Source organism: Scyliorhinus torazame, chromosome 8 (genome assembly GCF_047496885.1).
Source record: "Scyliorhinus torazame isolate Kashiwa2021f chromosome 8, sScyTor2.1, whole genome shotgun sequence".
NCBI lineage: Eukaryota > Metazoa > Chordata > Chondrichthyes > Carcharhiniformes > Scyliorhinidae > Scyliorhinus > Scyliorhinus torazame.
In genome coordinates, this window is record NC_092714.1 from 2,802,483 (window position 1) to 2,946,661 (window position 144,179).

At 48.3% G+C, this 144,179-nt stretch overlaps 1 protein-coding gene across 2 annotated transcripts; it reads right to left on the reverse strand.

Moving 5' to 3' along the window:
• Nucleotides 1–9,351: 9,351 nt before the first annotated feature.
• Nucleotides 9,352–102,983, reverse strand: u2af1 (U2 small nuclear RNA auxiliary factor 1). Of its 2 annotated transcripts, XM_072513047.1 has the most exons (9): nucleotides 102,826–102,983; nucleotides 94,832–94,919; nucleotides 78,561–78,627; nucleotides 69,471–69,520; nucleotides 48,105–48,203; nucleotides 47,760–47,893; nucleotides 19,868–19,960; nucleotides 18,425–18,508; nucleotides 9,352–9,686 (listed from the first exon to the last, which is right to left on the reverse strand). In XM_072513047.1, exons 1-9 carry the CDS (start codon nucleotides 102,867–102,869, stop codon nucleotides 9,548–9,550), a joined length of 798 nt encoding a protein of 265 aa, XP_072369148.1. In that variant the 5' UTR covers nucleotides 102,870–102,983; the 3' UTR covers nucleotides 9,352–9,547. The 2 variants fall into 2 exon arrangements, with proteins under 2 accessions (XP_072369148.1, XP_072369149.1); XM_072513048.1 differs by lacking the exon at nucleotides 18,425–18,508.
• Between the last annotated feature and the right edge of the window lie 41,196 nt (nucleotides 102,984–144,179).

The window sequence follows — 144,179 nt, forward strand, 5'->3', positions numbered from 1 at the left end:
AGAACATCCAATGGCAAGAGGAGGTTCGGAAAAGGAGTCTGAGAAAGTAATGGCAGTGGTCTTGAACAAATAAAAGTACAGCACAGGAACAGGCCCTTCGGCCCTCCAAGCCCGTGCCGATCACGATGCCCTAACTAAAAAATAATCTTCTGCCCTTACTCGGTCCGTATCCCTCTATTTCCCCCCTATTCATGGACCCATCCAGATGCCTCTTAAATGTTGCTAATGTGCCCGTTTCCACCACACCCTCTGGCAGCGCGTTCCAGGCACCCACCACTCTCTGTGTGAAAAACCTACCCCACACATTTCTCTTAAACTTTCCCCTCTCACCCTGTGCCCCTTGTAATTGACACTTGCATCCTTGGAAAAAGCCTCTGACTATCCACTCTGTCTATGCCTCTCAATTTTGTAGACCTCTATCAGGTCTCCCCTAAACATCGACCTACCTGGAGATGGAAGAACGAAAAATCCGTGATGGAGACCAAGATGTCGCCGGAGCGAGGCGACTCTCTGCGAGCTCTCACCAACAGATCCACTTCTTTCTTACCTTGTACTCGTTCTAAATCTTTTAAAAGTTAATTCTAAGACGAACATTATTACTAACCTCTCTTTTATCTTTTCTTGCAGGCCCGTGGAGACCTTTTGACCCGACCCGACCTGACCTCCACGACCTGGAAGTGGATCGGGCCCAAACCGGAAGTGAAGCCCCGACCTCGATTTGGAGCGAACCCGGACCTCGGAGCTCCCAACCCGGCCTAACAACCGGCGGCAGCCCCCGGAGCTCCCGACCCGGCCTAACAACCGGCGGCAGCCCCCGGAGCTCCCGACCCGACCCCGACGACGAGATCCGGCCCAACTCGACCCCGAGTGGCCCCGCCCATTGACCCGACCTGGAGAGGCCCCGCCCAGTGACCCGGAGAGGCCCCGCCCAGTGACCCGGAGAGGCCCCGCCCAGTGACCCGGAGAGGCACTGCCCAGCGACTCGACCCAGAGAGGCCCCGCCCAGCGACCCGACCCTGAGAGGCTCCGCCCAGAGACCCGACCCAGAGAGGCCCCGCCCAGCGACCCAGAGAGGCCCCGCCCAGCGACCCGACCCGGAGAGGCTCCGCCCAGCGACTCAACCCAGAGAAGAACCTCATACCAAAGAAGAACCAGGTAACGTGCCTCAATGACTACCGACCAGTGGCCCTGACTTCAGTCGTAATGAAGTGCTTCGAGAGGTTGATCATGAAGCGCATCACCTCCATACTCCCAGAACGCCTTGATCCACTGCAATTTGCATACCGCTGCAACCGGCCCACATCAGACACCGTTTCCCTGGCCCTACATTCATCCCTCGAGCATCTCGACAACAAGGACTCCTACATTAGACTCCTATTTATTGACTACAGCTCCGCCTTCAACACCATAATCCCAGCCAAGCTCATATCAAAGCTCCAAAACCTAGGACTTGGCTCCCCACTCTGCAACTGGATCCTCGATTTTCTGACCAACAGACCACAATCAGTAAGAATGAACAACAACACCTCCTCCACAATAGTCCTCAACACCGGCGCCCCGCAAGGCTGCGTACTTAGCCCCCTACTCTACTCCCTGTACACACGACTGCGTGGCAAAACTTGGTTCCAACTCCATCTACAAGTTTGCTGACGATACGACCAGAGTGGGCTGGATCTCGAATAACGATGAGTCCGAATACAGGAGGGAGATCGAGAACCTAGTGGAGTGGTGTAGCGACAACAATCTCTCCCTCAATGCCAACAAAAGTAAAGAGCTGGTAATTGACTTCAGGAAGCAAAGTACTGTACACACCCCTGTCAGCATCAACGGGGCCGAGGTGGAGATGGTTAGCAGTTTCAAATTCCTAGGGGTGCACATCTCCAAAAATCTGTCCTGGTCCACCCACGTTGACGCGACCACCAAGAAAGCACAACAGCGCCTATACTTCCTCAGGAAACTAAGGAAATTCAGCATGTCAACATTAAACCGTACCTACTTTTACAGATGCACCATAGAAAGCATCCTATCTGGCTGCATCACAGCCTGGTATGGCAACTGCTCGGCCCAGGACCGCAAGAAACTTCAGAGAGTCGTGAACACCGCCCAGTCCATCACACAAACATGCCTCCCATCCATTGACTCCATTTACACCTCCCGCTACCTGGGGAAAGCGGGCAGCATAATCAAAGACCCCTCCCACCCAGCTTCCAACTTCTTCCATCGGGCAGGAGATACAGAAGTCTGAGAACACGCACAAACAGACTCAAAAACAGCTTCTTCCCCACTGTCACCAGACTCCTAAATGACCCTTTTATGGACTGACCTCATTAACACTACACCCTGTATGCTTCATCCGATGCTGTGTTTATGTAGTTACATTGCATATGTTGTGTTGCTCTATTATGTATTTTCTTTTCTTCCCTTGTATTTAATGATCTGTTGAGCTGCTCGCAGAAAAATACTTTTCACTGTACCTCGGTACACGTGACAATAAACAAATCCAATCCAACCTTTCCAATGAAAACAATCCTAGTGTCTTCAGGCTCTCCTCATAGCCAACTCCCTCGAGACCAGGCAACATCCTGGTGAACCTTCTTTGCACTCTCTCCAAAGCCCTCCATGTCTTTGTGATAACCAGAACTGCACACAATACTCCAAATGCAGCCGTACCAAGGTTTTATATAGTTGCAACATGATTTCCTAACTCCTGTACCCAATGCCCTGGCTGATGAAGGCAAGCATGTCATATGCCATCTTAATCACCTTGGCCACCTGTGTTGCCACTTTTAGGGAACTGTGGACCTGCACTCCCAGATTCCTACGCATGTTAATGTTCCTACGGGTTCTGCCATTGACAGTATAATTCATATCCAGATTTGATCCTCCAAAATGCATCACCTCGCACTAGTCCAGATTAATCCTCAGCACTCAGCAACCCGAGTACAAGGACCAATCGGAACTTCCTGGAAACATCTGCCAAACGTAGTCAGAGATGAGGCTGTAGGACAGAGCTCATCTGCCACACCAGGACCCACGATCAATGACAGTTTCTTAGGTGTACAATCATAATAGTTAGTGGTCCCCTCCACCACCAGGGGAGAGGGAGGGAACAGGGACCCCTGCGCCCAGGGCAGAGGGAAGGATTCCTCAACCCCAGGGGAGATCCGGACATTTTCTCACCCCCCCCCCCCCCCCCCGGAGATAAGCACTTCACTGTGAACAGGGATCAACCTGTTCCCATAACAGCCTCCCCAAACAGGCGCCGGAATGTGGCGACTAGGGGCTTTTCACAGTAACTTCATTGAAGCCTACTTGTGACAATAAGCGATTTTCATTTCATTTCATTCAACCTTCCACTCTCAAACAAGAAAATTCTTTCATCTTGTGCAGCTTTCCAAAGATCTCTGCAGTTTTCCAATTCTGCTTTTGCGCAAGCGGAGTTTCTTCACTGTACCAGTGGTGACTGTTTCTGCTGCCCGGACTCCCAAGATCCAGAATTCCCTCCTTAAACTTGTCTCGCTTTGCTCCTTGGAGACATTTCCCTACCTTGTTAGCCAAGGTTTAGACCACCGAACCATTATACTGCAGTGCCAGTTTTTATAACCCTCTGGTGAAGCAGCTTGGAATGTTTTACTACGTTAGAGGTGCTATATAAATACAGGGATATAACAGGAAATCAGCTAATATCTGGAACCCATAAGGTGGAAACTCTGGGTCCTTTGAACCATTAGCCATGGGAACATGTCCTGATTGCACCGGTTCTTTTTAACTTAATGGATTGATACTCCTGGAGCCTGCACCTTCACAAAGCATGTGAGTGCAATTAGATTGGACCAGGTCATTTTCCTGCTACCCACCCAACATTATTGCCTGATTTATTGAATGGAGTTTTACAACTTGGCTGGGATTTGAACTCATTCACTATCATGGCCAAACCATCTCCACAGTCAATAGACTGAGGCCACAACAAAAATATTCCAAAATTAAGAATATTTGAACAGAGAAATTCAGCGACAGGTTGCATTTTACATTGAGTTATGGGGGAAAAGACTGAATAACCTTCAGCCATATACAAAGACAGGGCAACACAGGGATCTTGAGCCCAAACTCCTGAATGTTCAGTGCCTCTGGCTAGAAATTACACGTGGACTGGGCAGCATTTGGCTCATTATGTAAAAGTGGTAAAATATCAGACAAATTCCGAGCAACTACTCAATTTCAAAATGATATAATGTATTTAGAGAACAACATTCTGTTCTGACTTCCAAGAAACAAATAAAGAACGTACCCTTTACAAGGTCGGATTTTATCAGTATAGTGTATGGTTGCCAGAGAATTAATATGTCACCAATTTACCAACAAATATGTGTAACTCAGCATGATCAAGACAAACCCACCAAAGCACAAAGAACAGGCGTCGGAATGTGGCAACTAGGGGATTTGCACATTAACTTCATTGCAGTGTTAATGTAAGCCTATTTGTGACAATAAAGATTACTATTCACTGCTTTGCAGGTGCTTCAAGTCAATTTGACAAGACTCCCACCACCTGGGCAGAGACAGATCCTCTGACATTCTCTCACCCATCCCGCTGGAGACAGGCACTTCATTGTGAACAGGGACTTTATTGGATGGATTGGATTTGTTTGTCACATGTACCGAGGTACAGTGAAAAGTATTTTTCTGCGAGCAGCTCAACAGATCATTAAGTACATGGGAAGAAAATGAAATGAAATGAAAATCGCTTGTCACAAGTAGGCTTCAATGAAGTTACTGTGAAAAGCCCCTAGTCGCCACATTCCGGCGCCTGTTCGGGGAGGCTGTTACGGGAATAAAAGAAAATACATAATAGGGCAACACAACATATAAAATGTAACTACATAAGCACTGGCATCGGATGAAGCATACAGGGTGTAGTGTTAATGAAATCAGTCCATAAGAGGGTCATTTAGGAGTCTGGTGACAGTGGGGAAGAAGCTGTTTTGAGTCTGTTCGTGCGTGTTCTCAGACTTCTGTATCTCCTGCCCGATGTTGGAAGAGTGAGTAAGCCGGGTGGGAGGGATCTTTGATTATACTGCCCGCTTTCCCCAGGCAGCGGGAGGTGTAGATGGAGTCAATGGATGGGAGGCAGGTTCGTGTGATGGACTGGGCGGTGTTCACGACTCTCTGAAGTTTCTTGCGGTCCTGGGCCGAGCAGTTGCCATACTAGGCTGTGATGCAGCCTGGTAGGATGCTTTCTATGGTGCATCAGTAAAAGTTGGTAAGAGTCAATGTGGACATGCCGAATTTCCTTAGTTTCCTGAGGAAGTATAGGCGCTGTTGTGCTTTCTTGGTGGTAGCGTTGACGTGGGTGGACCAGGACAGATTTTTGGAGATGTGCACCCCTAGGAATTTGAAACTGCTAACCATCTCCACCTCGGCCCCGTTGATGCTGACAGGGGTATGTACAGTACTTTGCTTCCTGAAGTCAATGACCAGCTCTTTACTTTTGTTGGCATTGAGGGAGAGATTGTTGTCGCTACACCACTCCACTAGGTTCTCTATCTCCCTCCTGTATTCGGACTCATCGTTATTCGAGATCCGGCCCACTATGGTCGTATCGTCAGCAAACTTGTAGATGGGGGTTGGAACCAAGTTTTGCCACGCAGTCGTGTGTGTACAGGGAGTAGAGTAGGGGGCTAAGTACGCAGCCTTGCGGGGCGCCGGTGTTGAGGACTATTGTGGAGGAGGTATTGTTGTTCATTCTTACTGATTGTGGTCTGTTGGTCAGAAAATCGAGGATCCAGTTGCAGAGTGGGGAGCCAAGTCCTAGGTGTTGGAGCTTTGATATGAGCTTGGCTGGGATTATGGTGTTGAAGGCGGAGCTGTAGTCAATAAATAGGAGTCTAATGTAGGAGTCCTTGTTTTCGAGATGCTCGAGGGATGAATGTGGGGCCAGGGAAACGGTGTCTGATGTGGACCGGTTGCAGCGGTATGCGAATTGCAGTGGATCAAGGCATTCTGGGAGTATGGAGGTGATGCGCTTCATGATCAACCTCTCGAAGCACTTCATTACGACTGAAGTCAGGGCCACTGGTCGGTAGTCATTGAGGCACGTTACCTGGTTCTTCTTTGGTATGATGGTGGTCTTCTTGAAGCAGGTGGGGACCTCGGAGTGGAGTAGGGACAGGTTAAAAATGTCCGTGAAGACCTCTGCCAGCTGGTCCGCGCAGGCTCTGAGTGCACGACCAGGGATCCAATCTGGGCCCGTCGCCTTCCGAGGGTTCACTTTCAGGAATGCCAATCTGACTTCGGAAGCTGTGATGGTGGGTATGGGTGAATTATGGGCTGCTGGGGCACTCGCCAGCGGATTGTTGGTTACCTGCTCGAACCGAGTATAGAATGCATTGAGTTCATCGGGGAGGGGTGCGCTGCTGCCAGAGATACTGTTCGGATTTGCTTTGTAGCCCGTTATGTTGTTTAGTCCTTGCCACAACTGCCGAGAGTCTGTCTCTGACTCTAGCTTGGTTTGATATTCTCTCTTGGCATTCCGGATGGCTTTGCGGAGGTCGTACCTGGATTTCTTGTATAGGTCAGGGTCGTCTGCCTTGAATGACTCAGATCTGTCCTTCAGTAGGGAGCCAATCTCGTGATTGAGCCATCGTTTCCGGTTGGGGAACGCACGTACTGCTTTCTTTGGCACGCAGTCGTCCACACATTTGCTGATGAAGTCGGTGACGGTGGTGGCATACTCATTTAAGTTAGTCGCAGAGTTCTTAAATATGGACCAGTCCACTGTCTCTAAGCAGTCACGTAAGAGCTCTTCTGTCTCCTCGGACCAGCACTGCACGGCCTTCTTAGCTGGATTCTCCCGCTTGAGTTTCTGCTTGTATGCCGGGAGGAGCACTGTCTTATGGTCTGATTTCCCAAAGTGCGGTCGGGGGATGGAACGGTAGGCGCCCTTGATTTTTGAGTAGCAGTGGTCAAGAGTGTTGTCGCCCCTGGTGGGACAGGAGATGTGCTGGTGGAATTTTGGCAGTACACTCTTGAGGTTGGCCTTGTTGAAGTCTCTGGCCACGATGAACAAGGCCTCCGGGTGTTCTGTTTCGCAGTTGTTTTGTAGTTGTTTATTACGGTGTATAGTTCGTCAAGTGCCTTCCTCACTACTGCCTGGGGTGGGATGTAGACCGCTGTGATAATGGCTGAAGTGAACTCACGTGGAAGATAATATGGGGGGCACTTCACGGTCAGGTATTCCAGGTCCAGGGAGCAGTAGGTCGCCAGAGTCGCCACATCCAAGCACCAGGAGGAGTTGATGAGGAGGCAAACCCTTCCACCCTTCGCTTTGCCTGATGCCGCCGTGCGGTCCGCCCGGTGAATTGAGAAGCCTTCAGATTGTATGACACAGGTCCGGTGAGGCAGGGGTTTATCTCCACTCCCAACAGACACCCCGACTGGGATCAATCCGACAAATACAGGGAGCATCATCCTGACAGTGGCAGATTGCCACTCTTCCTCTGACACCATCAGTGTCACAGACAATGAAGTCATGCTGGCACGGTTGCTTCACAGCATCAAGGTCCCAGGTTCGGGTCACTGTCTGTGCGGAGTCTGCACGTTCTCAAAGTGTCTGCGCGGGTTTCCTCCGGTTTCCTCCCACAAGACATTCTGAATTCTCCGTGTACCCGAACAGGCGGCGGAATGTGGTGACTAGGGGATTTTCACAGTAACTTCATTGCAGTGTTAATGTAAGCCTAGTTGACACTAATAAAGATTATAGAACAGAGGTGAATACACTATTAATCCACATTAAGTGCAGGATCAAGGGGACATTCTGACTGTCCGTCAGTCCCTCACATCACCACTGGCCTGCAATTCCCCCACCCCTTTGTCACCATCTCTCATTATTCCCAACCCTCCCTCACTTAAGAAACTTATGTAAGACTGCTGTTCATGGACTACAGCTCCGCCTTCAACACCATTATCCCAACAAGACTAATAACCAAACTCTACAATCTTGGACTTGACCCCTCCCCGTGCAGCTGGATCCTTGACTTCCTCACCAACAGACCACAATCTGTCAGGATAGGCAACAGCCCCTCCTCCACAATAGTCCTCAACACCGGGGCCCTGCAAGGATGTGTGATCAGTCCTCCACTGTACTCCCTATACACACATGACTGTGTGGCAAGATTTAACTCCAACTCAATCCATAACTTTGCGGATGATACGACTGTGGGGGGCCGCATCTCAATGATGAATCAGACTGCAGAAGGGAGATGGATCACTTGGTTGCACGGTGCACCGAAAACAACCTCTCTCTAAATGTCGGAAAGACCAAGGAACTGATCACCAACTTCAGGAAGCGCAGCACGACACACTCCCGTCTGCATCAATGGCTCTGAAGTGGAGATGGTCGATAGCTTTAAGTTCCTGGTGGTCACCATCACCAACAGTCTGCCCTGGTACACTCACGAAAGCCCAACGTCTCTACTTCCTACGGAAGCTAAAGAAATTTGGCATGTCTGCATCGACTCTCACAAACGTCTACAGATGTGCGATAGAGAACATCCTATCCGGCTGCATCACAGCCTGGAATGGCAACTGCTCGGTCCAAGATCACAAGAAACTGCAGTGTGGTGAACTCAGCCCAACACATCACACAAGCTTGCCACCCCCACATTGATTCTGTCTACACCTCCCGCTGCCTCAGGAAGGCTGACAGCATTGTCAGAGACCCCTCCCACCCAGGCATTGCTTTCTTCCAGACCCTTCCATCAGGCAGAAGGTACAGAAGTCTGAAGACCTGCACATCCAGACACAGGAACAGCTTCTTCGCCACAGCTACAAGAGTCCTCAACGATTTCCCCTCGGACTGATCTGTTCCCTGTAATAATAATCGCTTGTCACAAGTAGGCTTCAATGAAGTTACTGTGAAAAGCCCCTAGTTGCCACATATCAGCGCCTGTTCGAGGCGGCGCGCTGCTGGCATTCTTCTGCACTGCAAGCCAGCTATTTAGCCCATTGTGCTAAACCAGTCCCTGGTGAATAATAAGAACACTATTCACGACGCCCTATGCTGCTCTTGCTCGTGTATTTGCTTTGTTTGGCCCCTTGTTCCGCACTGTAACCAATCACGGTCTGTCGATGCACCATTTGTCAATGTTCTCCGTTGATTATTCTTTTTGTCTACTATGTACGTACTGTGTACGTACCCTCGGCCGCAGAAAAATACTTTTCACTGTACTTCGGTACATGTGACAATCAATCAAATCACAATGTAAAACAGGCCATCTTCCTCAATCTACTCAACCCCAAACATTCTGCAGAGTAAACTGGCTCAATCTCTCACACGTGAATACACACAAGAGGTGAGTGATAACTTGGAACTGGTACTGCAGGTCAGGTAGCATCAGCTCCATTTTTATTTTAAAAAGGTTTATTGAACATCAAAAGGAAACAGAACAGCGATTTTATTTTAAACTCAAACATAAAAAGTATTAAATTCCAATCATATGTTGCATGTGGTACTTCTAAATGAACTGTCATGCAGACTGATGCCACACCCTTAGAATCTTCCGGATCGTTCCCGATCCTTGGATCGCCTCCGATCACGGTCTCGGTCGCGTCCTCCACGGCCTCCACGCTCCCCACGTTCCCGTGACCTAGATCGCTTGCGCTCACGAGACCTTGATCTTGACCTGTGTCTGTAACAAAGCACAAAACCATCAAACACATTTCACAACTTGGTCTGCATCACTGTCCCGCCCCATGTCCCACAGCCCAGGAACAAGGAGGATACTGCGTGGCAGTACACTGAGAAATCCAAGATCATCACTCCCACCACAAACTGGTCAGTCACTGCCTCTTTCCTCATTCGCCTTCACTCAGCACTGCTCCCCTCCCACAGTCCTGAATTATTCCCAAACTACCATTGTCTCTTTCCACACCGCCGGAAGGGTGCGAAGGGCTTTGAAAGGGGGCAGAGGGGTTTACCAGAATGGCACCAAGGATGAGGGATTTCAAGAGAATGGAGAAATTAGTCAAGTCGAATTGTTTCCAGTAAAGCAGCGGTGGTTATGGGGAGTTAAGTGGTCAGAGGAAATAATGAGGACTGCTTCCAGACGCAGGAGGGTCAGTAATCAAAGCACAAAGAGAGGTAAATAACAGAGGTGAAATCTGCAAGATGCTGTGACCTCAAATGCACTGGATCACTTTCAATAATCACTGCGGAAAGGCGAGTGAAAACGGATTCAATAATCACTGCGGAAAGGGGAGTGGCAACAGATTCAATAATCACTGCAGAAAGGAGTGGAAACGGGGATTCAATAATCACTGCGGAAAGGGGAGTGGAAACGCGGATTCAATAATCACTGCGGAAAGGAGAGTGGAAACGGATTCAATAATCACTGCGGAAAGGGGAGTGGAAACAAGGATCCAATAATCACTGCGGAAAGGGGAGTGGAAACGGGGATTCAATAATCACTGCGGAAAGGGGAGTGGAAACGCGGATTCAATAATCACTGCGGAAAGGGGAGTGGAAACGCGGATTCAATAATCACTGCGGAAAGGGGAGTGGAAACGCGGATTCAATAATCACTGCGGAAAGGGGAGTGGAAACGCATTCATAATTCTTTACCTCAGAGCAGTAGAGGTTTGGCCGTTAAGGATTCCAGTTTGCGATAGATGGATTTGTAATCATTATGGGAATCGAGAGTTATTGGGATCTGGCGGGAAAGTGGAATTGAGGATAATCACAACACATCAATCACAATCCCTTTAAAAGGCAACCAGATTCGAGGAAACAAATGGCCAACTTCTGCTTCTACGTCTTATGGTAGAGTCGAGGATTCAATAATCACTGCGGAAAAGGGGAACAGCTAAACATTTGGAAGGAAAATTGGACGGCAAGTGAGAAAAGCAGAGCTGCAAGACTGACTCACAACTCTTTTGAACATCAAAGATGGGCACAAGTAACCAATAGGCTTCTTCAGTGCTCGATTCTATGAACTGCCAAATAACCCCGTATCAATCCAAACTAATCCCACTGCCTCGTTCTCTCCCCATGGCCCTGTATCACTCCACAAACTAATCCCATTCCCCCGTTCTCTCCCCATGGCCCCGTATCAATCCCCAAACTAATCCCATTCCCCCGTTCTCGCCCCATGGCCCTGTATCAATCCCCAAATTAATCCAACTGCCCCGTTCTCTCCCCATAGTCCTGTATCTCTCCACAAACTAATCCCATTCCCCCGTTCTCTCCCCATGGCCTTGTATCAATCCCCAAACTATTCCAACTCCCCGTTCTCTCCCCATGGCCCTGTATCACTCCACAAACTAATCCCACTGCCCCGTTCTCTCCCCATGATCTTGTATCAATCCCCAAACTAATCCAACTCCCTGTTCTCTCCCCATGGCCCTGTATCAATCCCCAAACTAATCCAACTGCCCCGTTCTCTCCCCATGGCCCTGTATCAATCCCCAAACTACTCCCACTGCCCCGGTCTCTCCCCATGGCCCTGTATCAATCCCCAAACTACTCCCACTGCCTCGTTCTCTCCCCATGGCCTTGTATCAATCCCCAAACTACTCCAACTCCCCGTTCTCTCCCCACGGCCCTGTATCACTCCCCAAACTACTCCCACTGCCCCGGTCTCTCCCCATGGCCCTGTATCAATCCCCAAACTACTCCCACTGCCTCGTTCTCACCCCATGGCCTTGTACCAATCCCCAAACTACTCCCACTGCCTGGTTCTCTCCCCATGGCCCTGTATCACTCCCCAAACTAATCCCACTGCCTGATTCTCTCCCCATAGCCCTGTATCACTCCCCAAACTAATCCCACTGCCTGGTTCTCTCTCCATAGCCCTGTATCAATCCCCAAACTACTCCCACTGTTTCCGCTCTCTCCCCATGGCCCTGTATCAATCCAAACTAATCCCACGGTCCTGTTCACTCCCCATGGCCCTGTATCAATACCCAAACTAATCCCACTGCCCCACTCTCCCCATGGCCCTGTATCAATCCCAAATTAATCCCACTGCCCCACTCTGCGGAGGGGAGGACAAGGCAGCCATGGCTGACGAGGGATGTCAAAGACAGCATAAAGGCTAAAGAAAAAGCATACAAAGTGGCGAGGATTAGTGGGAAACCAGAAGATTGGGAAGCCTTTAAAAGCAAGCAGAGGACAACTAAAAAGCAATAAGGGGGCAGAAGATGAAATATGAGAGCAAGTTAGCTAGTAATATAAAGGAAGAAAGGAAGAGATTTTTTTCAATATATAAAAGGGTAAGAGAGGGGCAAAATTGGGCCACTAGAAAATGTGGCTGGAGAAGTAATAATAGGAAACAAAGAAATGGCAGACGAACTGAATAGTTACGTTGCATCAGTCTTCACGGTGGAAGACACCAGTGGGATGCCAGAGCTCCAGGAGAACCAGGGGGCAGAGGTGAGTGCAGTGACCATTACGAAGGAGAAGGTTCTGGGGAAATCGGAAAGGTCTGAAGGTGGAGAAGTCACCTGGACCGGATGGACTACAACCCAGGGTCCTAAAAGAGATAGCTGAGGAAATTGTTGAGCCATTAGTGATGATCTTTCAGGAATCACTGGAGGCAGGAAGGGTCCCAGAGGACTGGAAGGTGGCGAATGTAACACCACTGTTTAATAAGGGAGGGAGGCAGAAGACGGGAAATTATAGGCCGGTTAGCCTGACTTGGGTCATTGGTAAGATTTTAGAGTCTGTTATTAAAGATGAGATCGCAAAGTACTTGGAAGTACATAAAATAGGACTGAGTCAGCAAGGCTTTGTCAAAGAGAGGTTGTGTCTGACAAATCTGTTAAGAGTTCTTTAGGAGGTAACAAGCAAGTTAGACAAAGGAGAATCAGCGGACGTGATTTATTTAGATTTCCATAAGGCTTTTGACAAGGTGCCACATAGGAGACTGTTAAATAAGTTAAGAGCTCATGGTGTTACGGGTAAGATCCTGGCATGGATAGAGGATTGGCTGACTGGCAGAAGGCAGAGAGTGGGGATAAAGGGCTCTTATTCAGGATGGCAGCCAGTGACTAGTGGTGTGCCTCAGGGGTCTGTGCTGGGACCACAACTTTTTACAATATACATTAATGATCTGGAAGATGGCACTGGTGCCAAGTTTGCAGATGATACAAAGATCTGTAGAGGGACAGGTAGTATTGAGGAAGCAAGGGGGCTGCAGAAGGACTTGGACAAGCTAGGAGAGTGGGCAATGAAGTGGCAAATGAAATACAATGTGGAAAAGTGTGAGGTTATGCACTTTGGAAGGAGGAATCTAGGCATAGACTATTTTCTAAATGGGGAAATGCTTCGGAAAGCAGAAGCACAAAGAGACTTGGGAGTCCTTGTTCACAATTCTCTTAAGGTTAATGTGCAGGTTCAGTTGGCAGTTAAGAAGGCAAATTCATGTCGCGAGGGCTATAATACAAGACCTGGGATGTACGTCTGAGGCTGTATACGGCTCTGGTCAGACCCCATTTGGAGTATTGTGAGCAGTGTTGGGCCCCGTATCTAAGGAAGGATGTGCTGGCCTTGGAAAGGACCCAGAGGTTCACAAGAATGATCCCTGGAATGAATGATTCCTGTACCAGCCTCCCCGAACAGGCGCCGGAATGTGGCGACTAGGGGCTTTTCACAGTAACTTCATTTGAAGCCCACTTGTGACAATAAGCGATTTTCATTTTCATGAAGAGCTTGTCGTCTCAGGAACGTTTGAGGACTCTGGGTCAGTACTCGTTGGGAGTTTAGAAGGATGAGGGGGGATCTTATTGAAACTTACAGGATACTGCGAGGCCTGGATAGAGTGGACGTGGATAGGATGTTTCCAGTTGTAGGAAAAACTAGAACCAGAGGACACCATCTCAGACTAAAGGGACGATCCTTTAAAACAGAGATGAGGAGGAATTTCTTTAGCCAGAGGGTGGTGAATCTGTGGAACTCTTTGCCGCAGAAGGGAGGCCAAATCACTGAGTGTCTTTAAGGCAGAGATAGATCGGTTTTTGATCAATAAGGGGATCGGGGTTATGGGGAGAAGGCAGGAGCATGGGGATGAGAAAATATCAGCCATGATTGAATGGCGGAGCAGACTCGATGGGCCGAGTGGCCTAATTCTGCTCCTATGTCTTATGGTTTTATGGTCTACTCTTCCCATGGCCCTGTATCAATCCCCAAACTAATCCCACTGCCCCGCTCTCCCCATAGCCTGCATCAATCCCAAACTAATCCCACTGCCCCCCTCTCTCCATTGCCCTGTATCAATCCCAAACCAATCCCACTGTCCCACTCTCTCCCCATAGCCCTGTATATATCCCAAATTAACCCCACTGCCCCACTCTCTCCCCATAGCCATGTGTGAATCCAAACTAATCCCACTGCCCCGCTCTCTCCCTATAACAACCCTGTATCAATTCAAACAAATCCCACTGCTCCACTCTCCCCATAGCCTTGTATTAATCTCCAAACTAATCCCACTGTCCCATTCTCTCCCCATAGCCCTGTATCAATCCCCAAACTAATCCCACTGCCCCCTCTCTCCATTGCCCTGTATCAATCCCAAACTAATCCCACTGTCCCGCTCTCTGCCTATAGCCCTGTATCAATCCCAAATTATTTCCACTCCCCGCTCTCTCCCCATATTCCTGTATCAATCCAAACTAATCCCACTGCCCCGCTCACTCAGCATATTCCTGTATGAATTACAAACTAATCCCACTGCCCCCGCTCTCTCCCCATGGCCATGTATCAATCCCCAAATACTCTCCACTGTCCGACTCTCTCCCCAGGGCCCTGTAAAAGTACCCAATTCTTTTTTCCCCAATTAAGGGGCAATTTAGCGTGGCCAATCCACCTACCCGGCTTTCCCCCATCTTTGGGTTATGGGGGGGATGACCCCGGCTGACACGGGGATAATCTTAAAACTCCACACAGACAGCGACCCCGGGTTGGGAGCGAACCCGGGTCCTCAGCGCTGTCAGGCAGTAGTGCAAACCACTGCGCTACCGTGCCCGGGATCAATCTCTAAACTAATCGCCCTGTTCCATTCTCTCCCCATAGCCTTGCATCAATCCCCAAAGTAATCTCACTCTCCCCACGGACCTGTATCAACCTCCAAACAATCCCACTCCCGTCCCACTCTCCCCTTAGCCCTGTATCAATTCCATACGAATATCACTACCCCACCTTCTCCTCATTGCCTTTTATAAATTTACAAACAAATACCACTGTGTCCCATGGCCCTGTATCATCCCCAAACTAATCCAACTACCCCACTCTCTCCCCATGACCCTGTATCACCCCCAAACTAATTCCACTGTCCCACTCTCTCCCCATAGCCCTATAACAATCCAAACTAATCCCACTACCCCACTCTCTCCACATAGCCCTGTGCCAATCCCAAACTAATCCCACTCTCTCCCTATAGTCTTGTCTCATCCCCAAACTAATTCCACTGCCCCGCTCTCTCTCCATCGCCCTGTATCAATCCCCAAACTAATTCCACTGCCCCGCTCTCTCTCCATAGCCCTGTATCAATCCCCAAACTAATCCCACTGCCCCGCTCTCTCCCCATAGCCTTGTATCAATCCCCAAACTAATCTCACTTCGCCCTATATAGTCATGTTGTATTTAAACTTTTTGCTAAAATGTGCACCTATTTGGCATTGCACAGTATTCAATGCTCCAATAAGCCTCTGTGCAAGGTCCATTCTTTCCACTTTCCATCCAGGGCGACAATGTTTAAAACATCACCCACTTATTTCTCAGAAGAATCAGTCATTCCCGATGGGCTCCATGCAAACTAAAACCCCCATTCAAACTCCTTTTAACCTTCTTGCTCCAGTGGAAACAGTCCCAGTATCTCTCTGCCCTCCTCATAACTCCAATTTATTATTTTGGCGTCATCCTGGTAAAGCGATGCTGTACTCTCTCTATGATCAAACGTTACTAAGGTCCACAGCTTAAGTCTTTGAATTGTGGCCTCTTACTATCTGGCAAGACCCTGACCTCCCATCACATAAACCAGGTTTTAAGAACAGTCCCTTTTCCAAGGGCACCCAGCTCCTCACACCCGTTCACAGAGACTCCTGACCTTATAGGGAATGGCGCCCCATTGTGCTCCTTCCCTGGCACCTACTCCCGAGACCAGCATTGCTCCGTGTCTAAATTCAAATCAGTATACAGCTGCAGAACAGTACTTGGCACAAACACAGTGCCCGGGTGAAATCAGGCGATTCCAAACCCAGACCCATTCCTGGTGCCTGACAGTCTGAGGCACATTCACATCTCTTGCTGAGCACCTGCAATTTGAGTGACTGGGAATAGACTGCTGTTGTGCAAAATGCAGCTTTTAACAGGACAATCCTGCTCAGTGCAGGGACTGAGGCTGTTGAGAGGACAGTCGTGCTCACAGTGCGGGCTCTGGGGTTCATTACAGGACAATCCAGCTCACAGTGAGAGGACTGGGACTGATTACAGGACAGTTCCGCGCTCAGTGCAGGGACCGGGACCGATTACGGACAGTCCTGCTCAGTGCAGAGACTGGGACCGATTACAGGACAGTCCTGCCCAGTGCAGAGACTGGGTCCGATTACGAACAGTTCTGCTCAGTGCAGAGACTGGGACCGATTACAGGACAGTCCTGCCCAGTACAGAGACTGGGACCGATTACGGACAGTCCTGCCCAGTGCAGAGACTGGGACCGATTACGGACAGTCCTGCTCAGTGCAGAGACTGGGACCGATTACGAACAGTTCTGCTCAGTGCAGAGACTGGGACCGATTACAGGACAGTCCTGCCCAGTGCAGAGACTGGGACCGATTACAGGACAGTTCTGCGCTCAGTGCAGGGACCGGGACCGATTACGGACAGTCCTGCTCAGTGCAGAGACTGGGACCGATTACGAACAGTTCTGCTCAGTGCAGAGACTGGGACCGATTACGGGACAGTCCTGCTCAGTGCAGAGACTGGGACCGATTACGAACAGTCCTGCTCAGTGCAGAGACTGGGACCGATTACGGACAGTCCTGCTCAGTGCAGAGACTGGGACCGATTACGGACAGTCCTGCCCAGTGCAGAGACTGGGACCGATTACGGACAGTCCTGCTCAGTGCAGAGACTGGGACCGATTACGGACAGTCCTGCCCAGTGCAGAGACTGGGACCGATTACGGACAGTCCTGCTCAGTGCAGAGACTGGGACCGATTACACGACAGTCCTGCTCAGTGCAGAGACTGGGACCGATTACAGGACAGTCCTGCCCAGTGCAGAGGCTGGGAACGATTACGGACAGTCCTGCTCAGTGCAGAGACTGGGACCGATTACGGACAGTCCTGCCCAGTGCAGAGACTGGGACCGATTACAGGACAGTCCTGCTCAGTGCAGAGACTGGGACCGATTACACAACAGTCCTGCCCAGTGCAGAGACTGGGACCGATTACGGACAGTCCTGCTCAGTGCAGAGGCTGGGACCGATTACACGACAGTCCTGCTCAGTGCAGAGACTGGGACCGATTACGGACAGTCCTGCCCAGTGCAGAGACTGGGACCGATTACGAACAGTCCTGCTCAGTGCAGAGACTGGGACCGATTACGAACAGTCCTGCTCAGTGCAGAGACTGGGACCGATTACAGGACAGTCCTGCCCAGTGCAGAGACTGGGACCGATTACAGGACAGTCCTGCCCAGTGCAGAGACTGGGACCGATTACAGGACAGTCCTGCCCAGTGCAGAGACTGGGACCGATTACGGACAGTCCTGCCCAGTGCAGAGACTGGGACCGATTACGGACAGTCCGGCTCAGTGCAGAGACTGGGACCGATTACGGACAGTCCTGCTCAGTGCAGAGACTGGGACCGATTACGGACAGTTCTGCTCAGTACAGATCTGGGACCGATTACGGACAGTCCTGCCCAGTGCAGAGACTGGGACCGATTACGGACAGTCCTGCTCTGTGCAGAGACTGGGACCGATTACAGGACAGTCCTGTTCAGTACGGACCTGGGACCGATTACAGGACAATTTTGGTCAGTGCGGGGACGGAGGCTGAGTGTAGGACAGTCGTGCTCACAGTGCAGGGACTGGGGCTGATTACAGCACAGTCCCACTCACAGTTGGGACAATGAAAGGATCAAAAAAAAATAATCAAAAATAAAGATATTAAAACAGAAACTGGAATAAGAAAGGCAATCTGGTTGTGAAGTCTATCCACCCAGTGCATTACTGATTGATGAATGAAGCACTCCCCTTCCTCATCGCTAAACCCCCCATTCCACGTACCACCCACTATCCGCTTTCAGGGCACTGATCTCCCATCCAGCCCAAAGCCTTTCTCAAACCACGTGCTTCTCACTAACTAGAATGGAATTAGTCTGATACATGTCACTGACGTTCAGACTGGAGAAGTAGGATTGTACTCACCTGATGGCAGCCATTAAGTGTTTTGGGGTGATGGTTAGCAGCCGTTTGTCACCAGACGAGGTCACACGGCTACCCTGCTGCTGGCTGAAATACATGGGAAACGGTGAGGCATTTTTCGTAAAAAAAACAGCAGTAATTATACTGGGAATGGAGGTAGGCTTGGTGCGTGCAGAGAAAAAGACTTGGGGCTACAGGCTCACAGAGCTTTAAGGGCACCTCGCCAAGTGGATAAGGCTGTGGAAAAAGCTAATAAAATTTTAGGTCTTATCACAAGAGGTATAGAATAAGAGATAATTCTGAGCCTGTAAAGCACCTTAATACAAAATAATAACACTCCAGTTTAAAATACTACATGCAGTACTGGGCTCCACCCTATCAGATATACTGAGATTTGAGAGAGGGTACAGCACAGACTTGCTGGGATGCTGCCTGGTCTGAGCAGAAATATACAAAGATACTCAAAACCTGTTTTTTTTCTCATTCAAATCCAGATTTTTCAGGCAATTTGTTAGAAGTGTCTACAATTTATGGAAGTATGGTACAGCGCAGGTAAAAGCAGACTGTTTCCACTGACTGAGGGGTATAGAATGAGGAGCCAAGTTTAAATGCAAGAACAATTTCTTTAGATTTGTGCCAGAGAATTCTCTTTCCAGGATTAGTTACTGGGCAGGTAAATGAAGGCCCATGGGCATAAGATTTGTAAATGTTCTTCAGACTTCTTATTCAAGTGGGAAGTAACCATAGATGTCGGTGGGTTGTGCAGTTTGACCCATTTCCAATTATTTCTATATATTTATTAAATTTTAAACATGGTAGGAATCTTTAGTTAAATTAAAGACCAGGAATTCCATACATTTAAAGACTTGCATTTCTATAGCGCCAATGATAACCTTGCTGTTGTAAAGTACTAAACAGCCAAATTGTTTTTTTTTAGGGTTACTCAACATTGTAATGTCAGAAATATTGGCAGCACTGAAGAGGCATGAAGCAATAAAGAATAAGTGACATTTCTGCACAGGATAAAGTGATGGGGACAGGAACAGTTTGATATCCCAATCTTTGCACAGCTGCACTCTATGAGCTGGTGTGGGAGGAGACAAGGTGGAGAAATGGGGTGTTAACAGTTCAATAATAGGATTTAAAAGCAGTGCACAGGATTTCTAGCCGACCAGTTTTCAGCCACCAGGAGATACTATCCTGAGATAATTGGGTGAAAAAAGGCTGCAAATCCAAACTGCATAACCTGACCGACTGGGCAAGAGGGTTTTGCGTTTGACTGTTCACCAAATTAGCTGAAACCTGCCTGAATAAAACATGGGGTTTGTGATAGAGAAGAAACCACTGCCAAGACCAGCAGCTTTCAAAATCCCTCAGCTCCCAGAGCTGAACATGATTAAAAAAAAACAGATTTTACATCCAGCCACTGAAACAGTCAAAACTGACCTCTTACGACGCCGTCCGTACAGCTCCCGACGTAACTCCCGGGAAATCGGCTTCAGATGCATGAAGTTGCAAAATCCTCCTCTTGTGCACTCGCTGCAGAACAGAGCAAAGAATAAACAGCTTGCTAAAATGGAAAGGGCACCACTTGCTGAAGGCTTGAATCCTTCCCCAAGTCCTTCTCTTCCCATCAAAGAAAAGGAAAGTACAGCACAGGAACAGGCCCTTCGGCCCTCCAAGCCTGTGCCGACCATGCTGCCCGTCTAAACAAAAATCTTCTACACTTCCGGGGTCCGTATCCCTCTATTCCCATCCTATTCACGTATTTGTCAAGATGCCCCTTAAATGTCACTATCGTCCCTGCTTCCACCACCTCCTCCGGCAGCGAGTTCCAGGCACCCACTACCCTGTGTAAAAAAGCTTGCCTCGTACATCTACTCTAAACCTTGCCCCTCGCACCTTAAACCTAAGTATTACGGGTAAGGCAGATGAACTTAGAGCTTGGATTAGTACTTGGAACTATGATGTTGTTGCCATTAGAGATCTGGTTGAGGGAAGGGCAGGATTGGCAGCTAAACGTTCCAGGATTTAGATGTTTCAGGCGGGATAAAGGGGGATGTAAAAGGGGTGGTGGAGTTGCGCTACTTGTTAGGGAGAATATCACAGCTGTACTACGGGAGGACACCTCAGAGGGCAGTGAGGCGATATGGGTAGAGATCAGGAATAAGAAGGGTGCAGTCATAATGTTGGGGGTTTACTACAGGCCTCCCAACAGCCAGCGGGAGATAGAGGAGCAGATAGGTAGACAGATTTTGGAAAAGAGTAAAAACAACAGGGTTGTTGTGATGGGAGACTTCAACTTCCCCAATATTGACTGGGACTCACTTAGTGCCAGGGGCTCAGACAGGGCAGATTTTGTAAGGAGCATCCAGGAGGGCTTCTTAAAACAATATGTAGACAGTCCAACGAGGGAAGGGGCTGTACTGGACCTGGTATTGGGGAATGAGCCAGGCCAGGTGGTAGAAGTTTCAGTAGGGGAGCATTTCGGGAACAGTGACCACAATTCAGTAAGTTTTAAAGTGCTGGCGGACAAGGATAAGAGTGGTCCTAGGGCGAATGTGCTAAATTGGGGGAAAGGCTAATTATAACAATATTAGGTGGGAACTGAAGAACCTAGATTGGGGGCTGATGTTGGAGGGTAAATCAACATCTGACATGTGGGAGGATTTCAAGTGTCAGTTGAAAGGAATTCAGGACCGGCATGTTCCTGTGAGGAAGAAGGATAAATACGGCAATTTTCGGGAACCTTGGATAACGAGAGATATTGTAGGCCTCGTCAAAAAGAAAAAGGAGGATTTTGTCAGGGCAAAAAGGCTAAGAACAGACGAAGCCTGTGTGGAATATAAGGAAAGTAGGAAGGAACTTAAGCAAGGAGTCAGGAGGGCTAGAAGGGGTCACGAAAAGTCACTGGCAAATAGGGTTAAGGAAAATCCCAAGGCTTTTCACATGTACATAAAAAGCAAGAGGGTAGCCAGGGAAAGGGTTGGCCCACTGAAGGAGAGGCAACGGAATCTATGTGTGGAGCCAGAGGAAATGGGCGAGGTACTAAATGAATACTTTGCATCAGTATTCACCAAAGAGAAGGAATTGGTAGATGTTGAGTCTGGAGAAGAGTGTGTAGATAGCCTGGGTCACATTGAGATCCAAAAAGACGAGGTGTTGGGTGTCTTAAAAAATATTAAGGTAGATAAGTCCCCAGGGCCTGATGGGATCTACCCCAGAATACTGAAGGAGGCTAGAGAGGAAATTGCGGAGGCCTTGACACAAATCTTTGGATCCGCACTGTCTTCAAGTGATGTCCTGGAGGACTGGAGAATAGCCAATGTTGTTCCTCTGTTTAAAGGTAGCAAGGATAATCCAGGGAACTACAGGCCGGTGAGCCTTACGTCAGTGGTAGGGAAATTACTGGAGAGAATTGTTTGAGACAGGATCTACTCTAATTTGGAAGCAAATGGACGTATTAGTGAGAGGCAGCATGGTTTTGTGAAGGGGAGGTCGTGTCTCACTAACTTGATAGAGTTTTTCAAAGAGGTCACAAAGACGATTGATGCAGGTAGGGCAGTGGATGTTGTCTATATGGACTTCAGTAAGGCCTTTGACAAGGTCCCTCATGGTAAACTAGTACAAAAGGTGAAGTCACACGGGATCAGGGGTGAGCTGGCAAGGTTGGTACAGAACTAGCTAGGTCATAGAAGGCAGAGGGTAGCAATGGAAGGATGCTTTTCTAATTGGAGGGCTGTGACTAGTGGTGTTCTGCAGGGATCATGCTGGGACCTTTGTTGTTTGTAGCATATATAAATGATTTGGAGGAAAATGTAACTGGTCTGATTAGTAAGTTTGCAGACGACACAAAGGTTGGTGGAATTGCGGATAGTGATGAGGACTGTCAGAGGATACAGCAGGATTTAGATTGTTTGGAGACTTGGGCGGAGAGATGGCAGATGGAATTTAGTCCAGACAAATGTGAGGTAATGCATTTTGGAAGGTCTAATGCAGGTAGGGAATATGCAGTGAATGGTAGAACCCTCAAGAGTACTGAAAGTCAGAGATCTAGGTGTACAGGTCCACAGGTCACTGAAAGGGGCAACACAGGTGGAGAAGGTAGGCAAGAAGGCATACGGCATGCTTGCCTTCATTGGCCGGGGCATTGAGTATAAGAATTGGCAAGTCATGTTGCAGCTGTATAGAACCTTAGTGAGGCCACACTTGGGAGTATAGTGTTCAATTCTGGTCTCCACACTACCAGAAGGATGTGGAGGCTTTAGAGAGGGTGCAGAAGAGATTTACCAGGATGTTGCCTGGTATGGAGGGCATTAGCTATGAGGAGCGGTTGAATAAACTCAGTTTGTTCTCACTGGAACGAAGGAGGTTGAGAGGAGACCTGATAGAGGTCTACAAAATTATGAGGGGCATAGACAGAGTGGATAGTCAGAGGCTTTTCCCCAAGGTAGAGGGGTCAATTACTAGGGGGCATAGGTTTAAGGTGCGAGGGGCAAGGTTTAGAGTAGATGTATGAGGCACGTTTTTTTTTTTTTTTTATACACAGAGGGTAGTGGGTGCCTGGAACTCGCTACCGGAGGAGGTGGTGGAAGCAGGGACGATAGTGACATTTAAGGGGCATCTTGACAAATACAAGAATAGGATGGGAATAGAGGGATACGGACCCAGGAAGTGTAGAAGATTTTAGTTTAGTCGGGCAGCATGGTCGGGGCGGGCTTGGAGGGCCGAAGGGCCTGTTCCTGTGCTGTACTTTTCTTTGTTCTTTGTTGTTCTATGCCCCCTAGTAACTGACCTCTCTACCCTGGGGAAAAGCCTCTGACTATCCACTCGGCGGTCTATGCCCCTCATAATTTTGCAGACCTCTATCAGGTCGCCCCTCAACCTCCGTCTTTCCGGTGAGAACACACCGAGTTTATTCAACCGCTCCTCATATCCAATGCTCTCCATACCAGGCAACATCCTGGTAAATCTCTTCTGCACCCTCTCGAAAGCCTCCACATCCTTCAGGTAGTGTGGAGACCAGAATTGAACACTATACTCCAAGCGTGGCCTAACTAAGGTTCTATACAGCTGCAACATGACTTGCCAATTCTTATACTCAATGCCCCGGCCAATGAAGGCAAGCATGCCGTATGCCTTCTTGACTACCTCCTCCACCTGTATGGCTCCTTTCAGTGACCTGTGGACCTGTACACCTAGATCTCTCTAGTCAATACTCTTGAGGGTTCTACCATTCACTGTATATTCCCTACCTGCATTAGACCTTTCAAAATGCATTACCTCACATTTGTTCGGATTAAACTCCATCTGCCATCTCTCCGCCCAAGTCTCCAAACGATCTAAATCCTGCTGTATCCTCGGACAGTCCTCATCGCTATCCGCTATTCCACCAACCTTTGTGTCGTCTGCAAACTTAATCAGACCAGTTACATTTTCCTCCAAATCATTTATATATACTACGAACAGCAAAGGCCCCAGCACTGACCCCTGCAGAACACTAGTCACAGCCCTCCAATAAGAAAAGCACCCTTCCATTGCTACTCTCTGCCTTCTATGACCAAGCCAGTTCTTTATCCACCTTGCCAGCTCTGCCCTGATCCCGTGTGACTTCACCTTTTGTACTAGGCTACCATGAGGGACCCTGTCAAAGGCCTTACTGAAGTCCATATAGACAACATCCACTGCCCTACCTGCATCAATCATCTTTGTGACGTCTTCGAAAAACTCTATCAAGTTTGTAAAATAATCAAGTTTAATTTCCCTACATTAGGTTTGAAAGTTCTCCTTACTTTACTTGTCTTTGCTCCTAACAATTTCTAAAACCCAATCAAACCATTTGACATTAAAAAAAAAATGTTTTAAAATTTTTTATTTTTTTTATAAAGAGTGCCCATTTAATTTTTTCCAATTAAGGGCCATTTTGGTTTGCCAATCCACCCACCTACCCTGCACATCTTTGGGTTGTGGGGGTGAGACCCATGCGACACGGGGAGAATATGCAAACTCCACATGGAAAGTGACCCGGGGCCAGGATCGAATCCGGGTCCTCAGCGCCGTGAGGCAGCAGTGCTAACCATTGAGTCACAGTGCCGCCCTCGGGAGTGCGCCCTGGGTGCTCCGGTTTCTCCCACAAGTCCCGAAAGACTTGCTTTTTGGGTGATTGGACATTCTGAATTCTCCCTCTGTGTAACCTGAACAGGTGCAAGAGTGTGGCAGCTAGGGGCTTTTCACAGTAACTTCATTGCAGCGTTAATGTAAGTCAACTTGGGACACTAATAAGGATTATTATTTAGAATTTAAAAAAAACAATTATGGGATGTGTGTGTCTGGCAATGTCAGCGTTTATTGCCCACCCCCAATTGCTTGAGCAGGTGGTGGTGAGCAGCTTTGTTGAACCGTTGCAGTCCCTGCAGTGTAGGTACACCAACTGTGCTGTTAGGGAGGGAACTGCAGGATTTTGACCCAGCGACAATGAAGGAACGGAGAAATATTTCTAAGTAAGAAACGCACCGCAAAATGGGATGGTGGAAACAGATTCATCAGTAGTCTTCAAAGGCAATTGGTGAATACCTGAAGAAATAAATTGCAGGAATAGGAGGGTGGGGGATTGGGACCAACTGGATTACTCTTTGAATGAGTCGGTACAGACCTGACACAATTATCCCCGAATCCAATGACGTGCTACCCTGTCAATAACCTTCACTCCATCACAAAGTCAGTAATGGGGAGGTTCACGAATGAGATAAGGGGCCGGTTTAGCTCAGTGGGCTAAATAGCTGGCTTGTAATGCAGAACAATGCCAGCAGCGCGGGTTTAATTCCTGTACCGGTCTCCCCGAACAGGCGCCGGAATGTGGCGACTAGGGGCTTTTCACAGTAATTTCATTGAAGCCTACTTGTGACAATTAAGCGATTATTATATTTATCCTTCTTTAAACGTTTTTAAGAAAAAGATAGATAAGTTTATAAAGAATAAAGGGATTCGGGGATATGGTGTACGGGCCGGAGAGTGGAGCTCAGTCCACAAAGATCAGCCATGATCTCATTAAATGGCGGAGCAGGCTCGAGGGGCCAGATGGCCTACTCCTGTTCCTAGTTCTTATGTTCTTATGATTGTATAGTGCTCAGTACCATCCGCAACTTGTCAGATACTGAAGTCTGCCTGCTTGCTGAAAAGCCCTAGACATTAGCTTTGGGTTTACAGGTGGCAAGAAACATTCACAACATGTAAATGCCAGGCAATGTCCATCTCCAACAAGAGAGAGTCTATCCATGACATTCAGTGCCACTACCATCACTGGATCCTCTGCTGTCAACATCATGGGGGTTACCATTAACTAGAAACTCAGCTTGACGATCCACATAAACGCAGAAATGACAGGTTAGAGATTGGGAGTTCTAACAAGCTTGTCCACCAAAGCACAAGTCAGAAGTGTGATGGAATATTCTCTAGTTGCCTAGATGAGTGCAGCTCCAATAGTACTCAAGCTCAACACCAGCCAGGGTGTCATCCAACCTGCTCGATCAGCAGCCAAGCCACTAGTTTCAACTTCCTCTTGCTAAAACATGGAATAGAATTTACAGTGCAGAAGGAGGCCATTCAGCCCATCGAGTTGCACCGGCCCTTGGAAAGAGCACCCTACTTAAGCCCACACCTCCATCCCATCCCCATAACCTAGTAACCCCACCTAACCTTTTTGAACAAGGGCAATTTATCATGGCCAATCCACCTAACCTGCACATCTTTGGACTGTGGGATGAAACCAGAGCACCCAGAGGAAACCCACGCAGACACGGGGAGAACATGCAGACTCCGCACTGACAGTGACCCAAGCTGGGAATCGAACCAGAGACCCTGGAGATGTGAAGCAACTGTGCTAACTGTTCCGCCCATAATCCTGCACCACCAATCAGTGTGCATCATCTACAAGATGCACTGCAGCAGCTCAGCAAAGTTCTGGCAGCACTTTCCAACAATACAGCACAATTTACAAAATAAAATGTCCCAATGAGCAGATTATTGAGTCACACAGGGAGGAATTAGGTGGATAGACAAAAGCTTGATTAAAGGTGTTTTTTTTTTCTTATAAAGCAAGGCTAAGAGGTTTGGCATGGCTACCAATGGTATTGCGATTAAAATTGGGCAGGCTACAGAGGACAAAATTAGAGGAACATAAACATTTCAACAAATTTTGGGTTTGAAGATTTTACAAATAATTAATGGAGAAGCCAGGGCAGGGAAATTTGAAAACAAGAATGTGAATTTTAAAATTGAGCCATGCTTAACCAGGAGCAAACATAGGCCAGTGAGCACAGGGGTATAGACGATAGGTGAAGAGGACTCGGTGCACCGTAGGACTTGGGCAGAGGTTTGGATGACCTCAAGATTATGGAGAATAGAATGTCTGCACACATTGCAACCCACACCTTGCCCTCGACGCCCCCCGCCCGAGTGAGCCCAGCAACAGCAAACATGGGAGAGAAATGGTCTGTGAATGGAGGAACAGCTCCATGCAGAATCTTCCATTCAAATTTATTTCTTTGATTGGCATTTTAAACACTGGGAGAATCAAAGCGGCTTAGTGGGCCACATCTGACTGGACAAGCCTGATCTGCAAGATACCCGGCAGCAACTCACCAAGACTCCTTCGACAGCAGAGGAGGCAGTGGCATTCTCACTGGACTAGTTACCCTGAGACACAGGGTAACTGGGTTCGAATCCCACCACGGCAGGTGGTGAAATTGGAATTAAAAGCCGAATGCTGACCCTGAAACTATCGTCGTCAAAACCCTTCTAGTTCACTAATGCCTGTTCGAGAAGGAAATCTGCCGTCCTTACCTGGTCTGACCTACAGATCCACAGCAAAGTGGGTGACTCTCAAATGCCCTCTGATAAGGAGAGCAGTGAGGGGTGGGCAATAAATGCTGGCCCAGTCAGCATCCAATAGAATAGAACATTACAGCGTAGTACAGGCCCTTCGACCCTCGATGTTGCGCCGACCTGTGAAACCACTCTAAAGCCCATCTACACTATTCCCTTACGTCCATATGTCTATCCAATGACCATTTGAATGTCCTTAGTGTTGGCGAGTCCACTACTGTTGCAGGCAGGCAGGGGCATTCCACGCCCTTACTACTCTCCGAGTAAAGAACCAACCTCTGACATCTGTCCTATATCTATCTCCCCTCAATTTAAAGGTATGTCCCCTCGTGCTAGACATCACCATCCAAGGAAAAAGGCTCTCACTGTCCACCCTATCTAATCCTCTGATCATCTTGTATGCCTCTATTAAGTCACCTCTTAACCTTCTTCTCTCTAACGAAAACAGCCTCAAGTCCCTCAGCCTTTCCTCATAAGATCTTCCCTCCATACCAGGCAACATCCTGGTAAATCTCCTCTTCACCACATCCTTCCTATAATGTGGCGACCAGAACTGCATGCAATACTCCAAATTCAGCCGCACCAGTTTTGTACAGCTGCAACATGACCTCATGGCTCAGAAACTCAATCCCTCTACTAATAAAAGCTAACACACCGTACACCTTCTGAACAACCCTATCAACCTGGGTGGCAACTTTCAGGGATCTATGTACATGGACACCGAGATCTCTCTGCTCATCCACACTACCAAGAATCTTACCATTAGCCCAGTACTCTGTATTCCTGTTACTCCTTCCAAAATTAATCACCTCACACTTTTCTGCATTAAACTCCATTTGCCACTTCTCAACCCAGCTCTGCAGCTTATCTATGTCCCTCTGTAGCCTTCCGCACTGTCCACAATTCCACCGACGTTAGTGTCATCCGCAAATTTACTCACCCATCCTTCTACACCCTCCTCCAGGTCATTTATAAAAATAACAAACAGCAGTGGCCCCAAAACAGATCCTTGTAGTACTCCACTAGTAACTGGACTCCAGTCTGAACATTTCCCATCAACCACCACCCTTTGTCTTCTTCCAGCTAGCCAATTTCTGATCCAAACTGCTAAATCACCCTCAATCCCATGCCACCGTATTTTCTGCAATAGCCTAGTGGGGAACCTTATCAAATGCTTTACTGAAATCCATATACACATCATCAACTGCTTTACCCTCGTCCACCTGTTTGGTCACCTTCTCAAAGAACTCAATAAAGGTTTGTGAGGCACGACCTACCCTTCACAAAACCGTGTTGACTATCCCTAATAAAATTATTCCTTTCTAGATGATTATAAATCCTATCTCTTATAATCCTTTCCAAGACTTTGCCCACAACAGAAGTAAGGCTCACTGGTCTATAGTTACCGGGGTTGTCTCTACTCCTCTTCTTGAACAAGGGGACAACATTTGCTATCCTCCAGTCTTCTGGCACTATTCCTGTAGACAAAGATGACTTAAAGATCAAAGCCAAGGGCTCAGCAATCTCCTCCCCAGCTTCCCAGAGAATCCTAGGATAAATTCCATCCAGCCCAGGGGACAAATCTATTTTCACACTTTCCAGAATTGTTAACACCTCCTCCTTATGAACCTCAATCCCGTCTAGTCTAGTAGCCTGTATTGCAGTATTCTCCTCGACAACATTGTCTTTTTCCTGTGTGAATACTGACGAAAAATATTCATTTAGCACCTCTCCTATCTCCTCGGACTCGACGCACAACTTCCCACTACTGTCCTTGACTGGCCCTCTCTTACCCTAGTCATTCTTTTATTCCTGACATACCTATAGAAAGCTTTAGGGTTTTCCTTGATCCGACCTGCCAAGGACTTCTCATGTCCCCTCCAGGCTCTTCAGGTCCTACCTGGCTAACTTGTAACTCTCAAGCACCCTAACTGAACCTTCACGTCACATCTTTACATAAGCCTCCTTCCTCTTGACAAGTGATTTAACTACTTTAGTAAACCACAGTTCCCTTGCTCGACCACTTCCTCCCTGCCTGACAGGTAAATACTTATCAAGGACACGCAGTAGCTGTTCCTTGAACAAGCTCCACATTTCAATTGTGCCCATCCCCTGCAGTTTCCTTCCCCATCCTATGCATTCTAAGTCTTGCCTAATCGCATCATAATTGCCTTTCCGCCAGCTGTAACTCTTGCCCTGCGGTATATACCTAGTTCATTACCCAGTACCAAATCCAATGTGGCCTCACCTCTTGTTGGCCCATCTACATACTGTGCCAGGAAACCCTCCTGCACACATTGGGAAAAAACTGACCCATCTAAAGTACTCGAACTATAGCGTTTCCAGTCAATATTTGGAAAGTTAAAGTCCCCTATAACAACTACCCTGTTACTTTCGCTCCTATCCAGAATCATTTCTGCAATCCTTTCCTCTACATCTCTGGAACTTTTCGGAGGCCTATAGAAAACTCCCAACAGGGTAACCTCTCCTTTCCTGCTTCTAACCTCAGCCCATACTACCTCAGTCGACGAGTCCTCATCAAACGTCCTTTCTGCCACCGTAATACTGTCCTTGACTAACAATGCCACACCTCCCCCTCTTTTACCATCTTCCCTGGGCTTACTGAAACATCTAAACCCCGGAACCTGCAACAACCATTCCTGTCCTTGCTCTATCCATGTCTCCGAAATGGCCACAACATCGAAGTCCCAGGTACCAACCCATGCTGCAAGTTCACCCACCTTAGACACAAGTGAAATGTGGAACTTGTTCAAGGAACAGGTGCAACGTGTCCTTGATATGTATGTCCCTGTCAGGCAGGGAAGAGATGGTCGAGCGAGGGAACCATGGTTGACGAGAGAGGTTGAATGTCTTGTTAAGAGGAAAAAGGTGACTTATGTAAGGCTGAGGAAACAAGGTTCAGACAGGGCATTGGAGGGATACAAGATAGCCAGGAGGGAACTGAAGAAAGGGATTAGGAGAGCTAAGAGAGGGCATGAACAATCTTTGGCGGGTAGGATCAAGGAAAACCCCAAGGCCTTTTACACATATGTGAGAAATATGAGAATGACTAGAGCGAGGGTAGGTCCGATCAAGGACAGTAGCGGGAGATTGTGTATTGAGTCTGAAGAGATAGGCGAGGTCTTGAACGAGTACTTTTCTTCTGTATTTACAAATGAGAGGGGCGATATTGTTGGAGAGGACAGTGTGAAACAGATTGGTAAGCTCGAGGAAATACTTGTTATGAAGGAAGATGTGTTGGGTATTTTGTAAAACTTGAGGATAGACAAGTCCCCCGGGCCTGACGGGATATATCCAAGGATTCTATGGGAAGCAAGAGATGAAATTGCAGAGCCGTTGGCAATGATCTTTTTGTCCTCACTGTCAACAGGGGTGGTACCAGGGGATTGGAGAGTGGCGAATGTCGTGCCCCAGTTCAAAAAAGGAACTAGGGATAACCCTGGGAATTACAGGCCAGTTAGTCTTACTTCGGTGGTAGGCAAAGTAATGGAAAGGGTACTGAAGGATAGGATTTCTGAGCATCTGGAAAGACACTGCTTGATTAGGGATAGTCAGCACGGATTTGTGAGGGGTAGGTCTTGCCTTACAAGTCTTATTGAATTCTTTGAGGAGGTGACCAAGCATGTGGATGAAGGTAAAGCAGTGGATGTAGTGTACATGGATTTTAGTAAAGTTCTTGATAAAGTTGCCCATGGTAGGCTTATGCAAAAAGTAAGGAGGCATGGGATAGTGGGAAATTTGGCCAGTTGGATAACGAACTGGCTAACCGATAGAAGTCAGAGAGTGGTGGTGGATGGCAAATATTCAGCCTGGATCCCAGTTACCAGTGGCGTACCGCAGGGATCAGTTCTGGGTCCTCTGCTGTTTGTGATTTTCATTAATGACTTGGATGAGGGAGTTGAAGGGTGGGTTAGTAAATTTGCAGACGATACGAAGATTGGTGGAGTTGTGGATAGTAAGGAGGGCTGTTGTCAGCTGCAAATAGACATATATAGGATGCAGAGCTGGGCTGAGAAGTGGCAGATGGAGTTTAACCCTGAAAAGTGTGAGGTTGTCCATTTTGGAAGGACAAATATGAATGCGGAATACAGGGTTAACGGTAGAGTTCTTGGCAATGTGGAGGAGCAGAGAGATCTTGGGGTCTATGTTCATACATCTTTGAAAGTTGCCACTCAAGTGGATAGAGTTGTGAAGAAGGCCTATGGTGTGCTCGCGTTCATTAACAGAGGGATTGAATTTAAGAGCCGTGAGGTGATGATGCAGCTGTACAAAATTTTGGTAAGGCCACATTTGGAGTACTGTGTACAGTTCTGGTCGCCTCATTTTAGGAAGGATGTGGAAGCTTTGGAAAAGGTGCAAAGAAGATTTACCAGGATGTTGCCTGGAATGGAGAGTAGGTCTTACGAGGAAAGGTTGAGGGTGCTAGGCCTTTTCTCATTAGAACGGAGAAGGATGAGGGGCGACTTGATAGAGGTTTATAAGATGATCAGGGGAATAGATAGAGTAGACAGTCAGAGACTTTTTCCCCGGGTGGAACAAACCATTACAAGGGGACATAAATTTAAAGTGAAAGGCGGAAGATATAGGAGGGATATCAGAGGTAGGTTCTTTACCCAGAGAGTAGTGGGGGCATGGAATGCACTGCCTGTGGAAGTAGTTGAGTCGGAAACATTAGGGACCTTCAAGCAGCTATTGGATAGGTACATGGATTACGGTAAAATGATATAGTGTCGATTTATTTGTTCTTAAGGGCAGCACGGTAGCATTGTGGATAGCACAATTGCTTCACAGCTCCAGGGTCCCAGGTTCGATTCCGGCTTGGGTCACTGTCTGTGCGGAGTCTGCACGTCCTCCCCGTGTCTGCGTGGGTTTCCTCCGGGTGGTCCGGTTTCCTCCCACATTCCAAAGATGTGCGGGTTAGGTGAATTGGCCAATGATAAATTGCCCTTAATGTCCAAATTGCCCTTGGTGTTGGGTGGAGGTGTTGAGTTTGGGTAGGGTGCTCTTTCCAAGAGCCAGTGCAGACTCAAAGGGCCGAATGGCCTCCTTCTGCACTGTAAATTCAATGATAATCTATGATTAATCTAGGACAAAGGTTCGGCACAACATCGTGGGCCGAAGGGCCTGTTCTGTGCTGTATTTTCTATGTTCTATGTTATTCCGGATGCTCCTGGCATTGAAGTCGACACACTTCAAACCACCTTCCTGCCTGCCGGAACACTCTTGCGACCTTGAAACCTTACTCATGACCTCCCTCCTCTCAACCTCCTGTACACTGGAGCTGCAATTCAGGTTCCCATCCCCCTGTTGAATTAGTTTAAACCCTCCCAAAGAGCATTAGCAAATCCCCCCCCCCCCCCCCCCCCCCCGGCAAAGATATTGGTACCCCTCTGGTTCAGGTGTAGACCATCCAGTTTGTCGAGGTCCCACCTATCCCAGAATGTGCCCCAATTATCCAGGTATCTGAATCCCTCCCTCCTGCACCATCCATGTAGCCACGTGTTCAACTCCTCTCTCTCCCTATTCCTCGTCTCGCTAGCACGTGGCACGGGAAACAACCCAGAGATAATAACTGTTTGTTCTAGCTCTAAGAATCCACCCTAGCTCCCTGAATTCCTGCCTTACATCCCTATCCCTTTTTCTACCTATGCCGTTGGTGCCTATGTGGACCACGACTTGGGGCTGCTCCCCCTCCCCCTTAAGGATCCCGAAAACACGATCCGAGACATCACGGACCCGGCACCTGGGAGGCAACACACCAACCGCGAGTCTCTCTCGTTCCCACAGAATCTCCTATCTATCCCCCTAACTATGGAGTCTCCAATGACTAATGCTCTACTCCTCTCCCCCCTTCCCATCTGAGCAACAGGGACAGACTCTGATCCAGAGACCTGAACCCCATGGCTTACCCCTGATAAGTCTCTCTCCTCCTCCTCCATATCCAAAACGATATACTTGTTACTAAGGGGAACGACCACAGGGGATCCCTGTACTGACTGCTTCCTCCCAGCCCCTCTCACCGTCACCCATCTATCTTAATTTAATCCCGTCAATGAACATATATTAAAAAAGTACTTTTTCAGTTGGATGCAATCGTGGGACACAAATAGCTCAACACTGATCCAACAGGTTCTTCTGACTTCAACTTCCCTTGAAGACAGCTCGCACAAGAGTGTGGACAATGTGGGCACCAGCTCCACTGGGGAAATGAACGACGATCTGAAAGGTGATTGTGGCCATGAACATCAGACCATGATGCCATTACATCAGCCTGTCGAGTAAGATGGGAGGCAACATTGGGTGGCATTAACTTTGACCAGAGCAAATGCTAGGAATCCTGTAGCGAGTAACTCACCTCCTGATTCCCAAAACTTGTCCACCATCTACAAGGCACAAGCCAGGAGTATGATGGAATACTCTCCACCTGCCTGGAAGAGTGCAGCTCCAACAACACAAGCTCAACACCATTGCTCCCCATAAACATTCAACCCCTCAAACACCAATAGTGGCAGCCGTGTACCATCTACAAGAAGTACTGCAGCAACTCACTAATGTTCTTCAGACAGTACCTGCCAAACCCATGACCACTACCCTCTAGAAGGCCAGGGATACCGGATAACCCCCTCCAAGTCACTCACCATCCTCACTTGGAAATATACCACCATTCCTTCACTGTCACTGGGACAAAATCCTGGAACTCCCTCCCCAACAGCACTGTGGGTGTACCTGGGGAGCTCAGGGACTGCAGCGGTTCCAGAAGGCAGCCACCATCACATTCTAAAGGGCAATTAGGGATGGGCAAGAAATGTTGGCCTGGCCAACAATCCCTATACCCCATAAGTGAATTTTAAGGTTCACATTCAGATTGATTCCATTTCACATTGAGACGGATTCAGATTCTAGTATCATAGATCATAGAATATACAGTGCAGAAGGAGGCCATTCGGCGCAGCGTGTCTGCATCGGCCCTGACAAAGAGCACTCTACTCAAGCCCATGTATCTACCATAGCCCCGGAACCCAGTAACCCCCACTTAACCTTTTTGGACACTAAGGGCAATTTATCGTGGCCAATCCACCTAACCCGCACATCTTTGGACTGTGGGAGGAAACCGGAGCACCCGGAAGAAACCCACGCAGACACGGGGAGAACGTGCAGACTCCGCACAGTGACCCAGCGGGGAATCGAACCTGGGACCCTGGAGCTGTGAAGCAACTGCGCGAACCACAATGCTACCAAAGAACAAAGAACAAAGAAATGTACAGCACAGGAACAGGCCCTTCGGCCCTCCAAGCCCGTGCCGACCATGCTGCCCGACTAAACTACAATCTTCTACACTTCCTGGGTCCGTATCCCTCTATTCCCATCCTATTCATGTATTTGTCAAGATGCCCCTTAAATGTCACTATCGTCCCTGCTTCCACCACCTCCTCCGGTAGCGAGTTCCAGGCACCCACTACCCTCTGCGTAAAAAACTTGCCTCGTACATCTACTCTAAACCTTGCCCCTCTCACCTTAAACCGATGCCCCCTAGTTGCTGCCCTACATTCCTTCAAAATATTTCTCATCCTATCAAATTGGCTGCGAGTGGGGTACACAGCAGAAGCAAAGTCTCAATGTAGACAAAATTAAGAGATGTAGAAGAAGCTACAATTAACCCACCATTAGAGCCAGGGAAACTTAAAACAGTGTAAGAAGGGATATTGGGAGAGCAAGGGCGAAGGATAGCTGAGGATGACCAAGGATAAAGATGTATATTGAAGAGTTCCTGAGGGATCCAAATATTCACGACTCAACTGGATCTCCCTCCTTACAATTTAGGAGGGGCGGCATGCAAACACCACCACCTCCAAGTTTCCCTTCTAATCATACACTAGGGAACACCCACATTCCATCAGGGAACACCCACATCCCATCAATGAATAAAAAACAACTCTTCTATAATTTGTTTTCATTGCTAGTACAGCTGTGGAAAATGAAGGTAAATAAACCTCAGGGGAAGATCAGACATGCCAGAATTCTTCCCAACCAAGTGATGCAATAGCAGGAACTGAGACAAAGATATTCCAGAACTTGAGAAAGTCAGTTGTTTCTCAGTTTCACAAGCAAATTATAACAGAGTGGTTGATATCCATTGTGGGTAAAGTTTCAGAAACTCTTGGTTAAAGACAAGATCATAAAGCACCTGGAGATAGAAATCAAATCCTAACAAAGAGGCAACATAATAATAAATAATAATAATAACTGCTTATTGACACAAGTAGGTTTCAATGACTTTACTGTGGTTATGGGCGTAGTGACAAGATGGCGCCAGACCGCGTCGACTCTCTGCGAGCTCTCTCACATAGATCTTCTTCTCACGTCTCATAACCATACGAACCGCTTTGAATTTAATTCTAACACTGTCGCTAACCTTTCTCTTTTATGTTTCCTTGCAGGTCTAAAGAACCTCTGACATCAGTGGGCCGGCCCAGATGACCTGACCCGACCGGCAGGACTCCTCCAATGACCCCACCCTCGACCTGGAAGTGGATGAGGTCCAACCTGGAAGTCCGACCCGGCCTCACGTGGGACCCGACCCTGCCCTCGAAGCGCCTGACCCGGGCCCCAGATTGCCCAATCCAGTCCCCGACCACGAGGCCCACCCAGCACCCCACCTGGAGAGGCCTGTTTAGTTAGACAGAATGAAAATAACATGTATGGTGTTAAGATCTCGAGGGGTCCAGATTGCAGCAAAGTTCAACAGCAGTGAGGAGAGCAAATCAGGGCCAGAATTCTCCGACTGTTGGGATTCTCTTTTCCTGACGGGTTTCCCAGCAGCATGGGGTGGCTTCAATGGGAAATCCCACTGACAAGCATCAGGAAAAGAGAACCCTGCCGCCAGTGAACAGAGAGCCGCAGAGAAACAGTTGGCTGGGGGAGAATCCCACCCCAGATGTATTAACAGGCCAGTAGAGTCAAAATGAGGTAATCATGTTTTTATAAACCTATTGTATTTATTGTCAGAATGTGAGCAAAGGAATGAGCAGCATTTATTAGAATCAGAGGCCGCCGCCATTTGGCCCTTCCAGCCTGCTCCACCATCCGACAAGAGCAGGACTGTGGTTTCAGCTCCACTTTCCTGTCCGTCCCCCTTAAACCTCCACTCCCGTGTCTATGAAAAAATCTAACACTCTTGAATAAATCCAACGATCTAGCCGTGACTGCTCTCTGGGGAGAGAATTCCCACAGACTAACAACCCTCAGAAAAAACGGTGTCTTCTAGTTTTAGTCACCCCCACAGCAGGAAACATCCACCCTAACAAGTTCCCTCAGGATCTTTACGTTTCAATAAGATTATCTCAAAATTTTCTAAACTCTGATGGTATCAGTCAAACCTCTAACTTTTCTTCACAAGATAGCCCCCTTTATCCCAGGAATGAATGTTCGCTGAACTGTTTCTAATTCAATTACACCCTTTGCAAACAAGACAACCCAGTCTGTACACAGTATTCCTGATGTGTAACACTACACTCATGTGCTTCACCCAATGCCAGTGTCTATGTATTTAGAGTGTGTACCTTGTGCTGCCCTATTATGTATTTTCTTTTCATGTACTAAATGATCTGTTTGAGCTGCATGCATAAAAATACTTTTCACTGTACCTCGGTACACGTGACAATAAACAAATCCAATCCAATCCAACGTAGTCTCATCAAGGCTCTGTATAGCTGCAGTAAAAAAAATCCCTATTTTATATCCATTCTCTTTGCAATAAACACCAAGATTCAACTCGGCCACTCCATTGCATTCCTCACTGGTCTCTCACATTCTACCCTCCATAAAGTTGAGGCCATTCAAAATTCTGCTACCCTGGTGAAATGAAAAATGAAATGAAAATGAAAAGAAAATTGGTTATTGTCACAAGTAGGCTTCAAATGAAGTTACTGTGAAAAGCCCCTAGTCGCCACATTCCGGCGCCTGTTCGGGGAGGCTGGTACGGGAATTGAACCGTGCTGCTGGCCTGCCTGGGTCTGCTTTAAAAGCCAGCGATTTAGCCCAGTGAGCTAAACCAGCCCCGGTTTTAACTGCACCAAGTTTGTTCCCCTATCCTTGTACACCAGTCACTGAAAGTGGAGGGGTAGGTGCAGCAGGCAATTAGGAAGGCAAATGATATGTTTGCCTTCATTGCAAGAGGATTTGAGTTCAGAAGTAGAGATGTTTGCAGTTATACAAGGGCCATGGAGACCACACATGGAGTAGTGCGCGCAGTTTTGGTCTCCCTTCCCAAGAAAGGCTAAACTTGCCATAGAGGGGGTGCAGCAGAGGTTCACGAGGTTGATACTAGGGTTGTTGGGACTGTCCTAAGAGGAGAGGTTGGTTCGATGATTCACAAGAGTTTTAAAAGATGAGAGGAGATCAGATTGTGTCATGAGAATGTCATTTTAAGAAATGTTTGAATGCTCATGTTACTGCAGTGATGTCAGAGTGTGGGTGGAGCTGAGCTCTGGCTCTGCTTTTTAGTTTCACTTTGAGAAAAGCTTGGGGGGGGGGGGGGGGGGGGGGGTTTGGTTTCGTTTTCAGTGTTGGACCTGAAGCCAGACAAAGCAGGTGTACTGTTATTCCATTTGGTGAATTCAGAATTATAAATGTTCTCAGTGGTGAATGTAAACCTGATGTGCTTCTGTTAAAAGGTGTTTCTTTTGTCTTCTGGATGTTGTTTGGGAAGTTATTAAGGATTACTTAATGTTGTATTCTTGGAGGGTTGTATTTGAATTGATCGTTGCTAAGATGTTCACTGTATGTTTTAAAAAGGTTAATTTGAGTTCATAGAATAAACATTGTTTTGCTTTAAAAAATACTTTTCCATTTCTGCTGTACCACACCTGTAGAGTGGGCCATGTGCTCCCCATTCCACAATCTATTAAAAGTTGTGGGTCAGGTGAACTCCATGACACACTTTGGGGTTCTCTAAACCCTGGCCCATAACAAAATTGGGGGCTCGAGTGGGATAAAAGTCTATCTATTGGATTGGCTTAGTGAACTTAAAGACAGTGAGGGGTGAGCATAGTGTGGTTGCTTTTCAGGTGTGGTATTCTAGTTTAAGTGGGGAGTGTGTTATGGACAATGGCTCTTTCAGAGGCTCTGAAGTTTTTGGGGGCGGAGACAGTCACACGCAGTACCTTACGGACAGAGACTAAAAGCAGACTGTTAGATTTGGCAAAAACATTGCAGTTAACATTACCTGACAAAATGTGAAAAGCTGAGGTAATTAAGGCGGTGGCTAAGCATTTAAAGTTGCCTGAGATACAGTTTGACTCATTGGAAATGGTAAAAATTCAGTTACAAATTAAACAAATGGAACATGAGAAAGAATTAAAGCAGCTTGAATACAAAAGAGATAGAGAGGAAAAAGAAAAAAAGAGGGGAAAAGGAAAGCAAGATACAGATCAGGGAAAAAGATGAGAGAGTTTGAACTTCAGAAAATGGCCATGAAACATGACCGTCAGTTCAAATTGGCAGGCGTAAAGGGAAACGTACAGTTGGAGATAGTGATGAGGATAGTGAGAAAGAGCGTCATAGTCGAAGGCTTGGTGGGGATCTATTTAAATATGTCCAAGCATTGCCAAGGTTTGTTCAGAAGGAGGTAGAAGCCTTTTTCATTTCATTTGAGAAGGTAGCTAAACAAATGAAATGGGAAACTGCGAGGTTAGCAGCAGAAATGGCAGATGATTATGAATTAGTTCATAAATCAAAGCTTGGTTTCCGACATCAGTTTCAGCCGGTGAGAGATAGAAACTGGGGACATGAGAAATACTCAAGTGGTAAAGGTAAATGTGATCGGATGGTAAATAATAAGGAGAGTGTACCTCAGATTAAAAAAGAAATCCAGGAGGGTGGAAGAGACATGAAAAGTTTCAAATGTTTTCACTGTAATAAACTAGGCCATGTAAAGTCACAGTGTTGGTGGTTGAATAAAAGCACTGGGAAGTCTGATGTGGCAAAACAGGATAAGACAGCGGGGTTTGTGAAAGTGGTAAAGGAAAGCCCAAGATAAGCGAAGGAGGTGCAAAAGATTGGACAGCCTGATCAAGAGGTGATTGATAAGAAGGTGTCAGATCTCTTTAAAGAATTTACTTGTGTGGGTAAAGTTTACTCATGTGTATCAGGAAGAGCAGGTAAACAAGTCACAACTTTAAGAGATACGGGAGCTAGTCAATCTTTGATGATAAGAGATGAGGAGTTATGTAGTTTGGGAAGAATGTTGCCAGAAAAGGTAGTAATGTGTGGAATTCAGGGTGAGAAGAGTAGTGTTCCATTATATAAGGTAAGGTTGGAAGGTCCAGTGAAGAGTGGTGAAGTGGTAGTAGGAGTATAGCCACCTGGGTTGGCCACTTCCCGACTTAAAATGGAAGTCCGCAAAGAATGCAGGGAAATTCAGCCAAGCCAGGAAAAACTAGCAGGTGCAAAGTCTCCTGTGTATTAGAACTTGCAGAAACCCAGACAGCACTGAAACTCAGCCATCTGCATACTAATGAGCGATCCCCAGGAACAATTGAAACATGTAAAGGTGAATAAGGCCAAGCCAGACTCCTCGGCGCCAGCAGGAGCCAAGACAAAGGAAGGCCAACGGACACTCAGGGACCGCCCAGCGATCAGGGAACAACTCCAACAAAGAACAAAGAAATGTACAGCACAGGAACAGGCCCTTCGGCCCTCCAAGCCCGTGCCGACCATGCTGCCCGACTAAACTACAATCTTCTACACTTCCTGGGTCCGTAACCCTCTATTCCCATCCTATTCATGTATTTGTCAAGATGCCCCTTAAATGTCACTATCGTCCCTGCTTCCACCACCTCCTCCAGTAGCGAGTTCCAGGCACCCACTACCCTCTGTGTAAAAAAACTTGCCTCGTACATCTACTCTAAACCTTGCCCCTCTCTCCTTAAACCTATGCCCCCTAGTAATTGACCCCTCTACCCTGGGGAAAAGCCTCCGACTATCCAGTATTGGAGAAATCGATCCAAGTGATCGGAACGTAGTCCAATCACTTGGAACCAGATACGGGGTGGGCCCCGAATGGCGCGAAGCCCCTGGGGACTATAAAATAGAGTCCCCAAGTTCAATTTGGTCTTCTCGGCAGGGTCACTCAACAGTGCAAAACAACCCTCGACAGTGAGCTGCCTAGCTGCCGCAACAACCAAGTAAGTCTCTAGTCAACGCTCGCTACGAGATAGGCGCTCCGAGCTACCAGTCCCTGCCAGCCTCCAGTCTCTAGTCAACGCACGCTACGAGATAGGCGCTCCGAGCTACTAGTCCATACCAGCTTTTGAATCCTGCAGACTCAGAATCGAACAAAAGGCCATTTGTTCCCCTGACCTGGTGGGCCAGGTCCGAAGCTAAGTTTAGGCCTTTTAGTGATAGAGATAGTCTAGTAAGTAGAGTTTTATACGAGAGTAGTGATTGCCGCTGTATAATAAATGTGCTTTGATTTGAATCTTACTAATTGGTGTGTCGCGTTATTGATCAGTACTTGAACTTGAACCTCGTGAAGGTATCATAAAGATACCTGGCGGCTCTGGAGCAAAGGCTATAGAAACAGAGCAAGAAAGATACAACGAGCAACAAATTAAGAGCCAACCAAAGTTAGCAACAGGAGTAATAGAGAAACTATCTTGTCCAGGAATACAGTTCATCTTGGGTAATTATATAGCTGGATCGCAGGTGGAAGTGATGCCTATTGTGGTTGATAAGCCAGTGGGAAATCAGACAACTGAAGTATTGAAGGACAAATATCCTGGGATTTCTCCGGATTATGTAGTAACAATGTCGCAAAGTCACAGGTTAAGACAAGAGGAGAAATCAAAGAGTGAAGATGAAGTTGAAGTGCAATTATCAGAAACGATTTTTGATCAGATGGTTGAAAAAGAACAAGAACAGGTGGAGGATGAGGCGGATATTTTTAGTTCAGGAAAATTGGCGGCGTTACAACAAAAAGAGAAATAAAACAGATGTATCAGAAAGCATACACGGAAGAGGAATCTGAGTGTATACCAGAGTGTTATTACCGTAAAAGTGATGTCTTGATGAGAAAATGGAGACCTTTAAAGTGCTGGTGGACAAGGATAAGAGTGGTCCTAGGGTGAATGTGCCAAATTGGGGGAAGGCTAATCATAACAATATTAGGCGGGAACTGAAGAACCTAGATTGGGGGCGGATGTTTGAGGGTAAATCAACATCTGACATGTGGGAGGCTTTCAAGTGTCAGTTGACAGGAATTCAGGACCGGCATGTTCCTGTGAGGAAGAAGGATAAATACGGCAAATTTCGGGAACCTTGGATAACACGATGTAGGCCTCGTCAAAACAAAAAAGGTGGCATTTGTCAGGGCTAGAAGGCTGGGAACAGACAAAGCCTGTGTGGAATACAAGGAAAGTAGGAAGGAACTTAAGCAAGGAGTCAGGAGGGCTAGAAGGGGTCACGAAAAGTCATTGGCAAATAGGGTTAAGGAAAATCCCAAGGCTTTTTACACGTACATAAAAAGCAAGAGGGTAGCCAGGGAAAGGGTTGGCCCACTGAAGTATGGAGCCAGAGGAAATTTGCGAGGTACTAAATGAATACTTTGCATCAGTATTCACCAAAGAGAAGAAATTGGTGGATGTTGAGCCTGGAGAAGGGTGTGTAGATAGCCTGGGTCACATTGAGATCCAAAAAGACGAGGTGTTGGGCGCCTTGAAAAATATTAAAGGTAGATAAGTCCCCAGGGCCTCATGGGATCTACCCCAGAATACTGAAGAAAGCTAGAGAGGAAATTGCTGAGGCCTTGACAGAAATCTTTGGATCCTTATTGTCTTCAGGTGATGTCCCGGAGGACTGGAGAATAGCCAATGTTGTTCCTTTGTTTAAGGAGGGTAGCAAGGATAATCCAGGGAACTACAGGCTGGTGAGCCTTAAGTCAGTGGTAGGGAAATTACTGGAGCGAATTCTTCGAGACAGGATCTACTCCCATTTGGAAGCAAATGGACGCATTACTGAGAGGCAGCATGGTTTTGTGAAAGGGAGGTCGTGTCTCACTAACTTGATAGAGTTTTTCGAAGAGGTCACAAAGATCTCTGAAGGTTGCCATTCAAGTGGATAGAGCAGTGAAGAAGGCTTATAGTGTGTTACCGTTTATTAACAGGGGGCCTGAGTTTAAGAGCCGCGGGGTTATGCTGCAACTATACAAGACCCTGGTGAGACCACATTTGGAGTATTGTGTGCAGTTCTGGTCACCTCATTATAGGAAGGATGTGGAAGCATTGGAAAGGGTGCAAAGGAGATTTACCAGGATGCTGCCTGGTTTGCAGGATAGGCCTTATGAGGAAAGGTTGAGGGAGCTAGTGCTTTTCTCTTTGGAGCGGAGGAGGATGAATGGCGACTTAATAGAGGTTTATAAGATAATGAGGGGGATAGATCGAGTGGACGTTCAGAGACTATTTCCTCGGGTGGATGTAGCTGTTAAAAGGGGGCATAACTATAAGATTCAGGGTGGGAGATAAAGGAGGGATGTCCGAGGTAGGTTCTTTACTCAGACAGTGTTTAAGGTGTGGAATGGACTGCCTGCTGTGATAGCGGAGTCGGACACTTTAGGAACTTTCAAGCGGTTATTGGATAGGCACATGGAGCACACCAGAACGACAGGGAGTGGGATAGCTTGATCTTGGTTTCGGACAATGCTCGTCACAACATTGAGGGCCGAAGGGCCTGTTCTGTGCTGTTGTATGTTCTATGATTGATGCAGGTAGGGCAGTGGATGTTGTCTATATGGACTTCAGTAAGGCCTTCGACGAGGTCCCTCATGGTAGACTGGTACAAAAGGTGAAGTCACACGGGATCAGGAGTGAGCTGGCAAGGTGGATACAGAACTGGCTAGGTCGTAGAAGGCAGAGTGTAGCAATGGAAGGGTGCTTTTCTAATTGGAGGGCTGTGACCAGTGGTGTTCTGCAGGGATCAGCGCTGGGGCCTTTGCTGTTCGTAGTGTATATGATTTGGAGGAAAATGCAACTGGTCTGATTAGTAAGTTTACAGACGACACAAAGGTTGGTGGAATTGCGGATAGCGATGAGGACTGTCAAAGGATACAGCAGGATTTAGATTGTTTGGAGACTTGGGCGGAAAGATGGCAGATGGAGTTTAATCCTGACAAATGTGAGGTAATGCAGGTAGGGAATATGCAGTGAATGGTAGAACCCTCAAGAGTACTGAAAGTCAGAGATCTAGGAGTACAGGTCCACAGGTCACTGAAAGGGGCAACACAGGTGGAGAAGGTAGTGAAGAAGGCATACGGCATGTTTGCCTTCATTGGCCGGGGCATTGAGTATAAGAATTGGCAAGTCATGTTGCAGCTGTATAGAACCTTAGTTAGGCCACACTTGAGAGTATAGTGTTCAATTCTGGTCTCCACACTACCAGAAGGATGTGGAGGCTTTAGAGAGGGTGCAGAAGAGATTTACCAGGATGTTGCCTGGTATGGAGGGCATTAGCTATGAGGAGCGGTTGAATAAACTCGGTTTGTTCTCACTGGAACGAAGGAGGTTGAGGGGAGACCTGATAGAGGTCTACAAAATTATGAGGGGCACAGACAGAGTGGATAGTCAGAGGCTTTTCCCCAGGGTAGAGGGGTCAATTACTAGGGGGCATAGGTTTGAGGTGCGAGGGGAAAGGTTTAGAGTAGATGTACGAGGCACGTTTTTTTACACCGAGGGTAGTGGGTACCTGGAACTAAAACGAGAAGTGGGAATCAATATCTTTTGACTATAATGGATGTGTCTACTAGGTTTCCAGAGGCCACTCCAGTATGTAATATTACAACTAAAAAGATTGTGGAGGAGTTACTTAAATTCTTTACTAGATGTGGACCACCCACAGAAATACAATCGGATCAAGGATCAAATTTTACCTCAAGGTTACTCAAAGAAGTTATGGATAGCTTAGGAATAAAACAATTTATATCAACTGCGTACCATCCAGAATCGCAGGGAGCATTTGAAAGGTGGCATCAGACATTAAAGACAATGTTGAGGGCTTATTGTCAAGATTATCCAGAGGATTGGGGTAAAGGAATTCCATTCGTACTGTTTGCAATTAGGGATGCTCCTAATGAGTCAACCAAATTCAGTCCTTTTGAACTAATTTTTGGTCAAGAGGTAAGAGGACCACTTAAATTGACTAAGGAAAAATTGGTGAGTGAGAAATCGAAAATGACATTATTGGATTACGTGTCAAATTTTGGGAACGATTAAATAGAGCAGGTGAATTGGCTGGACAACATTTAAACGTTGCACAAAATGTAATGAAACGGGTAGCGGACAAGAAATCCAAAGTTTGTAGTTTTGCCAGTGGAGATAAAGTTTTAGTGTTGTTACCAGTGGTAGGTGAACCTTTAAAAGCAAGATTTTGTGGACCTTATCAGATTTAAAGGAAATTTAGTGAGGTGAATTATGTGGTAAAAACAGCAGATGAAAGGAAGACTCACCGAGTGTGTCATGTGAATATGCTGAAAAGGTATTTTGAAAGGGAAAGAGGGAAAAAGGAGGTGTTAATGTCTATATAAAGGACGAGGATGCTACCCAGGCAGGGGTGGGAGAGGAGGTAACTGGTGTGCACAGAATTTACAATTGAGAAGGAGGAGGTGTTAGAACAGCTATCTTTATTTAAAACTGAAAGGCACCAGGCCTGGATGAAATCCACCCAAAAGACACTGAAGGAAGTGCATGGAAAGTACAGAGGCACTGGAAATAATCTTCCAGTCTTCCTGAGACACAGGGGTGGCGCCAGAGGACTGGGAGAATTGGGAATGTTACAGCCCTTGTTCAAAAAGGAGTGCAAGGAGAAAGCCGACAACTGCAGAACAGTCTGTTTGACTTCAGTGGTAGGGAAACATTTGGAAACTACAGTTCAGGACAAAATCAGTAGTCACTTAGACAAGCCAAGATAATGAAGGAAAGCCAGCATGGATTCATTAAGGGTAAATCATGTTTAACTAACTTGGGAGTTTTTTTGAGGTAACAGAGAAGGTTGATAAGGGAACTCTCTTCATGTGGTGTATATGGATTTTCAAAAGGCTTTCGACATAGTCCCCTTTTCGGTTTCAGCCCTACTCCTCCTAATTGAGACACTAGTTAGGCCTCACCTGGAGTATTGCGTCCAGTTCTGGGCACCATACTGGAGGAAGGATATGAAGACATTAGGCGATTCACAAGAATGATTCCAAGGATAAAGAACTGTAGCAATGAGGAGAAATTGGAGGGATTCAGACTACTTTCCTTGGAGAAAAGGCAAAGAGCCGATAGAATTAATCAAAATCCTGACAGGTCTGGACACAGGGTCAATAGTGTGAAGCTGGACAGCATCTAGAACTAGAGGGCACAAATTCAAAATAATTGGCAAAAGGAGAAAAAGTTTTTTTGGTTGGAGTCTGGAACAAACTTCCTGAGGGTGGTGGAGGCAGGTTCGATTGAGGTGTTCAAAAGGATTTGGATTGCTATCTGAAAAGAATGTGCAAGGTTACAGGGATAAGGCAGGGGAGTGTTTTTTCAGTGAGCCAGTGCAGACCCGATGAGTCGAATGATCTCCTTCCACACTAAAGATTACGATTCTGTGAAGCAATTAGAAAAGCTAATCAGTGAGACCACATTTGGAGTACTGTGTACAGTATTGGTCTCCTTATTTAAGGAAAGAGGTAAATGCTTCAGAAGCAGCTCAGAGAATGTTAACCAGACTAATACATGCAATGAGTGGGCTATTTTGTGTAACGAGAACGGAATCATTGGCAATCTAGTTGTGCGAGGCCCCTTGAGGATGAGCGACCATAATGACAGAATTCTTCATCAAGGTGGAGAGTAGTTGATTCGGAGTCTAGGGTCCTGAATCTTAATAAAGGACTACAATGATATGAGGTGTGAGTTGGCTGTGATCGACTGGGAAAAGTTACTTAAAGGGATGACGTGGATAGGCAATGGCCTACATTCGATGAGCACATGGGTGAACTGCAACAATTGTTTATTCCTGTTTGGCTCCAAAATAACCATGGTTTCCAAGGGAAATTAGAGGTAGTATGAGATCCAAGGAAAAAACAGACAAATTGGCCAGAAAGAGGCTTAGACAACATTCAAACAGACTGAAGTGGCAGAATCAGAGCCATGAAAAAACAGGATTTCTTCTTTCCATTTTACTGAGAACACTACCACCCAGTGTAGAGACTGTGAAACTTCCTCACAAAAATAAATTAGTCCAGCAGGGGGCAGGAACAAAGTCTGTTCAGAGATGTGGAGCAGATACAGGATTCCATTCCAGGCTACTTTTGGGAATCATTTACTATGCAAGGACTGTTAGGTTTTAAGTTCTTGCAGGCGGTTTTCAGAAAAACTCTCGCTCCTACTGCACTTTTCAGTCTCACAGTGACAGGCTTCACAGCAAATTCCCTTTGAAGAGCAGTCACTTATGTCAGTGTTCGAATGTCACAGACACATCGGTCGCTACACTAGAAACCAGCAGGTTCTCTGCTGGCTCAATGTCCTCCTTTTCCACAACTGAATGTGGTGATTCTCCCTGGATACAGGGACCGAAAACAACAACCCTCCCTGGGGTACTTACTATTAACAACCAGTCTTTTTATAAACTATTAATTGACAGGTGGTGTGTGACTGGGAAGGTCAGTACAGTAAGTCCTCCCCCTCAGCACTGCCTGTTGTACATTGTTTTTGCATTATCAGTCAGCACCGAGAGATTCCTTTTAACGTTCACCCATGTGCCCCGATCAGCACCGTTTTGGAGCTCCCGCTCCGACTCCCCAGCCGCTGGCCCCTCCCATGCCCCAGCCGCTGGCCCCTCCCACGCCCCAGCCGCTGGCCCCTCCCACTCTCCAGCCGCTGGCCCCTCCCACTCCTGACTTCCCAACCACTGGTCCCTCCCCCGGCCCCTCCACACAGACAGTCATCTGGGGTTGGAATCGAATCCCGGTGTCTGGCTCTGAGGCAGCAGTGTAACCACTGTGCCACTGAGATGGAAAAGTCAGTAAGATTTGGATTATGCACGTACGTTATCTGAATATGACTGGTAGAGGGAAAACAGGTTTTCATTCTGGTATCTACTGATCGATGTAAATTTAACTTGCTATTTTCACTTTAACGGTAATAAATGCTTGCTTTAATGGCAGAGTGCAGTGTTCTGTTTGCAAGGATGTATTTATATATGCACAAACGTATGAATGTAGGTATACATGAAATATTTTCTGTTTGAACAGGACTATGATTATGTGACATATTGAAGGTGAAGTCCAGGTTAAATTTCCCCTTTTGCATGGACAATAAAGCTCTATTCTATTCCACTGTATTTGAGCCAGGCTTTCACTTCCCCATTGACGTTTGGAAGTATTTGGGGGGCTAAATGCTCAGTAACTGATGAGAACACTCACCCCATTTCATATTGCCTGCAGCAGGCTTCTCTAAAGTCAGTCACTGGCGACAGCTCTGCATGGATCGGTTGCCCATTGAACCAGCGATTATTCAGATCATTCACAGCCTTTTCTGCATCTTCTTCATGGCGAAACTGAAGCAGGGGAAAAGTAGAGTCAGAGAACTTAAACAAGGATGGCCGAGTCCAGATATACTCAAGTCAGTGAATATCCCAAAAGAAACAGAGCAAAACATCCCACCAAAATGATAAACCCCACCAAGCAGCCTCATTGGCAAAGCTCCAGTTTCACAACACTCTCAATACCGCCCCCTTGGACAGAAAGGGATAGTGTTTGAATTCTCACCTTTACATAGACATTTCCAACCAGGTGATCACCCAGATTGTCACAGACATTCATCTCTTCAATTTCACCATATTTTTCCTCCATTTCTGTAAAGACCTCCTATCAACAAAAGATAACACAGTTGTTAGGCACTTTGGCATTGGGGCAGTGTGCATCAGATATCCAATTTCAGAAAAAAGTTGTCAAAGCTTTTGGGCTTGCACTCATCAGGAAAACAATGCCAAATTTCAAAGGGAACAATTTATACTGCATGAGAAAAGGGGTGTTGATTTGTTGGCAAGTTGGCTGATAGTTGAAACATTGCCATGGCAAATGCACTAAGAAGCTATTCCATAGAATCCCTACAGTGCAGAAGGCCATTCAGCCCATCAAGTCGGCACCAACCCTCCGAAAGAGCACTCCACCTAGGCCCACCCCCACCCTATCCCACTAACAGCGCACATTGATCATGGCCAATCCACCTATCCTGTACATCTTTGGACTGCGGTGCGCCCGGAGGAAACCCACAGACACGGGGAGAACGTGCAAACTCCGCACAGTCACCCAAGGCCGGAATGGAACCCAGGTCCCTGGCCCTTCAAGCCCACTCTGCCATTCATTATCATCTTTGATCATCCAACTCAATAGCCTAATCCCACTTTCCCCCATATCCTTGATTCCCTTCACCCTAACTGCTATATCTAACTGCTTCTTGAAACCATGCACTGTTTTGGACTCAACTACTTCCGGTGGTAACGAATTCCACAAGCTCACCACTCTCTGGGCAAAGACATTTCTCCTCATCGCTGTCCTAAATTGTCTACCCCGTATCCTCAGACTGTGACCCTTGGTTCTGGACACACCCACCATCGGAAACATTCTTCCAGCATCTAATCTGTCCAGTCCTGTTAGAATTTTATAGGTGTCTATGAGATCCCCCCTCATTCTTCTGAACTTGCAATTCTAACCGAATCAATCTCTCTTCATATGCCAGTCCTGCCATCCCAGGAATCAGTCTGGTAAACCTTTGCTGCCCTCCCTCTAGAGCAAGAACATCCTTCCTCAGATAAGGAGACCAAAACTGCACACAATATTCCAGGTTAAGATCTCACCAAGGCCCTGTATAATTGCAGCAAGACATCTCTGCTCCTGTAGAACAAAGCAAAGTGTAGCACAGGAACAGGCTCTTAGGCCCTCCAAGCCTGCGCACTAAAATCTTCGGCACTTCCGAGGTCCATATCCCTCTATTCCCATCCTATTCATGCATTTGTCAAGATGCCCCCTAAATGTCACTATCATCCCTGCTTCCACCACCTCCTCCAGCAGCGAGTTCCAGGCACCCACAACCCTCTGTGTAAAAATACTTGCCTCGTACATCTACTCTAAACCTTGCCCCTCGCACCTAAAACCTATGCCCCCTAGTAATTGACCCCTCTACCCTGGGAAAAAGTCTATGACTATCCATAAGACATCGGAGCAGAATTAGGCCATTCGGCCCATCGAGTCTGCTCCGCCATTCAATCTTGGCTGATATTTTTCTCATCCCTATTCTCCTGCCTTCTCCCCATAACCCCTGATCCCCTTAATAATCAAGAACCTATCTACCCTGTCTTAAAGGCCCTCAGTGAATTGGCCTCCACAGCCTTCTGCGGCAAAGAGTTCCACAGATTCACCACCCTCTGGCTGAAGAAATTCCTCCTCATCTCTGTTTTAAAGGATCGTCCCTTTAGTCTGAGATCGTGTCCTCTGCTTCTAGTTTTTCCTACAACTGGAAACAGCCTCTCCACGTCCATTCAATCCAGGTCTCGCAGTATCTTGTACGTTTCAATAAGATCCCCCCTCATCCTTCTAAACTCCCAACGTGTACAGACCCAGAGTCCTCAGCCGTTCCAGGGATTATTCTTGTGAACCAACTCTGGATGCTTTCCAAGGCCAGCACATTCTTCCTTAGATCTGGGGCCCAAAACTGCTCACAATACTCCAAATGGGGTCTGACCAGAGCCTTATACAGCCTCAGAAGTACATCCCTGGTCTTGTATTCTAGCCCTTTAGACATGAATGCTAACATTGCATTTGCCTTCTTAACTGCCGATTGAACCTGCACGCTAACATTAAGAGAATCGTGAACAAGGATTCCCAAGTCCCTTTGTGCTTCTGCTTTCCGAAGCATTTCCCCATTTAGAGAATAATCTATGCCTAGATTCCTCCTTCCAAAGTGCATAACCTCACACTTTTCCACATTGTATTTCATTTACCACTTCATTGCCCACTCTCCGAGCTTGTCCAAGACCTTCTGCAGCCCGCCTGCTTCCTCAATACTACCTGTCCCTCTACAGATCTTTGTATCATCTGCAAACTTAGCAACAGTGCCTTCAGTACCTTCTTCCAGATCATTAATGTATATTGTGAAAAGGTGTGGTCCCAGCACAGACCCCTGAGGCACACCACTAGTCACCGGCTGCCATCCTGAAAAAGACCCCTTTATCCCCACTTCTCTGCCAGTCAGCCAATCCTCTATCCATGCCAGGATCTTACCCTGAACACCATGAGCTCTTAACTTATTTAACAGTCTCGTGTGCGGCACCTTGTCAAAGGCCTTCTGAAAATCTAAATGAATCACGTCCACTGGTTCTCCTTTTCTAACTTGCTTGTTACCTCCTCAAAGAACTCTAACAGATTTGTCAGACACGACCTCCCTTTGACAAAGCCGTGCTGACTCAGTCCTACTTTACCATGCACTTAGTAATCTCATCTTTAATAACAGACTCTAAAATCTTACCAATGACCGAAGTCAGGCTAACCGGCCTATAATTTCCCGTCTTCTGCCTCCCTCCCTTCTTAAACACTGGTGTTACATTCGCCACTTCCAGTCCTCTGGGACCCTTCCTGCCTCCAGTGATTCCTGAAAGATCATCACTAATGGCTCAACAATTTCCTCAGCTATCTCTTTTAGGACCCTGGGTTGTAGTCCATCCGGTCCAGGTGATTTATCCACCTTCAGACCTTTCAGTTTCCCCAGAACCTTCTCCTTGGACACTGCACTCACCTCTGCCCCCTGGTTCTCCTGGAGCTCTGGCATCCCACTGGTGTCTTCCACCGTGAAGACTGATGCAAAGTAACTATTCAGTTCGTCTGCCATTTCTTTGTTTCCTATTGTTACTTCTCCAGCCACTTTCTCTATTGGTCCAATGTCTATTTTTGCCTCTCTCTTACCTTGTATATTCCTATCTTCCTTTATATTATTAGCTAGCTTGCACTCGTACTTCATCTTCTCCCCCCTTATTGCTTTTTTAGTTGTCCTCTGCTCGCTTTTAAAAGCTTCCCAATCCTCTGGGTTCCCTCTAATCCTTCACCACTTGGTATACTTTTTCTTTAGCCTTTATGCCGTCCTTGACATCCCTTGTCAGCCACGGATGCCTTGTCCTCCCCTTAGCATGTTCCCTCCTCCTTGGGATGAACTCCTGCCATTGCTGTTCCACTGTCTTCCCTGCTAGGCCCCTTCTCCAATCAACTCTGGCCAGCTCCTCCCCCATGTCTTTGGAGTTACCCTTATTTAATTGTAATACTGTTACATCTGATTGCAGCTTCTCCCTCTCAAACTGCAGGGTAAATTCTATCATAGTGATCACTGCTCCCCAAGGGGTCCTTCACCTTAAAGTTCCTTAATCAAGTCTGCCTCATTACACATCACCAAATCCAGAATTGCCTGTTCCCTAGTAGGCTGTCACAAGCTGCTCCAAAAAACCATCTCTTAGACATTCCACAAATTCCATTTCTTGGGATCCACTACCAACCTGATTTTCCCAGTCCACCTGCATATTGAAGTCCCCCATGATTATTGTAATATTGCCTTTTTTACATGCCTTTTCAATCTCCTGATTTATTTTCTGCCGCACATCCTGACTAGGGGGCCTGTACATAACTCCCATCAGGGTCTTTTTACCTTTGCGATTCCTCAATTCTACCCACAGAGATTCTGTGCCTTCTGATCCTATATTGCTATCGATTTAACTTCATTCCTTACCAACAATGCAACCCCGCCCCCTTTGCCCATCTGCCTGTCCTTTCGATAGGACACATACCCGTGGATATTTAGATCCCAGCCCTGATCCCCTTGCAGCCACGTCTCGGTGATGCCCACAACATCGTACCGGCCAATTTCAATGTGCGCAACAAGCTCATTTACCTTGTTCCGTATACTGCGCGCATTTAGGTACAACACCCCCAACTTTCCCCCTTACTGCTTTTTGTTTCTGGCCCGTTTTACTTCCCCCGACTTCCTACATCGGATCCCATCCCCCTGCCACATTAGTTTAAACCCTCCCCAACAGCTCTAGCAAACACCTCCCCATGGCATCCACTGTCTATGCCCCTCAATTTTGTAGACCTCTATCAGGTCACCCTTCAACCTCAGTCGTTTCAGTGAGAACAAACAAGAGTTTATTCAACCTCTCCTCATAGCTAATGCCCTCCATGCCAGGCAACATCCTGGTAAATCTCTTCTGCACCCTCTCTAAAGCCTCGACAACTTTTGACAAGAAGCGATTATTATTATTGTGGCGACCAGAATTGAACACTATACTCCAAGTGTGGGCTAACTAAGGTTCTATACAGCTGCAACATGACGTGCCAATTTTTATATTCAATGCCCCGGCCAATGAAGGCAAGCATGCCATATGCCTTCTTGACTAACTTCTCCACCCGTGTTGCCCCCTTCAGTGACCTGAACACTGTGGACCTGTACACCTAGATCTCTCTGACTGTCAATACTCGAGGGTTCTACCATTCACTGTATATTCCCTACCTGTATTAGACCTTCCAAAATGCATTAGCTCACATTTGTCCAGATTAAACACCATCTGCCACCTCTCCGCCCAAGTCTCCAAACGATCTAAATCCTGCTGTATCCTCGGACAGTCCTCTCCCACCAACCTTTGTGTCGTCCACAAACTTACTAATCAGACCAGTTACATCTTCCTCCAAATCATTTATATATACTACGAACAGCAAAGGTCCCAGCACTGATCCCTGCGGAACACCACTAGTCACAGCCCTCCAATCACAAAAGCACCCTTCCATTGCTACTCTCTGCCTTCTATGACCTAGCCAGTTCTGTATCCACCTTGCCAGCTCACCTCTGATCCCATGTGACTTCACCCTTTGTACCAGTCTGCCATGAGGGACGTTGTCAAAAGACTTACTGAAGTCCATATAGGCAACATCCACTGCCCTACCTGCATCAATCACCTTTGTGACCTCCTTGAAAAACTCTATCAAGTTAGTGAGACATAACCTCCCCTTCACAAAACCGTGCCTCCTCTCACTAATACGTCCACTTACTTCCAAATGGGAGTAGATCCTGTCTCGAAGAATTCTTTCCAGTAATTTCCCTACCGCTGACGTAAGGCTCACCGGCCTGTAGTTCCGTGGATTATCCTTGCTACCCTTCTTAAACAAAGGTACGACATTGGCTATTCTCCAGTCCTCCAGGACATCACTTGAAGACAGTGCGGATCCAAAGATTTCGGTCAAGGACTCAGCAATTTCTTCTCTTACCTCCTTCAGTATTCTGGGGTAGATCCCATCAGGCCCTGGGGACTTATCTAGCTTAATATTTTTAAAGACGTCCAACACCTCTTCTTTTTGGATCTCAATATGACCCAGGCGATCTACATACCCTTCTCCAGACTCAACAGCCACCAATTCCTTCTCTTTGGTGAATACTGATGCAAAGTATTCATTTAGTACCTCGCACATTTCTTCTTGCTCCACACATAGATTCCGTTGCCTATCCTTCAGTGGGCCAACCCTTTCCCTGGCTGCCCTCTTACTTTTTATGTACGTGTAAAAAGCTGTGGGATTTTCCCTAACTCTTTATTTGCCAATGACTTTTCGTGACCACTTTTAGCCCTCCTGACTCCTTGCTTAAGTTCCTTCCTATTTTCCTTATATTCCACACAGGCTTCGTCTGTTCCCAGCCTTCTAGCCCTGACAAATGTCACCTTTTTTGTTTTGATGAGGCCTACAATATCTCTCGTCATCCAAGGTTCCCGAAATCTGCAATATTTATCCTTCTTCCTCACATGAACATGCCGGTCCTGAATTCCTGTCAACTAACACTTGAAAGCCTCCTACACGTCAGATGTTGATTTACCCTCAAACATCCACCCCCAATCTAGGTCCTTCAGTTCCCACCTAATATTGTTATAATTTAGCCTTCCCCTAGGACCACTCTTATCCTTGTCCACCAGCACTTTAAAACTTACTAAATTGCGGTCACCGTTCCCAAAATGCTCCCAGACTGAAACTTCTACCACCTGGCCAGGCTCATTCCCCAATACCTGGTCCAGTGCAGCCCCTTCCCTAGTTGGACTATCCACATATTGTTTTAAGAAGACCTCCTGGATGCTCCTCACAAACTCTGCCCCGTCCAAGCCCCTAGAACTAAGTGAGTCCCAGTCAACATTGGGAAAGTTGAAGTCTCCCATCACCACAACCCTGTTGTTTTTACTCTTTTCCAAAATCTGTCTACCTATCTGCTCCTCTATCTCCGCGCTGGCTGTTGGGAGGCCTGTAGTAAACCCCCAACATTGTGACTGCACCCTTCTTATTCCTGATGTCTACCCATATAGCCTCGCTGCCCTCTGAGGTGACCTCCCACAGTACAGCTGTGATATTCTCCCTAACCAGTAGCGCAACGCCTCCACCCCTTTACATCCCCCTCTATCCCAAAATCTAAATCCTGGAATGTTTAGTTGCCAATCGTGTCCTTCCCTCAACCAGGTCTCTGTAATGGCAACAACATCATAGTTCCAAGTACTAATCCAAGCTCTAAGTTCATCTGCCTTACCAGTTATATTTCTTGCATTAAAACATATGCACTTCAGGCCACCAGTCCAGTTGTTTTCAGCAACATCGCCCTGTCTGCTCTTCCTCAGTGCCATAGTGGCCGTATTCCCTAGTTCTCGCTCAATGTTTTCACCAGTGCTCCGAAAGCTAGTGATTCAAAACAAACCTGCTGGACGTTAACCTGTTGTAAGACTTCCTACTTATTTTACCCAGAGGGTGGTGACAGTCTGGAATGCGCTGCGAGGAGGGTGGTGACAGTCTGGAATGCGCTGCGTGGAGGGTGGTGAGTCTGGAATGCGCTGCGTGGAGGGTGGTGACAGTCTGGAATGCGCTGCGTGGAGGGTGGTGTCAGTCTGGAATGCGCTGTGTGGAGGGTGGTGACAGTCTGGAATGCGCTGCGTGGAGGGTGGTGAGTCTGGAATGCGCTGCGTGGAGGGTGGTGACAGTCTGGAATGCGCTGCGTGGAGGGTGGTGACAGTCTGGAATGCGCTGCGTGGAGGGTGGTGAGTCTGGAATGCGCTGTGTGGAGGGTGGTGACAGTCTGGAATGCGCTGCGTGGAGGGTGGTGACAGTCTGGAATGCGCTGCGTGGAGGGTGGTGACAGTCTGGAATGCGCTGCGTGGAGGGTGGTGAGTCTGGAATGCGCTGTGTGGAGGGTGGTGAGTCTGGAATGCGCTGCGTGGAGGGTGGTGACAGTCTGGAATGCGCTGCGTGGAGGGTGGTGAGTCTGGATTGCGCTGCGTGGAGGGTGGTGACAGTCTGGAATGCGCTGCGTGGAGGGTGGTGAGTCTGGAATGCGCTGCGTGGAGGGTGGTGAGTCTGGAATGCGCTGCGTGGAGGGTGGTGAGTCTGGAATGCGCTGCGAGGAGGGTGGTGACAGTCTGGATTGCGCTGCGTGGAGGGTGGTGAGTCTGGAATGCGCTGCGTGGAGGGTGGTGACAGTCTGGAATGCGCTGCGAGGAGGGTGGTGAGTCTGGAATGCGCTGCGTGGAGGGTGGTGAGTCTGGAATGCGCTGCGTGGAAGGTGGTGACAGTCTGGAATGCGCTGCGTGGAGGGTGGTGACAGTCTGGAATGCGCTGCGTGGAGGGTGGTGAGTCTGGAATGCGCTGCGTGGAAGGTGGTGACAGTCTGGAATGCGCTGCGTGGAGGGTGGTGAGTCTGGAATGCGCTGCGTGGAGGGTGGTGACAGTCTGGAATGCGCTGCGTGGAGGGTGGTGAGTCTGGAATGCGCTGCGAGGAGGGTGGTGACAGTCTGGAATGCGCTGCGTGGAGGGTGGTGAGTCTGGAATGCGCTGCGTGGAGGGTGGTGAGTCTGGAATGCGCTGCGAGGAGGGTGGTGACAGTCTGGAATGCGCTGCGTGGAGGGTGGTGACAGTCTGGAATGCGCTGCGTGGAGGGTGGTGACAGTCTGGAATGCGCTGCGTGGAGGGTGGTGACAGTCTGGAATGCGCTGCGTGGAGGGTGGTGACAGTCTGGAATGCGCTGCGAGGAGGGTGGTGACAGTCTGGAATGCGCTGCGTGGAGGGTGGTGAGTCTGGATTGCGCTGCGTGGAGGGTGGTGAGTCTGGAATGCGCTGCGTGGAGGGTGGTGACAGTCTGGAATGCGCTGCGTGGAGGGTGGTGAGTCTGGATTGCGCTGCGTGGAGGGTGGTGACAGTCTGGAATGCGCTGCGTGGAGGGTGGTGAGTCTGGATTGCGCTGCGTGGAGGGTGGTGACAGTCTGGAATGCGCTGCGAGGAGGGTGGTGAGTCTGGAATGCGCTGCGTGGAGGGTGGTGACAGTCTGGAATGCGCTGCGTGGAGGGTGGTGACAGTCTGGAATGCGCTGCGTGGAGGGTGGTGACAGTCTGGAATGCGCTGCGAGGAGGGTGGTGACAGTCTGGAATGCGCTGCGTGGAGGGTGGTGAGTCTGGATTGCGCTGCGTGGAGGGTGGTGAGTCTGGAATGCGCTGTGTGGAGGGTGGTGACAGTCTGGAATGCGCTGCGTGGAGGGTGGTGAGTCTGGATTGCGCTGCGTGGAGGGTGGTGACAGTCTGGAATGCGCTGCGTGGAGGGTGGTGAGTCTGGATTGCGCTGCGTGGAGGGTGGTGAGTCTGGATTGCGCTGCGTGGAGGGTGGTGAGTCTGGAATGCGCTGCGTGGAGGGTGGTGACAGTCTGGAATGCGCTGCGTGGAGGGTGGTGAGTCTGGATTGCGCTGCGTGGAGGGTGGTGAGTCTGGAATGCGCTGCGTGGAGGGTGGTGACAGTCTGGATTGCGCTGCGTGGAGGGTGGTGACAGTCTGGAATGCGCTGCGTGGAGGGTGGTGAGTCTGGATTGCGCTGCGTGGAGGGTGGTGACAGTCTGGAATGCGCTGCGAGGAGGGTGGTGAGTCTGGAATGCGCTGCGTGGAGGGTGGTGACAGTCTGGAATGCGCTGCGTGGAGGGTGGTGACAGTCTGGAATGCGCTGCGTGGAGGGTGGTGACAGTCTGGAATGCGCTGCGAGGAGGGTGGTGACAGTCTGGAATGCGCTGCGTGGAGGGTGGTGAGTCTGGATTGCGCTGCGTGGAGGGTGGTGAGTCTGGAATGCGCTGCGTGGAGGGTGGTGACAGTCTGGAATGCGCTGCGTGGAGGGTGGTGAGTCTGGATTGCGCTGCGTGGAGGGTGGTGACAGTCTGGAATGCGCTGCGTGGAGGGTGGTGAGTCTGGATTGCGCTGCGTGGAGGGTGGTGAGTCTGGATTGCGCTGCGTGGAGGGTGGGGAGTCTGGAATGCGCTGCGTGGAGGGTGGTGACAGTCTGGAATGCGCTGCGTGGAGGGTGGTGAGTCTGGATTGCGCTGCGTGGAGGGTGGTGACAGTCTGGAATGCGCTGCGTGGAGGGTGGTGAGTCTGGATTGCGCTGCGTGGAGGGTGGTGACAGTCTGGAATGCGCTGCGAGGAGGGTGGTGAGTCTGGAATGCGCTGCGTGGAGGGTGGTGACAGTCTGGAATGCGCTGCGTGGAGGGTGGTGACAGTCTGGAATGCGCTGCGTGGAGGGTGGTGACAGTCTGGAATGCGCTGCGAGGAGGGTGGTGACAGTCTGGAATGCGCTGCGTGGAGGGTGGTGAGTCTGGATTGCGCTGCGTGGAGGGTGGTGAGTCTGGAATGCGCTGCGTGGAGGGTGGTGACAGTCTGGAATGCGCTGCGTGGAGGGTGGTGAGTCTGGATTGCGCTGCGTGGAGGGTGGTGACAGTCTGGAATGCGCTGCGTGGAGGGTGGTGAGTCTGGATTGCGCTGCGTGGAGGGTGGTGACAGTCTGGAATGCGCTGCGAGGAGGGTGGTGAGTCTGGAATGCGCTGCGTGGAGGGTGGTGACAGTCTGGATTGCGCTGCGTGGAGGGTGGTGACAGTCTGGAATGCGCTGCGTGGAGGGTGGTGAGTCTGGATTGCGCTGCGTGGAGGGTGGTGAGTCTGGATTGCGCTGCGTGGAGGGTGGTGACAGTCTGGAATGCGCTGCGTGGAGGGTGGTGAGTCTGGATTGCGCTGCGTGGAGGGTGGTGACAGTCTGGAATGCGCTGCGAGGAGGGTGGTGAGTCTGGAATGCGCTGCGTGGAGGGTGGTGACAGTCTGGATTGCGCTGCGTGGAGGGTGGTGACAGTCTGGAATGCGCTGCGTGGAGGGTGGTGAGTCTGGATTGCGCTGCGTGGAGGGTGGTAGAGGCGAGTTGCCTCACATCCTTTGTGCCGACCATTTATCCTAATCTGAGATCAACCTAACCTACACCACTTCAATTTACTGCTGTCCATGTGCCTGTCCAAGAGTCGCTTAAATGTCCCGAATGACTCTGACTCCACCACCTCTGCTGGCAGTGCATTCCACACACCCACCCCTCTCTGTATAAAGAACCTACCTCTGATATTTCCCCTGTACCTTCCTCCAATCACCTTAAAATTATGTCCTCCCGTGAAAGCCATTTCCACCCTGGGGAAAAGTCTCTGGCTGTCCACTCTATCCCTGCCTCTCATCACCTTGTACACCTCTATCAAGTCACCTCTCTTCCTTCTTCGCTCCAGTGAGAAAAGCCCTCGCTCCCTCAACCTTTCTTCATAAAGCATGCCCTCCAGTCCAAGCAGCATCCTGGTAAAACTCCTCTGTACCCTCTCCAAAGCATCCACATCCTTCCTATAATGAGGCGACCAGAACTGGACACAATATTCCAAGTGTGGTCCAGGAGCTGCAGCAAAACCTTGCGGCTCTTAAACTCAATCCCCTTGTTAATGAAAGCCAACACACCATACGCCTTCTTAACAACCTTATCAACCTGGGTGGCACCTTTGTGGGATCTATGTACGTGGACCCCAAGATTCCTTTGTTCCTCCACACTTCCAAGAATCCTGCCTTTAACCCTGTATTCAGCATTCAAATTCGACCTTCCAAAATGAATCACTTCACATTTATCTAGCTTGAACTCCATCTGCCAATTCTCAGGCCAGCTCTGCATTCCGTCAATGTCAGCCCTCGACACTATCCACAGCTCCACAGAATATTTTCTATACTTCGGTTTCTACAAGCGAGTGACATCACCACCACGCCAGTGTCTCCCCAAAAGAGACAATTGAAAACCATTTAAGACCTAACTTAGGAGTACTGGCTGCAATATTGGGCTCTTTGCTGTTGGAAGAATATTGAGATTTGGGAGAATAGGAGCACAGATTCAGTGGAATGTCGTGTGGTTTACTGAAATACAAGTGTCAAAAAAGACACATGGGAGGAGTTTTTCATTAGAGCTCCGAGAAATATTTTATATGATGAAAGGATTGAATGGGGTATATAGAGGCGGACTCTTTCTTGTAGTTACGCTGCATCGTGGTAATAAAAACAAAGAACAGGAATAGGCCATCTGGCCTCTCGAGCCTGCTCCGCCACTCAATGAGATCATGGCTGATCTTTGTGGACTCAGCTCCACTCTCCGGCCCGCACACCATATCCCCGAATCCCTTTATTCTTTAGAAAGGCATCTATCTTTTTCTTAAAAAGGTTTAAAGAAGAAGCCTCAACTGCTTCACTGGGCAAGGAATTCCAGAGATTCACAACCCTTTGGGTGAAGAAGTTCCTCCTACACTCCGTCCTAAATCTACTTCCCCTTATTTTGAGGCTATGCCCCCTAGTTCTGCTTTCCCCGACCAGTGGAAACAACCTGCCCGCATCTATCCTATCTATTCCCTTCATAATCTTACATGTTTCAATAAGATCCCCCCGCATCCTTCTAAACTCCAATGAGTACAGTCCCAGACGACTCAACCTCTCGTCATAATCTAATCCCCTCAACTCTGGGATCAACCTAGTGAATCTCCTCTGCACTCCCTCCAGTGCCAATATGTCCTTTCTCAGGTAAGGAGACCAAAACTGAACACAATACTCCAGATGTGGCCTCACCAACACCGTATACAATTGCAGCATAACCTCACTAGTCTTGAACTCCATCCCTCCAGCAATGAAAGACAAAACTCGATTAGCCTTCTTAATCACCTGTTGCACCTGCACACCAACTTTTTGCGACTCGTGCACCAGCACACCCAGGTCCCTCTGCACAGCAGCATGTTTTAACATCTTACCGTTTAAATAATAATCCATTCTACTGTTATTCCTCCCAATAGTCTCACACTTGACAACATTGAATTCCATCTGCCAGACCCTAGCCCATTCACCTAACCTATCCAAATCCTTCTGCAGACTTCCGGTATCCTCTGTACTTTTTGCTTTACCACTCATCTTAGTGTCGTCTGCAAACTTTGCCACATTGCACTTGGTCCCCAACTCCAAATCATCTATGTAAATTGTTAACAACTGCGGGCCCAACACTGATCCTTGAGGGACCCCACTAGTTACAGGTTGCCAACCAGAAACACCCATTTATCCCCACTCTCTGCTTTCTGTTAGTTAACCAATCCTCTACCCAAGCTACCACTTTACCCTCAATGCCATGCATCTTTAGTTTATGCAGCAACCTTTTGTGGGGCACCTTGTCAAAAGCTTTCTGGAAATCCAGATATGCCACATCCATTGGCTCCCCGTTATCTACTGCACTGGTAACGTCCTCAAAAAATTCTACCAAATTAGTCAGACACGACCTACCCTTTCTGAACCCATGCTGCGCCTGCCCAATGGGACAATTTCCCTCCAGGTGCCCCGCTATTTCCTCCTTAATGATAGATTCCAGCATCTTCCCTACTACCAAAGTTAAGCTCACTGGCCTATAATTACCCGCTTTCTGCCAGCCTTCTCTTTTTAAACAGTGGTGTCACGTTTGCTACTTTCCAATCCTCTGGGACCACCCCAGAGTCTAGTGAATTTTGATAAATTATCACTAGTGCATTTACAATTTCCCTAGCCATCTCTTTTAACACTCTGGGATGCATCCCATCAGGGCCAGGAGACTGGTCTACCTTTAGCCCCATTAGCTTGCCCAATACTGCCTCCTTAGTGATTACAATCATCTCAAGGTCCTCACCTATCATATCTTTATTTCCATCAGTCACTGGCATGTTATTTGTGTCTTCCACTGTGAAGACTGACCCAAAAAAACCCTGTTCAGCTCCTCAGCCATTTCCCCGTCTCCTATTATTAAATCTCCCTTCTCATCTTCCAAAGGACCAATATTTACCTTAGCCACTCTTTTTTGTCTTATATATTTGTAGAAGCTTTTACTATCTGCTTTTATGTTCTGAGCCAGTTTACTTTCATAGTCTACCTTACTCTTCTTAATAGCTTTTTTAGTAGCTTTCTGTTGTCCCCTAAAAGACTTCCCAGTCCTCGAGTCTCCCACTAATTTTTGCCACTTTGTATGTTTTTTCCTTCAATTTGATACTCTCCCTCACCTCCTTAGATATCCACGGCCGATTTTTCCCCTTTCTACCGTCTTTCTTTTTTGTCGGTATGAACCTTTCCTGAACACTGTGAAAGATCGCTCGGAAGGTTCGCCACTGTTCCTCAACTGCTTCACCATGAAGTCTTTGCTCCCAGTCTACCTTAGCTAGTTCTTCTCTCATCCCATTGTAATCGCCTTTGTTTAAGCACAAAACACTAGTGTTTGATTTTACCTTGTCATCCTCCAACTGTATTTTAAATTCCACCATATTGTGGTTGCTCCTTCCAAGAGGATCCCGAACTATGAGATCATTAATCAATCCTGCCTCATTACACAGGACCAGATCTAGGACCGCTTGTTCCCTTGTAGGTTCCATTACATACTGTTCCAGGAAATTATCCCGGACACATTCTATAAACTCCTCCTCAATGCTGCCTTTACCAACCTGGTTAAACCAATCGACATGCAGATTAAAATCTCCCATGATAACCGTTGTACCATTTCTACATGCATCCGTTATTTCTTTGCTTATTGCCTGCCCTACCACCCTGTTACTATTTGGTGACCTATAGACTACTCCTATCAGTGACCTTTTCGCCTTACTATTCCTGATTTCCACCCAAATTGATTCAACCTGGTCCTCCATAGCACCAATATCATCCCTTACTATTGCCCGGATGCCATCCTTAAACAACAAAGCTACACCACCGCCCTTACCGTCCATTCTATCCTTTCGTATAGCCTGATACCCTTGGATATTTAACTCCCAGCCATGACCATCTTTTAACCATGTTTCAGTAATGGCCACTAAATCATAGTCATTCACGATGATTTGCGCCATCAACTCATTCACCTTATTCCGTATACTACGAGCATTCAGGTAAAGTACACTTATGCTGTTTTTTATGTCTTTGTTATGAATCCTAACACCTTGATCAGTAACCTTTCGCAAATTATTTTTCCTCTTACCATTTCTCCTAATTTTCCTGGTCTTTGAACCCATATCTCTACACAATAACCTGTCACGTAACCTGCTGCCTTGCTCTCCATTAACCATTATACGGTCCATAGCTTCCCCCCAACTTGCTAGTTTAAAGTCCTTGTGACCAACCTATTTATCCTATTCGCTAGAACACTGGTCCCAGAATGGTTCAGGTGAAGACCGTCCCAACGGTACAGGTCCCTCCTGCCCCAGTACTGATGCCAATGCACCATGAAATGGAATCCCCCTTTCCCGCACCACTCCTTTAGCCACGTGTTAACTTCCCTAATTTTCTCAACCCTATGCCAATTGGCACGTGGCTCAGGTAGTAATCCAGAGAATATAACCCTGGAGGGCCTGTTCTTTAATTTAGTCCCTAGTGTTTGATAATCCCCAAACAGGTCCTCTTTCCTAGTCTTACCTATGTTGTTAGTCCCAACATGGACCACAACAACTGGATCCTCCCTCTCCAAAATCCTATCAAGCCAATCAGAGATGTCCCTCAGGCAACATACCATTCGGGACTCACGATCTGGCTTACGATGGCAAGGATGCCATCAATCCCCCTAATTATAGAATCCCCTACAACTACCACTTGTCTTTTTGCTCCCTCCTCTTGAATGGCTTCCTATACCACGGTGCAGTGGTCAGTCAACGCATCCTCCCTACAGCCCTCTTCCTCATCCACACAGGGAGCAAGTACCTCATACCTGTTGCACAAGGTCAAGGGCCGAGGCTCCTCAACTCCTAAACTCAGGATCCCCCTACCTGCCTCCCTTGCAGTCACACCACTCTGTCCCTGACCACTGACCAAATCAACAGTACTTATTCTACCGGGTGTGACTGCCTCCTGAAACAAAGCGTCCAGGTAATGTTCCCCCTCCCTGATGTGCCGCAGTGTGTGCAGCTCAGTCTCTAGCTCATCAATTCTGAGCCGAAGTTCCTCGAGCAGCCAACACTTGCTGCAGATGTGGTCACTGACGGTCTCAATGGGATCCACCAGTTCCATCATCATACAGCAACAGCACATCACCTGTCCAGCCATATTCAACTAGTTAATTAATTTAAAAACATTTTTTTTATAGAACCTCAAGGATAAACCTGAACACCAACAAAAACACAGCCCTCTCTCGCCACTCACCTAAACTCAGATGCACTCTGTTCCAATCAGCACTCCAACTCAGTCACTCACCTAAACTCAGATGCACTCTGTTCCAATCAGCACTCCAACTCAGTCACTCACCTAAACTCAGATGCACTCTGTTCCAATCAGCACTCCCTGACTAAAGGCACTCCTGCCACACCTTTTGTACCCTGCCTGATTTCCAATGAGCCAATAGGCCCGCTCCAGGAAGTGAAGTCTCCAACTTCACTTCCTGTCACTAGACTAGTCCTACAGAGATCCAGGTTAAAGGTCCGGGGAACGAGGGTTCACATTCCGCTACAGCAACTGATGGAATTTAAATTCAATTAATAAATCTGGAATATAAAAATGCCAGTCTCAGGAATGGTGACAAACACCATCAGGTTCATTAGCTTTTAGGGAAGGAAATTTGCCGTCCTTACCTGGTCTGGCCGACATGCGACTCCAGACCCACAGCAACGTGGTTGACCCACAACTAGGTAACAGTTCAAGGGCAATTAGGGACAGGCAACAAATTCTGGCTTTGCCAGTACTGCCCTCATCCCATGAAAGAACAAAGAGGCAAGCGTTGCGCTGGTCAAGGAGACACAGCCTGAGTGAGTGAGACACAGAGTGAGAATTTGAAACTTGGTAATTTGGTGCAGTGAGGTAATTTGGTGCAGAGTGGGAGAAGGTGCTTTTTCCCGACTGTTTTGTTCTCTCTCTTTCTTCTGGCCTGTAACTTTTAATCAGCAGGTAGAGAACCTGAGAACATCTGAGACCCTCAGAAGGTAAGCAAGTGATTTTTACTTTTATTATCTTTTCAAATTGTGTGGTTGGGCGGGGGGGGAAAGAGAACTGAAGTGACATCACAGAAAAGCTGTGACCCGAGTGGCTGGTTGGGAATCTACACTAAATTAAAAAAATTAAGCATTGGTAACTAATTAAACATAATTACTTAATTATAATTTAGAGGGGTATCTAAGCCAGAGATCGGAGAGTACTATATTTAGCTTTCACATTTATAGTAGAAATCTAGTGCGAGGAAACAGATAGTTAACAGTAACTTTAAAAAAAAAAATTTTAAACTTTAATTTACTAATTAATTGATGCAAGGTCAGTTAGAGGGGTGCAGTGCTCTGACCGTGAGATGTGACAGGTCCGGGGGGCTTCCAGCGTCCCGGATGGCTTAATCTGTAGAAAGTGCACCCAACTGGAGCTCCTCACAGACCGCATGGTTCGGTTGGAGCAGCATTTGGATGCACTTAGGAGCATGCAAGTGGCAGAAAGCATCATAGATAGCAGTTATATAAATGTGGTCAGGTCACACCCAAGGTGCTGGCAGAGAAATGGGTGACCACCAGAAAGGGCAGGCAGTCAGTGCAGGAATCCCCTGTGGTTGTCCCCCTCTCGAACAGGTATACCCCTTTGGATACTGTCGGGGGGGATAGCCCATCAGGGGAAAACAGCAGCAGCCAGAGCAGTGGCACCACAGCTGGCTCTGATGTTCAGAAGGGAGGGTCAAAGCGCAGAAGAGCAATAGTAATAGGGGACTCTATAGTCAGGGGCATAGATAGGCGTTTCTGTGGACGTGAAAGAGACTCCAGGATGGTATGTCGCCTCCCTGGTGCCAGGGTCCAGGGTGTCGCCAAACGGGTAGAGGGCATCCTGAAGGGGGAGGGCAAACAGGCAGAGGTCGTTGTACATATTGGTACTAACGAGATAGGCAGGAAGGGGCATGAGGTCCTGCAGCAGGAGTTCAGGGAGCTAGGCAGAAAGTTACAAGACAGGACCTCTAGGGTTGTAATCTCGGGATTACTCCCTGTGCCACGTGCCAGTGAGGCTAGAAATAGGAAGATAGAGCAGCTAAACACGTGGCTAAACAGCTGGTGTAGGAGGGAGGGCTTCCGTTATCTGGACCACTGGGAGCTCTTCCGGGGCAGGTATGACCTATATAAGGAGAGGCATCTAAACTGGAGAGGCATAAATATCCTGGCCGCGAGGTTTACTAGTATCACACGGGAGGGTTTAAACTAGTATGGCAGGGGGGTGGGCACGGGAGCAATAGGTCAGAAGGTGAGAGCATTGAGGGAGAACTAGGGAATAGGGACAGTGTGGTGCTGAGGCAGAGCAGACAGGGAGAAGTTGCTCAACACAGCGTGTCTGGTGGCCTGAAGTGCATATGTTTTAATGCAAGAAGTATTACAGGTAAGGCAGATGAACTTAGAGCTTGGATTAGTACTTGGAACTATGATGTTGTTGCTATTCCAGAGACCTGGTTGAGGGAAGGGCAGAACTGGCAGCTAAACGTTCCAGGATTTAGATGTTTCAGGCGGGATAGAGGGGGATGTAAAAGGGGTGGCGGAGTTGCGCTACTGGTTAGGGAGGATATCACAGCTGTACTACGGGAGGACACCTCAAGAGGGCAGTGAGGCTATATGGGTAGAGATCAGGAATAAGAAGGGTGCAGTCACAATGTTGGGGGTTTACTCCATTCCTCCCAACAGCCAGCGGGAGATAGAGGAGCAGATAGGTAGACAGATTTTGGAAAAGAGTAAAAACAACAGGGTTGTGGTGATGGGAGACTTCAACTTCCCCAACATTGACTGGGACTCACTTAGTGCCAGGGGCTTAGACGGGGCGGAGTTTGTAAGGAGCATCCAGGAGGGCTTCTTAAAACAATATGTAGACAGTCCAACTAGGGAAGGGGCGGTACTGGACCTGGTATTGGGGAATGAGCCCGGCCAGGTGGTAGAGGTTTCAGTAGGGGAGCATTTCGGGAACAGTGACCACAATTCAGTAAGTTTTAAAGTGCTGGTGGACAAGGATAAGAGTGGTCCTAGGGTGAATGTGCTAAATTGGGGGAAGGCTAATTATAACAATATTAGGCAGGAACTGAAGAACCTAGATTGGGGGTGGATGTTTGAGGGTAAATCAACATCTGACATGTGGGAGGCTTTCAAGTGTCAGTTGAAAGGAATTCAGGACTGGCATGTTCCTGTGAGGAAGAAGGATAAATACAGCAATTTTCGGGAACCTTGGATAACGAGAGATATTGTAGGCCTCGTCAAAAAGAAATAGGGGGCATTTGTCAGGGCTAAAAGGCTGGGAACAGACAAAGCCTGTGTGGAATATAAGGAAAGTAGGAAGGAACTTAAGCAAGGAGTCAGGAGGGCTAGAAGGGGTCACGGAAAGTCATTGGCAAATAGGGTGAAGGAAAATCCCAAGGCTTTTTACACATACATAAAAAGTAAGAGGGTAGCCAGGGAAAGGGTTGGCCCACTGAAGGATAGGCAAGGGAATCTATGTGTGGAGCCAGAGGGAATGGGCGAGGTACTAAATGAATACTTTGCATCAGTATTCACCAAAGAGAAGGAATTGGTAGATGTTGAGTCTGGAGAAGGGTGTGTAGATAGCCTGGGTCACATTGAGATCCAAAAAGACGAGGTGTTGGGCGTCTTAAAAAATATTAAGGTAGATAAGTCCCCAGGGCCTGATGGGATCTACCCCAGAATACTGAAGGAGGCTGGAGAGGAAATTGCTGAGGCCTTGACAGAAATCTTTGGATCCTCACTGTCTTCAGGTGATGTCCCGGAGGACAGCCAATGTTGTTCCTCTGTTTAAGAAGGGTAGCTAGGATAATCCCGGGAACTACAGGCCGGTGAGCCTTACGTCAGTGGTAGGGAAATTAGTGGAGAGAATTCTTCGAGGCAGGATCTACTCCCATTTGGAAGCAAATGGACGTATTAGTGAGAGGCAGCACGGTTTTGTGAAGGGGAGGTCGTGTCTCACTAACTTGATAGAGTTTTTCGAGGAGGTCACTAAGATGATTGATGCAGGTAGGGCAGTGGATGTTGTCTACATGGACTTCAGTAAGGCCTTTGACAAGGTCCCTCATGGTAGACTAGTACAAAAGGTGAAGTCACACGGGATCAGGGGTGAGCTGGCAAGGTGGATACAGAACTGGCTAGGTCATAGAAGGCAGAGAGTAGCAATGGAAGGATGCTTTTCTAATTGGAGGGCTGTGACCAGTGGTGTTCCGCAGGGATCAGTGCTGGGATCTTTGCCGTTTGTAGTATATATAAATGATTTGGAGGAAAATGTAACTGGTCTGATTAGTAAGTTTGCAGATGACACAAAGGTTAGTGGAATTGCGGATAGCGATGAGGACTGTCAGAGGATACAGCAGGATTTAGATTGTTTGGAGACTTGGGCGGAGAGATGGCAGATGGAGTTTAATCCTGACAAATGTGAGGTAATGCATTTTGGAAGGTCTAATGCAGGTCGGGAATATACAGTGAATGGTAGAACCCTCAAGAGTACTGACAGTCAGAGAGATCTAGGTGTACAGGTCCACAGGTCACTGAAAGGGGCAACACAGGTGGAGAAGGTAGTCAAGAAGGCATACGGCATGCTTGCCTTCATTGGCCGGGGCATTGAGTATAAGAATTGGCAAGTCATGTTGCAGCTGTATAGAACCTTAGTTAGGCCACAATTGGAGTATAGTGTTCAATTCTGGTCGCCATACTACCAGAAGAATGTGGAGGCTTTAGAGAGGCTGCAGAAGAGATTTACCTGAACGTTACCTGGTATGGAGGGCATTAGCTATGAGGAGCGGTTGAATAAACTTGGTTTGTTCTCACTGGAACGACGGAGGTTGAGGGGCGACCTGATAGAGGTCTACAAAATTATGAGGGGCATAGACAGAGTAAATAGTCAGAGGCTTTTCCCCAGGGTAGAGGGGTCAATTACTTGGGGGCATAGGTTTAAGGTGAGAGGGGCATGGTTTAGAGTAGATGTACGAGGCAAGTTTTTTTTTTTTTTTTTTTTTTTTTTTTTACACAGAGGGTAGTGGGTGCCTGGAACTCGCTACCGGAGGAGGTGGTGGAAGCAGGGACGATAGTGACATTTAAGGGGCATCTTGACCAATACATGAATAGGATGGGAATAGAGGGATACGGACCCAGGAAGTGTAGAAGATTGTAGTTTAGTCGGGCAGCATGGTTGGCACGGGCTTGGAGGGCCGAAGGGCCTGTTCCTGTGCTGTACATTTCTTTGTTCTTTTGTTCTTTGATGAGATACAAAATGAACACCCGAGACTGAAAAGATACCAGGAGAAACCTCTTCATAGTTGCGAAGCTGTGGAATTAACTTCCAAGGTTAGGAGTTACAGCCGAAACAGTGTAAACATTCAAGGTTAGATTGGATAGCTACAAGATGTGGAGGAAGTTGAAGGTGATAAAGGAACAGGCAGTTAAATGCAATTCAGACTATTTGATTATTGAGCACAATGATATAGATGGGTTGGGGTGAATCTCCTCTTCCCCAGCTGGAAGGCAAATCTTTGCCCCCAGTCAGTCTTGAATTTATATCTAAAAGGAACAAACTCCTCTCCCAAAAATGTAAATGTATTTATATTTTCCAAAATCTTGGCCCAAATTGTGGATAACTTTATTTTCTTGGCTGTATTTCCAATAGCTGACATCATGGATGCAAAACACTCAGATGGAAGAATGAAACAGACCTATTCACTGCAAGGAAAGCCGATAGCAATTCCACATCATCCTTCACTCAACTGCGCACAAATCAAGAAAGCAGGCATCACTTACCTCAAAGAACTCATCATAATGTTCCTGCATTTCAACATCACCAACAGCACCTAACAAGAGACACAAATTGACAAGCTTCATACAGTCACAGTTGACGTCAAACCCGACACGTTTAACAAAGCTGCAGTATCCGATGGACCTTATACATATCGAGCCGAACAAGCAAAACTCTTAAATACACTCTTCTGCCTTAGATATTGGAAAACAAGTGCCTTTTTCACCCCAGTATATTCCAAATACATCTTTGATTTGATGTATTGTCACATGCATTAGTATACAATGAGAAGTATTGTTTCTTACATTCTAGACAGAGAACGCATACCGTACATAGGAAGGAAGGAGACTGCAGAATGTAATGTTACAGCTTGGTGTTTAAAGGCCCTTTCTGCACCCATGTATATTTCCAGTTTCAACTGATTTGAGCAGATTATTGCAGCTCTCATTAGACAGATTCTCGATTTAGTGTTCAGTTCTGTCCCACTAAAATGAAAATCTGGAGCACAGCTCACATTAATTTTAAAACCAAGGACATTTAAAAAGGCTAATTCAATACAAAATAACAAAAGGACAAACAAATGCCAGGTTTATATGACATTCAGTGAGATTCTCAATGCCAGATGCTCTCCAGCCAATTGCCTGAGACACAAAATTAATTTGGTTAGAAATCCCAGATCGCAGGGCAGCACGGTGGCACAGTGGTTAGCACTGCTGCCTCACGGTGCCGAGGACCAGGTTCGATCCAGGCTCCAGGTCACCGTCCGTGTGGAGTTTGCACATTCTCCCCGTGTTTGAGTGGGTTTTGCCCACACAACACAAACATGTGCAGGATGGGTGGGATTGGCCCCTTAATAGGAAAAAATGAATTGGGTACTCTTAAATTTATTTTAAAAATAAAATTAAAATAATCCCCAGATCCCATCCATATCCAGTCCTGCACTTGTTGCAGTCTCCATGTGTGTGGGGTGGGGCGGACAGCATTTGGCACAGTCACCATTCCTGTGGGAAGGGAGGATGGTATTTGTCAGGGTTCCTGTGGGGAAGGCCGGTCTGTATCTGTCACGGTTCCTGTGGGGAAGGCCGGACGGTATTTGTCACGGTTCCTGTGGGGAAGGCCGGACGGTATCTGTCACGGTTCCTGTGGGGAAGGCCGGATGGTATTTGTCACGGTTGCTGTGGGGAAGGCCGGACGGTATCTGTCACGGTTTCTGTGGGGGAAGGCCGGACGGTATTTGTCACGGTTCCTGTGGGTAAGGCCGGACAGTATTTGTCACAGTTCCTGTGGGGAAGGCCGGACTGTATTTGTCACGGTTCTTGTGGGGAAGGGAGGACGGTATTTGTCACGGCTCCTGTGGGGAAGGGCGGACAGTATTTGTCACGGTTCCTGTGGGGAAGGGTGGACGGTATTTGTCACGGTTCATGTGGGAAGGGCGGACGGTATTTGTCACGGCTCCTGTGGGGCAGGCCGGACAGTATTTGTCACGGTTCCTGTGGGTAAGGGCGGACGGTATTTGTCACGGCTCCTGTGGGTAAGGCCGGACGGTATTTGTCACGGCTCCTGTGGGGAAGGGCGGATGGTATTTGTCACGGCTCCTGTGGGGAAGGGCGGACGGTATTCGTCACGGCTCCTGTGGGGAAGGGTGGACAGTACCTGTCACAGTTCCTGTGGGGAAAGGCGGACAGTATCTGTCGCAGTTTCTGTGGGAGGGATGGACAGTATCTGTCACGGTTCCTGTAGGGAAGACGGACGGTATCTGTCACGGCTCTTTTGGGGGAAGGCTGGACGGTATTTGTCACGGCTCTTGTGGGGGAAGGCTGGACGGTATTTGTCACGGCTCCTGTGGGGAAGGCCGGATGGTATTTGTCACTGCTCCTGTGGGGAAGGGCGGACGGTATTTGTCACTGCTCCTGTGGGGAAGGCCGGACGGTATTTGTCACGGTTCCTGTGGGTAAGGCCGGACAGTATTTGTCACAGTTCCTGTGGGGAAGGCCGGACTGTATTTGTCACGGTTCTTGTGGGGAAGGGAGGACGGTATTTGTCACGGCTCCTGTGGGGAAGGGCGGACAGTATTTGTCACGGTTCCTGTGGGGAAGGGTGGACGGTATTTGTCACGGTTCATGTGGGAAGGCCGGACGGTATTTGTCACGGTTCCTGTGGGTAAGGCCGGACAGTATTTGTCACAGTTCCTGTGGGGAAGGCCGGACTGTATTTGTCACGGTTCTTGTGGGGAAGGGAGGACGGTATTTGTCACGGCTCCTGTGGGGAAGGGCGGACAGTATTTGTCACGGTTCCTGTGGGGAAGGGTGGACGGTATTTGTCACGGTTCATGTGGGAAGGGCGGACGGTATTTGTCACGGCTCCTGTGGGGCAGGCCGGACAGTATTTGTCACGGTTCCTGTGGGTAAGGGCGGACGGTATTTGTCACGGCTCCTGTGGGTAAGGCCGGACGTTATTTGTCACGGCTCCTGTGGGGAAGGGCGGACGGTATTCGTCACGGCTCCTGTGGGGAAGGGCGGACGGTATTCGTCACGGCTCCCGTGGGGAAGGGCGGACGGTATTCGTCATGGCTCCTGTGGGGAAGGGTGGACAGTACCTGTCAGTTCCTGTGGGGAAAGGCGGACAATATCTGTCACAGTTTCTGTGGGAGGGATGGACAGTATCTGTCACGGTTCCTGTAGGGAAGACGGACGGTATCTGTCACGGCTCTTGTGGGGGAAGGCTGGACGGTATTTGTCACGGCTCCTGTGGGGAAGGCCGGATGGTATTTGTCACTGCTCCTGTGGGGAAGGGCGGACGGTATTTGTCACTGCTCCTGTGGGGAAGGGCGGACGGTATTTGTCACGGCTCCTGTGGGGAAGGGCGGACAGTATTTGTCACGGTTCCTGTGGGGAAGGGTGGACGGTATTTGTCACGGCTCCTGTGGGGAAGGGCGGCGGTATTCCTCATGGCTCCTGTGGGGAAGGGTGGATGATATTTGTCATGGTTCCTGTGGGAGGGGAGGACAGGACAGTATTTGTCACAGCTCCTGCCTGTGTGGGGAGGGGCTGACAGAATTTGAGACATTTTGATTAATCAATACTGCAGATATAGATGACAACCTACTGTTTAATTTTAGTCACATTCTCTTCTAGCTTCCTGAAATATCAGATAAATTATCTGAGCACATCTCAAAATAAGACATTGGCTTTGTCTCAAAGCTAAGGCTACATGCCTGTCAGCAGACCGTGATAATCATTCGGGGCTCTACAGCCTGTTTTTGCAAACTTCAGAATGGGGACAGGTAATGACACAAATAAACCAAGGCTTCTGAATTAAAGAACTTACACCAAAATAATATAAAAGACAATGGAAACATAGAATAGAAGCCTACCACACAAGACCAGTTTGTGTTTAATCTGCACCTTTATGATGCAATAGGACATTATCCACCCAATGGCAAGTCATGGCAAACTGAAATGGACTTGGTCAATCGAGGACACTGCAGCTTCTGTATTTATTGGTTACTGATCACACCCTGCCTGCAATCATTAAATTTCACACTCTATGTGGATCCAAGTCAAGTCCAGGCGGCTTGTTTAGTTACTGTGTCTCCTAGCCCCTGTACCAATCTTTGGTGGAAAGGTAACCTTATCTAAACCGCAGTCAAACTGGGCTTTCTATTAAAAAGCAGTCAGGATTAACCTTCCTACTCAGTGAAGGGAAATGCACCCTTTCCTAGCCCCAGTCAAGATCAAAACCCTCAGCTCAGGAATTATGGATGCAAAATCCAGCAATAGGTCAGAAGGTGAGAGCATTGAGGGAGAACTAGGGAATAGGGACAGTGTGGCTCTGAGGCAGAGCAGACGGGGAGAAGTTGCTGAACACAGCGGGTCTGGTGGCCTGAAGTGCGTATGTTTTAATGCAAGGAGCATTACGGGTAAGGCAGATGAACTTAGAGCTTGGATTAGTACTTGGAACTATGATGTTGTTGCCATTACAGAGACCTGGTTGAGGGAAGGGCAGGATTGGCAGCTAAACGTTCCAGGATTAAGATGTTTCAGGCGGGATAGAGGGGGATGTAAAAGGGGAGGTGGAGTTGCGCTACTTGTTCGGGAGAATATCACAGCTATACTGCGAGAGGACACCTCAGAGGGCAGTGAGGCTATATGGGTAGAGATCAGGAATAAGAAGGGTGCAGTCACAATGTTGGGGGTATACTACAGGCCTCCCAACAGCCAGCGGGAGATAGAGGAGCAGATAGGTAGACAGATTTTGGAAAAGAGTAAAAACAACAGGGTTGTGGTGATGGGAGACTTCAACTTCCCCAATATTGACTGGGACTCACTTAGTGCCAGGGGCTTAGACGGGGCGGAGTTTGTAAGGAGCATCCAGGAGGGCTTCTTAAAACAATATGTAAACAGTCCAACTAGGGAATGGGCGGTACTGGACCTGGTATTGGGGAATGAGCCCGGCCAGGTGGTAGATGTTTCAGTAGGGGAGCATTTCGGTAACAGTGACCACAATTCAGTAAGTTTTAAAGTACTGGTGGACAAGGATAAGAGTGGTCCGAGGATGAATGTGCTAAATTGGGGGAAGGCTAATTATAACAATATTAGGCGGGAACTGAAGACCATAGATTGGGGGCGGATGTTTGAGGGCAAATCAACATCTGACATGTGGGAGGCTTTCAAGTGTCAGTTGAAAGGAATACAGGACCGGCATGTTCCTGTGAGGAAGAAAGATAAATACGGCAATTTTCGGGAACCTTGGATGACGAGTGATATTGTAGGCCTCGTCAAAAAGAAAAAGGAGGCATTTGTCAGGGCTAAAAGGCTGGGAACAGACGAAGCCTGTGTGGCATATAAGGAAAGTAGGAAGGAACTTAAGCAAGGAGTCAGGAGGGCTAGAAGGGGTCACGAAAAGTCATTGGCAAATAGGGTTAAGGAAAATCCCAAGGCTTTTTACACGTACATAAAAAGCAAGAGGGTAGCCAGGGAAAGGGTTGGCCCACTGAAGGATAGGCAAGGGAATCTATGTGTGGAGCCAGAGGAAATGGGCGAGGTACTAAATGAATACTTTGCATCAGTATTCACCAAAGAGAAGGAATTGGTAGATGTTGAGTCTGGAGAAGGGGGTGTAGATAGCCTGGGTCACATTGTGATCCAAAAAGACGAGGTGTTGGGTGTCTTAAAAAATATTAAGGTAGATAAGTCCCCAGGGCCTGATGGGATCTACCCCAGAATACTGAAGGAGGCTGGAGAGGAAATTGCTGAGGCCTTGACAGAAATCTTTGGATCCTCGCTGTCTTCAGGGGATGTCCCGGAGGACTGGAGAATAGCCAATGTTGTTCCTCTGTTTAAGAAGGGTAGCAAGGATAATCCCGGGAACTACAGGCCGGTGAGCCTTACGTCAGTGGTAGGGAAATTACTGGAGAGAATTCTTAGAGACAGGATCTACTCCCATTTGGAAGCAAATGGACGTATCAGTGAGAGGCAGCACGGTTTTGTGAAGGGGAGGTCGTGTCTCACTAACTTGATAGAGTTTTTCGAGGAGGTCACTAAGATGATTGATGCAGGTAGGGCAGTAGATGTTGTCTATATGGACTTCAGTAAGGCCTTTGACAAGGTCCCTCATGGTAGACTAGTACAAAAGGTGAAGTCACACGGGATCAGGGGTGAACTGGCAAGGTGGATACAGAACTGGCTAGGCCATAGAAGGCAGAGGGTAGCAATGGAGGGATGCTTTTCTAATTGGAGGGCTGTGACCAGTGGTGTTCCACAGGGATCAGTGCTGGGACCTTTGCTCTTTGTAGTATATATAAATGATTTGGAGGAAAATGTAACTGGTCTGATTAGTAAGTTTGCAGACGACACAAAGGTTGGTGGAATTGCGGATAGCGATGAGGACTGTCTGAGGATACAGCAGGATTTAGATTGTCTGGAGACTTGGGCGGAGAGATGGCAGATGGAGTTTAATCCGGACAAATGTGAGGTAATGCATTTTGGAAGGTCTAATGCAGGTAGGGAATATACAGTGAATGGTAGAACCCTCAAGAGTATTGAAAGTCAAAGAGATCTAGGAGTACAGGTCCACAGGTCATTGAAAGGGGCAACACAGGTGGAGAAGGTAGTCAAGAAGGCATACAGCATGCTTGCCTTCATTGGCCGGGGTATTGAGTATAAGAATTGGCAAGTCATGTTGCAGCTGTATAGAACCTTAGTTAGGCCACACTTGGAGTATAGTGTTCAATTCTGGTCGCCACACTACCAGAAGGATGTGGAGGCTTTAGAGAGGGTGCAGAAGAGATTTACCAGAATGTTGCCTGGTATGGAGGGCATAAGCTATGAGGAGCGGTTGAATAAACTCGGTTTGTTCTCACTGGAACGAAGGAGGTTGAGGGGCGACCTGATAGAGGTATACAAAATTATGAGGAGCATAGACAGAGTGGATAGTCAGAGGCTTTTCCCCAGGGTAGAGGGGTCAATTACTAGGGGGCATAGGTTTAAGGTGAGAGGGGCAAGGTTTAGAGTAGATGTACGAGGCAAGTTTTTTACGCAGAGGGTAGTGGGTACCTAGAACTCGCTACCGGAGGAGGTAGTGGAAGCAGGGACGATAGGGACATTTAAGGGGCATCTTGACAAATATATGAATAGGATGGGAATAGAAGGATACGGACCCAGGAAGTGTATAAGATTGTAGTTTAGTCGGGCAGTATGGTCGGCACGGGCTTGGAGGGCCGAAGGGCCTGTTCCTGTGCTGTACATTTCTTTGTTCTTTGTTCTCTTTACTCCATGGGGCCTAGCACCAAACACTCCCAAAGATCAAGAGTCAAGGAGAAAATGGACAGGTTTGGTTCTCGTGGTGGCAACTGGGGATGATTTTACCTCTGGGTACAACCATGGGCTTTTATTGAACACAGTCCAGTAAGTTTCATTTTACATTTTCCCTGGAACAGATGTGTGTTACATACATCTTTCTTGTAATTATTAAATCGCTATCCTAGTCAGAAAATTTGAGGGCTGGGGAACTCACAGACGAAGACATGGGTTTAGTAGGGAGGGGGCTGTGGGAGCAGCCCTAATCTTAGCTCGCTCTCTGTCAGAATCCCTACCTCTTAGTCTAAATTAGGTGCTTGAAATATATCCCAGCAACTGTCCAGGTTAGAGATTTGAGTAGGAGATTGTGTTGAACAGACCTCAAAAGCCTTCCCAGCCAGCATGTTTGTAGCTTGAGGTGTTTTCCCCCTTACCTCAAACCCACTGACAACTGTGCTGTGACCGAGCTGTCAACGGAGAACAGCTGATAAGATACTGAGCGGGGCCCTTTTCTGGTGGTGCAGAACAGCTTTTCAGAAAAGTCCCCAGATCTGTACATGCCAGAAACACGGAACAAGGGCCATTCACATTTACTGGTAAACTCCTGGTCTGAGCTATGGAAGAACCAAGCCCGACTTCAAGTGAGCCAGTGCACAGTAAACCACTATGAACAAGATATAATTGAACTTATCTTTAATTTCTGTCCAGTGCAAACGCTCAATTAGACAATTCTTAAACATATACAAAAAAAAGGACATTTGACCCTGGGCCCATGTCAACTTGGCACAGCTATTACAAAGACCTACCCTCTGGGGGACACTCTGCCAAACTGCAAGGGGAATTCAAACTCAGCTCATTAATTAAACAGCAATAAAAGCCAGTCTCACTATTGGTGACCACGAAACTATCAGATTGCCCCCGAACCCCATCTGGTTCATCCCTGTTCTCAGGTGACTAAATCTGCCGCTCTTACCCAATGTCGCCTAGATTACTCCAGAACCACAGCAATTGGTTTGACTTTTAACTGCCCTTTGAAAAGGCACCAGATTGTATTCAAGGTAGCAGCCTACCACCATCACAACAGCAATCACGGATGGGCAACAGATGCTGGCCTTACAAGTGGCGCCGACACCCCATGAATGATTAAAATTGGACGGGAGGATTCATGTGGCATCAAACACCGAGGCTGCTCCACCATTCAATATCAAGGCTGATCCTTGGCTTCAAATGCACTTTCCTGCCAGCTCCCCAGATCACCAGGGAGCAAACATCTCCCAATGTTTCCATGGGATGGCAACAAAAGTAAGGGATTTATGAAAACACAACAATAATTCAATTGTGCTATCCACCTGACTAATCGTTATCCAACCTCAAGCTATGATCAGCAAGAATTTCAGCTAATCTTTCTGCCAAGGGTTCCTGCGGTTTATAAGTCTCATCCTTAGATTCCCTAAACCCAATATTTGTACTGCAGTTGAACACAACCACGGAAACAAAAGCAGATTTTCTTTCTTATTTTGCTAAGGAAATAAATTTTGGAAAAGCATTAGATCTGTGCTGCCAAGCTGCATTGTACCCAAGTGTGGTATATCTGGCAAATTGAATAAAATTAAAATTATGGTATTTTGTAAACAACTACATTCTCCCAGGGGATCCCATCTCTACTTTCTGTCTTTATCATTTTATTCCATTAGTATTTATTCCAGGCTGCAATTAGTGAGAGAACTTCCCATGAAAAGTTATTTTAAAAAAAAATCATTATAGAACCTACTTTCCCCATCAATCCCTCTGCTGCATTCACATTTTCCTCCCACCCCCCAAAACTGCTTCAATTGAAGGACAAAATCCTGACTATCGCTGCACCCGAGCTTCCTGCTCCCTACCATTGGTAACCTCGGAATCAGCGACTCTGGTGAATAACTAATTAGACCACTTTGGCATCGGATGCTCTGTTCTGACCTCGGCTCCAAGGCTTAAGCAGCACCACAATCCAGACACCCCGTGCAACATTCCTGCCCCTGGCTCGAGCTCAGTCAGAACAAGAGACTCCAAGCTGAAAGGGGTTTTCAATTTGAGTCTGCTGCTCCAATCTTTGCCAACTATAGTGCCGCAACACCCCCCACATCCCACTGGAACATCCTTACTCTCAGCCACCTGGGTGAGAAAATTGCAAGTTCACACATATACCAGACTTTGCTCAAACCATATTATTACAAAGTACTGAACAAGATGACAAAACACACATCCTCCTGACTATAAATACAACTCGACAATCTGCAAATGCATTTGTTAACTTACAGTGGAAACCGTCTGCTGTCTGGGTACAGTTTTGAGGGTTACGGTATAAGTTCAAGAGCGCAATGGTCTGAAATACAAAACGTAACAGGTTTTGACACCACATCTCTAAAAATATTCAACTTCAAACCTACTTCACTCCCTTGGACTTGAGGGTAGACTGCAAATGGGAAGCTGAAAAGAAAAAGTTAATCCCTTCAGAGTGAGGAGTCTTTATTTTCATCAGAACCCATCTGACAAAGCTGCGAAGATATGGAGATAACATGATATAACAGCAGTAGGACCACCAGCAACTAGGTCACATCTCAGAATCATAAATTTGCCAAAGATGGAAAGTTCACAAATATGCATTATAGTGAGCACCGTCTATAAAACCATTTGCTTTTCTGATGCATTTTGATTTAAACGCGTCAGGAAGTGCAGCCACAGGACCACTGAAGTTAGCAACAGCTTTACCACTGCAGACCCTCGCCCCACACTCCAGGGCCTCGAGTTCAGTCAATACAGGAAAAATTGTCCTACTTGTAATTTTATACCATGAGATCCCCACAATTTGAGAATTGAGGTTATTCGGAATCAGAATACTGGTCTTGAGTTGTTGGCATATCTCAGCAATGCATGGTACTGAAAAGCCTCTACTTACCCAGTGCGAGCTCACATTATTTAATCATCTCCAGCACCAAACTTGGTGCCTAGAAGCCACTGGTTTTAGCACCCACTAACCAGGGTTTGATGTTTTTTTGAGACATTCTCTTTATGTCAAATTAATTATGTCCAGCCTTCCCAACTGGGTTAGGACATACTGATGCCCATGAAGACTGTGCCAACCTATGTGCACACTTAAGAGATTTGAATAGTAGTGCTTGTTGGAAAATGAACATCAAGCCCTGATCAATGCCAACGTCATGGTTACGCCTCATCTTTGCTTGAGCTGGCCTCAAATCAGGAGACCAACAGATACTGCTCTACAAAACGGCCAAAACCCCAGATCTCCAATGGTGGGACTTACAGTGTGAGCCGTCAGCCGTCTGCGCACTATTTTGGGGATTACGGTAGATGTTTTGAATCAAGATGGTCTGCAGAAGAAAAAAAGGAAATCCCATTGGCTGCTGCACATAATGGAGAGGGCTGCAGAGTGGAGAGAACTCTGACATGATCATAAACATTGCTACATTCATGAGGCTACCCAGCATACAGCTCAATGCAACACGGCAGCCTACAGGTAGAGATGCAGCAAGAGTCAATGACTTGGAAAGAAACTTTTCATTGGACTGGAAATACAAGTTATTTGGTGTCAGTGTTCCTCAGTTTGGCTAGATTTACAACCCGATCTTGGAGATTGCACCCTGTTCCCCTCCCCAGGGTGGACAAGTTTAAGTGCTTACATGAAAACCTCCACCCCACCCACTACCCTCAAAAAGTAAGGCAGCACAGTGGCGCAGTGGTTAGCACTGCTGCCTCACGACGCTGAGATCCCAGGTTCGATCCCGGCTCTGGGTCACTGTCCGTATGGAGTTTGCACATTCTCCCCATGTCTGCGGGGGTTTCGCCCCCACAACCAAAAGATGTGCAGGGTAGGTCAATTTGCCACGCTAAATTGTCCCTTAATTGGAAAAATGAATTGGGTACTTTAATTTTTTTTTAAAGTTAAAATTAAAATCAGCTGCAATTGTCTTTATAACCAGCAGCTGCAGGTGGAGAAATGATGTGAATGTCCCTGTAGCCCAAAGCCGAACAGGCTACTGCTGAACAGTCACCAAGTTCAATAACCGTGGACATGTTGGAACAGTTGCTTGTAGTTATGATCTAAAATGAATGCAGATGACATCATGGAAGAGCAAAAAATTTCCGAAATTCAACTTAATCTGCAATCAGAGGGAATGCACATTTAAAAACAGGTGACAGGTAGGACGGAAGGGAGGCTTTGATAGAATTCAAAAGTGAGGATGACCACGGCATACTCTCCCCTGGTGTAGGTAAAGCTCAGTACAAACTTCCTTTTTAAAAGCAGAATTCCCATCTCACCTAAAGATCAAAGTAAAACTTGTGCTGTCCACTTCCACTTGGAAACTTCTTACACCCACAAGTCAATCCTGTACCCAAATGTTTCACAAGGACAAGTCACTGAAGGGATACATCTGTTGCCACACAGACTTTGGTTTACTTTAGGAGAGCAGTTCTAATCCTCGTGCAATTCACCAGCAGCAACCTTCTGTTACCTTGAAATAGCCGGAACTGTTAGTAGCACCAGGCTAATAGTTCAGTCAGCACAATCCTTACGATCACCCGATGTTGATGCACTTTGAGAAAGTGCCACTGGAGAATGACACCAATTTCTCCCTGGAAGATTTGCCATATTTAACTGGGGAAAACTTTCACCAAGACTTAAAGTTCGCAGTAATAGAAGCTGCAATTTGAATGGAATATTTAATCAGATTTTTAACAGGGATAAGTCTTTAAAAGGGAAATATCTTGGTGCTTCGGTGCAGATACAAGCAGTTGGGAAAAGGAAAGCGGAATGCAAGTGGCCACCATCTCAAATCAAGCACATGGGCGACACAGGTTAATAGGAGATAGAAAAATACAACTATACCCATGGAGCTTCCACATCTGTTCCCATTACAAAGCCAGAATGTCTTGGGCAGACAGATGCATATTTTAATTCAGCAAATCGAAACGCAAGCAGCATATGACAAGCAGCATCTGAGATGAAAGGCAGACAAAATGCCGAGGTAGAGGTGCATAAGAGGGTCCCATCAATTCCACATGCACCCCAAAAAAAATCACCTCCCATAGGTCTGAAAAATAAATGCATCATCTGGTATAGTATGTAAGCACTGACAGTAAACAGATCAGTATCAACTCTTGATGTGTGTCTAGTCTTCTGATAGGAGTAGGGACAGCTCCTGAATATTGGTCAGTGGTTCCTGCTACAAAATATACATGCACACAAGAATGGATTCACTGCTGTCCCTCAACAGTTAATCAGCCTAATGACTGTCATGGCCAATGATTAAATAAAATATAGCCAGCTGGCCAGAGACCACGAGTGGCTTACGGCAGCAAAACTGCACATGGGAAAAAGAAAAATGGTTGCAAATCTCACGAGCTTGGATGCATTATAAAAACTCAACTGTGACAGAAAGGGAGATAGAAATGCTTCTCAAAGTTAACCCAAAGGACTAACAGGCTTCTGGGACAGAATCAGGCAAATTGATATTCTTCAACTCAATCATTTGCTAAAATAATTGGAATAGATTCCAAGAATTCCACTCAACAGCTCAGACAGGAGTTGTGGAGATGCAATGAGAAAAGGAAACGAAACACACAAGTTGCATTTCTTTATTTGATGACAAATTTGAATGTACTCTGACTGATGAGTCTGCGATAACGAGTAACCTCATGGGTGTTGCAGGGAATCATACAGTACCCTGTCTAATAATGCTCTTAAAGCCATTTGATACAGCCTTCAACCTAAACATTGACAAGTATGGCAGCACCCCAGGATTGATGCATTAATTTACATTCTTAAAGCTGTAGTCTGGGGGAGGAGAAGCATTGCAACAATTAACTCCATTACAGCGCATCAAAACGGTAAATAGGAAAAACATTCTGCTCTATCCACCAGTTCAGATTCTGTAACAATGCAATTATGGGAGGTAGAAATGAGCTCTGACAATATTACAATAGGGCAGATGTTCTGTAACTGCACACGCACGCACCCCCCCCCCACCCCACATCAGCTCATTGGCAGCAGCTGTAAGCTACACCAAGTTCTGCCACCCAGATTGTGGTGGATCCAAAATGTGGATTTGGGGCTTGGCATTTTTGGGGCCTTAGAAATGATCCTATGTAGATTTGAGCTCAGGACTGTTTAAACATCAGGGTCAAGCCTGGCAAACCCAAGAATATTGGAACCACACAACCAGGTTTATGCCTTTAACCTGGCGGTGTTGTTTCCTTAAGCAGGAAACTTGCATTGCATTCCAAGTTCTAATTTCATTCAATGCTATGGAACAATTTCTGATCAAAAACAGACACCAAAAAGCCCCAGTTCCAAACCATGATGTTTAGATTCTCAAAAGTTAAATTACAAATCAATCAGCTGTTCAAATCAATACGGCTGGTCTTCCTAGCATTTGATATCTCCACAACCCTGGCAGGTTTGGCTCAATTTCACTTTGTTAAACCCCCTTACCAGATATAGCTCAGAAGTCAAAATTGGAATTCATTCAAATTCTAAGTACAATTACATATGAAAACCAGAATCTAAACAAGTAGTTTCGTAGCCAGTTTAACAATCTCTGGGACAGGAAATATGGACACTCCGAGTACTGTTCAGGTGTTCAGTAGCGACCACAATATAAGAACATAAGAACTAGGAGCAGGAGTTGGCCATCTGGCCCCTCGAGCCTGCTCCACCATTCAATGGGATCATGGCTGATCTTTTGTGGACTCAGCTCCACTTTCTCGCCCGAACACCATAACCTTTAATCCCTTTATTCTTCAAAAAACTATCTATCTTTATCTTAAAAACATTTAATGAAGGAGCCTCTACTGCTTCACTGGGCAAGGAATTCCATAGATTCACAACCCTTTGGGTGAAGAAGTTCCTCCTAAACTCAGTCCTAAATCTACTTCCCCTTATTTTGAGGCTATGCCCCCTAGTTCTGCTTTCACCCGCCAGTGGAAACAACCTGCCCGCATCTATCCTATCTATTCCCTTCATAATCTTATATGTTTCTATAAGATCCCCCCTCATCCTTCTAAATTCCAACGAGTACAGTCCCAGTCTACTCAACCTCTCCTCGTAATCCAACCCCTTCAGCTCTGGGATTAACCGAGTGAATCTCCTCTGCACACCCTCCAGTGCCAGTACGTCCTTTCTCAAGTAAGGAGACCAAAACTGAACACAATACTCCAGGTGTGGCCTCACTAACACCTTACACATTTGCAGCATAACCTCCCTAGTCTTAAACTCCATCCCTCTAGCAATGAAGGACAAAATTCCATTCGCCTTCTTAATTACCTGTTGCACCTGTAAACCAACTTTTTCCGACTCGTGCACTAGCACACCCAGGTCTCTCTGCACAGCTGCATGTTTTAATATTTTATCATTTAAATAATAATCCCTTTTGCTGTTATTCCTACCAAAATGGATAACCTCACATTTGTCAACATTGTAGTCCATCTGCCAGACCCTAGCCCATTCACTTAGCCTATCCAAATCCCTCTGCAGACTTCCAGTATCCTCTGCACTTTTTGCTTTCCCATTCATCTTAGTGTTGTCTGCAAACGTGGGACACATTGCCCTTGGTCCCCAACTCCAAATCATCTATGTAAATTGTGAACAATTGTGGGCCCAACACTGATCCCCGAGAGACACCACTAGCTACTGATTGACAACCAGAGAAACACCCATTAATACCCACTCTTTGCTTTCTAGAAGCACAAAGGGACTTGGGAATCTTTGTTCACGATTCTCTGAAGGTTAAAGTGAAGGTTCAGTCGGCAGTTAGGAAGGCAAATGCAATGTTAGCATTCATGTCGAGAGGGCTAGAAAACAAGACCAGGGATGCACTTCTGAGGCTGTATAAAGCTCTAGTCAGACCCCATTTGGAGTATTGTGAGCAGTTTTGGGCCCTTATCGAAGGAAGGATGTGCTGGCCTTGGAAAGGGTCCAGAGGAGATTCACAAGAATGATCCCTGAACAAAGAACAAAGAAAAGTACAGCACAGGAACAGGCTTTTCGGCCCTCCAAGCCTGCGCTGACCATGCTGCCCGTCTAAACTAAAATCTTTTGCACTTCCGGGGTCCGTATCCCTCTATTCCCATCCTATTCATGTATTTGTCAAGGTGCCCCTTAAACGTCACTATCATCCCTGCTTCCACCACCTCCTCCAGTAGCGCGTTCCAGGCACCCACTACCCTCTGTGGGAAAAAAAAAAAAAAAAAAAAAACCTTGCCTCGTACATCTCCTCTAATCCTTGCACCTCGCCCCTTAACCCTATGCCCCCTAGCAATTGACCCCTCTACCCTGGGAAAAAGCTTCTGACTATCCACTCTGTCTATGCCCCTCATAAGTTTGTAGACCTCTATCAGGTCACCCCTCAACCTCCATCGTTCCAGTGAGAACAGAGTTTATTCAACCTCTCCTCATAGCTAATGCCCTCCGTACCAGGCTACATCTTGGTAAATCACTTCTGCACCCTCTCTAAAGTCTGCACATCCTTCTGGTAGTGTGCCGATCAGAATTGAACACTATACTCCAAGTGTGGCCTAACTAAGGTTCTATACAGCTGCAACATGACTTGCCAATTTCTATACTCAATGCCCCGGCCAATGAAGGCAAGCATGCCGTATGCCTTCTTGATTACCTTCTCCATCTGTGTTGCCCCTTTCAGTGACCTGTGGACCTGTATCTCTCTGACTGTCAATACTCTCGAGGGTTCTACCATTCACGGTGTATTCCCTACCTGAATTAGACCGTCCAAAATGCATTACCTCACATTTGTCCGGATTAAACTCCATCTGCCATCTCTCCACCCAAGTCTCCAATCGATCTAAATCCTGCTGTATCCTCTGACAGTCCTCATTGCTGTCCGCAATTCCACCAACCTTTGTGTCGTTCACAAACTTACTAATCAGACCAGTTACATTTTCCTCCAAATCATTAATATATACTATGAACAGCAATGGTCCCAGTACTGATCCCTGCGGAACACCACTAGTCACAGCCCTCCAATCAGAAAAGCACCCTTCCATTGCTACTCTCTACCTTCTATGACCTAGCCAATTCTGTATCCATCTTGCCAGCTCACCCCTGATCCCGTGTGACTTCACCTTTTATATCAGTCTGCCATGAGGGAACTTGTCAAAGGCCTTACTGAAGTCCATATAGAGAACATCCACTGCCCTACCTGCATCAATGATCTTTGTGACCTCCTCGAGAAACTCTTATCAAGTTATTGAGACACGACCTCCCCTTCACAAAACCGTGCTGGCTCTCGCTAATACGTCCATTTGCTTCCAAATGGGTGTAGATCCTGTCTCGAAGAATTCTCTCCAGTAATTTCCTTACCACTGACGTAAGGCTCACCGGCCTGTAGTTCCCTGGAATGAAGGGCTTGTCGTATGAGGAACGGTTGAGGACTCTGAGTCTGTACTCGTTGGGGGTTTAGAAGGATGAGGCAGGATCTTATTGAAACTTACAGGATACTGCACGTGGCCTGGATAGAGTGGACGTGGAGAGGATGCTTCCACTTGTAGGAAAAACTAGAAGCAAAAACTAGAAGCAGAGGACTCCATTTCAGACTAACGGGATGATCTTTTAAGAGATGAGGAGGAATTTCTTCAGCCAGAGGGTGGTGAGTCTGTGGAACTCTTTGCCACAGAAGGCTGTGGAGGCCAAATCACTGAGTGTCTTTAAGGCAGAGATAGATCGGTTTTTGATCAATAAGGGGATCAGGGGTTATGGGGAGAAGGCAGGAGAATGGGGATGAGGAAAATACCAGCCATGATTGAATGGCTGAGCAGACTCGATGGGCCGAGTGGCCTAATTCTGCTCCTATGTCTTATGGTTCCTTTGAAACTGCGTGGGCAAGCTTGAGGATTTAAGTACCCATTACAGAAATAAAAATCTATTGCACTCCTCACCACTCTGGCGTCTGACAGTAGCGGGGGGTTGGGTGGTAGTGGGGAACAGTCTGGAAATGCGGACTGATCATCGATAATCATTTGCCAGACGATAAATGAGCCACATGCCGCATGTGAGAAATTGCACAAAGGTTTGAAAACTAAAGGCAGACAGGCAGAGTAATCAGCAGTACTGAATTCAATAAGCTGCATTTTACAGATAATTTTTTACGGAATATGGGCATCATTGGCTAGGCCAGCACTTTTTAACCAATCCTTAATTGCCCCCGAGAAGGTGGCGGCGAGCTGCCTTCTTGAACCGCTGCAGTCCAAATGGTGTGGGTACAGCCACTGTACTGTTAGGGAGGGATTTAAAGATCATTTTGTAAAGGACTTTAAAGCTTTAATGTATTTTAACATTGTTTGAGTTAAAGGCTTACATTTGTACAATGACATGTACATTTGTCAGGAAGCAGAGGTAGTTTTCAATAATCTAAGTTTGTATTGTTGGATATTAGAAATAAGGGATAGATTTAAACAAGTTTAATTTAGTGTTTCTGTATAAGAAAGGGTCAAAACCCTAGTTAGCTTCATGTTAAACAAAGGTGCCTGCATGAATGTTTTTTTTTTTTAGTTTCATTTCAAACCGTGTCTGTATTAAGCTTCTAAAGTGTTTACAATGTGAAAAGCAAACAGAGCTTAGAGAAGACTGGGCTGTTGCTGGGCCACCTTTAAGCTAGAAAGACGGTTTGAGTTTATTTTTTTTACTGGATCCAACACAGTAGGACCTTAGTAGCTAGAGAGGAAACCACTCTTACATTTCTGGCAGAAGAAGAAGTAATGGGAAGAAAGCAAGTACTGAAGACAAAGATCAGTACAATAGAGGAGGAATTTCTGGATCAGTATGTTGAGTAACCAACTAGGGAACAGGTCATGGTGGACTGGATGTTGTGTAATGAGAAAGGATTAGTTGGCAATCTAGTTATGAGAGAACCTTCGGATGAGTGACCATAATATGGTAGAATTCTTTATCAAGGTGAATAGTGAGGTAGTTGGTTCTGAGACCAAGGTCTTGAACTGTAATAAAAGTAACTGTGATGGTATGAGACATCAGTTGGCTATGATGGTCTGGGAACATTACTGAAAGGAAGGACTGCAGACAGGCAATGGCATGCATTCAAGGAACGAATAGGTGAATTCCAAATGTTGTTTATTCCTATTTGGCCCAAGAGTAGAACGGGAACTGTGGCCAAACCGTGGTTTACAAGGGAAATTAGAGATAGGATTAGATTCAAAGAGGCATACAATTGGCAAGAAATAGCAATAGACCCGAGGATTGGGAACAGCTTAAAATTCAGCAAAGACAGACCAAGGGATTGATAAAGAACGGGAAAGTATCGGGCAGCACGATGGCACAGTGGTAGCACTGCAGTCTCACGGCACCAAGGTCCTCAGGAACTATATTCATACTTTGCTTCTGTCTTCACAAAGGAAGACATGAATAATATACCGGAAGTTCTGAAAAATACAAGTTTTAGTGAGGAACTGAAGGAAATTAGCACAAGCAAAGAAATGGTTTTAAATTAAATTAATTAATCTTTATTGTCACAAGTAGGCTTACATTAACACTGCAATGAAGTTAGTGTGAAAAGCCCCTAGTCACCATATTCCGGCGCCTGTTCGGGTACACAAGAGGGAGAATTCAGAATGTCCAAATTAACTTACAGCACATCTTTCGGGACTTGTGGGAGGAAACCGGAGCACCCGGAGGAAATCCATGCAGACACAGGGAGAACATGCAGACTCCGCACAGACAGTGACCCAAGCCGGGAATCGAATCTGGGGCCTTGGCACTGTGAACTGCGAAGCAACAGTGTTAACCACTGTACTACTGTAATAGGATTCAAGGTGGACAAGTCTCCAGGGCCTGACAATCTTCATCCCAGAGTATTTAAGAAGTGGCCCTAGATCCATTAGTGGTCATTTGCCAAAATTCTTTGGACTCTAGAATGGGTCCAGAATGTAACCCCGCTATTCAAAAAGGGAGGTAGAGATAAAACAGGAAACTATAGACCAGTGAGCCCAACGTCGGTAGTAGGGAAGTTGCTGGAGTCCATTATTAAGGATTTCATCGCACAGCATTTGGAAAACAGTGGTGTAATCAGACATAGTCACCATGGATTTACGAAAGGGAAATCAAGGGAGGGAGGCAGAAGACAGGTAATTATAGGCCGGTTAGCCTGACTTCAGTCATTGGTAAGATTTCAGAGTCTGTTATTAAAGATGAGATCGCGAAGCACTTGGAAGTGCATGGTAAAATAGGACTGAGTCAGCACGGCTTTGTCAAAGGGAGGTCGTGTCTGACAAATCTGTTAAGAGTTCTTTGAGGAGGTAACAAGCAAGTTAGACAAAGGAGAACCAGTGGACGTGATTTATTTAGATTTCCAGAAGGCCTTTGACAAGGTGCCGCATAGGAGACTGTTAAATAAGTTAAGAGCTCATGGTGTTCAGGGTAAGATCCTGGCATGGATAGAGGATTGGCTGACTGGCAGAAGGCAAAGAGTGGGGATAAATGGGTCTTTTTCAGGATGGCAGCCGGTGACTAGTGGTGTGCCTCAGGGGTCTGTGCTGGGACCACAACCTTTTACAATATACATTAATGATCTGGAAGAAGGAACTGAAGGCACTGTTGCTAAGTTTGCAGATGATACAAAGATCTGTAGAGGGACAGGTAGTATTGAGGAAGCAAGGGGGCTGCAGAAGGACTTGGATAAGCTAGGAGAGTGGGCAATGAAGTGGCAAATGAAATACAATGTGGAAAAGTATGAGGTTAGTGTTTGGAAGGAGGAATTTAGGCATAGACTATTTTCTAAATGGGGAAATGCTTCAGAAAGCAGAAGCACAAAGGGACTTGGGAGTCCTTGTCCACGATTCTCTTAAGGTTAATGTGCAGGTTCAGTCGGTAGTTAAGAAGCCAAATGCAATGTTAGCATTCATGTCAAGAGGGCTAGAATACAAGACCAGGGATGTACGTCTGAGGCTGTATAAGGCTCTGGTCAGACCCCATTTAGAGTATTGTGAACAGATTTGGGCCCCACATCTAAGGAAGGATGTGCTGGTCTTGGAAAGGGTCCAGAGGTTCATAAGAATGATCCCTGGAATGAAGAACTTGTCGTATGAGGAATGGTTGAGGACTCTGTGTCTGTACTCGTTGGGAGTTTAGAAGGATGAGGGGGGATCTTATTGAAACTTACAGGATATTGCGAGGCCTGGATAGAGTGGACGTGGAGAGGATGCTTCCAGTTGTAGGAAAAACTAGAACCAGAGGACACCATCTCAGACTAAAGGGACGACCCTTTAAAACAGGGATGAGGAGGAATGTCTTCAGCCAGAGGGTGGTGAATCTGTGCAACTCTTTGCCGCAGAAGGCTGTGGAGGCCAAATCACTGAGTGTCTTTGAGGCAGAGATAGATAGGTTCGTAATTAATAAGGGGACCAGAGGTTATGGGGAGAAGGCAGGAGAATGGGGATGAGAAAAATATCAGCCATGATTGAATGGCGGAGAAGACGCGAAGGGCCGAGTGGCCTAATTCTGCTCCTATGTCTTATGGTCTTATGCTCGATAATTCTATGAGAATTCTTTGAAGATATAAATGATTCACAAGGACACCCAAGGTCTCGCTGAGTGTCCACCTCTCAATTTACACCATTCAAATAATCTGCCTCCCTATTTTTGCTACCGAAGCGGAAAACATCACATTTATCTAACTTGTACTGCATCTGCCATACTATATCCCACTCACTCAGCCTGCCCAAATCCTGAAGCAACCTCTGGATCCTCCTCACAGCTCACCCTCCCACCCAACTTCGTATCATTTGAAAATTTGGAGATAATACATTTAGTTCCCTCGTCCAAATCATGTATATAATGTGAACATTTGAGGTCCTAGCAGATTCCTGCGGAACCCACTAGTCAGTGCCTGCCAACCAGAAAAAGACCCATTTATTCCAATTTTGTTTCCTGTCTGGTGACCAGTTTTCTATCCACCTCAAGACACGACCCACCATCCTCTACGCTTTAACTTTAATCTGCTATATGAGACCCTGTCGAAAGTCTAAATAAACCACAACCACCTGTCCTCCCTGGTCAACTCTACCAGTTACACCTTCAAAGAATTCTGGTAGATTGGTCAAGCATCATTTCCCTTTCGTAAATCCATGCTGACTTTGTCTCATTATACCACTGCTTTCCAAATGCTGCGCTATGAAATGCTTGATAATGGATACGACCGATGTTAGGCTCACTGGTCTATAGTTCCGTTGTCTCTCTGCCTCCCTTTTTCCATAGCGGGTTTATATTAGCTAGTCTCCAATCTGTAGGACCCATTCCAGAGTCCTCTAGGCCACTTACTCTGGGATGAAGATTATCAGGCCCTGGATATTTATCCGCCTTCAATCCCATTAATTTCCCCAAAATCATTTCTCTACTAATACTAATTTCCATAAGGTTCACTAAAACTTGTATCTCTCAGAACTTCAGGTGTACTATTCATGCCTTCCTTTGTGAACACAGAAGCAAAGTACTAATTTAGTTCCTCAGCAATTTCTGTGTTCCCTATTATCACTTCCCCCGTTTCTGACTGTCTTTTTTTCTTTACAGATCTATAGAAACTTTTCCAGTCAGTTTTTATGTTCCCCGCTACCGTACTCTCATTGTATTTTTCCCTTCTTAATCAATCCTGTACTGCCTTTGCTGAATTTTAAACTTTCCCAATTTTCAGTCTATTGCTTTTTTCTTGCTAATTTGTATGCCGCCTCTTTGAATCTAATCCTATCTCTAATTTCCCTTGTAAACCATGGTTTGGCCACAGTTCCATTTCTACTCTTGCGCGAAATAGGAATAAACAACTTTTGGAATTCACCTATTAGTTCCGCGAATGCTGCCATTGCCTAGCCACTGTCCATCCTTGCAGTAATGTTTCCTAGTCCATCATAGCCAACTCATGCCTCACCCAATCTCTATTCAGATTAAAGTCACCCATATTATAGATCACATAGCATTAGACAGGAAATCAGAAATGTATTTCCAACAATACCACTGCAGTTTGATCCCAGGAATCTGAAATCCGCCCCCTCACACCATTGCTTTAGCCACTTATTCATCCGATATATCCTGCTATTTCTACTCTGACTAGCACGTGGCACTGGTAGTAATCTGGAGATCACTACCTTTGAGGTCCGACTTCTCAACTTTCTTCCTAACTCCCTCTATTCTGCTTTTAAGACCTCATCCCATTTTTTAACCTATGTTGTTGGTACCGATGTGCACCACGACCTCTGGATGTTCACCCTCCCCCTCCAGAATGTCCTGTAGCCGCTCAGAGACATCTTTGACCCTAGCACAAGGAAGGAAACACATTATCCCGATGTCTTGTTTGCGGCCAGAGAAACGCCTATCGATTTCCCTTACAATTGAATCCCCTATAACTATTTCATTCCCATGTTTGCTCCTCCCCTCTGCAGCAGAACCAACTGTGGTGCAATGAATTTGGTTGTAGCTGCTTTCCCCGAACAGGCGATTTCATTCAACAGTATCCAAAGCAGTACATCTATTTTTCAGGAAAATGGCCAGAGGGGGTTCCTGCACTGCCTATCTCTCTTTCTCTGCCTGGTGGTCACCCATTCCCTTCCTGCCTGTGGAGTCTGAGCCCACGGTGTGACCACCTCTCCGTACGTGCTAACCACTATACTCTCCTCACAGTGTCCCCAGCCCCAAGGCCCAGGCTTTCAGGAGCTGCAGCTGGAGACACTTCTTGCACACATGCTGGTCCTGGAAACTGGAAATGTTCTTGATCTCACACATGGAGCAAGACAAGCACACCTTGACTTGGAGCTCTGTGGCCATGTCTTACCCTTTAAATTAAATTTATCCTTTTAATATCAAACAATATGAATCAGTAAAAGTTGTAAAGCCTTACCAAACCTACCTACTTATCAACCAGCTCTCTCCCTTATAGCCTCAGCTGCAGCAGGGCAACACCCCCCGCTGAAGATTTACAAGTTACAAAGCAAGGCGAAAAAACACCTTTTCCCACTCTGAATTCCCATTGTTTGAAATTCCTGAGCTTCAAACTCGCTCTGAAAATGGTGGAGCAGGCTCAAAGGGCCGAATGGCCCCCTCCTGCTGCTATTTTCTACATTTTTAAACAGGTAGTTCTACAAACCAGGGAATATGCTGTGTACCCCACTCGCAGCCAATTTAATAGAATGAGAAATATTTTGAAGGAATGTCTTGAGCAATGTAGGGCAGCACGGTATCATGGTGGTTAGCACAGTTGCTTCACAGCTCCAGGGTCCCAGGTTCGATTCCCGGCTGGGACACTGTCCGTACGGAGTCTGCACGTTCTCCCCGTGGGTTTCCTCCCACAGTCCAAAGATGTGCGGGTTAGGTGGATTGGCCATGCTAAATTGCCTTTAGTGTCCAAAAAGGTTAAGTGGGGGTTACTGGGTTATGGGGATAGGATAGATACGTGGGCTTGAGTAGGGTGCTCTTTGTAAGGGCCGGTGCAGAGTCGATGGGTCGAATGGCCTCCTTCTGCACTGTAAATTCTATGATCTATGATCTAAAAAGGAGGTCCCAGGAAGATTAAAGTCAATTGCCAAAAGGAATTGGAATTTGACCAAAGTACTGTTCATTGGAATTCAAATAAAAGGCAGAGAAAGTGCGGAGTTAAAAAGACAGCTTCAGTAACCAGATTTCAAATGGGGAACCAGACATCAGGGGCAAATTAAAAATTGGGTGACATCTTACTACAGCCTGATGTGAACGTATCTTTGCACCCATATGCTTTTTTTTTTTAAAAAGCAGCACGGTAGCATGGTGGTTAGCACAATTGCTTCACAGCTCCAGGGTCCCAGGTTCGATTCCGGCTTGGGTCACTGTCTGTGCGGAGTCTGCACATCCTCGCTGTGGGTGCGTGGGTTTCCTCTGGGTGCTCCGGTTTCCTCCCACAGTCCAAAGATGTGCAGGTTAGGTGGATTGGCCATGATAAATTGCCCTTAGTGTCCAAAATTGCCCCTAGTGTTGGGTGGGGTTACTGGGTTATGGGGATAGGGTGGAGGTGCTGAACTTGGGTAGGGTGCTCTTTCCAAGAGCCGGTGCAAACTCGATGGGCCGAATGGCCTCCTTCTGCACTGTAAATTCTATGATAATCTATGAAAACCATTTGGGGAATAGCGGTGGAAGGATTTCCAAGCTGATTATCAGCCTGTTGAACTGCATCGTACGCTCCTTCCATTCCTAACAAGTCCTGCCGCTAGACTGGAACCTGGAGCTCCTAGTCCAGCAGTAGGAGCATTACCAATGCGCCAGAAGCCCTTCTGCCACAGACTGTGACACATTAGCTTTTTGTTTGCATGGCAGCGCACCCGAGAGAATGCACCTGGCAATTCAGGACAGAGGAATAGTAAAAGGAAAGATTGAAATCCTGAATTGGATCCTTGTTGAAAACATCGGAGGGAAAGCATGGTTTGGAAGAAGAATCGAAGGCGTGTCTTTTTGAATGCAGTTTGGGAAACACCCCTGTGCAAGCTAGAGGCCAGGTGACTCATGATGTAATCATCATCTGGAAGGATTGGAGGAGAAATCCACAGAAGGTTGGATGGCATCTGCCACTTGATTTCAGAGCGGGGTGTCTCTGACTACAGTTTGCCTGTTAGTAACTGAGAATGTTATAGCATAAGATATAATTTGTGACCTGTGTTATCCTTAAAACCTGTATACATTTGTGAAGTGGGAATGGAGTAGTGTATTATAGCCAAATCTTCCATATTTAATATTTCTTTTGTGTTTACAGCTAATTGATAGCCCTTTAACTCTGTTCATCCATGTTTTCTATAAAAAGTAAAAGTTACGGTTTTTGGAACCGGAGTTCCATTGTGGAATCCACCCATCCAGTAGCAACATCAACTGGGATTGTAACACATTCAGGATTGAAAATTAATGAAATGAATTATTTTCCTAGTTAACAGAACTGAAAAGCAGATCAGATGTAAAGAGTATATGCCAGCACCAGCTAATCTTATGTTGCAAGATGGATGCAAATCCCTAGAAAGCAGGCAGAACAAAGCTGATTCTATACCATTGCAGCCATTCTTACATCAATAAGCATGCTGTGGACCAAATTGCAGTCAGTTAATGGAATCATACTGGTTAAAAAGGAAAGCCGGAAATAATATGAACAGCTCGCAGCATTGGTGCAGCACGATAAAGCCAGAAAGCAGGTGAGGAGTCTGGCTGCTCTTCCCAAGATGTTTTTATTCCCAGCTTCACAAAAGGGTGGATTGGCCACTTATACCCAAGTTCTCAGGAAAAACTAAGCTTCACAGGCCAGCTCAGCACTCCCACTGCCTGCAGCTGAGCCGTGATTCCATCATTTCAAAAGACAGGTACAAAGACAAAACGGTCTTCTGAAACTGAACTATTTCATAGCAGAAAACAACAATCTTAGCAACAGGATAGATGGTGAAAGTGCTTTAAAGCAGTGTATACCACCCCTGGCTAGTTACATGTATGAATGGCAGTTCTCAGAGACGCGTTATAGACAAACATTCACAGTATAAACATATTGCAACCTCACCTGACTGAATGTTGGCTTGTTGTGCAAACGAGAACATCTATCTCCATGACGACAGGCTCCAATTTTAAAATAAAATGAACAGTTGACCCTGTTATAAGAGAACACATCTATTCAGTACAGCGTGAATTCGGAATCTCAGTATTTCCAAACCGTTGATATTTGGATTTGAGGTTTGTGCTCCATGACTCCAGAACCCAGACACACTGCTTCAGTGGAGGAACTCCATATCTGCACATGGCTCCACAAAGTTAGTAACTCAAAGTAATTTTTGGGGCAATCAAACCAAAATTCTTCAAGGGTCGGCCCTGCTGATAAAAGTGCAATGAGTACAACTCTTGACCAATACACAACAGGTCTCTTCCCCATTGGGTGGTTTACCTGCATCACTAACTAGGAAAAGTGACAGAAGGGATTACTGCAGCTCTGACGGGTTGGAGCAGTGACAACTGCAGAGATTTTAATATTTGGCGTGGGAGGGGACGCAGTTACACATCACTGCCCACTGTGATTTACCAGATCCTAAGTATTACATAAATGAAAGTTGCTAATTTAAAAGAGTAATCACCTGAGACAGTTCTGAGATATTAAAAAGAAATTCCACATTTAACACAGGCTCCAGCAAAACACAGGATAAACCTGGCCAATCCACCTAACCTAGGGCAGCATAGTGGTTAGCACTGCTGCGTAACGGCATCGGGATCCCAGGTTCGATCCAGTCTATGGGTCACTGCCCGAGTGGTGTTTTCACATGCTCTCCGTGTTTGCGTGGGTTTCACCCCCACAACCCAAAGACGTGCAGAGTAGGTGGGATGGCCGTGCTAAACTGCCCCTTAATTGGAAAAAATTAATTGGCCACTCAATTTTTAAATTTTTTATTTTTTAAACAAAATCCAGCTGACCTACACATCTTGGACTGTGGGAGGAAACCAGAGCACCCGGAGGAATCCCACGCAGACACGGGGAGAATGTGCAGACCCCGCACAGACAGTGATCCATGATGGGAATCGAATTTAGGACCCTGGAGCTGTAATGAGGACTGATATCTGTGATGCTGGGGACCTCTGGAGGAAACCGAGATGGATCATCCACTTCTGGCTGAAGATTGTTGTGAATGCCTCAGCCTTACCTTTTGCACACATGTGCTGGGCACCTCCACCATTGAGGATGGGGATATTTGTGGAGCCTCCTCCCCCAGTGAGCTGTTCAATTGTCCATCACCATTCAAGACGATGTGGCAGGACTATAGAGCTTAGATCTGATGCGTTCATCGTGGAATCGCTTAGCTCTGTCTATTACTTGCTGTTTGGCGCACAAGTAGTCCTGTGTTGTGGTTTCACCAGGTTGACACCTCATTTTTCGGTCTGCCTGATGTTGCTCCCGGCAAGCTCTCCTGCACTCTTCATTGAGCCAGGGTTGATCCCCTGGCTGGGTGGTAATGGGAGAGTGGGGGATATGTCGGGCCAGGAGGTTACAGATTGTGGTTGATACAATTCTGCTGCTGCTGATGGCCCACAGCTCCTCATGAATACCCAGTCTCGAGTTGCTAGATCTGTTGAAGTCCATTTAGCACGGTGGTAGTGCCACACATGATGAAGGGTATCCTCAATGTGAAGATGGGACTTAGTCTCCACCAGGACTGTGCTGTGGTCATTTCTACCGATACTGTCAGGGACAGATGCATCTGCAGCAGTCAGATTGGCGAGGATGAAGTATGTTTTTCCCAAACGACCTGCTGCAGTCCCAGTCTAGCAGCTCTGTCATTTAGGACCCAGCCAGCTCGGTCTGTGGTGGTACCATTGAGCCACTCTTGGAGATGGACATTGAAGTCCCCCACCCAGAGCATATTCTGCATCCTTGCCACCCTCAGTGCTTCCTCCAAGTGGTGTTCAACATAGAAGAGTACTGATTCATCAGCTGATGATGGCCAGTACGTGGTAATCAGCAGGAAGTTTCCGTGTCCATGTTTAACCTGAAACCATGAGACTTCATGGGGTCCAGAGTCAATGTTGAGGACTCCCCTTTGCTATTTTTTATTTCTACCCAGTCTGATTCCACATCTTGACAGCACTGATCCCTTTCTTCACCAGAAAAGCTACACCACCTCCTTTTCCTTTCAGTCTATCTTTCCAGAATATGAGAACTCTTGGATATTCAATTCACAGACCTGGTCTCCTTGTAATCATGCTTCAGTAATTGCCACCAAATCATGCCGGCAATTGCACCGTTAACTGTTCTGAACGCTTCGTGCATTAAGATACAAAGCTTTTCAATTTGTTTTGTCAAATTTCCCTCTTTTATAATTCCTTGTTGCAAAAAGATATTCACCAGTTCTTTCAAAACCATATTCAAAATGGTTATTTTCTGGGTGCAACATTTGCAATTCTCCAGTCATAATTGGAAGATTAAGGGACTAGTTACTCCATAATTTCCACCCTTTCTTTCCTCACTATACTTGGATGCATCTCATCCTAACCTTGTGACTAATCAACGTTTCAGTACTGTACAACCAGCCTATTCAATACTGGCTTAAATTGGCCAAGGTCAAAAAACAGCAAATGTGGCAACTGTTTTTTTATCGGTCTGGTGGTAGAGCACCGCAAGGGTCAGTTCTAGGACCACTGCTTTTTGATTATATATAAATGCCTTGGATTTTGGAATAGATAACATTTAAAACTTTGCCAATACCATCAAACTTAGGGAGCAGCGGCAAACAGCAAGGATCAGGGGGAAAGAATAAGGGTAGCAAAAACAGGACAATCATTTACCAATACATGAAGGCAGCACAGTGGTTAGCACTGTTGTTTCACAGCGCCAGGGTCCCAGGTTTGATTCCCAGCTTGGGTCACTGTCTGTGCGGAGTCTGCACGTTCTCCCCGTGTCTGTGTGGGTTTCCTCCGGGTGCTCCGGTTTCCTCCCAGTCCAAAGATGTGCACGTTAGGTGGATTTACGTGTCCAAAAATACGTGCTGTTAGGTGAATTGGACATTCTGAATTGTCCCTCAGTGTACCCGAACAGGCGCTGCAATGTGGCAACTAGGGGCATTTCACAGTAACTTCATTGCAGTGTTAATGTAAGCCTTCTTGTGACACTAAAAGATTATATGAGAAAATGAAAAACTGAGGAAAAGATGGAGCCTATCAGAGATTATACATGGCAACTTATGGGTTGATTCAAAAGACGTGGGCAGGGTTCTCAATGAGTGCTTTGTATCTGTCTTCACCATGGAGGGATGATGCAAACATTCCAAGAAGTCTTACAACACCAGTTTTAAAGTCCAATAGGTTTGTTTCGAATCACTAGCTTTCGGAGCACTGCTCCTTCCTCAGGTGAATGAAGAGGTGGGTTCCAGAAGCATATACATATGTAGACAAAGTCAAAGACGTATTACGATAATTTGAATGCAAGTCTTTGCAGGTAATTAAGTCTACAGGTCCAGACGGAGCAACTGGAGAGAGGGATAATCACTGGTTAAAGAGGTGTGAATTGTCTCAAGCCAGGACAGTTGGTAGGATTTCGCAAGCCAAGATGGTGGGGGTGAATCGATGACGTGTTGAAGGCTGCAAAGATGATGTCGTAGTTTCTCCACTCCGGGAAGTACTAGACGACGAAGGGTACTCTGTCGGTTGTGTCCCGTGTTTGCCTTCTGAGGTCAGTGCCTTTTCTTGCATCTACAGACGCTGAAAGATGCCCTTGTACGAACGGGATATGGCGCTCGACTCATCAATCAACAGTTCCAACGCGCCACAGCAAAAGAACGCACCGACAATCGCCAGGCAGGAATGTTCCCTTCCAGTCGGGGACACTTCAGCAGTCAAGGGCATTTAGCCTCTGATCTTCGGGTAAGCATTCTCCAAGGTGGCCTTCAGGGTGCACGACAACGCAGAATCGCCGAGCAGAAACCTATAGCCAAGTTCCGCACACATGAATACGGCCTCAACCGGGACTTTGGATTCATGTCGCATTACATTCACTCCCCTGCTGGCTTGTGAAATCCTACCAACTGTCCTGGCTTGAGACAAGTCACACCTCTTTAACCTGTGATTACCCCTCTCTCCAGTTGCTCCGCCTGGACCTGTAGACTTAATTACCTGCAAAGACTTGCATTCAAAATATCGTATTGCATCTTTGACTTTGTCTATATAAATGTTTCTGGAACCCACCTCTTCATTCACCCGAGGAAGGAGCAGTGCTCTGAAAGCTAGTGATTCGAAACAAACCAGTTTGGACTTCAACCTGGTGTTGTAAGACTTCTTACTGTGCTCACCCCAGTCCAACTCCGGCATCTCCACATCATGGCAAACATTCTAGTTAGAGAAGTATGAAATATGAGATACAATAATTGCATGGCCTCACAGCGCCATGGACCCAGGTTTAATTGCGGCCTTGGGTGACCGTCTGCGTGGAACTTTCAAATTCTCCCGTGTCTGTGTCGGTTTCCTCCGGATGCTCCGGTTTTGTCCCACAGTCCAAAGATGTGCAGGTTAGGTGGATTGGCCATGCTAAATTGCTCCTTACTGTGCAGATTAGGTGGGGGGGTATGGGGATGGGACGAGAGGATAGGCCTAAGTAAGGTGCTCTTTCAGAGGGTCAATGCAGACTCGATGAGCCGAATGGCGTCCTTCTGCACTTTAGGAATTCTAATTCTAGTGACGGAGGAAGTACTAGAGCGACGGGCATCCTTGAAGGTGGACAATTCACCAGGGCCAAATGGATTGTTAAAGGAAGCCAGAGAGGAAATAGTGCATGCTTGGAGGATCATTTCCCAATCCTCACTAAATACAGGCGAGATACCAGAGGATTGGAGATCTGCAAACCATGTAGCTTTATTTAAAAAGGGTGCAAGGGGGAGGCCATAGATTTCTATGCCGATCATAGAACATTACAGCGCAGTGCAGGCCCTTCAGCCCTCGATGTTGCGCCGACCTGTGAAACCACTCTAAGATCAGTCTGACTTTGGCGGTGGGCAAATTATTGGAATCAATTCTGAGGCAGGGTAAACTGTCGCTTAGAAAAGCAGATTAGAACATGTTGTGCTGACCATTTATCCTAATCCAAGATCAACCTAACCTATACCCCTTCAATTTGCTGCTGTCCATGTGGCTATCCAAGAGTTACTTAACGTCCCTAATGACTCTGACTCCACCACCTCCGCTGGCAGTGCAGTCCACCCACCCACAACTCTTGTGTAAAGAACGTACCTCTGACATCTCCCCAATAACCTTCAAATGATGTCTCCTCATGACAGCCATTTCCGCCCTGGGGAAGTCTCTGGCTATCCACGCCTCTTATCTCAATCTCAGATTGATCAGGGATAGTCAGCATCGTTTTATTAGGGAGAGATCATGGGCGACATTCTCCGACCCCCCGCCGGGTCGGAGAATTGCCGGGGGCTGGCGTGAATCCTGCCCCCGCCGGGGGCGGGAATCGCGCCGCGCCGGTTGGCGGGCCCCCCCGCTCGATTCTCCGGCCCGGATGGGCTGAAGTCCCGCCAATAAATTGCCTGTCCCGCCGGCGTAAATTAAACCACCTACCTTACCGGCGGGACAAGGCGGCGTGGGCGGGCTCCGGGGTCCTGGGGGGCACGGGCCGATCTGGCCCCGGGGGAGGGGGGGGGGTGCCCCCACGGTGGCCTGGCCCGCGATCGGGGCCCACCGATCCGCGGGCGGGCCTGTGCCGTGGGGGCACTCTTTCCCTTCCGCCTCCGCCACGGTCTCCACCATGGCGGAGGTGGAAGAGACTCCCTCCACTGCGCATGCGTGGGAAACTGTCAGCGGCCGCTGACGCTCCCGCGCATGCGCCGCCCGGAGATGTCATTTCCGCGCCAGCTGGCGGGGCACCAAAGGCCGTTTCCGCCAGCTGGCGGGGCGGAAATTCCTCCGGCGTCGGCCTAGCCCCTCAATGTTGGGGTTCGGCCCCCAAAGATGCGGAGCATTCTGCACCTTTGGGGCGGCGCGATGCCCGTCTGATGGCGCCGTTTTGGGCGCCAGTCGGCGGACATAGCGCCGTTTCCGGATAATTTCGCCCCATATCTTACTAACTGAATTGAATGGTTTGAGGAGGATTGATGAGGGTAGTGCAGTGGCTGTTGTCTACATGGATTTTAGTAAAGCATTTGACAAGGTGCCACATGGCAGACTGGTGAGAAACGTAAACTGGATTACAGGGGAAGGTGGCAGGTTGACCCAAGTGACAGGGAAAAAAGGGATAACGGTCGATGGAGTTTTGTGAACGGAAAACACTTTCCAGCGTCCCACATGGCTCAGTTTTGGGGCACTTATTGTTTGTTAGATATCTTAACGATTTTGGCGTGGGCGGTACGATTGTGAAATTTGCAGATACCACAAAAAATTTTCATTTCAATTGGCCATGTAGTTGATAATGGAGGATAGCCATCAACTACAGAATGATATCAATGGTTTGGTTCAGTGGGTGGAAAAGTGGTATATGGAACTCAATCTGGAAAGAGAGAGATAATGCATTTGGAGAAGTCAAACAAGGCATGGGAATATTCAACCTATGGGAAGATAAGGTGAGCAGTTGAGGAAATGAGAGTCCATGGGAGCATGTTCACAGGTGACAGGACAGATAGTAAAGAAAACAAATGCAATGCTTTCCTTTGTTGGGCGAGATACTGAGCACAAAAGTAATCATAGAATTTACAGTGCAGGAGGCACCAGACCTTGAAAGAGCACCTTACTTAAGCCAACACCGCCACCCTATCCCCGTAACCCCACCTAACCTTTCGACACTACAGGGCAGTTTAGCATGCCCAATCCACCTAACCTGCACATCTTTGACTGTGGGAGGAAACCGGAGCACCCGGGGGAAACCCACGCAGACACGTGCAGACTCCGCACAGTGACCCAAGCCGGAATCGAACCTGGGAACCTGGTACTGTGAGGCAACAGTGCTAACCACTGTGCAACTGTATAAAATGCTGGTTAGGTCACAGCTGGAATTTTGTGTACACGGTTCTGGTCAACACGCTGGTGGGCGGGTATAATTGGTCTAGAGAGAGTGCAGAGGAGACCATTGAGGGGGTTCGGAAATTGCAGCTACGCGGAGAGATTGGCCAGGCGCTAGAACAGAGGGGAATGGCTGGCGGATTGAGGTGGACAGGGCAGGGCCTTAGCGGAGGCTCTGGAAGGCGGGGGTCTGGATTTCACTCGGAGTTGGTGGTTGAGGCGGAATCAGGATCAGGACTGAAGCAGCCAGGCCCCGGGAGGGATGAAAATGAGCGGCGAGTTTGTTCATTCTCCTTTTGCCCGAGGCAGACACGAGAGGCCGAATGGCCACCACCCCCCCCCCCCCCCCCCCAAACCCGGGCTCCAGGCTGCAGCTCCAGACCCCGGGCCACGGGCTGCAGCTCCAGACCCCCGGCTCCGGGTTCCAGGCCCCGGGCTCCAGACCCCCGGCTCCAGGCTGCAGCTCCAGACCCCCGGCTCCAGGCCCCGGGCTCCAGACCCCCGGCTCCGGGTTCCAGGCTCCGGGCTCCAGGCCCCCGGCTCCGGGTTCCAGGCCCCGGGCTCCAGACCCCCGGCTCCGGGTTCCAGGCCCCGGGCTCCGGGTTCCAGGCCCCGGGCTCCGGGTTCCAGGCCCCGGGCTCCGGGTTCCAGGCCCCGGGCTCCGGGTTCCAGGCCCCCGGCCCCGGGCTCCAGGCCCCGGGCTCCAGACCCCCGGGCTCCAGACCCCCGGCTCCGGGCTCCGGGCTCCGGGTTCCGGGCTCCGGGTTCCGGGCTCCGGGCTCCAGGCTCCGGGTTCCAGGCCCCGGGTTCCAGGCCCCGGGCTCCAGACCCCCGGCTCCGGGCTCCAGGCCCCGGGTTCCAGGCCCCGGGCCCCGGGCTCCATTGTCCGCGAGTTGCGGCTCCTTCAGCCGCCGCGTTTCAGGCCCGGATCTTCCTCCCGCCTCCTTCCTCTCTCCCCCGGCCGCCGTGTAAGGCGGCCGGAAGCCGCTCCCTCCGCCGCACTCGGCGCCTCTCCCCGGCCGCACTCACTTGTCCTTTTCGGTGCCGAAAATCGAGGCCAGATATTCCGCCATCGCCCGTCTCTCTCTCGGCCCGCGCCTCACGTCACCACTTCCTGCCTAAACGTCACCACTTTTAGCGTAAACGTCACAACAGCCCGCGCTATACGTCACCACGTCCTGCGAAGACGTCACACCTGCCCGCGCCTTACGTCACTACTTCCTGCGTATACGTCACATACACTAGCACGCGGTGCGGATCACGTGTCAGCTCGCGGCGAGGCGGGAAAACAAATCCGTGATATACACCACTGGTTAAAATTATGCTGCTTAACATTGCTGGTTAATGGTGCTGATTAACATTGCTGGTTAATAGTGCTGGTTAATGGTGCTGATTAACATTGCTGGTTAATGGTGCTGATTAACACTGCTGGTTAATGGTGCTGGTTAACATTGCTGGTTAATGGTGCTGATTAACACTGCTGGTTAATGGTGCTGGTTAACATTGCTGGTTAATGGTGCTGATTAACATTGCTGGTTAATAGTGCTGGTTAATGGTGCTGATTAACATTGCTGGTTAATGGTGCTGATTAACACTGCTGGTTAATAGTGCTGGTTAATGGTGCTGATTAACATTGCTGGTTAACACTGCTGGTTAATGGTGCTGATTAACATTGCTGGTTAATGGTGCTGATTAACATTGCTGGTTAATACTGCTGGTTAATGGTGCTGGTTAACATTGCTGGTTAATGGTGCTGATTTACATTGCTGGTTAATGGTGCTGATTAACGTGCTGGTTAACACTGCTGGTTAATGGTGCTGATTAACATTGCTGGTTAACACTGCTGGTTAATGGTGCTGATTAACATTGCTGGTTAATGGTGCTGATTAACATTGCTGGTTAATACTGCTGGTTAATGGTGCTGGTTAACATTGCTGGTTAATGGTGCTGATTTACATTGCTGGTTAATGGTGCTGATTAACGTGCTGGTTAACACTGCTGGTTAATGGTGCTGATTAACATTGCTGGTTAACACTGCTGGTTAATGGTGCTGATTAACATTGCTGGTTAATGGTGCTGATTAACATTGCTGGTTAATACTGCTGGTTAATGGTGCTGATTAACATTGCTGGTTAATGGTGCTGATTAACGTGCTGGTTAACACTGCTGGTTAATGGTGCTGATTAACATTGCTGGTTAATGGTGCTGATTAACGTGCTGGTTAACACTGCTGGTTAATGGTGCTGATTAACATTGCTGGTTAATGGTGCTGGTTAACATTGCTGGTTAACACTGCTGGTTAATGGTGCTGATTAACATTGCTGGTTAATGGTGCTGATTAACGTGCTGGTTAACACTGCTGGTTAATGGTGCTGATTAACATTGCTGGTTAACACTGCTGGTTAATGGTGCTGATTAACATTGCTGGTTAATGGTGCTGATTAACATTGCTGGTTAATACTGCTGGTTAATGGTGCTGATTAACATTGCTGGTTAATGGTGCTGATTAACGTGCTGGTTAACACTGCTGGTTAATGGTGCTGATTAACATTGCTGGTTAATGGTGCTGATTAACGTGCTGGTTAACACTGCTGGTTAATGGTGCTGATTAACATTGCTGGTTAATGGTGCTGGTTAACATTGCTGGTTAATGGTGCTGATTTACATTGCTGGTTAATACTGCTGGTTAATGGTGCTGATTAACATTGCTGGTTAATGGTGCTGATTAACGTGCTGGTTAACACTGCTGGTTAATGGTGCTGATTAACATTGCTGGTTAACACTGCTGGTTAATGGTGCTGATTAACATTGCTGGTTAATGGTGCTGATTAACATTGCTGGTTAATACTGCTGGTTAATGGTGCTGATTAACATTGCTGGTTAATGGTGCTGATTAACGTGCTGGTTAACACTGCTGGTTAATGGTGCTGATTAACATTGCTGGTTAATGGTGCTGATTAACGTGCTGGTTAACACTGCTGGTTAATGGTGCTGATTAACATTGCTGGTTAATAGTGCTGGTTAACGTGCTGGTTAACACTGCTGGTTAATGGTGCTGATTAACTTTGCTGGTTAATAGTGCTGATTAACACTGCTGGTTAATGGTGCTGATTAACATTGCTGGTTAATAGTGCTGCTTAATGTGCTGGTTAACACTGCTGGTTAATGGTGCTGATTAACATTGCTGGTTAATGGTGCTGATTAACATTGCTGATTAACACTGCTGGTTAATGGTGCTGATTAACATTGCTGGTTAATGGTGCTGATTAACGTGCTGGTTAACACTGCTGGTTAATGGTGCTGATTAACATTGCTGGTTAATGGTGCTGATTAACATTGCTGGTTAATAGTGCTGGTTAACGTGCTGGTTAACACTGCTGGTTAATGGTGCTGATTAACATTGCTGGTTAATAGTGCTGGTTAATAGTGCTGATTAACATTGCTGGTTAATGGTGCTGATTAACACTGCTGGTTAATAGTGTTGGTTAATGTGCTGGTTAACGATGCTGGTTAATGCTGCTGGTTAGCACTGCTGGTTAGCACTGCTGTTTAACGCTGCTTAGCACTGCATCCGCACAGCGCCAGGTACCCGGGTTCAATTCCTGCCTTCGGTGACTGCGGAGTCTGTACGTTCTCCCCGTGCCTGCGTGGGTTTCCTCCGGGTGATCCGATTTCCTCCCACAGTCCAAAGATGATGTGGAGATGCCGGCGCTGGACTGGGGTGGACACTGTGAGAAGTCTCACAACACCAGGTTAAAGTCCCAACATGTTTATTTGAAATCACTAGCTTTCGGAGCGCAGCTCCTTCATCAGGTGAAAGGGATGAAACAGCGCTCCGAAAGCTAGTGATTTCAAATAAACCTGTTGGACTTTAACCTGGTGTTGTGAGACTTCTTCCTGAATACAAAGATGTGCAGCTTAGTTTATTGGCCATGATCAATGCATGGCGAAAGGGCCGAGATAGGGTGCTCTTTTGGAGGGTCAATGCAAATTCGATGGGCCAAATGGCCTTCTGTACTGTAGGACTTCTATGGATCCAGCAGTACCTCCATAGCGCCCCTGCCTGTGGGCTGATTGGCCAGTACAGAGGTTGCTGGGCAGACAGGTTTGGGCTTTGTCGCATGACCACATTGTTATGATGTCCTGGGCGAGTGCACGGTCAAATTCAGACCCCTAGTCCCAACATAAGTGAATTACCAATAATTTGTATTTTTCCTGAGATTTTTTACCCTTGACTGCACCAATGGATTACAGGCACCAGCTTTGTAAGTAAAACATTATAAAAAAACTTGATAATTATAACAAGGGAAAAGATAAATGTGTAATGGAAATAAGAGAATAATGGTCTACTAATCTAACAATTCCGCAAACCCCATCCCACCCTCCACCCCCCAGACACACACAAGACAGACAGAAGGGGGAGGGAGTAGGAAAAGTTCAAAATAACCGGTTAAACTGGGGATGAGAGAATAATCTTTGCTGCTGAGGTTGTAGTCTTTGTATGTGGTGATCTTCCAAGGACACAAAGTGTTGCAATCATTGGTTTGGATCTTCCAAAGGTTGTCTTCAATTAGAACACGCAGGCTGTAGAATTCTCTCTGGGGGTCACTTTCAGTTGTATTACCTCCACCAGATTGGCTCTCCGACTCACTCAGATACAAAGAACAAAGAAATGTACAGCACAGGAACAGGCCCTTCAGCCCTCCAAGCCCGTGCCGACCATGCTGCCCGACTAAACTACAATCTTCTACACTTCCTGGGTCCGTATCCCTCTATTCCCATCCTATTCATGTATTTGTCAAGATGCCCCTTAAATGTCACTATTAGATACTATTAGAATTCTGCACCTGAGGATTTCACTAGGTATTTAACCAACCCCTTTGTCCTGCAGGTGGTGCTGGATTGGATCCTCCCTCAGGTTGAACTGACTATAGAGAGAAAGGCCTTTAAACACACTCCATCAGATTCAGCTCCCCACACGTTTAATCAGAAGTTACCGTCACAGGCCTAGCTGGATAGAGAGTGTTTGTAAAACTGCTTCTGGCTGCTCTCAATGTCTAATCAGAATGGAGATTACTACTTGCCCACAGCTCCTAGGTTGTGCAGCGAGGGAGGAAGGTATTTTTGTCACAAGCTCTCAACTGAGAGATCTGTTTTAGCTTCCAGTGGAACCTCTCACACGCTGGCTGGAAGCATTTTAAATTGCTAGGCAGAGTTGATAGAGTTCAGACATGGTGTGCTGCTTTCCAGATCTTTAGCAGAAACTGAAAGCCAAAATAGAACCTGCCTGGGTTTTCCAGAAGCTTCTGAAGGGCTCCACTAATCCCAATCAAAAACAAAAAATGTCCCGGAAATTTAGAAGAGGGAATTGGCTGCTAGCCAAATCCATCAAAATGACATTATGGACTATGCCACAGAGCACACTGAGTCAAGAGGTCTGCCAGGGCCAGTCCAAATAGCAATTTGCATTTTGTTGGGGGGGGGGGGGAGGGGGGCGGGTTCAGTTCAAAACCAAAATTAACACAGTAGTGAGAAAGGATATTGGCTCTGAAAATGTGGAATCTGTATGGGTAGAGTTGTGAGAAATACCAAGGGACAAAAAACTTGGTATCAAGTGGGTGTCATATATAGACCCCCAACTGCAGTGGTGAGGTTGGGAATGGCATTAAACAAGAAATTAGAGATGCATGTAACAAGGGAATATTGGTGATCATGGGGGATTTTAATCTTCACATAGATTGGGCAAATCAAATTGGCCAAAGTGCTGTAGAGGAGGAATTCCTGGAGTGTATATGGGATGGTTTTCTTGACCAATATGTGGAGGAACCAACTAGAGAGCAGGCCATATTAGACTGGGTATTGTGTGATGAGAAGGGAATCATTGCCAATCTGGCTGTACGCGACCCCTTGGGGATGAACGACCATACAAAACAAAGAAAAGTACAGCACAAGAACAGGCTCTTCATCCCTCCAAGCCTGAGCCGCCCATGCTGCCCATCTCAACTATAATCTTCCACACTTCCGGGGTCCGTATCCCTCTATTCCCATTCTATTCATGTATTTCTCAAGATGCCCCTTAAATGTCACTATCGTCCCTGCTTCCACCACCTCCTCCGGCAGCGAGTTCCAGGCACCCACTATCCTCTGTGTAAAAAACTTGCCTCGTATATCTCCTCTAAACCTTGTCCCTCGCACCTTAAACCTATGCCCCCTAGTAATTGACCCCTCTACCCTGGGGAAAAAGCCTCTGACTATCCACTCTATCTATGCCTCTCATAATTTTGTAGACCTCTATCAGGTCACCCCTCAAAGGCCTTGTCAAAGGCCTTACTGAAGTCCATGTAGACAACATCCACTGCCCTACCTGCATCAACCATCTTTCTGATCTCCTCGAAAAACTCTTATCAAGTTAATGAGACACAACCTCTCCTTCACAAAACCATGCTGCCTCTTGCTAATACGTCCACTTGCTTCCAAATGGGAGTAGATCCTGTCTCGAAGAATTCTCTCTAGTAATTTCCCTACCACTGACGCAGGGCTCACCGGCCTGTAGTTCCCTGGATTATCCTTGCTACCCTTCTTAAACAAAGGAACAACATTGGCTATTCTCCAGTCCTCCGGGACATCACCTGAAGACTGAGGATCCAAAGATTTCTGTTAAGGCCTCAGCAATTTCCTCTCTTGCCTCCTTCAGTATTCTGGGATGGATCCCATCAGTCCCTGGGGACTTAGCTACCTTAATATTTTTCAAGACGCCCAACACCTCGTCTTTATCGATCTCAATGTGACCCAGGCTATCTACACACCCTTCTCCAGACTCAACATCTACCAATTCCTTCTCTTTGGTGAATACTGGTGCAAAGTATTCATTTGGTACCTTGCCCATTTCCTCTGGCTCCACGCATAGAATGTTTTATCAAGGTGGAGAATGAAGTAGTTGATTTGGAAACTAGGGTGCTGAATCTTAATAAAAGCAACTATGAAGATAATGAGGCATGAGTTGGCCTTGATAGATTGGGGAGAGTTACTTAAAGGGATGACAGTGGACAGACAATGGCAAACATTCAAGGAACGCATGGAGGAACTACAGCAACTGTTCATTCCTGTCTGGCACAAAAGCAAAGGGGGTAAGAGGGCCAATCCATGGCTTACAAAGGAAATTAGAAATAGTATCCAATACAAGGAAGAAGCATACAGATTGGCCAAGAAAAATAATAGGTCTGAGGATTGGGAGCAGTTTAGAATTCAGCAAAAAAGGACGAAGGGATTGATTAAGTAGGGAAAAGTACAGTACGAAAGGAAGCTTGCAGGGAACATAAAGACTGACACTAAGAGTTTCTACAGATATATGAAGAGACAGAGATTGGTAAAGAGAAATGTAGGCCCCCTACAGACAGAAACGGGAATGCATAATAAGGGACAAAGAAATGGCTGAGCAATTGAATACATACTTTGGTTCTGTCTTCACAAATGAGGACACAAATCAGACCTCAGAAATGTTGGAGAATGAAAGGTTTAGTGAGAGGGAAAAACTGAGGGAGATCATCATTAGTAGAGAAATGGTGCTGGGAAAACTGATGGGATTGAAGGCGGATAAATCCCCAGGGCCTGAAAATCTGCATCCTGGAGTTTCAGCGTGTGCGGAGTGCAGAGGCTGCTGGTGGGTGAGTATTTAAGTAAACACTTACCTGGTCCCGTTTCTTTGCTGTTGTATTACCGTGCTCCTGCACGGTAAACCTAAATACTCACCTACCGGCGTGCAGGGGTTGCCGGTAGGTGAGTATTTAGGTTTAAAATAACTTACCTTGCAGGGGCAATCACTTGGAGTTTCAGCGGGAGCGGAGTGCAGAGGCTGCTGGTGGGTGAGTATTGAAGTTTAAAATAACTTACCGTGCAGGAGCAGCTCTTGGAGTTTCAGCGGGAGCGGAGGGCTGGGGCTGCTGGTGGGTGAGTATTTAAGTAAACACTTACCTGGTCCCGTTTCTGTTCCTCTTTGTTGTTGTATTTTAAAAAAAAAATATTTTTTAAGGCGGGAACTGGAGGTTCGACCCGCGGACTTCTGGGAAGTCCCTCACCAATAAATTCTGGAGGAGAGGAAACCCGAGACACTACACGTGTAGTGTCTCCCACCCGCCCTCCTCCTCTAACCTAATAATAAAACCCACTGGTGTGAGGTAAGTACCATATTGTATGATTATTATTATTATTTTTAAAAAAATTTTTAGTTGTTATCCAGATCTTGGTTGAAAGTTAGAGGGATGGCAGGGAAGGGAGTGCAATGTTCCTCCTGCAGGATGTTTGAGGTGAGGGATGCAGTTAGTGTCCCTGCTGATTTTACCTGCAGGAAGTGCTGCCATCTCCAGCTCCTCCAAGACCGAGTGAGGGAACTGGAGCTGGAGTGTGGGATTGTCATTAGTCCCCAGCCAATGGTAAGTAGGCAGGTTATAACATCCCTCCCCCGCAAAGTCCAAGGAATCCACCGAAGACCCTGGCGAAGGAGGGCGTCGGACTCGTTTTGCCGCAGGCCGGACACCATTTGCACGCGGCGCTGGATCAGGCGGTGTGTAACGAGACGGAGACCGGCGCTTCCGTGATGAACGGCGCAACGGTTGTACATCCACGGCCCGTGGGCCCAAGGATTCCCCCTCTGAGGCGTCCTGTGTCTCCATCTCGGAGTCAGAGTCTGCTGCCTTCGTCATCTCGGCGTCTCTATCTCCGCGCGGTTCTGCAATGACCTGCGCAGGCTTTGAGTGAGGCACCAGTGGAAGATTGTGAGGACTACCTTCTATTGTCTCTGGTCTCTGTGGCTGTAGAAATGAGCTCCGGGGGCGGGGAATCTTTGGAAGGGATAGTCTTCTGGACCGAACGTGGTCTACATGTTTGTGCTGGAGACGACCCTGGGCTTGCACCTGGTAAGAGATAGGGCCCGTTTGGCGAAAGATTACACCAGGAACCCACTGGGCACCACCAGCAAAATTCCGAATGAACACTGGGTCACCGGGCGCAAACTGCCGAATCGGCCGATGCCGAGAAAAACCCTGTCCCTGCCGTTCTTGTGTGCGGCGTACTTTTGCGCCAATGTCCGGGAAAACCATACTAAGGTGGTGCGAAGTCTCCGGCCCATTAGGAGTTCTGCGGGAGCTACCCCAGTCACCGCATGGGGGGTGGTCCTATACGTAAACAGAAAGCGAGCCAGTCTCGTGTCCATTGATCCGGAAGACTGCTTCTTTAGGCCTCGTTTGAATGTCTGCACTGCGCGCTCTGCCAACCCATTTGAAGCCGGGTGGTAAGGGGCAGTGCGGATATGGCGTATGCCGTTCATCTTCATGAACCTCGCAAACTCCTCACTCGTGAATGGAGTGCCGTTATCCGTGACCAGCACCTCGGGGAGGCCATGCGTACTAAACGATAAACGCATCTTTTCAATTGTTGCGCAGAACGTTGTCCCCTGCATCTTATGCACCTCTAGCCATTTAGACTGGGCGTCGATTAATAGAAGGAACATGGATCCTTGAAAAGGGCCGGCGAAATCTGCATGTAAGTGCGCATCCAAGGCCACCCTGGCCATTCCCAGTGATGTAGGGGCGCGGCCGGCGGAAGCTTCTGATGCTCCTGGCAAATGGAGCAGTTTTGGGTCACCTTCTCAATGTCGGTGTCGAGGCCTGGCCACCAGACATAACTCCGGGCCAACATTTTCATCTTGGTCACGCCCGGATGCCCATTGAGCAAGTCTGTTAGTATCAGCTCCTGTCCTTTTTCCGGGACAATCACACGCGTCCCCCACAAGATGATGCCGTCTTCCACGCTGAATTCTGAAAGCTTGGAGGAAAATGCCCGCAACTCGCCTGGGAGCTGTCTATGCTGCCCACCATACAGGACTATGTGCCAAATCTTTGACAGGACTGGCTCCGTCTGGGTCCACTCACGGATCTGTGATGCCGTGACAGGCAAGGTGTCCATAAAATTTAGGGTTGCAACCACCTCACCGGTCGTGGGGGTCGACATGGGGCCGGTCGATAAAGGCAATCGGCTCAGTGCGTCGCCATTCGCTATCTGCGTTCCATAGTACCTTTAAGACATGGATGTTTAAGCAATGTACCTTTAAGAAAACAGTGATGTCAGAGAGTGGGAGGAGCTGGGCTTTAGATCTGCCATTTTGAAGTTTCAGTTTGAAAAAGAGCTTGTGTGTGTCTGTGTGTTTCCAGAGAGCTTCAGTTTGGAGGAAAAGAGCTTGGGAGTGTCTGTGTTTTGCAATGAGCTGGATCTGCTGTGATCTCTGCCATGAAAGACTATCTCTGGATCAATTGGGTAATTTAAACTCATAATAGTAAAGCCTTTAACCTGAAGTGATTCTGTTTAAAGGTGTTAAGAATCTTGGAAGTTTGAAGGAACATTTTGAAGAATTATTTACTGTTGTAAAATTTTTGCGGTTGTTAAGGGGTGTTAAGTGATCCAATGTTTATTTAAGATGTTAAGTTGAGTTCATGGAATAAACATTGTTTTGTGTTTACCCACGTGTCCATAATTGTAATCCCACCCCTAGGGAACAAGCCGTGTGCTAGCAAAAGCAACAAATACTTTAAAGGGGGAGGTTGGTTGAACTCCATGATACATTTTGGGGTTCTAAAAACACCTCGCCCATAACAGGGAGTATGGGGGAGTATGGGGGGAGGGGAGTTGGGGGGGAAGGGGTGTTTGGGGGAAAGGGTAGAAGGGAGTATGGGGTTAAGCGGAGTATGGGGAAGAGGAGTATGTGGGGGAAGGGGAGTATGGGGGGAGGGGACTATGGGGGGGGGGAGTATGGGGGAAAGGTGAGTATGGGGTGTATTGGGGTAAGGGATGTATGGGGGAAAGGAGAGTATTGGGGAAAGGGAAATATGAGAGAAGGGGAGTTGCGGGGGAAGGGGAGTTTGGGGGAGGGTAGAAGTGGAGTATGGGGTGAAGGGGAGTATGGGGGAAGTGGAGTTTGGAGGAAGGGGAGTATGGGGGGAAGGAGGAAAGGATAGTGGGGGGAGAAAGGGGAATAGGGGAAGAGGAGTTTGGGAGAAGGGGATTATGGGGGGAAGGGGATAATACGGGGAAGGGAGGTATGGGGGAAAGGGGAGTATGGGGGAAAGGGGAGTATGGGGGAAGGGGAGTATGGGGGAAGGGTTGTATGGGGGAAAGGGGAGTATGGGGGAAGGGGGTTTTGAGGGGAATGGGTGTATGGCGGTAAGGGGAGTATGGGGGATGGGGAGAAAGGGGAGATGGGAAAGGGGATTTTGGGGGAATGGGAGTATGGGGAGAAGGGGAGCATGTGGAGGAAGGGGAGTATGGGGGAGATGGGGAGGAGGGGGTATGGGGGAAAGGGGAGTATGGGGGAAGGGAGTATGGGGAGAAGGGGAGTATGGGGAGAAGGGGAGTATGGGGAGAAGGGGAGTATGGGGGGAAGGGGTTTGGGGGGAAGGGGAGTTTGGGGGGAAGGGGAGTATGGGGGGGAACAAAGAACAAAGAAATGTACAGCACAGGAACAGGCCTATTCGGCCCTCCAAGCCTTCGCCGACCATGCTGCCCGTCTAAACGAAAATCTTCTACACTTCCTGGGTCCGTATCCCTCTATTCCCATCCTATTCATGTATTTGTCAAGATGCCCCTTAAATGTCACTATCGTCCCTGCTTCCACCACCTCCTCCGGCAGCGGGTTCCAGGCACCCACTACCCTCTGTGTAAAAAACTTGCCTCGTACACCTACTCTAAACCTTGCCCCTTGTACCCTAAACCTATGCCCCCTAGTGATTGACCCCTCTACCCTGGGGAAAAGCCTCTCACTATCCACTCTGTCTGCCCCTCATAATTTTGTAGACCTCTATCAGGTCACCCCTCAACTTCCGTCGTTCCAGTGAGAACAAACCGAGTTTATTCAACCGCTCCTCATAGCTAATGCCCTCCATACCAGGCAGCATTCTGGTAAATCTCTTCTGCACCCTCTCTAAAGCCTCCACATCCTTCTGGTATGGGGGAGGCGAGTATGGGGGGCATGGGGCGGACAGGTAAAAGGCAGAAGGGGAGTATGGGTGGAAGGGGAGTATGGGGGAAGGGGATTATGGGGAAGGGGGAGTACAGGGAAAGGGAGTATGGGGAAAGTGGTGTAGGGGAAGGGGTGTATGGAGGGTAAGGGATTATGGGGGAAAAGGGAGTATGGGGGGAAGGGGAGTATGGGGGATGATGTGTTTGGTATGCTGGGTCTGCGAGGACTGCGTTTACCGGAGCAGTGAGAGAGACAGGCTACCAACACTTGTAGAAACTTCTGTTTAAAAATCTTCCAGTTCGCACCGAGGTTGCCGGTGATGCGGAGCAGAGGGGGAGGGCGGACCGGATGGCTGATCGCTGGTCGAAGGCAGATTATTTCAGGGTAGGTCCATCAAACTCTAACATCACGTACTGGTACCATGATGTGTTGGGTATGCTGGGTCTGCGAGGACTGCGTTTACCGGAGCAGTGAGAGAGACAGGCTACCAACACTTGTAGAAGTACAACTCTATTTTATTTAGCTCTGAGCTATTAAACATACTTGCACTGTGGGTTGACACTATGTTAGGTTGACTGGAGACCTGAGGCTAACCTGACCAGACTATACTGCAAGCACATGGTAGATGTCCGTGTTACTGATCATGGGCTCTGGCTGTCTCAGAGGCTGCATCCCGAATGAGCGGGAAAACTAGTGCCCTCTGGCTATATAGTGGCCGTGTCCTGCCTGGTGATTGGCTGCTGTGTTCTGTGTGTTGATTGGTCTTTCAGTGTGTCAGTCAGTGTCTGTCTCTGCACCATCATATACTTGTGTGTATATTATGACATCTCCCCTTTGAGAAAAAAAATATGTGTACGTGGCAATAAATAGTGTGGTATGTGAATGTTCCTGACTATGCGGAGAATATGTGAGCATATTTACAGGATTATATACAAAAATTCTAACATATTTACACAGAAAGGTGTCTAGTGCAGATAGACTGTATGTAACAAAACACGGGACATGAATAACAAACTAGCAAATAAATAACCAGGGTAACGAAACAATCAGTCCATGGGGTTAGAGTTCATAAATTCAGCAGTTCATTAACTCAGTCTCTGTGGTGAGCGACGAATTCTGGTTGACCGCCGCAAGGGTGGGTCAGGGGTCGCCTGCTCTGGAACGGGCCGGACTGTGTCAGTCGCAGAGGGTGGCAACAGAAGAGGCAGATCTGCGAGCTCTTGGACGGGCCTGTCCTGAGGGCGAGGCAGGGCATCGCGATCTGGTGGCGAGCGTGGAAGGAGCCGCAGTGCCCGCCTATTTTGGCGAAGAAAAGAGCCATCCTGCATATGACCCAGGAACGACCTGGGGGCCACTTGCTTGATTACCACCGCGGCGACAGACCAGCCACCTTCAGGAAGTTGTACACGAACCTGGTCATCAGGAACGAGAGCACGGAGATCTGTGGCGCGGGCGTCGTACACCGACTTGTGTTGGGCCCGAGAGAGTTGCATTCGATGCAGGACCGAGTCTGGGGCGTGTATTGCAGGCACCCTTGTTCGTAATGTGCGGTTCATTAACCATTGAGCTGGTGACAGGCCGGTGGACAATGGAGTTGACCTGTAGGCAAGTAATGCGAGGTAAAAGTCGGATCCCGCATTGGCCGCTTTGCACAGGAATCGTTTGACAACGTGTACCCCCTTCTCAGCTTTGCCATTCGACTGGGGGTAGTGGGGAGTTGAGGTGACGTGCGTGAAATTATACCGCCGGGCAAAGTTGGACCGCTCCTGACTAGCAAAACAGGGGCCATTATCGGACATGACCGAGTGGGATGCCATGGCGAGCAAAAGTCTCCTTGCACGCATGGATGACCGCTGTCGACGTGAGGTCATGCAGCCTAACTACCTCTGGGTAGTTAGAGAAGTAGTCCACTATGAGGACATAGTCCCGGCCTAGTGCATGGAAAAGATCAATGCCAACCTTGGTCCAGGGGAACGCACCAGTTCTTGTGGCTGCAATGTCCCTTTTGGCTGAGTTTGCTGGAACCGTTGGCATGTCGGGCAGTTGAGAACGGCGTTGGCGATGTCATGGTTGATGCCAGGCCAGTACACTGCCTCACAGGCCCGCCGTCAGCACTTCTCCATCCCCAGGTGACCCTCATGGAGCTGCTCAAGGACGTGCTCCCGCATACTGTGCGGGATGATGATCTTGTCCAACTTTAGCAGAATTCCATCTACCACTGCCAGGTCATCTTTGATGTTGTAGAATTGCGGGCATTGGCCCTTGAGCCATCCGTCTGTAAGATGGCGCATGACGCGTTGGAGCAAAGGATCATTGGCTGTTTCACGGCGAATCTGGATGAGTTATTCGTCCGTGGCGGGCAAGTTAGATGCGCAGAACTCAACATGAGCATCAATTTGGCACACGAAGCCCGACGGCTCGCAGGCGTAGTGACAGAACGGGAGAGTGCATCGGCAACGATGAGCTCCTTACCCGGGGTGTAGACCAGTTCGAAGTCATACCGCCTGAGTTTAAGGAGGATGCGTTGCGGCATCATATCGTTCAGGTCCTTCTGTATAATGTTGACCAGTGGCCTGTGGTCCGTTTCAACCGTAAATTTGGGGAGTCCATAGACGTAGTCGTGGAATTTGACAATTCCCGTGAGGAGGCCCAGGCACTCTTTTTCGATTTGCGCATAGCGTTGCTCGGTGGGTGTCATTGCACGTGATACGTATGCGACTGGAGCCCATGAGGAGGTGTCGTCGCGTTGGAGGAGCACTGCTCCAATGCCGGACTGGCTCGCATCAGTGGAGATCTTCGTCTCCTTGGCAGGGTCGAAGAATGCCAATACCGGGACCTTGGTGAGTTTCGCCCTGAGTTCACTCCACTCTTGCTCGTGGGCGGGGAGCCATTGGAATTCGGTTGTCTTCTTCACCAGGTTGCGGAGAGCCGTGGTGTGGGATGCGAGGTTGGGGATGAACTTCCCCAGGAAGTTGACCGTGCCCAGGAAACGGAGGACCGTCTACTTGTCCTCTGGTGTCTTCATGGCATTGATTGCCGACACCTTGTCTGCATCCGGCTGCACACCAAACTGTGATATGTGGTTGCCGAGGAATTTAAGTTCTGTTTGACCAAAGGAGCATTTGGCCCTGTTGAGGCGGAGGCCATGCTCATGGATTCTCCGAAAGACGCGTTGGAGGCGATCAATGTGTTCCTGCGGGCTGGTAGACCAGACGATGATGTCGTCCACATATACCCGCACCTCTTCGATGCCCTCCATCATCTGCTCCATTATTCGGTGGAACACCTCCGAGGCTGAGATGATGCCAAATGGCATCTGGTTGTAACAAAACCGGCCAAATGGGGTGTTAAAGGTGCAGAGCTTCCGACTGGATGTGTCAAGTTGTATCTGCCAGAACCCCTTGGATGCGTCTAGCTTTGTGAAAAATGTGGCGCCAGCCATCTCGCAGGTGAGTTCTTCGCACTCTGGGATAGGGTAGTGTTCCCTCATGATGTTACGGTCCAGATCTTTGGGGTCGATGCAGGTGCGTAGTTCTCCGGGTGGTTTCTTAACACACACCATGGAGCTGACCCAGTCGGTTGGTTCTGTTACTTTAGATATGACGCCTTGGTCCTGGAGATCCTGCAGCTGCTGCTTGAGGCGGTCCTAAAGGGGCGCCGGTACCCGGCGAGGTGCGTGAACCACAGGCGTGGCATTTGGTTTTAAAATAATTTTGTACGTGTATGGGAGTGTGCCCATGCCCTCGAAAACGCTGTGGTAATGAGTGATGATGTTCTTCAGTTATGTTTGAAAGTCGGTGTCCGGTGAAGCTGAAGCCTCAGCGGGTAACATGGAGTGAACCCTTTGGACGAGGTTTAGGATCTTGCAGCCTGAGCACCGAGCCGGGAAGCTTTAGTGGCCCCTACAATCTCGAAGGGCAGGGTGGCCTTTAAGGAACGGTGCGACACCACAAGCTGGCATGAGCCGCTGGCAGCAATGGCATTGCCATTGTAGTCGAGAAGCTGGCAGGTGGATGGAAGGATGGTCGGCTTAACGTGGAGGCTGTCCAGGTCAGACCGCGCAGGTTGTCCAGGTCAGACCGCGCAGTGAGGTTGGCTGCAGCGCCGGTGTCCAGCCTGAATCGGATGGGAGGTTTGTTGACCGTGAGGGTGGCACACCACTCATCGTCCGGATCAATGCTCATCACTGGGAAGGGCTTGGCCTTTTTCTTTTGAAGCACCGTGTGCTTGGTGATGATGCCCACCCGGAATGGGGATTGGAGATCCTCGGTGTCAGGGTCTGGAACCATGTCGGAATCGGTGACCGGTTGTTGTTCAGTTCGGACGTCCCTGCGCTGCTGGTGGGAGCGACGGGAAGCAGGTGCTTGAGCAGACCTGCACAGGGCTGCGTAGTGGCCAAGCTTGCCACACTGGAGACAGCGTCTCGATTTGGCGGGACATTGCCGCTTTAAGTGGGAGGAGCCACAGTTGTCGCACATCGTGACGTCAGAACGCTCAGTGCGCCACCGCGCATGCGCGTTGCGGTCGTACGTAGTGCGCGCCTGCGCAGTTCGGTCTTCAGCCTCGCCGCCCCCTCGGTCGTTGCGCGCATGCGTGGGAGTCCGGGAAAAGCGCGCAAAATGGCCGCCCTCACCGGGCTTAGGCCCTGGAGCTGTTTTACAGCCTGCACCCGCTCTGCTTCATGGGGGCCTTGCCGCGCCGCCTCTGCCGCTTGAATGAGCGAGTATCGGTTCGTGGCGTGCTCATGCAGAACGCAGGTTTCGATGGTTATAGCGAGGGTGACCTGTTTAACTTTGAGGAGCTGCTGGCGATAGGGGTCCAAGTGCTCACCGAAAACGATCTGGTCGCGGATCATCGAGTCAGAGGTGGAGCCATAATTGCAGGACTGCGCGAGGATGCGAAAATGGGTGAGGAAAGATTGAAAAGGTTCATCCTTACCCTGCAGACGCTGTTGAAAGACATAGTGCTCAAAACTTTCATTTACCTCGATGTCACAGTGGCTGTCGAATTTGAGCAGGACTGTCTTGAACTTGGACTTGTCATCACCTTCAGCGAATGTGAAGGAGTTGAAAATATGGCTGGCGTGGTCCCCGGTCGTGGAGAGAAAGAGAGCGATCTTCCTGGCGTCTGAGGCAGCTTCCAGGTACAGTTGAAACTTTTGTTTAAAAATCTTCCAGTTCGCACCGAGGTTGCCGGTGATGCGGAGCGGAGGGGGAGGGCGGACCGGATGGCTGATCGCTGGTCGAAGGCAGATTATTTCAGGGTAGGTCCATCAAACTCTAACATCACGTACTGGTACCATGATGTGTTGGGTATGCTGGGTCTGTGAGGACTGCGTTTACCGGAGCAGTGAGAGAGACAGGCTACCAACACTTGTAGAAGTACAACTCTATTTTATTTAGCTCTGAGCTATTAAACATACTTGCACTGTGGGTTGACACTATGTTAGGTTGACTGGAGACCTGAGGCTAACCTGACCAGACTATACTGCTAGCACATGGTAGATGTCCGTGTTACTGATCATGGGCTCTGGCTGTCTCAGAGGCTGCATCCCGAATGAGCGGGAAAACTAGTGCCCTCTGGCTATATAGTGGCCGTGTCCTGCCTGGTGATTGGCTGCTGTGTTCTGTGTGTTGATTGGTCTTTCAGTGTGTCAGTCAGTGTCTGTCTCTGCACCATCATATACTTGTGTGTATACTATGACAGGGGGATGGGGGAAGGGGAGTATGGAGGGAAGGGGATTATGGGGGGAAGGGGAGTATGGGGAAGGGGAGGATGCAGGAGGGGAATATGGGGAAAGGGGAATATGGGGGAAAAGGAGTATGGGGGACATGTGGGGAATGGGTGTATGGGGGGAGTATGGGGATGGGGATTATGGAGGGAAAGGGAAGTATGGGGGAAGGATCGTATGCGGGGAAGTGGAGTATGGGGGCAAGGGGACTATGGGGGTACAGGCGTTATGGGGGAAGGAGAGTATGGAGGGGAGGGGAGTATGGGGGAAGGGGAGGATGCGGGAGGGGAGGATGGGGAAGGGGAATATGGGGTAAAGGGAGTATGGGGGGGAAAGGGAGTATGGGGATGGGGATTATGGAGGGAAAAGGGAGTATGGGGGAAGGGGAGTGTGGGGGGGGGAAAGGGAGGATGGGGATTATGGAGGGAAAAGGGAGTATGGGGAAAGGGGAGTGTGGAGGGAAGGGGATTATGGGGGAAAAGGGGAGTATGGGGGAAAGGGGAGTAGGGGAAAAGGGGAGTATAGGGGGCATGGGGGGAACGGGTGTATGGGGGAAGGGGAGCATGGGATGTATTGAGGGTAAGGAGTGTATGGGGGAAGGGGAGTATGGGGAAGGGGAGGATGCAGGAGGGGAGTATGGGGAAATGGGAATATGGGGGGAAAGGAGTATGGGGGGCATGTGGGGAATGGGTGTATGGGGGGAGTATGGGGATGGGGATTATGGAGGGAAAGGGAAGTATGGGGGAAGGATCGTATGTGGGGAAGTGGAGTATGGGGGCAAGGGGACTATGGGGGTACAGGGATTATGAGGGGGAGGGGAGTATGAGGGAAGGGCAGGATGCGGGAGGGGAGTATGGGGAAAGGGGAATATGGGGTAAAGGGGAGTATGGGGGGGAAAGGGAGTATGGGGATGGGGATTATGGAGGGAAAGGGGACTATGGGGGAAGGGGAGTGTGGAGGGAAGGGGAGTATGGGGGAAGGGGAGTATGGGGGTAAGGGAAGTATACGGGTGTATGGAGGGTATGGGGAAATATGGGGAAGGGGTTATGGTGGAAAGGGGAGTATGGGGGAAAGGGGAACATGGGGGGGAAGGGGAATGCGGGTAGGAAGGGGAGTTTGGGGGGAAGAGGTGTATGGGGAAGGTGAGTTTGGGGGGAAGGGGATTATGGGGGAAAGGGGAGCATTGGGCAAAAGGGGAGGATGGGGGAAGCGAGTATGGGGGGAACGGTTAACAGGGGAAGGGGGAAGGGGATTATGGGGAAAGGGAGTACGGGGAAAGGGAGTATGGGGGAAGTGGTGTAGTGGAAGGGGAGTATGGAGGGAAGGGGATTATTGGGGAAAAGGGAGTATGGGGGGCATTGGGGGAACGGGTGTATGGGGGAAGGGGAGTATGGGGGCGGGAATTATGGGGGGAACGGGTGTATGGGGGAAGGGGAGCATGGGAGGAAGGGGAGTTGAGGGGGAAGGGGAGATGGGTGGAAGGGGATCTTGGAGGGAAGGAGAGTATGGGGGGAAGGGGAGTATGGGGATTGGAGGAAAGTGTAGTGGGGGGAGAAAGGAGTAGGGAACGGGAGTATGGGGGAAGGGGAGTATGGATGAAAGGGAGTGTGGGGGAAAGGGGAGGATGCGGGAGGGTATAGAATCATAGAAGTTTACAGCATGGAAACAGGCCCTTCGGCCCAACCAGTCCATGCCGCCCAGTTTTTACCATTAAGCTAGTCCCAGTTGCCCGCACTTGGCCCATAACCCTGTACACCCATCTTACCCATGTAACTATCTAAATGCTTTTTAAAAGACACAATTGTACCCGCCTCTACTACTACCTCTGGCAGCCCATTCCAGACACTCACTACCCTCTGAGTGAAGAAATTGCCCCTCTGGGCCCTTCTGAATCTCTCCCCTCTCACCTTAAACCTATGTCCTCTAGTTTTAGACTCCCCTACCTTTGGGAAAAGATGTTGACTATCTACCTTACCTATGCCCCTCATTATTTTGTAGACCTCTATAAGATCACCCCTAAGCCTCCTACGCTCCAGGGAAAAAAGTCCCAGTCTATCCAGCCTCTCCTTATAACTCGAACCATCAAGTCCCGGTAACATCCTAGTAAATCTTTTCTGCACTCTTTCTAGTTTAATAATATCCTTTCTATAATAGGGTGACCAGAACTGCACACAGTATTCCAAGTGTAGCCGTACCAATGGCTTGTACAACTTCAACAAGACGTCCCAACTCCTGTATTCAATGTTCTGACCAATGAAACCAAGCATGCCGAATGCCTTCTTCACCACCCTGTCCACCTGCGACTCCACCTTCAAGGAGCTATGAACCTGTACTCCTAGATCTCTTTGTTCTATAACTCTCCCCAACGCCATACCATTAACTGAGTAGGTCCTGGCCTGATTCGATCTGCCAAAATGCATCACCTCACATTTATCTAAATTAAACTCCATCTGCCATTCGTCGGCCCACTGGCCTAATTGATCAAGATCCCGTTGCAATCCTAGATAACCTTCTTCACTATCCACTGTGCCACCAATCTTGGTGTCATCTGCAAACTTACTAACCATGCCTCCTAAATTCTCATCCAAATCATTAATATAAATCACAAATAACAGTGGACCCAGCACCGATCCCTGAGGCACACCACTGGTCACAGGCCTCCAGTTTGAAAAACAACCCTCTACAACCACCCTCTGTCTTCTGTCGTCCAGCCAATTTTGAATCCAATTGGCAACCTCACCCTGGATCCCGTGAGCTTTAACCTTCTGCAACAACCTACCATGCGGTACCTTGTCAAAGGCTTTGCTAAAGTCCATGTAGACAACGTCTACTGCACTGCCCTCATCTACCTTCTTGGTCACCCCCTCAAAAAACTCAATCAAATTTGTGAGACATGATTTTCCACGCACAAAGCCATGCTGACTGCCCCGAATCAGTCCTTGCCTCTCTAAATGCTTGTAGATCCTGTCTCTCAGAATACCTTCTAGCAACTTACCTACTACAGACGTTAGGCTCACCGGTCTGTAGTTCCCAGGCTTTTCCCTGCTGCCCTTCTTAAACAAGCGCACAACATTCGCTACTCTCCAATCTTCAGGCACCTCACCTGTGGCTGCCGATGATTCAAATATCTCTGTTAGGGGACCCGCAATTTCCTCCCTAGCCTCCCACAACATCCTGGGATACATTTCATCAGGTCCCGGGGATTTATCTACCTTGATGCGCTTTAAGACTTCCAGCACCTCCTCCTCTGTAATATGCACACTTCTCAAGACATCACTATTTATTTCCCTTAGTTTCCTAACATCCATGCCTTTCTCCACCGTGAATACCGATGAGAAATATTCATTCAGGATCTCACCCAACTCTTGTGGCTCGGCACATAGATGTCCTTGTTGATCCTTAAGAGGCCCTACTCTGTCTCTAGTTACTCTTTTCCCCTTTATGTATCTGTAGAATCTCTTTGGATTCTCCCTTGCATTATTTGCCAAAGCAATTTCATGTCCCCTTTTTGCCCTCCTGATTTCCCTCTTAACTCTATTTCGACAATCTCTATACTCTTCAAGGGATCCACTTGATCCCAGTTGCTTATGTACGTCATATGCCTCCTTCTTCTTTTTGACCAGAGTCTCAATATCTCGAGTCATCCAGGGTTCCCTACTTCTACCAGCCTTGCCCTTCACTTTAAAGGGAATGTGCTTACCCTGCACCCTGGTTAACACATTTTTAAAAGCCTCCCATTTACCAGCCATCCCTTTGCCTGCCAACAGTCTCCCCCAATCTACCTCTGCAAGTTCCTGTCTGATACCATCAAAATTGGCCTTGCCCCAATTAAGAATTTTAACTCTTGGGCCAGACCTATCATTCTCCATAGCTATCTTAAAACTAATGGAGTTATGGTCACTTGTCCCAAAGTGATCCCTCACTAACACTTCTGTCACTTGCCCTTCCTTATTTCCCAGGACGAGGTCAAGTTTTGCCCCCTCTCTAGTCGGTCCATCCACATACTGAATGAGAAATTCCTCCTGAATACACTCAACAAATTTCCCTCCATCCAAGCCCCTAATGCTATGGCTGTCCCAGTCAATGTTGGGAAAGTTAAAGTCCCCTACTATTACCACCCTATTTTTCTTGCAGCTATCTGTAATCTCCTTACATATTTGCTCCTCAATTTCCCGCTGACTATTTGGGGGCCTGTAGTACAGTCCTATCAAGGTGATCTCTCCCTTCTTATTTTTCAGTTCCACCCATATAGACTCAGTGGGCGAACCCTCAGATATATCCCCTCTAAGTACTGCCGTGATGTTCACCCTAATCAAAAACACCACTCCCCCTCCTCTCTTACCTCCTGTTCTATCAACAAAGCACAAAGAACAAAGAAATGTACAGCACAGGAACAGGCCCTTCGGCCCTCCAAGCCCGTGCCGACCATACTGCCCGACTAAACTACAATCTTCTACACTTCCTGGGTCCGTATCCTTCTATTCCCATCCTATTCATATATTTGTCAAGATGCCCCTTAAATGTCCCTATCGTCCCTGCTTCCACTACCTCCTCCGGTAGTGAGTTCCAGGCACCCACTACCCTCTGCGTAAAAAACTTGCCTCGTACATCTACTCTAAACTTTGCCCCTCTCACCTTAAACCTATGCCCCCTAGTAATTGACCCCTCTACCCTGGGGAAAAGCCTCTGACTATCCACTCTGTCTATGCCCCTCATAATTTTGTATACCTCTATCAGGTCGCCCCTCAACCTCCTTCGTTCCAGTGAGAACAAACCGAGTTTATTCAATCGCTCCTCATAGCTTATGCCCTCCATACCAGGCAACATTCTGGTAAATCTCTTCTGCACCCTCTCTAAAGCCTCCACATCCTTCTGGTAGTGTGGCGACCAGAATTGAACACTATACTCCAAGTGTGGCCTAACTAAGGTTCTATACAGCTGCAACATGACTTGCCAATTCTTATACTCAATGCCCCGGCCAATGAAGGCAAGCATGCCGTATGCCTTCTTGACTACCTTCTCCACCTGTGTTGCCCCTTTCAATGACCTGTGGACCTGTACTCCTAGATCTCTTTGACTTTCAATACTCTTGAGGGTTCTACCATTCACTGTATATTCCCTACCTGCATTAGCCCTTCCAAAATGCATTACCTCACATTTGTCCGGATTAAACTCCATCTGCCATCTCTCCGCCCAAGTCTCCAGACAATCTAAATCCTGCTGTATCCTCAGACAGTCCACATCGCTATCCGCAATTCCACCAACCTTTGTGTCGTCTGCAAACTTACTAATCAGACCAGTTACATTTTCCTCCAAATCATTTATATATATTACAAAGAGCAAAGGTCCCAGCACTGATCCCTGTGGAACACCACTGGTCACAGCCCTCCAATGAGAAAAGCATCCCTCCATTGCTACCCTCTGCCTTCTATGGCCTAGCCAGTTCTGTATCCACCTTGCCAGTTCACCCCTGATCCCGTGTGACTTCACCTTTTGTACTAGTCTACCATGAGGGACCTTGTCAAAGGCCTTACTGAAGTCCATATAGACAACATCTACTGCCCTACCTGCATCAATCATCTTAGTGACCTCCTCGAAAAACTCTATCAAGTTAGTGAGACACGACCTTCTCTTCACAAAACCGTGCTGCCTCTCACTAATACGTCCATTTGCTTCCAAATGGGAGTAGATCCTGTCTCGAAGAATTCTCTCCAGTAATTTCCCTACCACTGAAGTAAGGCTCACCGGCCTGTAGTTCCCGGGATTATCCTTGCTACCCTTCTTAAACAGAGGAACAACATTGGCTATTCTCCAGTCCTCCGGGACATCCCCTGAAGACAGCGAGGATCCAAAGATTTCTGTCAAGGCCTCAGCAATTTCCTCTCCAGCCTCCTTCAGTATTCTGGGGTAGATCCCATCCGGCCCTGGGGACTTATCTACCTTAATATTTTTTAAGACACCCAACACCTCGTCTTTTTGGATCACAATGTGACCCAGGCTATCTACACCCCCTTCTCCAGACTCAACATCTACCAATTCCTTCTCTTTGGTGAATACTGATGCAAAGTATTCATTTAGTACCTCGCCCATTTCCTCTGGCTCCACACATAGATTCCCTTGCCTATCCTTCAGTGGGCCAACCCTTTCCCTGGCTACCCTCTTGCTTTTTATGTACGTGTAAAAAGCCTTGGGATTTTCCTTAACCCTATTTGCCAATGACTTTTCATGACCCCTTCTAGCCCTCCTGACTCCTTGCTTAAGTTCCTTCCTACTTTCCTTATATGCCACACAGGCTTCGTCTGTTCCCAGCCTTTTAGCTCTGACAAATGCCTCCTTTTTCTTTTTGACGAGGCCTACAATATCACTCGTCATCCAAGGTTCCCGAAAATTGCCGTATTTATCTTTCTTCCTCACAGGAACATGCCTGTCCTGTATTCCTTTCAACTGACACTTGAAAGCCTCCCACATGTCAGATGTTGATTTGCCCTCAAACATCCGCCCCCAATCTATGTTCTTCAGTTCCTGCCTAATATTGTTATAATTAGCCTTCCCCCAATTTAGCACATTCATCCTCGGACCACTCTTATCCTTGTCCACCAGTACTTTAAAACTTACTGAATTGTGGTCACTGTTACCGAAATGCTCCCCTACTGAAACATCTACCACCTGGCCGGGCTCATTCCCCAATACCAGGTCCAGTACCGCCCCTTCCCTAGTTGGACTGTTTACATATTGTTTTAAGAAGCCCTCCTGGATGCTCCTTACAAACTCCGCCCCGTCTAAGCCCCTGGCACTAAGTGAGTCCCAGTCAATATTGGGGAAGTTGAAGTCTCCCATCACCACAACCCTGTTGTTTTTACTCTTTTCCAAAATCTGTCTACCTATCTGCTCCTCCATCTCCCGCTGGCCGTTGGGAGGCCTGTAGTATACCCCCAACATTGTGACTGCACCCTTCTTATTCCTGATTTCTACCCATATAGCCTCACTGCCCTCGGAGGTGTCCTCTCGCAGTATAGCTGTGATATTCTCCCGAACAAGTAGCGCAACTCCGCCTCCCCTTTTACATCCCCCTCTATCCCGCCTGAAACATCTAAATCCTGGAACGTTTAGCTGCCAATCCTGCCCTTCCCTCAACCAGGTCTCTGTAATGGCAACAACATCATAGTTCCAAGTAGTAATCCAAGCTCTAAGTTCATCTGCCTTACCCGTAATGCTCCTTGCATTAAAACATATGCACTTCAGGCCACCAGACCCTCTGTGTTCAGCAACTTCTCCCCGTCTGCTCTGCCTCAGAGCCACACTGTCCCTATTCCCTAGTTCTCCCTCAATGCTCTCACCTTCTGACCTATTGCTCCCGTGCCCACCCCCCTGCCATACTAGTTTAAACCCTCCCGTGTGACACTAGCAAACCTCGCGGCCAGGATATTTATGCCTCTCCGGTTTAGATGCAACCCGTCCATCTTATACAGGTCACACCTGCCCCGGAAGAGCTCCCAGTGGTCCAGATGACGGAAACCCTCCCTCCTACACCAGCTGTTTAGCCACGTGTTTGTCTGCTCTATCTTCCTATTTCTAGCCTCACTGGCACGTGGCACAGGGAGTAATCCCGAGATTACAACCCTCGAGGTCCTGTCTTTTAACTTTCTGCCTAGCTCCCTGAACTCCTGCTGCAGGACCTCATGCCCCTTCCTGCCTATGTCGTTAGTACCAATATGTACAACGACCTCTGCCTGTTTGCCCTCCCCCTTCAGGATTCCCTCTACCCGTTCGGAGACATCCTGGACCCTGGCACCAGGGAGGCAACATACCATCCTGGAGTCTCTTTCACGTCCACAGAAGCGCCTATCTGTGCCCCTGACTATAGAGTCCCCTATTACTATTACTCTTCTGCGCTTTGACCCTCCCTTCTGAACATCAGAGCCAGCCGTGGTGCCACTGCTCTGGCTGCTGCTGTTTTCCCCTGATAGGCTATCCCCCCCGACAGTATCCAAAGGGGTATATCTGTTCGAGAGGGGGACAACCACAGGGGATTCCTGCACTGACTGCCTGCCCTTTCTGGTGGTCACCCATTTCTCTGCCTGCACCTTGGGTGTGACCACATTTACATAACTGCGATCTATGACGCTTTCCGCCACCTGCATGCTCCTAAGTGCATCCAATTGCTGCTCCAACCGAACCATGCGGTCTGTGAGGAGCTGCAGTTGGGTGCACTTTCTGCAGATGAAGCCATCCGGGACGCTGGAAACCTCCCGGACCTGCCACATCTCACAGTCAGAGCACAGCACCCCTCTAACTGACATTGCGTCAATTAATTAAAATTAAAATTTGTCTTTTTTTTTTTAAATACTTTTTTTTTAAATTGCAAAGTTACTGTCAACTATCTGTTTCCTAGCACTAGATTTCTAATAGAAATGCGATAGCTAACTATAATATTCTCCGATCTCTGGCTTAGATATCCTCTAAATTATAATTAAGTTATTATGTTTAATTAGTTCCCAAATACTCAAATTTTTTATTTATTTTTTAATTTAGGTTAGAATCCCAACCAGCCACTCAGGTCACAGCTTTTCTGTGATGTCACTTCAGTTTCCCCCCGACACACACAATTTGAAAAAAGGTATAAAAGTAAAAATCACTTACTTACCTTCTTACCTTCTGAGTGTCTGAGATGTTCTCAGGTTCTCTCGCTGACAGAGACTGCTCCTCCACCTCCGATCCTTGACCTGCACAATGCTAATAATATAATAATATAATATGGCACTTAATGGGTCTTATTATTAGGTTAGAGGAGGAGGGCGGGTGGGAGACACTACACGTGTAGTGTCTCGGGTTTCCTCTCCACCAGAATTTATTGGTTGGGGGGGGGGACTTGCCAGAGGTCGAACTTCCGGTTCCCGCCTTATATAAAAACAAATAAAACAGACACGGGACCAGGTAAGAATTTTTAAAGTCGCTACTCACCTCCAAGAAGGCCCCTGCGCACCGCTGCCGCCGAAATCCAAAGGGCTGCTCCTGTAAAGGTAAGTGGTTTTAAAGTCGCTACTCACCTCCAAGAAGGCCCCTGCGCACCGCTGCCGCCGAAATCCAAAGGGCTGCTCCTGTAAAGGTAAGAGCTTTTAAACTCACTACTCACCTCCCAGAAGGCCCCTGCGCACCGCTGCCGCCGAAATCCAAAGGGCTGCTCCTGTAAAGGTAAGAGCTTTTAAACTCACTACTCACCTCCCAGAAGGCCCCTGCGCACCGCTGCCGCCGAAATCCAAAGGGCTGCTCCTGTCAAGGTAAGAGCTTTTAAACTCACTACTCACCTCCAAGAAGGCCCCTGCGCACCGCTGCCGCCGAAATCCAAAGGGCTGCTCCTGTAAAGGTAAGTGGTTTTAAAGTCGCTACTCACCTCCAAGAAGGCCCCTGCGCACCGCTGCCGCCGAAATCCAAAGGGCTGCTCCTGTAAAGGTAAGAGCTTTTAAACTCACTACTCACCTCCCAGAAGGCCCCTGCGCACCGCTGCCGCCGAAATCCAAAGGGCTGCTCCTGTAAAGGTAAGTGGTTTTAAAGTTGCTACTCACCTCCAAGAAGGCCCCTGCGCACCGCTGCCGCCGAAATCCAAAGGCAATCCATATCCTTTCTATAGCATCTGTACCCCGGACCATTGAGCTGCCAGTCCTGCTCCTCCCTTAGCCATGTTTCAGTCACAGCTATAATATCCCAGTCCCATGTGCCCATCCATGCCCTGAGTTCATCCGCTTTGCCCGTCAGGCCCCTTGCATTGAAATAAATGCAGTTTAATGTAGACTTTCCTTGCTCTCTGCCCTGCTTTCTCTGGTCATGCTTTACACACTCTCCCTTCCTGCCTTTTGTTTCCGTCCCCACTGACTTCCTACATCGGTTCCCATCCCCCTGCCACATTAGTTTAAACCCTCCCCAACTGCACTAGCAAACACCCCCCCGAGAACATTGGTTCCGGTCCCACTCAGATGCAGACCGTCCGATTTGTACAGGTCCCAACTCCCCCAGAACCGGTTCCAATGTCCCAGGAATTTGAAACCCTCCCTCTTGCACCATCTCTCAAGCCACGTATTCATCATAGCTATCCTGTCATTCCTACTCTGACTATCACGTGGCACTGGTAGCAATCATGAGATTACTACCTTTAAGGTCCTACTTTTTAGTTTAACTCCTAACTCCCTAAATTCAGCTTGTAGGACCTCATCCCGTTTTTTACCTATATCGTTGGTGCCTATATGCACCACGACAGCTGGCTGTTCACCCTCTCCCTCCAGAATGCCCTGCAGCCGCTCCGAGACATCCTTGACCCTTGCACCAGGGAGGCAACATACCAACCTGGATTCTCGTTTGTGTCCGCAGAAACGCCTGTCTATTCCCCTTACAATTGAATCCCCTATCACTATAGCTCTGCCACTCTTTTTCCCGCCCTTCTGTGCAGCAGAGCCAGCCACGGTGCCATGAACCTGGCTGCTGCCACCTTCCCCTGGTGAGCCACCTCCCCCAACAGTTTCCAAAACGGTAAATCTGTTTTGGAGGGAGATGACCGCAGGGGATCCCTGCACTGCCTTCCTACTCTTCCTCTGTCTGTTGGTCACCCATTCCATATCTGCCTCAGTAATTTTAATCTGCGGTGTGACCAACTCACTGAATGTGCTATCCACAACTTCCTCAGCATCGCGGATGCTCCAAAGGGAATCCATCCGCAGCTCCAGAGCCGTCAAGCGGTCTAACAGGAGCTGCAGTTGGACACACCTCTTGCAGATGAAGGAGTCAGGGACACCAGAAGGGTCCCTGAATTGCCACATCTCACAAGAGGAGCATGACATGGGTCTGAGCTCTCCTGCCATGACTTAAACCTGAAGTTAAATTTGAACTACACGACACAGCTAAGAGAAAGTCAAAGAGAGAAAAGAAAAATCATTTACCAGTCACAAGCCAATCACTTACCTGCTGGCTGTGATGTAATTGCTCCCGAGACTCCCTCACAGGTCTGCTTCTCTGCACCTCCTTAAGATGAGCACCAAATTCCCTTAACTAGTTAATTCATTTACTTAATTAATTGTTTTTTTTTGGGGAAACTCAACCCCAAACACCAAACTCCAAAAAACACAGCCCTCACTCACCTCTTACCCGAACTCAGCCTTACCCAAACTCAGATACACTCTGTTTGCCTCCAGCACTCAGCCTTACCCAAACTCAGATACACTCTGTTTGCTTCCAGCACTCCGTTTCTATAGACACTTCAGCCACACCCTTTGTCTCCTTCCTGATTTACAGTCAGCCAATAGGCCTGCTCCCGGAACTGATCTCCCGAAACTAACTGCTGACCTGCAAGGTAAGGAACTTTTTAAACAGCACTTACCTCTCCCAGCAGCACTTGCTCCCTGTGGCCGCTCCCGGCACTGAACACCCGAAACTAACCCCTAATCCCGAAAGGGTATTATGGGGAAAGGGATGTATGGGAGGAAAGGGGAGTATGAGGGGAAGGGATATATGGGGGAAGGGATATATGGGGGAAGGGATATATGGGGGAAGGGATATATGGGGGAAGGGGATTATGGGGGAAAGGGGATTATGGGGTAAAGGGGACTATGGGGGGGAAGGGGAGTATGGGGTGTGTTGGGGGTAAGGGGTGTATGGGGGGAAGGAGAGCTTGGGGGAGGGGGAGTATTGGGGAAGGGGAATTTGGAGGTAGGGGAGTATGGGGGAAGGGGAGTTGGGAGGGAAGGGGAGTTGGGGGGAAGGGGAGTTTGGGGTGAAGGGGAGTTGGTGGGAAGGGGAGTTTGGGGGGAAGGGGAGTTTGGGGGGAAGGGGAGTTTGGGGGGAAGGGGAGTTTGGGGGGAAGTGGAGTGTGGAGGGAAGGGGAGGATGCGGGAGGGGATTATGGGGGAAAGGGGAGTATGTGAAGAAAGGGGAGTATGGGGGGAAGGGATATATGGGGAAGGGGATTATGGGGGAAAGGGGATTATGGGGTAAAGGGGACTATGGGGGGAAGGGGAGGTTGGGGGTAAGGGGTGTATGGGAGGAAGGAGAGCTTGGGGGAGGGGGAGTATTGGGGAGGGGAATTTGGAGGAAGGGGAGTATGGGGGGGAAGGGGAGTATCGGGGAAGGGGAGTATGGGGGTTGGAGAAAAGTGTAGTGGGGGACAAAGGGGAGTAGGGTGAACGGGAGTATGGGGGAAAGGGAGTTTGAGGGGAAGGGGAGTTTGGGGGGAAGGGGAGTATGGGGGGAAGGGGAGTATGGGGGAAGGGGAGTTTGGGGGGAAGGAGTATGGGGGGAAGGGGAGTATGGGGGGGAAGGGGAGTAAGGGGGAAGGGGAGTATGGGGGGAAGGGGAGTTTGAGGCCAATGGGAGTATGGGGGGAAGGGGAGTATGGGGGAAAGGGGAGTGTGGGGGGAAGGGGAGTGTGGGGGGAAGGGGAGTATGGGGGGAAGGGGAGTGTGGGGGGAAGGGGAGTATGGGGTCTGGTAAACCACTGTATTTTATTGTACTTACTGTTCTTCCTGTTTGTTACATGTCTGTGTTGGCCCCTGCTAGCTCCGCCTGTGGCTCCGCCCTTCGGGCTCCAGTATAGAGGTGGCTAACCTCCAGCCCTGCCCTCAATCTGGGACCGGCTGCCAGCAGGTGTCCTTTAACTGATTAAAGCCAGTTTACTCTTCCGACTCTCGTCTGTCGTCATTGATGGTACATCAGGGGAGAAGGGGAGTATGGGGAAGAGGAGTATGTGGGGGAAGGGGAGTATGGGGGGAAAGGGGAATATGGGGGAAAGGGGATTATGGGGGGAAGGGGAGTATGAGGGGAAGGGGAGTATGGGGAAGGGGTGTTTGGGGGGAATGGGATTTTTGGGGGAAGGGGTGTATGGGAGGAAGGGGTGTATGGGGAAGGGGAGTATGGGGAAGAGGAGTATGTGGGGGAAGGGGAGTATGGGGAAAGGGGTGTATTGGGGTAAGGGGTGTATGGGGGAAGGAGAGTATGGGGGAAGGGAAATATGAGAGAAGGGGAGTTGCGGGGGAAGGGAGTATGGGGGAAGGGGAGTTTGGGGGGAAGGGGAGTTTGGGGGGAAGGGGAGTTTGGGGGAAGGGTATAAGGGACGTATAGGGGGAAGGGGAGTGTGGGGGGGAAGGGGAGTATAGGGAAGAGGAGTATGTGGGGGAAGGGGAGTATGGGGGAAGGGGAGTTTGGGGGGGAAGGGGAGTATGAGGAAAGGGGAATATGGGGAGGGGGAGTTTGGGGGGAAGGGGAGTATGGGGGAAGGTGAGTATGGGGAAGAGGAGTAGGTGGTGGAAGGGGAGTATGGGGGAAGGGGAGTATGGGGGAAGGGGAGTATGGGGGAAGGGGAGCATGGGGGAAAGGGAGTATGGGGGGAAGGGGGGTATGGGGGGAAGGGGAGTATGGGGGGAAGGGGAGTATGGGGGGAAGGGGAGTTTGGAGGGAAGGGGAGTATTGGGGAAGGGGAGTATTGGGGAAGGGGAGTTTGGGGGGTAAGAGGTGTAAGGGGGGAAGGGGGTTTGAGGGGAAGGGGTGTATGGGGAGTATGGGGGATAGGGAGAGAGGGGAGTATGGGGAAGGGGAGTTTGGGGGGAATGGGGAGTATGGGGGAAGGGGAGTTGCGGGGGAAGGGGGTTATGTCGGGAAGGGGAGTATGGGGGAGGGGACAATGGGGGAAGGGATGTATGGGGGGGAACGGGGTGTATGGGGGGGAAGGGGAGTGTGGGGGGAAGGGGAGTATGGGGGATGGAGGAAAAGGGAGTGGGGGGAGAAAGGGGAGTATGGGGAAGGGGAGAATGTGGGGTAGGTTATGTGTAGGGGAAGGGGAGTATGGGGGAATGGTTGTATGGGGGGAATGGGAGTCTGGGGGAAGGGAAATATGGTGGAAGGGGAGTTGCGGGGGAAGGGAATATGGGGAGGAGGAGTATGGGGGAGGGGAGTTCGGTGGAAGGAGTGTATGGGGGGTTTGGGGGGAAGGTGAAGAAGGTGAGTATGGGGGGAACAAAGAACAAAGAAAAGTACAGCACAGGACCAGGCCCTTCAGCCCTCCAAGCCCATGCCGACCATGCTGCCCGTCTAAACTAAAATCTGCTACACTTCCTGGGTCCGTATCCCTCTATTCCCATCCTATTCATGTATTTGTCAAGATGCCCCTTAAATGTCACTATCGTCCCTGCTTCCACCACCTCCTCCGGTAGCGAGTTCCAGGCGCCCACTACACTCTGTGTAAAAAACTTGCCTCGTACATCTACTCTAAACCTTGCCCCTCGCACCTTAAACCTATGCCCCCTAGTAATTGACCCCTCTACCCTGGGGAAAAGCCTCTGACTATCCACTCTGTCTATGCCCTTCATAATTTTGTAGACCTCTATCAGGTCACCCCTCAACCTCCGTCGTTCCAGTGAGAACAAACCGAGTTTATTCAACCGCTCCTCATAGCTAATGCCCTCCATACCAGGCAACATTCTGGTAAATTTCTTCTGCACCCTATCTAAAGCCTCCACATCCTTCTCGTAGTGTGGCGACAAGAATTGAACACTATACTCCAAGTGTGGCCTAACTAAGGTTCTATACAGCTGCAACATGACTTGCCAATTCTTATACTCAATGCCCCGGCCAATGAAGGCAAGCATGCCTCTTGACTACCTTCTCCACCTGTGTTGCCCCTTTCAATGACCTGTGGACCTGTAATCCTAGATCTCTTTGACTTTCAATACTCTTGAGGGTTCTACCATTCACTGTATATTCCCTACCTGCATTAGACCTTCCAAAATGCATTACCTCACATTTGTCCGGATTAAACTCCATCTGCCATCTCTCCGCCCAAGTCTCCAAACAATCTAAATCCTGCTGTATCCTCTGACAGTCCTCATCGCTATCCGCAATTCCACCAACCTTTGTGTCGTCTGCAAACTTACTAATCAGACCAGTTACATTTTCCTCCAAATCATTTATATATACTACGAACAGCAAAGATCCCAACACTGACCCCTGCGGAACACCACTAGTTACAGCTCTCCAATCAGAAAAGTATCCTTCCATTGTTACTCTGCCTTCTATGACCTAGCCAGTTCTGTATCCACCTTGCCAGCTCACCCCTGATCCCGTGTGACTTCACCTTTTGTACCAGTCTGCCATGAGGGACCTTGTCAAAGGCCTTACTGAAGTCCATATAGACAACATCCACTGCCCTACCTGCATCAGTCATCTTTGTGACCTCTTCGAAAAACTCTATCATGTTAGTGAGACACGACCTCCCCTTCACAAAACCGTGCCTCCTCTCACTGATACGTCCACTTGCTTCCAAATGGGAGTAGATCCTGTCTCGAAGAATTCTCTCCAGTAATTTCCCGACCACTGACGTAAGGCTCACCGGCCTGTAGTTCCCTGGATTATCCTTGCTACCCTTCTTAAACAAAGGAACAACATTGGCTATTCTCCAATCCTCTGGGACCTCCCTGTAGCCAGTGAGGATCCAAAGATTTCAGTCAAGGCCTCAGCAATTTCCTCCCTCGCCTCCCTTAGTATTCTGGGGTAGATCCCATCAGGCCCTGGGGACTTGCTGGGTCGGATTCCGGATCTGGAGGTAGAAAGCTTGATAATGGGGGGGGGGGGGGGACTTCAACATGGTGCTGGACCCAGCACTGGACCGTTCTAGGTCCAGGACGGGTAAGAGGCCGGCTGCGGCCAAGGTGCTCAGGGGATTTATGGAGCAGATGGGGGGAGTGGATCCATGGAGGTTTGCCAGGCCGCTGGCCAGGGAATTTTCCTTCTTTCCCCACGTCCATAGAGCCAACTCCCGGATAGATTTGTTCATTTTGAGAAGGGCGCTAATCCCGAAAGTGGAGGGAACGGAATATTCGGCCATAGCCATCTCGGACCCGCCCCGCATTGGGTGGAGCTGGAGTTGGGGGAGGAGAGGGACCAGCACCCTCTGCGGTGCCTCGATGTGGGACTGTTGGTGGATGAGGGGGGGTGCGGGCGGGTGCGGGGTGTATTGAAAGATATTTGGAGGTAAACGACAACGGGGAGGTGCAGGTGGGGGTAGTCTGGGAGGCGTTGAAGGCGGTGGTCAGGGGAGAGCTAATCTCCATCAGGGCTCACAGGGAGAAGAGAGAGGGGAGGGAGAGGGCGAGGTTCGTGGGGGAGATTTTAAGGGTGGACAGGAGATATGCAGAGGCCCCCGAGGAGGGGCTACTTAGGGAGCGACGGAACCTCCAGACGGAATTCGACCTGTTGACTACGGGGAAAGCAGAGGCACAGTGGAGTAAAGCGCAGGGGGCGATGTATGAGTATGGGGAGAAGGCGAGTCGGATGCTGGCACATCAGCTTCGTAAGAGGGAGGCAGCGAGGGAGATTGGTGGAGTTAAGGATAGAGGGGGGGAATACGGTGCGGAGTACGGTGAGAATAAACGAGGTATTTAGGGACTTCTATGGGGATCTGTACAGGTCTGAGCCCCCAGCGGGGGAGGAGGGGATGCGACGATTCCTGGATCAGCTGAGGTTCCTGAAGGTGGAGGAGGAGGAGGTGGCTGGTTTGTGGGCGCCGATTGGGCTGGAGGAGCTGGTTAAAGGATTGGGGAGCATGCAGGCGGTGAAGGCCCCGGGGCCGGATGGGTTCCCGGTTGAATGCTACAGGAAATACGTGGACCTGCTGGGCCCGTTGCTAGTGAGGACTTTTAATAAGGTGAGGGAGGAGGGGGGGGGGGGTACCTTGCACCCGACAATGTCCAGGGCGCTGATTTCTTTGATCTTGAAGCGGGACAAGGATCCATTGAAATGTGGGTTGTATAGACCGATCTAGCTCCTCAATGTTGACGCTAAGTTGCTGGTGAAGGTGCTGGCTATGAAAATTGAGGACTGTGTCCCTGGGGTGATTCATGAGGACCAGACGGGATTTGTGAAGGGTAGGCAGCTAAACACAAATGTGCGGAGGCTCCTCAATGTGATTACGATGCCCTCGGTGGAGGGGGAAGTGGAGGTAGTGGCAGCTATGGATGCGGAGAAGGCCTTTGATCAGGTGGAGTGGGAGTATCTTTGGGAAGTGTTGCGGAGGTTTGGGTTCGGGGAGGGGTTCATCAGTTGGGTCAGGCTGCTATATAGAGCCCCGGTGGCGAGTGTGGCTACGAATCGGCGGAAGGTCGGAGTACTTTCGGCTGTACCGGGGGACGAGGCAGGGGTGCTCCCTATCCCCCTTGTTGTTTGCACTGGCAATTGAGCCGCTGGCCATGGCACTGAGGGAGTCTAGGAAATGGAGGGGACTGGTCTGGGGGGGAGAGGAACACCGGGTGTCGTTGTATGCCGATGACCTGTTGTTGTATGTTGCGGATCCAGTGGAGGGGATGGCGGAGGTCATGCGGAACCTAAGGGAGTTTGGGGACTTTTTGGGGTATAAACTCAACGTTGGGAAGAGTGAGCTCTTTGTGGTCCATTCAGGGGACCAGGGAAGGGAGCTAGATGATCTACCGCTGAAGAGGGCGGAAAGGAGCTTTCGGTACCTAGGGATCCAAGTAGCTAGGAGTTGGGGGGCCCTGCACAAGCTCAATTTGATGCGGTTGGTGGAGCAGATTGAGGAGGATTTTAAAAGATGGGATATGCTGCCACTCTCACTAGCGGGTAGGGTGCAGTCGGTCAAAATGACGGTCCTCCCGAGGTTTCTCTTCATGTTCCAGTGCCTTCCCATTATGATCCCCAAGGCCTTTTTCAAACGGGTAAGCAGGAGCATCATAAGAACTAGGAGCAGGAGTAGGCCATCTGGCCCCTCGAGCCTGCTCCGCCATTTAATGAGATCATGGCTGATCTTTGTGGACTCAGCTCCACTCTCCGGCCCGTACACCATATCCCCGAATCCCTTTATTCTTTAGAAGGCATCTATCTTTTTCTTAAAAACGTTTAAAGAAGGAGCCTCAACTGCTTCACTGGGCAAGGAATTCCAGAGATTCACAACCCTTTGGGTGAAGAAGTTCCTCCTACACTCAGTCCTAAATCTACTTCCCCTTATTTTGAGGCTATGCCCCCTAGTTCTGCTTTCCCCGACCAGTGGAAACAACCTGCCCGCATCTATCCTATCTATTCCCTTCATAATCTTATATGTTTCAATTAGATACCCCCGCATCCTTCTAAACTCCAATGAGTACAGTCCCAGTCGACTCAACCTCTCGTCATAATCTAATCCCCTCAACTCTGGGATCAACCTAGTGAATCTCCTCTGCACTCCCTCCAGTGCCAAATGTCCTTTCTCAGGTAAGGAGACCAAAACTGGACACAATACTCCAGATGTGGCCTCACCAACACCGTATACAATTGCAGCATAACCTCACTAGTCTTGAACTCCATCCCTCTAGCAATGAAAGACAGAACTCGATTAGCCTTCTTAATCACCTGTTGCACCTGCACACCAACATTTTGCGACTCGTGGGATTTGTGTGGCCGAATAAGACCCGGAGGGTGAAGAGTGTGTTTCTGGAGCGTAGCAGGGCCGGGGGGGGCGGGGGGCTGGTGCTGCCGAATTTGTGCGGCTATTATTGGGCAGCCAATGTGGCGATGATCCATAAGTGGATAATGGAGGGAGAGGGGGCGGCGTGGAAGAGGCTAGAGATGGCGTCCTGTGTGGGCACGAGCCTGAGGGCGCTGGTGACGGCACCGCTGCCGCTCTCGCCGACAAGGTACACCACGAGTCCGGTGGTGGCGGCGACGCTGAAGATCTGGGGGCAGTGGAGGCGACACAGGGGCGAGGTGGGAGCCTCGGTTTGGTCATCGATTCAGGAGAATCATCGGTTCGTCCCGGGAAATGTGGATCGGGGGTTTCGGAGCTGGCATTGGGCAGGGATTAGAAGAATGGGGGACCTGTTCATCGATGGGACGTTAGCGAGCCGAGGGGCGCTGGAGAAGTTTGGGCTGCCCCCCGGGAAACGCTTTCAGGTACATGCAAGTGAGGGCGTTTGTGAGGCGGCAGGTGAGGGAAGCTTCCGGCATGTGGGATTCAGGACAGGGTGATTTCGGGTGTATGGGTTGAAGAAGGCAAGGTTTCGGCGATTTACCAGGAGCTGAAGGAAGAGGAGGAGGCCTCAGTGGAGGAGTTAAAGGGCAAGTGGGAGGAGGAGCTTGGGGAGGAGATAGATGAGGGTCTGTGGGCTGATGCCCACAGTAGGGTTAATTCTTCCTCCTCTTGCGCCAGGCTCAGCCTAATAGGAAATGGAACTGGAAATCGCTTATTGTCACAAGTAGGCTCCAAATGAAGTTACTCAGTTCAAAGTTACTCACAGAGCGCATATGACAGGGGCGAGGTTGAGTAGGTTCTTTGGGGTGGAGGACAGATGTGGGAGGTGCTCGGGGAGCCCAGAAAACCACGTCCATATGTTCTGGTCGTGCCCAGCGCTGGATGGGTTTTGGAGGGGTCTTGCGAGGACTATGTCCAAGGTGGTGAATGCCCGGGTCAAACCGAGCTGGGGATTAGCACTATTTGGGGTATCAGACGAGCCGGGAGTGCAGGAGGCGAAAGAGGCCGGTATTCTGGCCTTTGCGTCCCTGGTAGCCCGGCGGAGGATTTTGCTATTATGGAAAGATGCGAAGCCCCCTAGTGTGGAAGCCTGGATAAATGACATGGCGGGGTTCATCAAGCTGGAGAGGATAAAGTTTGCCTTGCGAGGGTCTGTGCAGGGGTTCCTCAGGCGGTGGCAACCGTTCCTAGACTATCTCACGGAGCGTTAGGAGGAGGTCAGCAGCAGCAGCCCAGGGGCGGGGGGGAGGGGGGGTTTCTTTTGGGGTGGCGTTTGGGTTAAGGTGGGGGGTCTCCCTATTTGTGTTTTTGACTGTTATATGGGGGTTATTGTATTTGGGGAAATCCAATGTACAATTTTTGCTTGTGTTTTTGTTTCTTTTTCTTGTTGTGGGGGGGGGGGTTGAAAATTTGTTTAAAAATTTGAATAAATATATATTTTTAAAAATCATTTCAGCTCCAGGAGGACATCACTGCAGGAGTTCCTCAGGGTAGTTTCCTCGGCCCAACCATAGAACATAGAACATAGAACGATACAGCGCAGTACAGGCCCTTCGGCCCACGATGTTGCACCGAAACAAAAGCCATCTAACCTACACTATGCCATTATCATCCATATGTTTATCCAATAAACTTTTAAATGCCCTCAATGTTGGCGAGTTCACTACTGTAGCAGGTAGGGCATTCCACGGCCTCACTACTCTTTGCGTAAAGAACCTACCTCTGACCTCTGTCCTATATCTATTACCCCTCAGTTTAAAGTTATGTCCCCTCGTGCCAGCCATTTCCATCCGCGGGAGAAGGCTCTCACTGTCCACCCTACCCAACCCCCTGATCATTTTGTATGCCTCTATTAAGTCTCCTCTTAACCTTCTCTCCAACGAAAACAACCTCAAGTCCATCAGCCTTTCCTCATAAGATTTTCCCTCCATACCAGGCAACATCCTGGTAAATCTCCTCTGCACCCGCTCCAAAGCTTCCACGTCCTTCCTATAATGCGGTGACCAGAACTGTACGCAATACTCCAAATGCGGCCGTACCAGAGTTCTGTACAGCTGCAACATGACCTCCCGACTCCGGAACTCAATCCCTCTACCAATAAAGGCCAACACTCCATAGGCCTTCTTCACAACCCTATCAACCTGGGTGTCAACTTTCAGGGATCTATGTACATGGACACCTAGATCCCTCTGCTCATCCACACTTTCAAGAACTTTACCATTAGCCAAATATTCCGCATTCCTGTTATTCCTTCCAAAGTGAATCACCTCACACTTCTCTACATTAAACTCCATTTGCCACCTCTCAGCCCAGCTCTGCAGCTTATCTATATCCCTCTGTAACCTGCTACATCCTTCCACACTATCGACAACACCACCGACTTTAGTATCGTCTGCAAATTTACTCACCCACCCTTCTGCGCCTTCCTCTAGGTCATTGATAAAAATGACAAACAGCAACGGCCCCAGAACAGATCCTTGTGGTACTCCACTTGTGACTGTACTCCATTCTGAACATTTCCCATCAACCACCACCCTCTGTCTTTCAGCTAGCCAATTTCTGATCCACATCTCTAAATCACCCTCAATCCCCAGCCTCCGTATTTTCTGCAATAGCCTACCGTGGGGAACCTTATCAAACGCTTTGCTGAAATCCATATACACCACATCAACTGCTCTACCCTCATCTACCTGTTCAGTCACCTTCTCAAAGAACTCAATAAGGTTTGTGAGGCATGACCTACCCTTCACAAAGCCATGCTGACTATCCCTGATCATATTATTCCTATCTAGATGATTATAAATCTTGTCTCTTATAATCCCCTCCAAGACTTTACCCACTACAGACGTGAGGCTCACCGGTCTATAGTTGCCGGGGTTGTCTCTGCTCCCCTTTTTGAACAAAGGGACCACATTTGCTGTCCTCCAGTCCTCTGGCACTATTCCTGTAGCCAATGATGACATAAAAATCAAAGCCAAAGGTCCAGCAATCTCTTCCCTGGCCTCCCAGAGAATCCTAGGATAAATCCCATCAGGTCCCGGGGACTTATCTATTTTCAGCCTGTCCAGAATTGCCAACACCTCTTCCCTACGTACCTCAATGCCATCTATTCTATTAGCCTGGGGCTCAGCATTCTCCTCCACAACATTATCTTTTTCCTGAGTGAATACTGACGAAAAATATTCATTTAGTATCTCGCCTATCTCTTCAGACTCCACACACAATTTCCCATCCCTGTCCTTGACTGGTCCTACTCTTTCCCTAGTCATTCGCTTATTCCTGACATACCTATAGAAAGCTTTTGGGTTTTCCTTGATCCTTCCTGCCAAATACTTCTCATGTCCCCTCCTTGCTCGTCTTAGCTCTCTCTTTAGATCCTTCCTCGCTACCTTGTAACTATCCATCGCCCCAACTGAAACTTCACACCTCATCTTCACATAGGCCTCCTTCTTCCTCTTAACAAGAGATTCCACTTCCTTGGTAAACCACGGTTCCCTCGCTCGACACCTTCCTCCCTGCCTGACCGGTACATACTTATCAAGAACACGCAGTAGCTGATCCTTGAACAAGCCCCACTTATCCAGTGTGCCCAACACTTGCAGCCTACTTCTCCACCTTATCCCCCCCAAGTCACGTCTAATGGCATCATAATTGCCCTTCCCCCAGCTATAACTCTTGCCCTGCGGTGTATACTTATCCCTTTCCATCATTAACGTAAACATCATCCAGCAGAGGGCGGCAGAGAGACATCACTGAGTGTATTCTGGTGTCAAGGAGCAGTATGCCCTAAACATTACTTTACTGTAGTGTTTCCATTCTTCCCTCCTCCTCTAACCAAAAAAAAGTGGGGAGAGAGATTGAGAGAAACTGCTAGAAAATCTGTTATAGCTTAGGAGGTACTGGGGACCTAACTACAACTGCAAGGTCAGTGATTGGCTGGTGACTGGTAAGTGGTTTTTATTTTCTCTTATTTTCTCTTGGCATTGTTGTAAAGTTAACTGAAGGGTTAAGTCATGGGAGGAGATCCCAGACCCATGTCATGCTCCTCCTGTGTGATGTGGGAATTCAGGAACCCTTCTGATGCCCCTGACTCCTTCGCATGCAGGAAGTATGTACAACTGCAGCTCCTGTTAGACCGCTTGATGGCTCTGGAGCTGCGGATGGATTCACTTCGAAACATCTATGATGCTGAGAAAATCGTGGATAGCTCGTTCAGTAACTTGGTAACACCGCAGATAAAAAGTGCTGAAAGAGAAAGGCAATGGGTGACCACCAGACAGAGGAAGAGTAGGAAGGCAATGCAGGGGTCCTCTGCGGTCATCTCGCTCCAAAGCAGATATACCATTTTGGATACTGTGGGGGGAGATGGCTCACCAGGGGAAGGTGGCAGCAACCAGGTTCATGCACCGTGGCTGGCTCTGCTAAGCAGGAGGGCAGGAAAAAGAGTGGCGGAGCTATAGTGATAGGGAATTCGATTGTAATGGGTATAGACAGGCATTTCTGTGGACGCAACCGAGATTCCAGGTTGATATGTTGCCTCCCTGGTGCTAGGGTCAGGGATGTCTCAGAGCGGCTGCAGGGCATTCTGGAGGGGGAGGGTGAACGGCCAGCTGTCATGGTGCAAATGGACCATAAAACATAGGAGCAGAATTAGGCCATTCGGCCCATCGAGTCTGCTCCGCCATTCAATCATGGCTGCTATTTTTCTTATCCCCATTCTCCTGCCTTCTCCCCAAAACCCCTGATCCCCTTATTAATCAAGAACCTATCTATCTCTGTCTTAAAGACACTCAGTGATTTGGCCTCCACAGCCTTCTGCGGCAAAGAGTTCCACAGATTCACCACCCTCTGGCTGAAGAAATTCCTCCTCATCTCTGTTTTAAAGGATCGTCCCTTTAGTCTGAGATGGTGGCCTTTGCTTCTAGTTTTTCCTACAAGTGGAAACATCCTCTCCATGTCCACTCTATCCAGGCCTCGCAGTATCCTGTAAGTTTCAGTAAGATCCCCCCTCATCCTTCTAAACTCCAACGAGTACAGACCCAGAGTCCTCAGCCGTTCCTCATACGAAAAGCTGTTCATTCCAGGGATCATTCATGTGAACCTCCTCTGGACCCTTCCCAAGGAGCACATCCTTCCTTAGATACGGGGCCCAAAATTGCTCACAATATTCTAAATGGGGTCTGACCAGAGCCTTATACAGCCTCAGACGTACATCCCTGGTCTTGTATTCTAGCCCTCTTGACATGAATGCTAACATTGCTTTTGCCTTAACTACCGACTGAACCTGCACGTTAACCTTAAGAGAATCGTGAACAAGGACTCCCAAGTCCTAAGCATTTCCCCATTTAGAAAATAGTCTATGCCTCCATTTCTCCTTCCTAATGCATAACCTCACACTTTTCCACATTGTATTCCATTTGCCACTTCATTGCCCACTCTCCGAGCTTGTCCAAATCCTTCTGCAGCCCCCTTGCTTCCTCAATACTACCTGTCCCTCTACAGATCTTTGCATCATCTGCAAACTTAGCAACAGTGCCTTCAGTACCTTCTTCCAGATCATTAATGTATATTGTGAAAAGTTGTGATCCCAGCACAGACCCCTGAGGCACACCACTAGTCACCGGCTGCCACCCTGAAAAATACCCCTTTATCCCCACTCTTTGCCTTCTGCCAGTCAGCCAATCCTCTATCCATGCCAGGATCTTACCCTTAACACCATGGGCTCTTAACTTATTTAACAGTCTCGTGTGCGGCAGCTTGTCAAAGGCCTTCTGGAAATCTAAATAAATCATGTCCACTGGTTCTCCTTTTCTAACTTGCTTGTTACCTCCTCAAAGAACTCTTAACAGATTTGTCAGACACGACCTCCCTTTGACAAAGCCGTGCTGACTCAGTCCTACTTTACCATGCACTTCGTAATCTCATCTTTAATAACAGACTCTAAAATCTTACCAATGACCGAAGTCAGGCTAACCGGCCTATAATTTCCCGTCTTCTGCCTCCCTCCCTTATTAAACACTGGTGTTACATTCGCCACTTCCAGTCCTCTGGGACCCTTCCTGCCTCCAGTGATTCCTGAAAGATCATCACTAATGCCTCCACAATTGCCTCAGCTATCTCTTTTAGAAAATATTTTATTGAGGCATTTATAATGT

Excerpts from the sequence above, each read along its gene's own strand:
- u2af1 (XM_072513047.1), bottom strand. The coding sequence starts at position 102,869 with ATGGCGGAATATCTGGCCTCGATTTTCGGCACCGAAAAGGACAA. Across the intron at positions 94,920-102,825 it reads TTCGGCACCGAAAAGGACAA|GGTCAACTGTTCATTTTATT; the intron begins GTGAGTGCGGCC and ends CTCTTATAACAG. Across the intron at positions 9,687-18,424 it reads CACTTAATGGCTGCCATCAG|ACACAGGTCAAGATCAAGGT; the intron begins GTGAGTACAATC and ends GCTTTGTTACAG.